Source organism: Podarcis raffonei, chromosome 7, assembly GCF_027172205.1.
Source record: "Podarcis raffonei isolate rPodRaf1 chromosome 7, rPodRaf1.pri, whole genome shotgun sequence".
Classification (NCBI taxonomy): Eukaryota; Metazoa; Chordata; class Lepidosauria; order Squamata; family Lacertidae; genus Podarcis; species Podarcis raffonei.
In genome coordinates, this window is record NC_070608.1 from 44210869 (window position 1) to 44355047 (window position 144179).

Genomic DNA, 144179 nt, shown 5'->3' on the forward strand with positions numbered 1-144179 from the left:
GTACTACAGAAATATTGTGAGGTGTCTCTGTTTATACCCCTATATTTAAGTCTACATGTTGTTGTTTAGTCGTTTAGTCGTGTCCGACTCTTCGTGACCCCATGGACCAGAGCATGCCAGGCACTCCTGTCTTCCACTGCCTCCCGCAGTTTGGTCAAACTCATGTTTGTAGCTTCAAGAACACTGTCCAACCATCTCGTCCTCTGTCGTCCCCTTCTCCTTGTGTCCTCCATCTTTCCCAACATCAGGGTCTTTTCCAGGGAGTCTTCTCTTCTCATGAGGTGGCCAATGTCTTGAAGCCTCAGGTTCATTATCTGTCCTTCCAGTGAGCACTCAGGGCTGATTTCCTTAAGAATGGATCGGTTTACATAATCTTCTTGCAGTCCATGGGACTCTCAAGAGTCTCCTCCCCCTCCATAATTCAAAAGCATCAATTTTTCGGCGATCAGCTTTCTTTATGCTCCAGCTCTCACTTCCATACATCACTACTGGGAAAACCATGGCTTTAACTATACGGACCTTTGTTGGTAAGATGATGTCTCTGCTTTTTAAGATGCTGTCTAGGTTTGCCATCGCCTTTCTCCCAAGGAGCAGGTGTCTTTTAATTTCGTGACTGCTGTCACCATCTGCAGTGATCATGGAGCCCAAGAAAGTAAAATCTCTCACTGCCTCCATTTCTTCCCCTTCTATTTGCCAGGAGGTGATGGGCCCAGTGGCCATGATCTTCGTTTTTTTGATGTTGAGCTTCAGACCATATTTTGCGCTCTCCTCTTTCACCCTCAGGTTCTTTAATTCCTACTCACTTTCTGCCATCAAGGTTATGTCGTCTGCATATCTGAGGTTGTTGATATTTCTTCTGGCGATCTTAATTCCGGCTTGGGATTCATCCAGCCCAGCGTTTCACATGATGAATTCTGCATATAAGTTAAATAAGCAGGGGGACAATATACCGTATTGCCGTACTCCTTTCCCAGTTTTGAACCAATCAGTTGTTCCATATCCAGTTCTAACTATAGCTTCTTGTCCCACATAGAGATTTCTCAGGAGACAGATGAAGTGATCAGGCACTCCCATTTCTTTAAGAACTTGCCATAGTTTGCTGTGGTCGACACAGTCAAAGGCTTTTGCATAGTCAATGAAGCAGAAGTAGATGTCTTCTGGAACTCTCTAGCTTTCTCCATAATCCAGCGCATGTTTGCAATTTGGTCTCTGGTTCCTCTGCCTCTTCTAAATCCAGCTTGCACTTCTGGGAGTTCTCGGTCCACATACTGCTTGAGCCTTCCTTGTAGAATTTTAAGCATAACCTTGCTAGCGTGTGAAATGAGTGCAATTGTGCGGTAGTTGGAGCATTCTTTGGCACTGCCCTTCTTTGGGATTGGGATGTAGACTGATCTTCTCCAATCCTCTGGCCACTGCTGAGTTTTCCAAATTTGCTGGCATATTGAGTGTAGCACCTTAACAGCATCATCTTTTAAAATTTTAAATAGTTCAGCTGGAATATCATCACTTCCACTGGCCTTATTATTAGCAGTGCTTTCTAAGGCCCATTTGACTTCACTCTCCAGGATGTCTGGCTCAAGGTCAGCAACCACACTACCTGGGGTATACGAGGCATCCATTTCTTTCTGGTATAGTTCCTCTGTGTATTCTTGCCACCTCTTCTTGATGTCTTCTGCTTCTGTTAGGTCCTTTCCACTTTTGTCTTTTATTATGGAAATCTTTGTACAAAATGTTCCTTTCATATCTCCAATTTTCTTGAACAGATCTCTGGTTTTCCCCATTCTATTGTTTTCCTCTATTTCTTTGCATTGCTCGTTTAAGAAGGCCTTCTTGTCTCTCCTTGCTATTTTTTGGAAATCTGCATTCAATTTCCTGTATCTTTCACTATCTCCCTCGCATTTTGCTTGCCTTCTCTCCCCCGCTATTTATAAGGCCTCGTTGGACAGTCACTTTGCTTTCTCGCATTTCCTTTTCATTTGGATGGTTTTAGTTGCTGCCTCCTGTATAATGTTACAAGCCTCCATCCATAGTTCTTCGGGCACTCTGTCCACCAAATCTAAATCCTTAAACCTGTTCCTCACTTCCACTGTGTATTCATAAGGGATTTGACTTAGATTGTATCTTACCAGCCCAGTGGTATTTCCTACTTTCTTCAGTTTAAGCTTGAATTTTGCTATAAGAAGCTGATGATCTGAGCCACAGTCAGCTCCAGGTCTTGTTTTTGCTGACTGTATAGAGCTTCTCCATCTTTGGCTGCAGAGAATATAATCAATCTGATTTCAATGCTGCCCATCTGGTGATGTCCATGTGTAGAGTCGTCTCTTGTGTGTTGGAAAAGAGTGTTTGTGATGACCAGCTTGTTCTCTTGGCAGAACTCTATTAGCCTTTGCCCTGCTTCGTTTTGAACTTCAAGGCCAAACTTGCCAGTTGTTCCTTTTATCTCTTGACTCCCTACTTTAGCATTCCAATCCCCTATAATGAGAAGAACATCCTTCTTTGGTGTCATTTCTATAAGGTGTTGTAAGTCTTCATAGAACTGGTCAATTTCTGTTTCTTCAGCACCAGTGGTTGGTGCATAAACTTGGATTACTGTGATGTTAAAAGGTCTGCCTTGGATTCGTATCGAGATCATTCTGTCATTTTTGAGATTGTACCCAGTACAGCTTTTGCCACTCTTTTGTTGACTATGAGGGCCACTCCATTTCTTTTACGGGATTCTTGCCCACAGTAGTAGATACGATGGTCATCCGAACTGAATTCGCCCATTCCTGTCCATTTTAGTTCACTGATGCCCAGGATGTCAATATTTATTCTTGCCATCTCATTTTTGACCACATCCAACTTATCCAGATTCATGGTTCTTACATTCCAGGTTCCTATGCAATATTTTTCTTTACAGCATTGGACTTTCCTTTCGCTTCCAGGCATATCCGCAACTGAGCGTCCTTTCGGCTTTGGCCCAGCCGCTTCATCAGCTCTGAATCTACTTGTACTTGTCCTCCGCTCTTCCTCAGTAGCATGTTGGACGCCTTCCGACCTGAGGGGCTCATCTTCCAGCGTCATAACTTTTATATGCCTGTTGTCTTTGTCCATGGAGTTTTCTTGGCAGGGATACTGGAGTGGCTTGCTGGTTCCTGCTCCAGGTGGATCACATTTGGTCAAAACTGTCCACTATGACCTGTCCATCTTGGGTGGCCCTGCACGGCATAGCTCATAGCTTCTCTGAGTTATTCAAGCCCCTTCGCCACAGCAAAGCAGTGATCCATGAAGGGGATCACTACATAGGATCCCCATAGGATCCCCTATGTAAGTCTACATAGGAAAGCCCATAGCTCATTGGTAGAGCAGACAGCTGCTTATTCCTGCATTGCAGAGGGTTGGACTAGATGATCCTCAGGATCTTTTCCAACTCTACAATTCTATGATTCTGCAAGTGGAAGGTCTCTGATTCAATCTCTACTAGCACTACCTATTGAAGGATCTTGGCCAGCAGGGCTGAAGAAGACTCTTCTAAGGGGCAGAGATGAAAGTCACAGGTAGAGACCATTCTAGGCTACATGAACCAGCAGCCTAACTCAGTATAAAGCTCTTTATATGTACATATGATTTGCCCCTTCATTTGCCCCTTCAGATTCTCAAGTGGCTTCAGACAGGTGGCAACACTATGTTTAGGTGCAGGGTCGCAATGCTACATCCCCATGCTTTATGCATGCTGTGAGGAGTTGCCCAATCATGCAAAAGAGACTGTTGGTAACTTTATATATTTCCCCCTAGACAAAATTGGAACAAAAACCACCAAAAAATATCCCTGCTTATTTCTTTAAAAATGTGGGCATCCCTGAACCTAACAGTTTGTGGCTCATTCTTTATGGAAGGTTTTATGCTTCATTATTTACAACACACAACAAAATACAACTGTTAACAGTGTTAAATAATAGCAGGGAGAGGGGGAAATTAAGAGCTATAGGCAAGGGAGAAAAGATGCATTTTCTGATGAGATTTGAAAAGAAGTGGAAAGTCAATGAGGCAGGGAGATACAGAGAAGGCGATTCCGAAGGGGGAGGGAAATAAAAGTCTCTAGTACCACCGTAGCCAGATGGTGCAAGTAGACTTAGAACAAATATATAGAGTTCATTTGAAAATCTGTCTGTGAATTTCATTCAGACAGTGTTTCATCCAGTGGACCATATCCTCTTCCCCATTAGCATACAATCCATTCATTCAGTGCCACAAACAAGGAATCCAAAGTAAGTTGCTGCTTCACAACTGAAGGACTCTGCATCTCTGTGAAGTTCTACAGAAGCTTCCATTCAGAGGCACCATGCGTTTGAACCTGAAGGCTTCATTTATCTATCATGCCTAATAGCTATTGATCCTCCATGAATTTGCCTTCCCCCTTTTAAAGCTATCTAGATTAATGATCATCACCATATTGGGTGGTGGCAAATTCTATATATTAATGGTGCATTGTGTGGAAAAGTGCATTATTTTCTTCATCCTAAGCCTATTTCCAACAATCTCAATGAGTTCCAATGCTCTGAATCATCTTCTAACCACACCATGCATAATTTTCTAAACCCCAGTCATATTTTTCCTAAACAAAAAGGTCCCTAATGCTTTCCTCATATAGATGTCCCAGCCCTTTAATCAATTTGGCTAACCCTTTTAATCAATTTGGATAAAAGCAATGACAAACCTAGACAGCATCTTAAAAAGCAGAGACATCACCTTGCCAACAAAAGTCCGTATAGTAAAAGCTATGGTTTTCCCAGTAGTGATGTATGGAAGTGAGAGCTGGACCATAAAGAAGGCTGATCGTCGAAGAATTGATGCTTTTGAATTATGGTGCTGGAGGAGACTCTTGAGAGTCCCATGGACTGCAAGAAGATCAAACTTCTCCATTCTTAAGGAAATCAGCCCTGAGTTCTCACTGGAAAGACAGATAATGAACCTGAGGCTCCAAGACATTGGCCACCTCATGAGAAGAGAAGACTCCCTGGAAAAGACCCTGATGTTGGGAAAGATGGAGGACACAAGGAGAAGGGGACAACAGAGGATGAGATGGTTGGACAGTGTTCTCGAAGCTACCAGCATGAGTTTGACTAAAGTGCGGGAGGCAGTGGAAGACAGGAATGCCTGGCATGCTCCGGTCCATGGGGTCACGAAGAGTCGGACACGACTAAACGACTAAACAACAACAACAACAACCCTTTTGGCATCTCTATCCATTTTTAGTTGGGGCAACTAGAACTGTACACAGCATTCCAAATATAGACATTCCATAAGTTTATATGATATGTGCATTGGATACTGGCTATTTTATTTTTGACCACTTTCCTAATAATTGCTTGCACTGAACTTGCCTTTATAAACCCCTGCCACACTGCTGACTTGATGTTTCCTTGAGCTCTCCCACCATGATCCCAAGCTCTATTTGTAGGTTAATCCACATAATCTCAGATCCTATCTGTTTATATGTCTTTCTCCCCTAAATTAATCATTACTGTTACTTAGATTGGGCTTTGTGTGCCATTTTGCTATACAGCTGGGATCTTGGGGTGGGGGTGGGGAATCCTATTATAGTTCTTTATAGTCCATTTGGCTTTTCACCATGCTACATAATTGGGTACCTTTTAAGAACTTGGCCACTTCACTAGTCACTTAACTCCAGATTTATGAATATATCAAATAGCACTTGTCTCAGCGCGTGTCTTTGACAGACCCTGCTACTTACTTCCTCCATTGGGTGAACTGTCCATTTACTGGTATCTGCTGCTTCCAATTTTTTGACCAGTCTGCAAGACCACAGTCATCTTGTTCCATGATTGCTAAGTTTACTCAACAGCAATGGGTGAGGGATATTTTCAAAAGTATATAATATGTACTGGATCATTCCTCTCTACATACAGTGAAGAATTCCCAAAGTCTGGTGAAGTGGGACCTCCCTTGGTAGAAACCATTTTGATTCCTCATCAGCTGAGGCAAGGCTGAATATGTGAAGCATTCAAGGGTAATTTATAGCCAGCCAGTCTTGTGACCATACTTAGAATTTCACACCAGTATGTTATGACTTTGGGGCAGTTCAGCCACATATGCAAATAGGTGTCTTTCAAGACATAGTTTTGCCGGCAGCAACCACAGCTAAGACCTGTGATTTTTCTCAGTCGCCAAGGGGTAAGGTACCATTTAGACATCACTTTAAAGTAAGCTTTTCTCAAAGTTTTACAGGTGGAAAATATTAACCCTTCCTTCCTCACAAACATTGCAACAATCATCATCACCCAGCCTGTCTCTGAGCTCCCTCTCCTACTGAGTGACTTAAACTGACTTATTTGCCCTCATCTTACAGATTCTCAAAATGTCTCCCTTCCCTTCATCAAATCTTCTTCCAGAACCTGCTCATTAAAGGCTGTAGAATCTCTTAAGTCATTATTTTGGGGTTTATAGAAAATTTAATGCCTTAACTGGCAGTGTTGAATTTAATGCAATCTAGTGACGCTATCATCCTACAGTAATTAAAAACAACTATTTTTTAAAAAAAACTAACTAAAAAAACAGTCCAATTGTCCATCTCATTTGCTTTCCTATTTGGACATATAAATTCATACAGGCAGGCCATACACCAAACTAAGGACAGATGGTATATTTCAATCGTTAATGTCAGCTGACAATGTGGGTTTTTTCCTTCTTTGTTGTAATACACACACACACACCTTTGATTATGATCAATGATCATACCTGCCATTTTGAAAAATGCCAAATGTTGCCTTCATTCAAATCTTTTATATAAATAACTCCCACTGAAGGGAATGTAACATACAGTATAGAGTTTTGCATCTACGTACATGGAAGTGCTCAGAAGATTGGAGTTTGATGTTATCTGTATGCCAATGACACTCAGATCTCTCTCTCCTTTTCCATCACAGCCTAAGAAAGTCAAGGAAGATCATGTTCACAATCTGGTCTTTCTATAGAACCCAATCTTGATCCTGGATTCTAACGTTGCAACTATAGCCAAGAGTATATTTGCCCAGCTTAAGCTGCTACACTAACAGTGCCCTTTTCTTTACCTGTTGTGGGAAGGGGGCTAATGGACAATCAAACTAAGTGAAATACTGTAACAGCAATTTTTTTTAAAAAAAAAACATTTACACATGGAATAGAGCAACGCATCTGTACTAAATTCTCTATCTGGTTTGGCTATATTTAGATCAAACTTGTGTGAATCTTTGAATAATTGATTTTGAGGGAAATCAATCAACCCAAACAAGTCATTCAAGTAATGTTGTGATTCTGGCTGGATAGAAGTAATACTTTAAATAATTGGCTTAAAGGATTGTATCCAACTAACATGTTGCATCAGCTCAAGAATTACCTTGTGCATAGCAGAGCTTCTGCCCCACTCCTCTCCCCATGTGCATTCCATACCCTCTCCAAATCTACTCCAAAGGGTTGGGGGAACCCCTAAAACAGATGTAGGGGTCCCAGGGGGCAGGAGAGGGGGCAGAGTTTCACTGAGCAAGTGAAAATCCTCCCCCTGATGGAACACATTATCTGGATAGCAACCAAAGGCTATGTGATAGAGTTACATACTGAGCATACATATATTCCTCTCCCCTGCCCACCCAGTAATAATCTTTGGCCAAACTGATTGTGGAAGCACCGTACATAATGGGACAGAAAAGGAAATGCATTTCTTTATCCACTTTCAATAACAGAACAGAGAAACAGCACAGAAAACAGGCGCACAGAGGGAAAGAATAAATATGCTGTTAAGATTTTACACTTGTTACAGATTCATGCAAAAATAATGTTAAGAGATATTCTCCTGATGCTGGAACAACTTCCACACAGTGTTTAAACGAAATCTGTTTCCATATTTGTGCTTGAGTGAAAAAGAGCTACGTGTGGGTTTGCCATGCATCAAGTTTGCCGTTTCCCCCACCCCGTCTCTCTGGCTCACATGTGTATTCGAATTCCTTATAAAGCAGGCAGCGTGTATTACTCTAACAAGTCTCAGAGCATGGATCTGTTCTAAAGATGTATTGCAGCAATACCCAGGAAAGTGAGATGCCAATAGCTGAGTGGGAGGACTCGGTGATCAACTTTATTATTCACAGCCAGATGCTCAAGAGAAAAGAGTGCAGGTGCAGCTGCAATGGATATGATTTGGAGATGGAACTCTGTGCCTGGAATAATGCTTTGTCAGTAAACCATAGAAAACTGATATGAATAGGGAAACAGGACTTCGGGGGTGGGGGGTGCATCTGGCACACTGCTGCCCGAGTTTCCCTTTGTGTAATAAGGCTGGTGAAATAAAAAGCGTTAACTGTTACTTATACGATATTGCATTTATTAGTTGCTATTGAAAAACGATTCAGTTTCCTCACAACTGGGTTGTATATTAGAGGCCTATTAAAATGGGCACCAGGACTCAATTCACAGATGTGGGCAAGGCAACACTTCCACTCCTATTTCGAGGAACTTTGCTGAGTAGTTCCTGGGCTCTGTGACATTTTTAATTATGAGATCTTCACTTGCCACAGATTTGGGGCTAAACTGGACGTGAGGTTATTCATGCAATTCTTTTTTTAAAAAAAAAAATTATTAAAGATTTTCTTGTTTTACAGAAGTATGTGAAATGTCTCTCGTATTTTTTCCATGTAACATTTTTACAAATCGGTTTCATTTGTTGAGACATTAGGGGGAGAAAAAAAGGGGTGGAGGGGGGAAGATGGATGGGGGTGGGGTCGGGTGGCGATGTTTCTATTATGCTTAATGTATGTAGGGTTTGGTGTCAGCATTGCTTGTGCTGTTCACTTGTGTTCCTTTGGTGCTGAGAGAGGTTGGGGTAGGCCTAGGGTGTGGTTGTTTGTTTGTGATTGGCTGTGGTGATCTTTGTTTTTGTGTGTGAATCGGGTGGGTGGGTGTTTTGGATCAGGTTAGCCATATTGATTTGTATGCTGTTGGTGGATTTTTGTCATTGTCTTGTTGGGCTGCGTATGTGATAAAGGGGAGCCATACCGGGGTAAAGGCTTCTTCTTCTGTTTCTCCCTGTGTCAGTTTCAGTTTATTGGTTAATTTTTCTAGTAGGGCTGTTTCCCATACTATTTGGTACCATTGGTCCATGCTTACTCCTGACAGGTCTCTCCAGTGTCTGGTTATGGTGTTTCTGGCTGCTGAGAGTAGGTGGGTTATGAGTTCTTTGTGGTGTAAATGGGCATTGTTGTCTTGTTTCATGCAATTCTTAATGGCATGCATGCTTGCTTCTTCTTTTTTTAAAAAAAAAGGTATAAAGTAAATAGCAGACCTTGTCCCAAACCAGACTGGGACTGCAGGAGGGAGAAGAGGGCATCTTGACGCTTTTGTACCTTCCATGAGATTGGGAGCCTCTGCAGCTGATGTTTGCATGGGAAAGAAAACTCCAATTTGTGCAGGTAGGAGCTTTCCTTCTGATACAAGCTGCAGACAGTGTGTGGGTGATCTTGCTTGGCACTGCAGTGCTGGCAGGGCAAAGAGTTAAAGCTCGCCCTCTTGCCCTTGTGGTCCCAAGTTGAATCAAAGGCCTGCATGGCTACTATTTACTTTAAAATAAACATTTGCACAATTGCACATCTGGAGAGCTAAGGTTCTCTACCCCTGCAATAGGCTCTTGAAAGATGTCAGCTGGGTTGTCTGCAGATACAGGAATCCTGGCAGCATGTTTCAGCAGCTGGGCATTTTGTTTCTGCCAGATCAATGTCAGGAGACGAGTGAAGAAAGGGAGTGAGTTCGTGAGGTGCAAATAGGGATTGGTAAGATCTGGCAATTTTGGGTCTCTCAATTTCTCTTCTTTCCAATCTTAAATTCAGTTATCTACCATTCTGCAGCAGTTTGTCCCGGTTTTTTATTTTTTAAAAAAATAATCATGAAAATTCATCAGCATTTTAGTGCAAATTTCTACTAATAAACACATGTTTGAATGCACTTTAAACTGATGCACACATCAGAATCAAACAACACAAATTTTGGATAAGGGAATTTTGAACATATTTGTTCTCAAATTGTTTCAGAAAGTGAAAAACCAGGAGATTCACCTTTGAATGCAAACTGAATTGAATTATTCCCCCATCCCTAGCTGTGGAGGATATAGGGGATGCAGTTAGATGGGAGGAGGAGGAAGCAGGGAGGAAGTAGTGAGGGGGTGAAGAAGAGGCACAAATTGCCTTTCCACCCCCAGTAATTTCTTTTAGTACCTCGCTTGTACAACCCTATTTGGAATATATAGATGTTGAGACCTGGCTCTTAGGAACCAATGCTGTCAGCTGCCTCTTTATTGCCTCCCTGAAGCAGGCATGTGTGAAGAAGCAAGGAATGGGCCAAATGAGCTGAGCCAGCATCACTGGGGGATGTTAGTAATTTACTGCTGGCAATTACTAAACCTTCCACACCCATAAGCAGGGAGATGGCTGAGCAGAAGTTGCCTTTGAGGCAAGATGCCTCCCAGAGCAATTCCTGAGGTGGTATAAATTACACCCCACCTTTTTCTAAAGCCTGTGCCTTTACTCACCAACTCTCCAGCCCTTAGTAGAGTTTCTGCTGTTTACTCTCTCTCTCTGTAAAGGGCTATATCATTCATTATTCCCCAAAGGAAAAGAAGTATACTGTTTGTGTTTTCTCCTCCTTCGCTTGTGAAGAAAATGTGTGTTTCCAGTTTTAGCTGGAGCTTTGCGGCAAAAACACCACAGGTCACTCACACTGATGGAAGGATTCCTATCTGAAATGAAAGTATCCAAAATGGAGCGAGCCTGAGGGGTGTTTCTCTTATTCTTTTGAAGCTGGAAACTTCCTCTTGGGTTAGCTTGTTAAAGTTAGGAGTATTTCTATTTTATTGTGTCCTTTAAGAAATCCAGTCTTGGGGCACATTCTGGTTTGTGCCCTCTACGCCTCTGATGTAGCATGCTAGAAGCCTATGGCTACCCAACAGGGTCAGGCAAGGATTTTCTCCCAATGGATGTGTCTCTCTGTGTCTTGCCTTCTGAAGCCTCCAGCTTTAGGATCTAGAGGGTATGTGGAATATTTGAGAAGTTGCAGGCAGCGGTGAGTTATTCAGTTCAATATCCCAGCTGAAAACTGTATATAAATGGTATGTGCTTGTCAGGGTCAAACAAGACATCACATGGGCAGGTGGTGGGTAATGTTATCCTGACCAACCTTTGTATAAGCAAAAAAAATAAAAAAATACTTCTGAAGAGGTGCTCAGGGTCAAAGAAGTAGCAGGGACAGGATTCCATGAGGCATGGCTTGCAGTAATCGGGGCTAGGCAGGCCCAGCCCAAGACATTTTGCTGCCTGAGGTAAAGGACAAAATGTCTCCCCCTCTCAGTTCCACATGCAGAAGCTTGACTGACTGGTAGTTAAGTTTAACACGGATGATGGGATAGAACTCTCCACCACACCTAAGGCAGCAAGCCATATTAGAGGGGCCAGGAGAGCATGTATGACAAGAGAGTAGAACTCAGGAAGAATGGCCAGGAGATGCTACTTGGGAGATGCTACTACTTCACCTAAGCATCAGTGCTTGAGGCAGTTGCCCCAATCTGTCTAATGGTAGGGCCAGCCCAGGGGGTAGAGTATTGACAGTAGTGGCACTCACTCTGTGGCAACCAATGTATGAAAGAGTCCCATTGCTGCAGCACTTTAGGCAGCAAGTAAAAATGTAGGTGTTTGAAAAGTCCTTCAGTTGAATAATTTCTTTTTCTTGTTTATCCCAATAATTTCTTTCTAATGGCTGTTTGGAATTAGTTGTGGTGGATTTGGAATGGGTTTCTTACATCAACATTTTTATCTTATGATTGGGGTTGGCATGTGGTTGCTACATATCGTAATACTTTTGCGATGGTTGGAATTGCTAGCCACCTTGATTTTCTTTGGGAAATTAGGAAGGATATAAAGATAATAAATGAATATTCCTTAACCCTTTTGCTGCCAGCCACTTCTCAACTCCAGATCATTCCTTTCCTCTATTTTTCCATATTTGCAGTTCCACAGGAGCAGGTGGGTAGAGGATGCTGCCGGGGGGGGGGGGGGAGACGGATGGACGACAATTTGTAATACGAAAGTGAGCAAGTGGCCAAAGAGTTATGCACCCCCTTCCTTTCCCCCAGTTATTTCACTTTCTGGAAATTGGACATGAAAACGGTGATACTATGGACTTAATTTTATCATAACAGCATATTATTCTACAATTTGGTTACATAGACATTTCCTGAAGCACAACTTTCTAGGCATTCAGATTCAGGAAAGAGGCTATAAATTGGATGACACTTTCTAATAAGACATTTTCATCAATACATGAGAATTAGGCCTAGTTCTCAATTTAATATACTTTTAAGTAAGTGTGTGTTGGATTGTGGTGCAATTTTCACTTAAATTGGAGCCAAAATATGATGCCAATAAATTACCCATAGTTTATCTCGTTCGGTAGAATGTGTTATTGATTTCACCAAGAAGAGGCTGTGGTGTGTAATGTGACTATATCTGAGACTGCTATGATTAGTGGCAGATCTCAAAGTGGAGACTGCTTCAGATCCAGGCTGTGCAATTTAACCCCACCTCCCATGTTGTTGCCATCACTCAATGACGCTTCATTTGCTTGAGGACTGAGCAACACTTATTGCTTTTGACCTTCTGACCTTTCTCCCGGTCTCTCTGTTGTTGAGGATTACACACACACACACACACACACTTTCCAGTTGCTAAGACTCTATTACTGTGTTTGGTAAACATTATAACTTTATCAACAAGAAATAAATAAAAAAATTCCAAAAGTGACAGATAGTGTCTTATTGTATCTGTCATCTCCTGTTACTCTTGGTGACATGAGAGGAGAACACAACCCGACTGTGATGCATTGTGACATGACACATAACACTAGTTACTCAATTTGTACCTCATTAGAGGAAAACAGTAAAAGCAGGAGCCAGCAGTAAACCTCCTTTTACTGATTTCCTTGTTCCTTTTGCTATTCTCATTAGGCCCCCATGTAGACTATTTTTAACAGCGTCATTTTTATCATGTCATGAAGATGATGATCTCAGGGCTTGAGCAGGCCACTTGCTCTTTCCTTTGTGGTTACAGCAGATGTTTGTTATATTTCTTGTACCCACTGAAAGACTCCTGTTTTAGCTGTTACCATTAATTTAGAATAAATAAATCAAAATGCTTTGCCTAACTATGATTATGCCGTTTCTTCAGACTTAGAAGTTTTTTGCAGACTGAGAGGTTCCTTCTGGTTGCATAAATGCAAATCAATGGGACTTAATGGAAAACCCTCTTAGTAGTGTCACCTGCCATTGAAATTGCAGCCTGACAGACTTCACTTCTTGATTTTCTAATAGGTTTCCTTCTAGCTCAGTAGTAAGAGTGCCCAGAATTATTGGGTCACTACCTGATGTTTTAACATGCTGACTCCTATTAAAGGGATCTTGGTGGATGTCCCTGTCCAGAAGCCAGCATGGGCTGATGGCCCATAGGGCTTCCAGCAGCTGCCTTAGTACGGCCACCAAAGTAGATGTTGGGGAGGCCATAATCCTTGGCACAACCCAGAAGCAGTTCCTGCCCTCTGGCAGGAAGCTGGAATGGATATACACCCAATGCCTCAGCCAAAGTTCCACCTACATCTGCAATCAATACAGTTGTAGCCATTTTAATTCCAGATTGTTGTCTGCCTCAGTTTGTACTCTCACACTTCACCACAGAATTAGAGCAGGGGAAGGAGGCACTGCAACTGGAACCACAACAACAGGCCAGGAAAGGTCAAGTAATACATCCTGTTTCCTATAAAGGCTTCCTCGTTGGTTTAAACAACTTGGGGGTGGTAGTTCTCTTACAACCCAGAGACCTGCTGCTTTATTTGGACACTTCTCAATTCTCTCCTCAGTTCTACTTCCAACTAGTTTAGAACAGTTGGAGGTGAGCTGGAATCGGTGCTGCTGTGAGAAATTTCACCTTGTCAGTGTTTTGTTTTTTTAAAAAATGTTTTACTGTTAGCTAGAGATCATAGTTTACTGGGGAAATTTTGCTTACAGTGGAGTAAGGGAGATCACCTCTATTTCATTGCCAAGATACTTGCTTTCTGTGAAAATCTTCTTCGAGTTGTTGATATTCTGATACATATATACAGTGCTTTTTTTCTTTAAAAATGTTTAGGGGTGCTCTCATTTTCCTACTCATATTGAAATACTGCCCCTCAATGAGGCCAAACCTAGATTCACAAAATGTTTAGGGGTATTCTCCCAGAAAAAAGCACTGCACACACACACACACACACACACAGTGCAGACAGATGTATATCTGATATTGTAGCAACATATTCCCTGTTTCAGTATGAATGAATATTGCAGACAGCAGCCACAAGAAGAATTGCTGGGTTTTAGTTTACTTTTGTTTTTTGTTGTTGTGCAGAAGTCTGATAATCAAGTATGCAGCATTTGAAAAAGTTTGAAACCGTAGCCAGGGGTCTTTGCTCTGGAGGCTTAATAGAGGTCCAAAAGATTTCACAACAATAGCACATTAACAGCAGCTGAGGAAAGCAGGGGAGACGTGGTCAAGGCATTGTGCTTAAAGGATGTCCATGAGATACAGCTGTACAGTAACCAAGAGTGACATTCTTCATGTTGTATCAGTTTAAAAATCCAGATAGATCTAGATATAGATGTCAGCTACTAGGACAACCAGGCTTCCATCGCCCATGGACATCCACACAGCCAGCACCTGTCTACTCAGCAGGTTGTGTGCCTTGTAGTGAAGGAATCGGCATGATCTGCTTCCCCCAGACCCCTCCTTCCTCTCCCTAGGCAGATGCACCAGCAACTCACAGCGGAAGGTGCACCTCCTACCAGTCTGCACTGGCACATGGAATTCAGTCAAGGAAGGCAACGGATAATTATTTGCTATGGATTGCAGATGGTCACTTCGTCTGCATTGCATTGGCTGGGTTTTTAATGTCCCTTCTTTGGGTTATCAGGTGGGGAGGGCAGAGAAAGGAATACACCAGCTCACAAGGAAAATGAATTTTAGGCTTCAGTCCTGAGAGGAGCCCCACTGAATACAGGGATATCTACCTCTGAGTAAGCACAAATCAGTTGTGCTGTTAATCGTGGCCATAAAAGTTATGCTTTAAGGTCTGGTCTTGCAGAGCATTGCTTTTTTCTGGACAATCTGTGGAGAAAGGTGCTAATACAGGAGCAGCACTTTCACACTGAAACAGCAACCAAAAACAAAAGAAGCCCCATCAGGAGAAAGTGAGACTATAGGAGATTTTCAGTTTGAGCCACCATGTATTAAAATGGCTATAAACAGTGACAGAGACCGTCTTTTTCACTGTCTGTTCTGTTAATTGTTTTAACTAGACAAGATGGGTGTTTCTTTGGGAAGGGGGGATAAGCTATTCATTTCAAAAGCGCAGCAGCTTTAAATGCCTTAGAATTAAGAGGCTGTGTGAATGTCCCCAAAAGAAATGATGATCAAAAAATAACAATAATGGAGTTAACTGGGGAAGCATTATGTTCACAGCCCAGCATTTATTTACTTATTAATTTCCCGTCTTCGTATTCAGTGCTGCCTCCTGCATTTTTTCACCAGTCAAGTCAACATTACTGTCTTTTTAAAACAGCTGTAAATCTCTTTGATTGGGACTGGAGGCTGGAATCATTCATGTTGTGTTAAACTAAACTGTCTTATCTCCTTGAGTGCCATGAAGCCACTGGCATGTCCAGAGCTGCATCTGTACATGGCCTAGGGATGCCAACATTTGAAAGCTATTAGGAAAGACATTTGGGGAGGAAACAGAGACATGACTGCATCTCCTTCACTCTCTGTCTCTCTGACACACACATACACACACAATGCATTTCTAAGATACATCCTATACTAATAGAAAACCTGTTCTCCAAGTGCTGGTCCTCATGTAGCCAAAATTACACTATCCATGCATATGAGGGAGATATAAGCAGGCTTAGGGGAGCCCCGAGGTTTACAGAACTACAAAATATTTGGGCGGGGAGAGCCCTAAGAGGTGGAGAGAACAGCACAACAACTCAATAAGGACTGAGCATGCTCAGTGGGCACAGAATACTGCCTGACAGTATGAGAAGAGGATGGAAAAGCAAAGGCAGGGGAAATGGAATGAAGCATTCTGGGGAAAGGCATGACTGGTAGGAACCCTTACAGGAGCACACCATACTGTGACATTTTGTTGCATTTCCTTTATTGATTTATAGCTAGGCCTTCTCTCTTTCATATGAGCATTAGCCATGTAGGTCTTCCTAAGCTATTATGGCTTTAGCTGGTAGGAGTGTGGAAGGAAGACCTGTTAGAAAACATTGGACCTCAGAGAGGCAGAATCAAAGCCATCACATCACCACCAAGGGATTCTGATGCTGATTCACTCCAGATGTTTCCAGTTCAGGACAACTTGAGAGAGCTGATTTGGAGGGAGGAATGTAGGGAAGTTGCCTCATATTGTCAGATGAACATTCCATTGAGAGCATGATGATCCCACTGTTTTTAATACCTGTTTTGAAAGACAATGAAAGGGGGAATGCCAAGGATACGGAAGGCAACAATATATAGCCTGCTAACTTGTGACCTATCAATCCAAATGCTTTCCACCAGCTTTGTGTTGTGGCCTTCCACATCCTTGACATCTCCCTTGTTCTTGCCATTCCAAGAGGCAAAAACTGTAGGATTTTCAACTCCCAGTGAGGAGTACATTTTATTCGCTTGCTGTTGCTCTACACCCAACCACTTGGCTGTTATTTCAGCTAGAGCAGGATTGCCCAAAGTGTCAATCACTTCAGGCACCTGAACATCATTGTGGTCAAAATGAGTAGGGAGATGAAGCTGGAAGATGTGAGCTCATCCCACTTCTGTTCTGGAATTATGGGTGTAGGGTTTAGCTACTCACTTTTTCTCTGTCTCTGTTCTCTACCGGTAAAATAAGAATAATGGTGACCTGTTTGATGGGGCTATCAAAAGAATATAAGAAGAACACTGAATATAAAAAGAACCAGAGAAAGGGGGTGTGGGTCACTGCTACACGCCCACCTCCATTTAGGGAAGATAGACTAAAGGATTCCGCCCAAGGCCTGATATCGCCAAAGTTGTGACATTTTGCTACGGGAAAGGCAAACCTGCCAATGCAGGATAATTCCTTTCTGGCCCTTCAACAGTGACCTTGATGTAGCAGCACCCATGTACCTGTGGAAAAAAGGTTAACCTCCAAAAGAAGTCTGAACTGAGGGTGGGTAGGGTGGGAGAAGCTCTGGAGCCAACTGACGATTCCCAGGTAAGCTCCTCCCCCTATTGTGTGGGCAGGGTGGTCCCTCCCCCTACCTGGCCTGATCACCTTGTCAATGCCTCCCCAGGCAGGATTGGGCAACTGGCTGAGGTAGGCAGAGACCTCCAGGTATCCCACCTGGGGAAGGTGAAGCCAAGCCTGTGCTAATGGTTCTGCATAGGGTCCCGGGGGCTGTGCACAACCATGAAAAGGATGCCCCCATTTAATGTGGGGAGCGGTCATTTGGCTTCAGTGGAACTGAATCAGCTATAATCCAAATACACATGCTCCAGTGATCTGTGGATTGTGTTGTGAAATGTTACAAATCCAAGATGCTCACTATTAATGGCAGGGTAATCCTTCTGTCCGAACATCTCAGCAATCTCAAAACAAGGGGAAAGACATCCTTTGACAGAAGAAAATGAAGTAGGGAAAACAAGATAATGTCATATATGTTTTTTCACCCTTCTCTTTCCAATTTATATTTCAAAAGAAAAACTTGAACATGTACTGTAAACAACCTCAGGGCCAATTCCTGCAGTCAGACAAAACTCCTTTTATAGGTCAGGTAGTTGGTGCTTTCAAATAGGAAGCTGCTCAGAAAGGCTTTAGCTTTGATATAAAAACAGATACTCTAAATCAAAGGGGGAGAAACAGATGGCCTTCATTTTTAAGTCAAGGTATGGAATTATTTTGTTGTTGCTGCTACAGTCCAAGCACCATGTAAATCAAAGGCAAAGCCAAAACACACTTGCTTGGAAGTAGGAGCCATCAATTTCAGCAGAACAAAATTCCAAGTAAGGATGTTTGGATTGGGGTGGGGGCATGTTTTTTAATCAACAGTTTGGACTGCTACCCATTTTACAGATTCTCCATAATAAACAAACAACTTAGTAAGAATGAACAGAGCGTGTATGTGTGCTTCATGAGGGAAAGGGTTTCCGGGGAGGGGGGGATTAAAAGGGAAAGAATTCATAATGTGACAAGTTACCATTTTTTCTCTCCACACAGGGCACCTCCTGGTTCCTTCAGCATGCTGGAAACCTAAAGGATCTAGAAGACTCGTGGGAGGTGGATATCTGAAAGCAGGTAGCATTGACTATACAGCATTGTGTATATTGGAAAAAGTGTTCCCTATTAATTGTGGGTTGATTAAATTTAAGTTGGCTCTGGATACAGATTGAGATATTGTATTTTAACTGCATTCTGTTCTTATTAACTACTTCATTTGTTCTGATGAATTATTTAGCTGCATCCATTAAATATTTTTGAGCGCTTTCTGATAGTGTGAGTTCCCACCCACCACCCACTCTCACAGTTGTGGCAACGATAATGACAAGGCACATGGAGGGATATGCAGAAATGGTAGTGAGCACTGATCCTCTGGTTGCACAGTGTTATATATACATATATATGTGTGTGTGTGCTGCCTTCTTCTGCATAAGTAAATTCAGCAGCAAATGCCTGAGGGCACGTAACACATGTTCAGGTTTTGTGGCACACTAGAGGATAAAAGCAAGGATGGTAATATCCACTAATAGAACATTACAGCCCATGAGGGACTTTCGTTTCTTTTGTGTCTCCTTTCCCGTATGTGGTCTGATCCTTTCACTAAAGAGAAAAAGCTCATTTCTGTAAGGTATAAACTTACCAGGGCACAGTCTGTGTCAGGTTGAAAATATTTCCTTCCCAATTAGCTGGCAGTTGGGTGCAGAGCCATGCTGCGTTCCGCCTTCACTTGACACTCAAGGTCGTCTGCAGTGCAATCTGGTTAAAACACAAAGCACACCGCAGCAATCTGGTGCTGGCAGCCCAGCGCACAGTTAATAGGACTAGTTAACTCAGAGCCCTTTGATTGTAAGCTGAAAGGCACGCTCAGTTGATGGATCCTAGTCGCTTCGATATTTACCCATTCACAAGAATTTGAAGAAAACGATGGAGCACTGATAAACTTGCAGATTCCATGGATGTACTCTTTTCTGGCTAACCTACTGATCTAAAAGAGAACTTGAGCACCCAAGTCTTCCAGAGGCACAAGAACTGTACTATTATCTGAGGCCTGAAAGCATTTGTGTTCTCATTATGCTGAGGGACTGCTGCCACTCAGGGCCGAGCAACACATTACAGACTAACCCATGTGAAGTGCCTTGGCAACTGCTTTTTGAAATAATAATAATAATAATTCGTCAGGAGGAGAAAAATGATATTGGTTTGGTGGCAGAGGTGGATGAGCACTCCCTCTCCATTTTTCCAGTACAATGCATCCTCTGAGGCAGCCACATTGGGCAGCTGGTTTTTTTGGTGTCATGGAAGGGCAGCAAATTTTTGTTTGTTTGTTTGTTGTTTTTGTGGCTGCCAAGGGCAGAATAGCTGTTTGTTCAATTTTATTTTTGATTCCCGCCCCCTTAGGTGCCAAAATAAATTGAGCCACCTTGGATACCATGGACCTTGACCTGGGGGGGTTGTCATTTGCTGTTTTGCCTCAGGCAGAAAAAATGTCTGGGGTCCAACCCTGGTTAAAATGCATGATTTGAAAACCAATGGGGGGACCTGCTGGGAAAGACAGTGATTTGGAATGAAAAAACATCAGGGATTAAACACCCCTCCCAGCCCCACCATTTATCTCGCTCTAAATTTCTTCTTCCTTGAGTTTTTAAAAATGGAGTTGGGGCACTGGCAAACAGACTAGCATGTAAAATGTGCATGGTAAAGGCACTCTGTGCATAATGGAGGTTTCTCTCCAGAGTACTTGCAGGACAGTGGGGTTTAGCTGGGTGTTGCTAGAAAGAAAGATAGTTTAGCAACTGCTAGAGTACCTTTGCATATCTTGCATGTTTTTATTGAAATCCTATTTTGCCTCTTCTGTGTATTGTATCTATATTGGTTGAGAATGTGGCAAATCAAACAAATACGTTATGTAGAAATGTGTGTATTGTAGCTTTGTATAAATGTAGTCATGCTCTTCCGTGCCAGTATTCAATATCCGACAGTGTATCGTCTTATTCATGAAGTTCCAGCATTCCAGAGGGATACACAAAAAGCCAGTGTTTGTAAAACGTTCTTAAAGTAAGTCATTTCTTTGGGTGTCACCTAAGAGATGCATGTTTGGAGATAATTTGGAGAGCGAGTTCTTGGTTGCTAAGAGACCAAAATGGAGCCAAAACTTGCCTAAGGCTCTTTAAACCTCTTATGGGAGCTTTCCCCCCACCCTGCATGAAAAACTAAAGGGCAAGCCTCATATTTTTTGGGCGGGGGATGTCACCTGCTTAGTAGGATGTTTTGGGCCAAGTTCAGAAACTAGTGAGTCAAAAAGCAAGCAAGCTGGAGGATGGTATTCCTATAATATTGCATTTTGAAAATGGAATGATCTAAAATGTTACATTCCTTTCTAAAGACACACTGGTGACATAGTAATATATTAGGGTGGTGCTTACCAGCCAGCAAATGCTAAAGAAAGGAACAAGGACAGCTGGCGAGAAGCCTGAAGCTGAGGACAAAGAATGTGTGTAAAATAAGAGAAAATTGTTCTCTACTAAAATGAAATACTTGGGAGGACAAAAAAAATCCAGCTACAGTATAGCTGAGATGTTTCAATGCCTATGTTTAGTCCTGCCACCACTGCCCAGGACTAAGCAGCTTATGAGCTATAGTATGTATTGAACCCAATGGAAAACTATATGCTTTGCTTTTGAAATGTATCTGTGGCCCCTGCCAGCAAATGTCCATTTGGGTGGGTAACGAATGTTGCACCAATAAACACTCACACAGCCTTTGTGAATAACTGGCTTCTCAACAGCTGCTAGCCACAATATCTAAATAAAACCCACCTCTTCAAGAGATGTCTACCTTTGACTATCACAGCAGGAAGCAACCTTCACCACCAAGTTTGCAAGCTCCTAGGATCATATGAGTGGCCAAGCAGAAAATCTGTACACTCTTACTTTTTCTCAGTTTTACTATAATAAGGTAAAGGACCCCTGGACAGTTAAGTCCAGTCAAAGGCGACTATGAGGTGCATGCTCATCTCACTTTCAGGCCGAAGCAGTTGGCGTTTGTCCACAGACAGCTTTCCAGATCATGTGGCCAGCATGACTAAACCACTTCTAGCACAACAGAACACCGTGACGGAAACCAGAGTGCACAGAAACACTGTTTACCTTCCCACCACAGTGGTACCCATTTATCTACTTGCACTGACATGCTTTCAAACTGCTAGGTTGGTAGGAGCTGGGACAGAGCAATGGGAGGTCACCCTGTTGTGAGCATTTAAACCACCAACCTTCTGATCAGCAAGCCCAAGAGGCTCAGTGGTTTAGACCACAGCGCCACCCGTGTCCCTATTTTACTATAATACTTTGTTGTGGGGTCAGGACACATTTTACAACAAAGCTCTACATAGAATCTAGGTGGAAATGAATTCAATGTGCTGCTTGGTTTAGGACTAACAACCAGGATAAACTAAAAAATAAGAAGATCTGTCATCTGGCTGGCTGGCTAGCTGGCGGAATTCATATTCAGCAAATTTCAAAGACCGTGTCTCATTTGGGTCTATACTTCAGGGAGGTCACCTGGCTCAATTTGTGCTGGAAAGGGGCTGATCATGCCCCTCCACCCTAAGAGGATAAAATATCTGCTGTGTGAATGAGAAGCTATTGTCCTGTTATACTCTCCCTATTACATCCGATACATTCATTACTTTGTGAGGTAAGTGACATTAGATACTGCCTTTTCAATTTTTTCTGTAGCCGTTCATTCTTTTCTGCTACATAAACAACCCTCTCCTCTAGTCCAGGCTCATCAGCACTTCCACAATGACACCCAAATTGTGGGAACGCTATACAAAATGGTACTCTTTCTTCTCAAAACTCTCCTTATGTGAAGAGAACTCTGTGTACCACACATAGATGAAAAGCTTCCCTTCCTTTGTGTCAGTGCTACAAAACCTTGGAGAAAATCTGGCATCATAGTAGTAGCAGCAGCAGCCAATGCTGAGCCTTAGATCTTAGCCCTTAATTCATAGGAAGAAAACCACCAGGATATGTGTGTTCTGTCTGAGTACTGTGGAAGCTGGCTGCTATCTTAAAGGACACAGGTATTAATAAATGGGGCTGGAAAAAATCAGCAGTTCCACCAATGTGCTCTGCCAAGCTTTCAACAGCAACACCATTATCAGATTTGCTGCTTGCTGAGAAAATGTCCCTAGTGCTTTCTCATTCATAGTAACCAGTGCAGTGGAACCTCTAACTTTTGTCTCTTTGGGGAGGATTTGCTTAGAATAGTTCTTTTCTCTCCCTCTTGTCTTTGTTTCCCCTCAGGATCATGTGTCTGGCTTCCCGGTGGTTTGGGATCAGTTTAGGATGCTGACAATGTGCAAAGTGATTGCTGCTAGTCAACAAAGCTTCAGGGAAGCATTTATTGCTATGGTATACAAATAGAGGGGGAAATGGGAGTGTATTCACTGCACTTGGAATCATAACATTGGGAGGGACCTCAAAAAAAAATTCTAGCCAATGAGTTGTCTTTTCATCCTCATCACTGGAAAACCACAAAAGGTGAAGCAACAAACATGTACAAATCAGGATAAGGCTAAAGAAAGACCTTCTGGAAATGACCAGTTGCAAAAGTTGTTGCCTTTTTAATGAGGAATTTATTAATGAGGAAGCCAGAACTGTGACAGAACTTTGGATGGGGTGGGGCTTCTGCACCCGCTAGTTCAAGTGTGTTCTGGATGAGAAGCAGCTAGTACAGACATACCCAAAGAGCGTCCAATTAATTAAGACCTTTGATTTCTTTCAGGTCCAATAGGTATTACAGTGGTACCTTGGTTTACAAACTTAATCCATTCCGGAAGTCCGTTCTTAAACCAAGGCGTGCTTTCCCATAGCAGCGGGGGACTCAATTTACAAATGGAACACACTCAACAGAAGGTGGAACATGTTCTGCTTCCAAGGCAAAGTTCACAAACAAAAACACCTGCTTCTGGGTTTGCAGCGTTCTTAATCCAAGTTGTTCATAAACTAATTTGTTCTTAAACCAAGGTACCACTGTGTTCTAATGAGATCAGGACACCATACAATGAGTCCACTGAAACAACCTTCCTCCTGTGAAAAAAACACCTTGAGACCCGCTTGTTGTACAAGTCCCATTGTGGAAGCTGCAGAGCACTCTGGGTTTCCTCCTAGGCAGGATCTGTCTTGGGATTTCACTAGAATTTATATACAAGTGTGCAAAAAAAGGATGAAGTGCACCAGTTTAGTGTTCCAGTTAGTTGACCTTCTTATAGGATACTCCATTACTTTCCATACCTCAGTTCCATACTCATTAAACTGTTTTTGGTATTCCCTCCCCGCATTTAAGGTCTTCCCCAAAAAAGTTATTTTGTACTTCTGCAAAACTTGGGTTTTTCCTAGTATTGCTGATACTTTCTCTTCTGTGTGGATGGCTACATAAGTGCATAGGTGCATGACTTTGAGGGCAGAAATCCATGGCAGAATGAGCAGGAGGGCTCCCATATGCAGTGAGCCTGGCATGCCACTTCTTGAAATAAAGTAATATGCATTCCCATCTAAAGTGGTATGGGGGGTGGCGCATAAGACCATTAAATCCAGAGTACAAAATTACTTAACTGCATAAGCAGTGGCACTCTCCCCAAAACACCAGAAACAGAGTGACTGATTATTTTGCACCCACCTTTTCAAAGCAAGGTTTTGCATTTTGCAATGTGATTGCCACTGATGCTGCAGAATGAGGCTTCGTGCTTTATTAAACGGACCTCAAATTAATCTGGGGCATGATAGCTTGAAGCTTTTGCTGCTTACACATAGACCACAAAGTGTCACAGACAGGGTCAAGTAGCTGAATAAACTGTTCAGAGAAAAAGAAGAAATGCTTTCGGTCCTGCCCTCCAGCTGCCAAGGAAAAGGAACCAGCACTTTCCTTCTCAGCCAAGGCGGTGGACTGAGTGCTCCATTTTGAAAATGCTCTCTTCTGTTGCTGTGGCACCTTAAAGACTAGCAGATTTCTTGTGGCACAAACATTAATTGGTTAGAGCTTATAATACATCTGGTAGACTTTCAAGTACCACAATATGACTACTGTACTACTACTTGTCTGTTATAATCATCGTCATTGATTCAGGATGGTTCAGAGATAGAATTATTGTATGTGCAGTTGATACCCCACTGTTAAGCAGGATCACCGGCTTTCCCTCTATAGTGGGTATGTGTTTCAGGGATAGATGTCTCCTAATCTTGGTCAACAACCAAGGGTACCACCAGAATATAACACACAAGACTCATGTGCTGCCTTCGTTATGAGACACCACATGTTCAGAAGCCTCGGTACACCTGTACTAGTTTTTCAAACGGGAAACCAACAGGCTAAGTGAGACATGTGTGTGTCTGTGCACATGAGAGAGTCTCATTAATAACATGTGAACCATCTCATTATTACTTGAAGCCATATAAATGTTATTAAATATAACTTACATTTGTTTGCTCCCACTGTTTTGCAAAGAAAAACAATGGAGGCTAAGATGACACCCTCCCCTCCAAATCAACATTTCACCCATTGCTGAAATGCACCAGCCTCTGGGCTGGAATGCAGCTGCTAATATTATTACACAGCAGAACTGTTGGAGAGGAACTGAAGACTCCTTTATCCAGCTGAGATTGCCAGGGGGATTTTCAGAAGGTATTACTTTTATTTCTTTCAGTTTGTTTCCTAAGTCTGATTGACTTTTCTATAAGATTACCAGGTAGAAAGTCTATTTTCTGTTGTGCTGGCCCTTTATTTCACTTGTTTTTTGTTAGCTCTTGCCAAGCCAGTCAAGGTTCTATTTATTTACTTACTTACTTACTTACTTACTTACTTACTTATTTATTTATTACATAAATTACAAGAGACAGAAGTTGTCATAGTTAAAGTTGTGTCTCTATTAGCTATTTGGCTATTTTTTCAGTGGCATTAACTGAAGCTCATCCAACACACAAGGACTAGACAGTGCTCTGGACACCTCTTGAGATTCGTCTACTATAACAGTGGAGTCAAGGTCCTGGCAGATGCAAGTGCTTTAATCCTCAAAATGTTTTCTTGGTAATGGACTAGATGAAGGCCAGTAAACTGAAGCTTAATCCAAACAAAACTGAGGCACTGTTAGTAGGTGGTTCTCCCTAGATTGGATGAGTGGGGCATGGCCTGCTCTGGATGGGGTTACACTCCCTCTGAAGGAGCAGGTGTATTGTTTGGGCTGAGGTGGGGAAGAATTCTGGATTCCTTATTCTGGAGGAATTCTATAGGTGCTGCAAAGTGCCTTCCATCAGCTTTGGCTGGTGGCCCACCTATGCCCCTATGTAGACAAGAATAGCCTAACTTCTGTTGTTTGTGCTTTAGTAAATATTACTACAATGTGTTATATATGGGGCTACCTTTGAAAACTGTTCTGGAACTGCAGTTGGTGTATAATTCAGAGGCCATATTGTTGACTGGAGTGAGATGGTCTGAATATATAACACCAACTTTAGCCTGGTTTACAGTGGCTACAATTTAGTTTCCAGGTCTAATTCAAAGTCCAATTCAAAGTTCTGGTTTTGACCTATAAAGCATCACCTTTGACTGGACTTAATAGTCCAGGGGTCCTTTACCTCTGCCTCTGCCTCACAGATAACCTCTTCCCTCATGAACCAACCAAAATTATATTGTTTTGATGAATTTATTGTTGTTTGCTTTATTTATGTTACTGTGATTATTAAGAGCCACTTTGTGTTCAGTATTTGTTGTTGGAAAAGTGAAATGCAAATATTAAACCAAAATCAAATAAAAAACCTGTGTTCTTCATCTGAGGCCCAGGAAGATGAAGAGAGATGGCAACACATGAATAGACCCTCTCAGGATTCTGTTTTAAGGTGCCAGATTAATACATTTTTATTCATTCAGACCTTGGGTTTAATTCTCTACATATTTTAGGAACAGGGGGTTAAATTGGATTTGTTCTTTTATACTTAATTATCATGGATATTTTAGGTTGGTTTTATTCTTGCTTAGTAACTATTTTTAATCTTTGGTCACATTTTTTTTAGTGCATCTTTTGAAAAAGAAAAAAGTGACACAATAAGAATAAGAAATGTTTGGATTAAAAAGACCTTCATATTTCTTTAGTTTAGCTGGTTCAGGGTCAGATTCTCTTTTACTTTTAATAACTTTCATACATTGGTAAAGCATAGCTGCTGGAGGTCAGCCAGGAAAAACAGCCTTCCTTAATGAGAACCTCCTACTAAGGATCAATTAAGCGAACTCTCTGTTGACATTGCATCTCCAGCAGTTCTATAGCAAAAATTAAACAGTGGTAGGTTTCCCATCCTGCCTTTCATTTTGTCAATCACATTTTCTGACTGAAGAGCAGATTCATCTCGGAGAATGCCAGTGGTGGCATATAGTTACATGAGAGTCTAATTCTGTCCAGAATGGATTGTGGGACTGTTGTTTCATTAATACCATAGACTTCCAATACCACCCTTTGTTGCCCTCAGGGACCCACTCAGAGTTTATGAAGAACTGCTCAGTCCCTCAGTTACATCCATGCAGAGAAATTGAAGCAGCCTTTCCTGGATGCTTTCTTTTCATTTGAGCTGCATGATCCGGAGACAGGCATGAAACGGAATGAAGCTGCTAAAGGCAGCCATATGTTGCAGTTATAAATGCCTCAATATTAATTACTTTCCCTACACTGAAATTCACTGTTAGGCCTATACATTTTGAGCAAGGGAGATGAATTTCATTTGAGTTTACAATTGAAACCTGGGTACTGAATTTACTTTGACCAGTACTACATCTTAAGATTCTCCTCTGGCTCTGCGCAGTCACTGCCGCACCATGAGTTCTGGCACATGTTCAGGCAAGCAAACATTAGGGCTTGTTGATGGAAATGGTCCAAATGATTTTAATGTGCTTCAAAGTAGTAGGCTGTTATTAAAATATGCTCTGTGGGGAATCCACAACAGGCTAGCATTCCAGGTCACAGATTGGACATTCTGATCTGGTGGATCAACAAAGAATGCAAGGCGTGAGCAAAGGAGCTTGCCTTGCCATAGATGAAGTGTGATCCTGTGCTTCAAGAGTACAGCACAATTGGCTGGTGTCCTTCCTTTAAGATGAATGAGGAACCTGTGGCCCTCTAGATGTTTCTAGACTGCAACTCCCATCATCCCTGGCCATTGGCCATGCTTCCGGCTGGGGGTTGAGTCTAACAGCATGGGGAACACAGGTTCCTCAGTGCAGACCTTGACCTGAGAGGACCTGGAAAGCCTGTCAGAGTAGATTATACTGGGCTAGATGTCAGTTGTAAAAAAATAATTAAAAAATGGCATGTACATCTCCATGGTTGAGTGATACAGGACTTGGAAGGAAGCATCAGGAAAACATTGCCAAAGCATGCTTTTGTGCCAGAATTAGATCCTCCTGCTAGTGCAAAAGGATGAGTTCCTCTCTTGAGCTGGAGTTCACATGATAGATAGTAGGTCCTATAAACTGCTCTCTCAGTTAAGACTCGGCTTTAAGAGTCTCTAACCTCTCACATTTGGCCCCATCAAATGTTCATCCAACGAACAGTGGGGCAGATCAGAGCTAGGCAGTTGTCTGATGCATAGTGTAGTAAGGAGCAGCCAGGAGTGGTGTCGGAGTAGGGATGTCTTCTGACACATCCCTTCCTATTTAGAGATGTACCCTTTGCATTGTATACTGTGAAGAAGGAACATGCAAGACACTCTCTGGAGGCGATCCATTTTTCAAAGGGATGCATGAGAATTTGATATATGAATCCTATTATTTGTTAGGCTGTGTTCATATGGCCAGGCTATCCCTTGGGTTGTTGAGGACATGAGAGCTGCCATAGTGTATCAGGCTGCTGGTTCATTTAGCCAGCGTCCTGTCATCTGCGGTGCCTAGCTACAGCCAGAAAAGAGGAGGCAATTACAGAAAGGAAGCTATCCTCAGCCCCTCACTCCCAACTTGTGACTGCCTGCATGTTAGGAATTTGCACCAGCAGGGAAAAATTGCCCTCTATGTAAAAGCATGGATAAATATAAGTTCGACATCAAGGCTTCAATCCTGTACATCAGGGATGGTGTACCTGTTGCCCAAAAATATCTGGCGGGCCACAATTCCCATCATCCCAGAACATTGGCCATGCTAGTTGGGGCTGATGGGAGTTGGAGTCTAACTGTAGTTGGAGGATCACAGACGACTCATCCTTGCGACACACCTAGGAGGCAGTTCAGTTACACTCACTGGAGATTATATCGGAGTAGACACAAATAAGATTGCACTGCACATACACAAAAATACAGAAATGACTTGTGGGGAGACATTTCAGTTCTCTCTGAGAACAGTGAGAATGCAGAACTGGAATTTGTTAGGAAACTTGAGTGTTTGTCAGGGTCTGAATGAGGACTGTGAATGGTTTTTGTCATTTGGTTGTATAGTGTTGGCATCTTCAGTGCTTCAGTTATCAAGTATGTAGCTTTGTATTCCTCTTATTCTTCATTTTCCTGCCCTTTTAACTTAGTTTATTCTCCCATATTTGTTCTCCCATAGCCATGTATACATTATATTAATGTATTTTACTTTTCTAATAAAAAAATGAAACCAGTAAGAGCAATTTAAGAAACCAGACGCCCCTCCCCCCCAAAAAAGGAAACATAAGAAAAGTCCAGTGTCCTGTCCCAGACAGGCAGACCATATGGGGGGGAGGATCAGGTCCCCCCCCAAAAAAAAATCAGTGAAGGGGCTGAGCCCCCTCAAAGTTCCACGACTCTATATTTTAATGTCATATGGTATACCTAACACACTGAAATGCTCATTGTTCGTTTGTGTTTAAGTCCCAGTATGTCAACTCTTAGCATGCATCTAACTACCTTGCCCTGAACTAAACCAGCCTGTCTGTGGCCAGAGGGGGTCACAATCCTACCACTGTGACACCAGGGAGATTAGCTACTCACTTCTGGGCAGCACTCTCAGCCCCCTTTAAACAAGCCCATAGGGCTAGGTGGACAAAGGACCATAGCATCCATCATGTTTATGGGAGAATAAAATAAATACAGCTTGTCATACAGATGGACCCTTCACCAGTGTATAATAAACAGAGTCATTCTCTTGAACTCAGCCCTTTATGTGTTTACTTACAACTATCCTCTGTGGATGTGTGAAATGCCGCCTAGTTAGTAGAGCCCACTTCCTTTGTACAGGAGTAAATAACTGTGCCCAAGGCAGATTGAAATAAGGTTCAGCAATTCCTGCCTCACACAGCTCCATTAAAAACATCATATAACCCAGCACTGCTTGCAGATATTGCCCTATCTGGCTTGCTCTGGAGGGCTTTTGTTTTGTTGAGATGGGGCGAGAGGGAGACAATGTGGATGCACAGAGTTAATGCTTTAACCTTGTGTATAATTTATACAATAAACAAAGTCACATGTTTCTCTAATAATTTAGATGTAAGCAAATGTTGATTTATTCAGCAAGGCTACTGCCGACAGCCAAGCCTGCAGCAGTGAAATTTGAATTAAACTAGGACAGAAGCAGGCTAGTCTATAATAACATTTGTATAATTTTATTTTTGCCCATGGCTCAGTTCATTTCCTTCTACAGTAGATGCATGAAATTGGTTCTTCAGCCACCTTTAGCTGATGTTCATTGATATCAGGAGTAGGCAGAGAAGCAAGAGAATGTAACCCTTTTAGACTTTGTTTCTAATAGGAAAGCCATGAATTCCTAGGTCGTTTTTAACAATGATTCCCACCCACCCGCCACCATCCGCACCGGTGAATCATGCTCTGTACAAGTATCTAACTAAGAAATATAGATTCTCCTCCCTCCTTCCCTCTCTCTCACTTCTCTTCTCAGTTTTTCCATGTGGGGGCTCAGACCCAAGACAGCTAAACAGATGCAAATACAGTGTTGTTATTTTATTTCTTTATTCAGGCCCCAGGGCATGAAATCTGACTTCTCCTACTCTGCTCTCAACACCAAGAAAGTTAAGGAGCGAATGCAGTGGGGGGGGGGCAATTAAGTGATGGTGAACAATAAGCACTAGTATAAAATTTGTGTAAATGCTGCTGAAACCAATCTGAACTTTAGGTTCCCATGCTGAGAGAAAAGAATGTTGACAGTTTCCATCACACAAGACATCCAAGTAAGTCCATCAAGGAAAAAAACCATGCACATCCCCTTTTACAAGTTTTCAAATCATCAATATCACTAGGATGCCACAATGAAATGTGTTTGCACCCTTTTTTTGTGCAAGTTGAGGGGGCACCATGGAGTACCAGGCGAAATAAGTGTAAAAATCATATCCATTTTCTTAGCTTCCAGGGGCTCTGTGTGTGTGTTTTTAAAAAAATATTCATTTCATAATTATTTATCATGCATAAATTAGACATCAGACAAAAAAACCCATCAACAATAATAACATTTCATAATTACATCAAGAACTTAAAATTTATTTGCTGTATTTTTCTGAAAACATGTATATCAGGATTATTATTATTTTTTAAATCCAACTTAAATCTGAAATTTTAAATATATAGATTAACCAACCTTCCTTGCCCTTCTTGGCAATCATACCAGAAGTGTGAGTTTTACCAAATGCAATTAGTTCCAAACCACAATCAGCCAAGAAAACAGGTGATGCTTTGCCCCCAGTGCGCATTGGGAGTCAGGTATTATTCTTCAGTGTCACCCCACCCCTCCCTTCTGGCAAGGCAGCTTTCTGCTCTCATGAGAGGGGCCTCAAGCCATAGACTGGCCATTGTGATAGAAGGACCCTCAGGGCCAGACTGGGAATGAAAGCTTAAACTGGGAGGGCTGAATGGGAGGAGGGGGCTCTTAATTGGCAGACCTGGCAGTCTGATCTATGGAGCACAGTCTGCAGGATGCAGCAAGGGGAATCTGGGCAACCAGTATGACAGAAAGCAGACTGAGTCAGAGACATACCCCTGGCTCCAATACAAAGCAGTATGTATTCCTCACATGAAAAGGAAAACACTTAGAAGGAAGTAAGCAGCTGCTGGGGGAAACTGCAGGGAATCGGCTGATGCATTTTTTTTACTCTTTTCCTGTGAATTGATTGTCCAAACCCCACCCATTGTCAAACCGTTGCTGTACATTTACAGCTGCACATGTACCGAAAAGAACCAGGCTTGCCTTTGCATGGGAGGCACCTGGTTTTAAGCATTTGCAGGAAATTGTTATCAGGTTATTGTGTGTTTTATGGGATTGTGGCTGAAAACTGTTTTACATTTCAGAACTCTGTTGTTGTCGTTTAGTCATTTAGTCGTGTCCAACTCTTCGTGACGCCATGGACCATAGCATGCCAGGCAGTTCTGTCTTCCACTGCCTCCCGCAGTTTGGTCAAACTCATGCTGGTAGCTTCGAGAACACTGTCCAACCATCTCATCCTCTGTCGTCCCCTTCTCCTTGTGCCCTCCATCTTTCCCAACATCAGGGTCTTTTCCAGGGAGTCTTCTCTTCTCATGAGGTGGCCAAAGTATTGGAGCCTCAGCTTCACAATCTGTCCTTCCAGTGAGCACTCAGGGCTGACTTCCTGAAGAATGGATAGGTTTGATCTTCTTGCAGTCCATGGGACTCTCAAGAGTCTCCTCCAGCACCATAATTCAAAAGCATCAATTCTTTGGCGATCAGCCTTCTTTATGGTCCAGCTTTCACTTCCAAACTCTACAAACCTTCTAAAAGCAAAGCTGCAATTCAACAGAGTTCTCATCCTCATTCTTCTCCAGTCTATATATGTCCTGACCTAGTAAGCCCTCAGGTGTGGGACCTTCAAGAAGGACTTAAGAGTTCTCTTCTGTTCCAGGGCTTTCCTTTGCATTGTGAGGAAAGAAACAGAGGTTCATGCATGGAGAAAACATTATCCTGGAGCATAGAATGCAGGTAAACATCAGAGGGTACAGACTCTACAGATGACCTCTGGTCAATGTAGACAGCCACTTAGTGGTGAGCTGAGTGTTTCTAAGCTCAGGCAACCTCAGCTCCCAAACTAGAGACTGCAAACTAGTAGGTCTCTGTGGCTAGAACTGGCAGGTGGGATTTGCCACAGTTGTGGCAACAGAAGGGCCAACTGGTTCAGGTTTGACAGGAATCATTCTTGCTTACTTTTAGATCTTTTAAAAGATCTTTAAGTCTTTTAAAAGACTTACTTTTACTTTTACTTTTAGTCTTTTAAAATTCGTATTTTGCCTGTTGGCAGTGAAGGACTTTCCATTAGGAAGTGCATGTTTGAGCATCATTCCCTTCCTTCTTCTGAGCCTATTTCCCTATATCAGCTTGTGCTTGCTGGTGACACTGTACTGTCAGTGCTCTGCTCCACGAGGAAGGAGGACTGCAAGGGATGGCAGCCTCCATTTTTCCGTTCCTCCAACCCATTTTCCTAACCACAGGGTTTTTCCTCTTATAGCCCTCAACAGAGTTGCCAGGTGGGTGTGCACCCTCCAAAAGTGAAGGGGCACCCTTCTGCTGCTCCAATTTTGTCATTGATTGAAAGCAAAGAAACCTGTGTTGTAAATGAATTCAATTGGGTTTAAAGGGAGAGAGTTACAGTTAACTTTTACTTGGCGGTGGGGGCTATTGTCCTATCTTGAAAAACTTTCAGATGTTACTAAGCATGTTTGGAGTGAGGGGATTCAAAAAAGACTAGCAGGAGAGGGTTGGTAGGGGAGAACCATGACTGGGAAGAGCATTTTCCCTGTCCACTAATTCTCCCCTTCAAGCGCTAACCACTTACCATATTAGCTATGTGAAGCAAGTACAGATTTGAGGCACCCATGTTTCCCTTATCTAGTCTTGCTTTGCCCTGAAAATAGCCCTCTGTTAATCCTATTATTATTATTATTATTATTATTATTATTATTATTATTATCATAATCATTATCAGTGCCTTCCACCTTCCTTTATTTTCTTCCTCCTCCTTCATCTTCCTTTTCTTAAAAGGCTCATAACTGAAGCATTCAAAGTCATAATCCATCACTCTGACATCAAATCAGCGGACTGTAACTTTTGTGACATCGGAGCAATTGATTATGACTCTTTTTATGTGACTCACCATGCAATTATTGCTCTCATCCATTTATTACCCACTAACCTCCTCAAACAGCTCTGAAGATTTTAAAAAAGGAAATTCTACAACCATGGAGGATAGTAGTTGCAAGACTGCCATAAAACTGTCATAAAAACTGTAAAATAAAAATGCCTTTGTGTATTGCCAGCTGTTTATTAATGATGCCTAGCGGACTGCCTTTAAGTGCATGTGTAGAGTGGGGGGGGGGGGATCTCGTACACTCTTTAAGCAGATCCAGCTTCCACAAGCTTCAGTGTAATCCTCTAAGGTGCCACACAACTTTTTTTGCTGCTTTTGCTGAACAGCCATATTCTGAGCCCACCCCTGTTGTCCCTCCTATCCACACTGCTGGTAAGTGGGATCCTGAAGCCACTATAGGGGTAGCTATCAGCACACCAAGCATTCTAGCACAAGTGATGGTGACCAGGTTTCCTCAAACTGAGTTTATACCTTCCATCTTCAGGGTCACTGTGCTAAAACAGGAAATTCAGATTTTGAGAAATTCTAGGCAAATAGATGTGCCAGTTGATAGCATCCTGCTGTTGCTATATCTAGCTAATGCTAAATGAGTTCTTCCAACAGGTCTGTGTGGTTTACAAGAGCAATAGGCCTTCTAGAATGTAATTTCAATTCCTTTATTCCAATTTTAGTAGTGGTGGTTGTTTAATGTGCTTTGTATAAGTCTAGGTTCCTTTCAAATAGAAGCAGCTCACCAGATAGGATAGAGCCACTATGCTAGCTGCAAATGGACTGCTGTTCCTGATAGGAGGAGGTTTCATGCAGTAGAAACAGACTGATGGAGCCAATCAGTATTGTCTACTACACTGACTGACCAATAGTTATCCTGGGTTTGAGACAGGAGTCTTTCCCAGGTGTACCTGCAAACGTCAGAGATTGAACCTGGAATCTATTATCGCACTGAGTTGCAGCCCTTTCTCAAGTAAATCCTACTGAGTTCAGTGGGACTACATTCAAGTAAGGGTGCAGAGGATAATGGCAGTAGCCATTAAGGTACATCAACTTAATAATAATAATAATAATAATAATAATAATAATAATAATAATAATAATAATGATGATGATGAGCCACCCATCTGACTGGGTTGCCCCAGCCACTCTGGGAGGCTCCCAACAAAATATTTTAAACACAATAAAACTTCATACATTAAAAACTTCCCTATACAGAGCGGCCTTCAGTTGTCTTTGGTAGGTCATATAGTTCTTTACCTCCTTGATATCTGGTGGAAGGGTATTCTACAGGGTGGGTGCCACTACTGAGAAGGCCCTCTGCCTGGTTTCCTGTACCTTCACTTCTTGCAGTGAGGGAACTGCCAGAAAGCCCTTGGAGCTGGACCTCAGTGTTCAGGCTGAACGATGGGGATGGAGATGCTCCTTCAGGTATACATGGCCAAGGCAGTTTAGGGCTTTCAAGGGCTATGTTCCACCAGCATGAACTTTCCTCACCTCCAAAAATAAAGGCCTTTCCTCAGAATTTAAAGGATTTAACTTCAAATGGATTACTGCTATGCACCAACGATAATAAGCTGAACCTACCCCCCTAATGTGACGTGGGTGGCGCTGTGGGTTAAACCACAGAGCCTAGGACTTGCCGATCAGAAAGTCGGCTGTTTGAATCCCCGCGACGGGGTGAGCTCCCGTTGCTCAGTCCCTGCTCCTGCCAACCTAGCAGTTTGAAAGCACGTCAAAGTGCAAGTAGATAAATAGGTACCGCTCCGGCAGGAAGGTAAACAGCGTTTCCGTGCGCAGCTCTGGTTCGCCAGAAGCGGCTTAGTCATGCTGGCCACATGACCCGGAAGCTGTATGCCGGCTCCCTTGGCCAATAAAGCGAGATGAGCGCCGCAAACCCAGAGTCGGTCACGACTAGACTTAATGGTCAGGGATCCTTTCACCTTTACCTTTACCCCTACTGTAAGGGTGGAGATTTTTTAGCTAGAAAGAAGCCCCCTTTTCCAGCTCAATGGTAGTTGTTGGATAATGGTAAAACACAATGGTAAGGCACAATAACAGAGCCTAGCTTTGAAACCCACCTTTAACTTAGTCTCATTCATATGCAGTCCAAGCAGCACCATTATTGTTCAGCTGGGGGCATATTTAATTGCTGAATATTCTGCAGATGTCTTGCAGGCTGTACAGATAAAGGCAGTGAACTTGCTGGCTTACGACAACATGTCTTTCTTTTTGTAACATCAACATTCCTCTCTATTTAAGGACCTGTAATTTTTGGCTGAAAAGCGCAGTGTTGTTTGTTCCAGGTACTTAAAGAGAATTTTAACAGTGTGGGACCTGTGAATATCACAATGACTTTTCATTTCAAAGATTAGCTTTGTTCATGCAGTTAAGCAGCATTTTTTCCATTATTTAAAAATGAAAGAGAGAGAGAGAGAGAAAGAGAAGGTGACCCATTCAGCATGTCTGCACAAAATTGTATACAGATATTTTATAATAGTGTGCAGGTCCACTTAGGTAGGATTCTTAATCTATGTCTTCTGCTATTGCAAAGTATCCAAGTATGTAATACTCCTACAAGCGTTGCTTTTGGAGGGGATATAAAATCTGGACTGGGAAGTGGAAAGAGAGGTAGGGCTCATTTTATACTGATGAGCATAGCTTTGTGTAATGTTAGGAACCAGAAAATGGGATCCATAGAAAATGTGGAACTGAAGAGTAAAGGTGTATTCTACCTTGCTCCTTTGCATTTCATCTGGAAAATGTTCTGAAGTTTGAACAACCATGTTGTTTCACTGGATCCTACCCCATGGGGCACAAGATGATTTAGTCCAGTTGTCTTCAACTTTCTCAAGCTCAGGAATCACCTTAAACATGCATTTGGGGACCCATTTCTTATTAAAAAATAAAATTACCATTTATTTGCATGGTGGTAGCATGGGTATTGTGACCCAGTTTAGATCAATCCATTGATTTAGTCCATCATGGTCCATTATTACTACTACTACTACTACTACTACTACTACTACTACTACTATCACTACTATCATCATCTTACAACCTGCCCTTTAGGCAACTCTATACAAGGTGGCTTAAAGAACAGAAAAGGAGTAAAAATACCACAAGCAGAGATGATCATAGGGTCAGCATGAGTTGCCAAATCTCCACAACTGTCTTCCCATGAGTATACAGGTGTCTGGGACACACCTTCATTCCCATTTATGGTCTACTGCATTTAATCAAGAATACAAGAGAAAAAAATCAGGACGTGTCCTTGATCACTGAAAATCTTGCAATCACTGAAGATCAGAAATGATTTGGCAGCACGATGCCGAGCAGTGGAAGACGTAAGGTAGGGATGTCTCACTTCAAATTGTATCTCAGCTGTGAGCTGACTAGGTGACCTTAGAGTCTACAAGCCACTTTTTTCTCCGCTTCAGACCCACCCCTTCCTGAAATATAGAGATGGCAATACAGTGGTACCTCGGGTTAAGTATTTAATTCGTTCCGGAGGTCTGTTCTTAACCTGAAACTGTTCTTAACCTGAAGCACCACTTTAGCTAATGGGGCCTCCCTCTGCTGCCGCGCCACCGCTGCACGATTTCTGTTCTCATCCTGAAGCAAAGTTCTTAACCCGAGGTACTATTTCTGGGTTAGTGGAGTCTGTAACCTGAAGCGTATGTAACCTGAAGCATGTTGTTATGGTTTCTAAGGGGTTGCTCGTGCACAAGCAGGCAACTATTTCCCTGGCTGGGTGCAAACACCTGGCTGGGTTGCCAAAGCAAACTTTATCTGTCCGGACGCCACCCGCCCGTGGCTGACTCAGTCGCTGGCAGAATCCGTGAGTGGGCGTTTCTTGAACTTCTTCCAGCAAAGAAGCTCTTTGACGCCTAGTCTCCTCCTACCCTCTCTGCGCGAAAGCCTTCTGCGCAGGGAGGGCGTGGGCAACGGAGGACCCCTACTCTCCCCGCTGGTCCCTGGCAAGGAGTCATGGGACCGCCTCGCCGATTCCCCCATCTGCCCCCCTTCTCCACTGGTGCTACGCTGATTCTCTTCCCCAGAAGATTGGCTGCTTCTCCCGATCCCTGGACGCTCTCTGGAATCCCTCTGGCTTTTGCTCTCTCCCTCCGGCACTGATGGCAGTTCCCTGACACATATGTAACCTGAAGTGTATGTAACCTGAGGTACCACTGTATAGGGATGTCTAACCTAGATGTTGTAAATATTCAGGAAGAGATTTGCCATTTGCTATATCATTCAAAACAATGCATTGTTATCACTTCTTTACTTTGCAGTTTTCCCATTAGGAATTATCTATTGTCTCTTAACTTTAAAAAGGTATTTCCGCTCCGATCAGGTTTTGACAAATAAAGAGTAGCAACAGTAAATATTCACGGTAGTAGCGAGAGAACACCATTATTTCGGGGAACTGGCTTTGGTTTAAGGACACATAGCTGATGGCAATGTTTCTCTTTTCCCTTTATTTCCTTTCTTCCTTCTTTCCATCCATCACATTCACATCAGGAGACCCCCATTATGGCGACTTAGGTGTCTGGAGATTTGTCAGAATGCTAGCCATATCTTAGGCAGAAAACTGGACTCCATTAAACCAAAAAAAATGCACACATAAAAAGCTGGGAGGGAGACAACTTGATGTGGCATGGCTCCTGGCGATGAGGAAGCATGAGTGCATGCTGAAGCTTCGAAATAGAAAGTGATGTCCTCATAAAAATATGGCTCTAGGCTGGTGTGCCACTAGAAATTCTTCTGTCAGTTTAGAATATTTAGCTCTAAGGGATCTCTACTTTCAAATGTATCTTTTGATGCAAAATAGGCTGCACAGAGTGAGATAGTGTTCAAGATGGGAGAGAGGCATTTGCTCTCAATTGGCATTTGGTAAACTGAAAGGTATTTCTGTTTGGATCAAGAAGTGTCGAGAAGGCAGGTGGATTACCTTACTGGTGTTATATAGGTCTCCGGGCCTTTGCTGTATAGTAAAGTGTTACTGATATCAGGGCAGCTAAGTAATATCGAAAGCCTCAACACTGCTGGTTATCAGGGGAGCCTCTTAGCCTAATTTGAAAGCTCAGAGCTTCAGGCAATTCCACCCCCCACCCCTCAATCCCAGGCTGTGTGTATGCGTGTGCGCCATTTCCATGCAGTATATCCAATCAATGTTGCAATATCACACACCGTGCCTCTTGCGTGGGTGTTTATCTCCCCCCCCCCCCGCCACTTCCCTTTCCCCTTCTGCCACATGTTTTATATTTGACTTGTTAAACTGCAAAAAGAGTTGGGGGGACCAAAAAGAAATAGAGAAGGAGAAGAAGAGAGGAGGTGGGGATGGGGGGGGGAAGGAAAAACACCTCAGGTCCCTTGCTGCCAAAATTTCAAACAAGCAAACACACAAGCTTCAGCGCTCAGAGAGAAATGAAAACAGCGGAAAGCAGAAATACATACATATGTATAGACTTTAACAAAAACACGAGCTGCCGTCATGGCAATCTGGGCTCTGATGTGCCAAACAAAAGGGGTTATTACTGCGAGCAATCTTTGTGCCGTAAATTTAGGGCATAACTAGGCTGAATTCTGATCATATTTGCAGATTTTGCTATAAAGCTGTACAGTAGCAGTCTAGTAGATTCAAATAGAGATTAGAACCAAGGCTTAAACAGTACACTTTCTCGTTTGGCCAGTAGTACAAAGGATGGAGTCTTTTGTTTTCAAATGAAAGCCATATATAAAAAACTGGCTCTTTTACTCCTCTCTGGTTCCTCAAGAGTGAGGAATGAGTTCATTTACTACGGAGTATCCCCACTGAGTGTAAATAAGAGCCTTCTGATCTTTCACTCAGATTCTGCTGAACATCGGGGCTACTGCTATATCTTTCCAGACTCAAAATAAAGACATCCTGAAGGGACAAAATGGGGGGGGGGGATGAATTATTTGACGAGAACTCTTCTCCGCTTCCAATGCTGAAATTGGCAGCGCATTTTCTTTAAAGATTTGAGTCTTCCATTGACTTTATCACCAATATAAATGATCTGGCAAGTTTAAAAGAGAGGGGGAAAGTAAATGCCCATGGGTCACATACACAGCTGGCATAGACCAGCCTGTCTGAACTAATAATACCCATCAACTTCATGTTAATTATTGGTGGAAAAGGTGTTCTTCAGAAACTGCTCAGCCTGAGGATCAAGCAATGGGATGAATTAACCCTACATCCTAAGTTCAGAAACAATAATCATTTGATATTTTGAGCGTAAGTGATCATAGCTCTAGCTTTGAGATTCTCCATCAAATCCACAAGCAGTAGATAAATGTAAAAGGTAATTTGGGGTTAAATTGTATTCTTGGTAGGAAACCACTTGTAGCAAGGAACTGCATCCCACTGCAAAGTCGAGTAATACAATTTGCTTCAGGCTGCAATCCTGTGTAGTTGCCTCTGAATTCAATGGGGCTTACATCTGAGTAGACACATATGGGATTGCAGTCCATCCTTATTTTTCTTGCATCCATATTCTGCACAACATTGGTGCAATCCTATACATGTCTTCTTAGAAGTGTCACACAATAGTTTAGTAACAGTGGTGGTCATAGTGGTGACCTTACATTTTTAAATAATGTAAGCTGCTTCTGCAGATGGGATTCGAGAGTAAATGTAGCCAGCCAGGTTGCATTTTTACATAAGGTTGCCATGCTTTCAAACAATACCTGGCCAGCCCAATGAAAATAATGCAATACAGACTTTGGTAAAGAGAACAACAAAGAGCTCTCTATGAGACTGTGTTACTGACAATTACAGATCATTTTTGTACCCCAAGGCCATTGCACTGCCTGGCAGATCACCATGGTATGGTTTCAATGATTACTTTTTTCTTTACAACTTTTCAAGCACCTCTGTTTTTGGAGAACGTTGGAATTTCTGGCATTTCGCCTGCAGGCTATATTCTTCCTGATGTTTGTTCACTAAAACCACTGCAGTCCAGGAGGAATTAATATGTAAGCATTTTTTGCGGGGGGGTGGGGGGTTCACCGCTATCCTCTTCATTATCTTTCATACAATGAGCCATACTTGAATGGACTCCTTTGTGACAGCGGCAAATGTAAGCATCAGCCTTGATGGTGGTTAGGTACAGCAAGGGGGAGTAATGGAAGGGCAGTACAACCAAGTCTACAGGAAATCAGGCCAGGCAATCAGAAATAGATCCCAAAAGCCATGAGAGTGAAAATAGTTTGCTGAGAGGCTGTAGATATGCTTAGGACTTGGTGAGAGCTCAGTCCACCAATAAAAGGTAGTGTAGATGAAAAATAGCCCCTGAGCATGTCATAAAAGTCTCAACAAACTTCAGAAACAGGGGGTCCATTTATTGTCTATCCTGATGGGCAGCAGCTCTCCAGAGTTTCATGCAGCAGCCTTTGCCAGCTCTATCTAGACAGCCAGTGTGGTGTAGTGGTTAGAGTGTTGGACTAGGACCCAGGAGACCAGGGTTCAAATCCTGCTGAGCCATGAAAATCACTGGGTGACCTTGGGCCAATCACAGCCTAACCTACCTCACAGGGTTGTTGGGGGATGAAATAGGAAGAGAACTATGTATGCCACCTTGAGCTACTGCCTCCTTCCCCTGGGTCATCCTCCAGCACCCACACCTTGGCACCCTGTGAGTTCCTGACAGGTACCTACAAAAGTAGGTGTTTTATTACTGAGCTATGACTGCTCCCCGTTTTTTCACCACCCATCTGCATTCTTGGTTTTCATTCTACTTACTTTGTGGGAAGTCTTACAAAAGTAAGAAAAAGAATCATCAAATCGGAAAATACAGTTGAGCCTAAAGAGTGATATTCCAATGAGAAACCGTTAACAACCAGACAGTCAGATCTCACTAAAGGCCTGCTTGAATGAAAAAAACCACACAGACCATCTGGAAGACCAGCAAAGTTGGATTCTGGCAGTTTCATGAGCTAATAATGGCAGCATTTAGCATTTTTGCAGTACTTCTGATTTCTCAAACATGATATCAGCATATATTCTAACCCTGTAAGGTAGGTCATCTTGCACATGGAGTAGTGAGGCTTAGGGCAATTGGTTGGGAGTGGCTAGGAGTGCCCAACTCCAGCTCTGGCTGGTTCACCAATGACGACTCCTAAAATGTACTGTTTTTCTATTTAAACTTTAGCTCTATTAAATATGCTTAATATACATCAATCTATTTTTTTTTTCAAATTTCTATCCTCTTTAGTCCTCTCTGTTGGTGACACATTTCATCTTATTTTTGAGAATAAGGGGCACCAACCACAATATCCCAACAAGGCTATTTTGCCCAGGACCTTACTACTAGACCACCACCAAGGCTTATGGGATGGCAAACTTCAAGCGCTAGTGATTGGTTAATCACACCAGCGGTAACCAGGAAAGGGCATCAGGAGGACATTTCTGCTGCTTGTTCTCTGCAGGGGAAAAGATATGACTACACTAACTTGGGTAAGTAATTTTGAGAGGGAAAGCATTTAGAGAGGCAAAGGTTGGGCTCTGCCCCCCAAACCTACACTCACATAACCAGCTTTTCATTTTCAAAAGAAGTGAGGAAAAATACAGCATCACTATATAAAAACTGCTGAGGGGAAAAAAATTGTCACTGATCTTACGGGGTTGGATGCAGGAATAAACTTAGATATAAGTTACACCATTCATTAGCATCCAGAAGAATTTTGCCATAGAGCTCACAGAGTGAGTGAGGTCTGCGCCCTTAAAGATCAAGCTGTAGAAAGAAGCAAATTAGTTAGCAATCTCAAGGGCAAAGTTTTCTGGGGGTGTTTTTTTTTTAAGTTAAATCCACACATTCTGCCCCCAGCTATTTAAGTGCACCATATTAAAGGAGCAGATGGTTGGTATACCTCTGCACAAAATAAAATATAACTAAAGAGTAAATCCCAAACTATAAAAGGTGGGAGGGGGAGCCAGTTTATGTGAGAGATAAGAAAAATGCTTTACAAAATAGAGTACAGTGGTACCTCAGGTTACATATGCTTCAGGTTACAGACACTTCAGGTTACAGACTCTGCTAACCCAGAAATAGTACCTCGGGTTAAGAACTTTGCTTCAGGATGGGAACAGAAATTGTGCGGTGGCGGCAGTGGGAGGCCCCATTAGCTAAAGTGGTACCTCAGGTTAAGAACCGTTTCAGGTTAAGAATGGACCTCCAGAATGAATTAAGTCCTTAACCAGAGGTACCACTGTATTAGCTTTGAGCAAAAAACCCAAAGGGTTATGGTTCAGTGTGTGCTTTATATGTTCCAGGATCAGTTCTCAGCATCTCCAGTTAAATCAACTAGAGTAGCAGGACTGGTAAAGGCCAGAGTCACTGCCAGTCAGAAATATCACAATGGCATAGTTGGACCAATGGCACGAGCATATTTTTCCAACTACTTCTATTTTAACACAATGGACCAAAGTCTGTCCATCCTGCCTTGTCCACATAAAGGACCATCAGATATGTATGAACTTGGATTGTAGGTGGTTCAGTTTCCTGACTTGAATCAGTATAGTTTGAACTTGAGCTGCCTCACTCCTCTTTCATTTATTCTATTGAGCTGTGTCCTCAGGTACAACAGAATGTTCTTTAGTGGGATTCATATTGCCTGATCACTGCATTTGCGGCTAATTGTTCTGATGTCTCATGTTGGCTGCGGGGAGGGGGGAAAACAGTATTCCTTTCCATCCTTCCTGTTGCTATATTTAAAAACATTAACAATGAAGTTACAATATAATCAGGACTGTGTGTGTGTGTGTGTGTAAAAATCAATATTTACTAATATAAAATGTTTTATTCTGCACCGATATAAGATATTACATGGCAGTCGTTTTTATCGTAAGCTAAGCTGAGAGGTTCTAACACCCAAAGGATGCACAAAGAGATACACTTACATAAATTTATATAGTGCCCTGAAGGCACCTCTGGTGCATTATTGGGTATATCATGAACAGTTCTGGTTCAGGCAATAGGACAGTGAAGCAAAGCTAAGTGGTTCTATACCAGATGAACTGCGAACAAGACAGATTGTACTACAAATACAACTGCCTTCAGATACAATATAGTTTCTTTTAATGCACTGGAATATGAAAAGGAGGCCACCAATAAAATATATAAATTACACACCCAGTCCTCTTTATTCACAATTATGCACACTCCTTGTTAGATTGCTGTAAATAGAGTTGGTGCTACTAGGAGAAAAGAGACCACTACTCCGTGTTGTGAGCCAACTAAGACTTTTTAGACCAAGTCCATCATCATCGCCATCATTTCCAGGGCTGGGTTTTGGAACTAACAGGGGCCTAGCTCATAGCCTTTCTCCCAGGACTCACCCGTTTCTTCATTTCTCCTCCTTTTCCTGAGAAATAAGACTAGATCCTCCTTCCATTTGGTTTTCTTTCTTTTTTTAAAGCAAGAAGAAACTTCTGTTAGTGGTTATTTTGGGGGAAGTGACTTGTTAACTGAAGACACTCAGTGCTTGGGGTCACCACTGCCAAGAGAAGCCATTTGAGTGTTGCTCCCTGGGAGGCCTGGGGGCAGCAGCAAAATTTATGTTGTCTGTAGTGCCAACTTCAAGAAGGCCGGCCCTGATTGCAGCCTCTAATTAGAACCATCTGTCACATAAATCCAAACTATGTATGTGCCTTTGAACCAAGCTTGAGACACACTAAACTCACACAGAATAGGGAGGTTAGGATTTCAATAAGGACCAGATTTTTCAAAGGGGGGGAGGCCTGCTGTTTGGCAACATATACACATAAAATTGTCACCTGGCCAATTTTAAGCGAGCCTAACCAAGATTCATTTGGGATGGTTGTTTTAGGTTTGAGGGCCAGGCAGAAGTGCCTTCCAATCAGCTGTTTTAATATTACCTTAGATAATTTGCTTACATTTACTTAAAAGTATTTAAAATGTACTTGAAAAGATGGAGCCACATCTTCCCCAGCTCCTAATGTGATAGAAAAATGCCATGAAATGTTTACTGGTGTGTGCAGTGGTGCACACGCCAAATTACAAGGTGACCCAGGTACTTGCATTTCTGAGCTGCATCTCATGGTTGACAAGGTGTCTCAGGGAGGAACAGGGTCTCCCTAAGCTGCCAAGTTTTTTTCCTGAGGGAAAAAAGCAAGGGAAATGACATGGGAAATGACCAGGGCTTGAGAGAGGGAGAAGTTGGAAGGGAATCTTTCATTTTGACCTACAGGTCTAACTTTTAATCACAACAAATTATTTTCCAGTGCTATTCCAATCACAGTGTTGGGAATGTTGAACTAAATAATCAGAGTTGTTCTTCATGTGAGTTGTCATTCTCCTCCAAATTTTGACTGTGAGAGTGGCGTCCTAGGAGACAATTGAAATCACAGCTCGCTTGTGCTCTTTGTTTTCACAGAGGGTATTTCCAATTTGGGGAAGGGGGGCAGGGAGCACCAAGAAAAATATTGTGATTTCTCCCAGGGTTTTATTATTATTATAGCTAAGGTAACATCACCAAGTCCTGAGCTTTGTCTGAGCTTTGGCAGTTTTCTTACCCCATGCTCCTGCTTTTCAAACAGATTGCGTACAAAAACTAGGGGAGGGAAACCTGATTTCTGTCTTTCCATCCCAAAACAGTAAAATCTGCCTTTGCAGAAGAACAGCTGTAACTGTCTTTCTGAAAATTGGCAGGGTTTGGTCCCTTTGAAGGGGTGACCACACCATCCAATTCAGACAGATAAAGACTAAATTAGGGAAATGAAATAAAATTGAAAGATCACCTGATTGAAAACCCCTCAGTGGCTCTGCCTGAAATTTGGCAGCCTTCATCCGCTCTGGAGGGATTCCGTTGTCAGCAAATTCCATGTGAAAAGCACAGCTTTTTAAGATTCCCTCTTATAATCAAAGGAGTGAAGCACAGTTTGAAATTTAGTAGATCAGGTGGGGCTTCTCCTTCAGGATATAACCTTTGATCTGGGCACTTCAGCTGGTGCAGAATATGGGAGCATGAGTCTGAACTGCCATTATGAATGCATTATGACAGTTCTTTTTTTGGCTTCTGATCTGAACGTGGGCCCAAAGTGCTGGTTTGGCTTGGGATCTAAAGGGACACCTCTTCCCACAAGTATCTACCCAAAACTAAAGACTTTTCAGAAGCCTCTCCATCCCATTTTAACCACAGTGTGCCTATGACAGGGCCTTTTCAGAGATGGCCCCCCTCCCCAATTGCACAATGCAACCTAGAGAGACTGGCCCAGTGCTTACACTAATGTGCTTTTTGTGACAAAGACTTTTATTCTCACAGTACTTGTTAACACCTCTTAACATAATTTAATGATTAACATTAATATTATTACCTCTGCTTTTTATGGGAGTGGTGTTTTTTAGCCCTCATGAAGTTGTTTTAAGTCTCTGCATTTGGGGTATTTGACTGTGGTTGGCAGTGCTTTTTTTCCCAAGGGTACTCCGGGGTATGCAGTACTGGCACCTTTTTTGTTGTTGTTGTTAAAAAGGGTAGTACTTACGATAACAACTTCATGGTTGAGTACCAACACCTATTTTTCTAGAAATAAAAGCACTGGTGGTTGGTATTATGTTTTACTCTCTTTACTGGTTCTGGATTGTAGGACTCTATTTGATTGCATTACGCGTAACTTATGTTTAAATTTGCTTTAAACTTACATGCTTTACGTCATCCTGAGATGTCCAATATGTTAGGGTACAGCTAGCAAATACACAAAAAATAACTGGTCCTCTTGCTTGCTAAAAGGCTAAGAGATAATTCAAAACACCCATTAATAAGTGGACTTCTGTGATCTGCATCCCTTGGACTATTTTCTTTTTCAAAAATCTGCCATTTTCCTGAATGTTAGCATTGACAATGATATTAAGGCATGGGAGGGGGGTGGGGAAGCAGCTGTCTTAGCTTTCCAGGAGCTAATTATAAACATATGAAGTTTGAGCAAAAGCTCAAAATCTGAATACCCCTCTCAGTCGGAGCTCATTAAAGCCACTCTTCGCTTTCCATCACATTCTGATTCTCCACAAGCACAATCCAAGTTTATATAAAAAAGTGTTCCTCCGCCTACCAAGATAATTTTAAATAAAATGTAATATAATGTAGTTCCAGTGAGTCACCTGAATAGAATGTGTCCCTGCAACAACCTGAGAAAGTAATAAGGTGAAAGCACTGAGGTACAAAGTGGCCAAAAGTGAACCACTTCACTCTTCAGCAACACGTCCTGTCTACTCAAGAAGCACTCCAGGTACCCAACCAATTGTTTAAAAAAAACACCAAAAACATATTTATTAAAACTATTTCCATACAGCCTTTCATGTAATTAAAATCACATCTTACAGAAAAAATAAAGAAGCGGCTAACATTAGATCAAAGCTGCTATTAGAGTCAAGTGGTCTCAATGTCCAACAAAGGTGAGAATAAATTCACAAACACAGAAATGCAATCACTGTTGGCACCTGGCTTAATATGAGAGAAGTTAAAGAGCTACCTGAAAGACACTCTCCCTGGTTGCCACCAAATGGATTTCTACAGGTCATGGCACAATAAAAAAGGGCATCATCAGGTGATCTTAGCAAACCCGACAAGCTGATACAGAAGAATCCTTTGAAAAAGAAAGTCTTGGGACCACCGTCAGGGTGATAAGTACCGGCTCATAATAGATCCAAAACATTTCTGCTTCCAAGTGCTGCTGGTTACAACAGGGACAAAAGAAGATGCCTGGCAGTAAGTCAGCCCCTTGATCCTCTAGCTTAGTACTGTCCGCAGGTTGGCAGCAGCTCTGCAGAGCTTCAGGCAAGGCTCTTTCTTTCCTAGTCCTTCCTGGAGATCCTGAGGGTTAAACCTGGGACCTTTGCATATAAGGCATGTGCCACTGAGCTGCAACAGCCCTCTCCTTACAATGGAATTTGCCACTCAATTGCTTTGAATGGGAATACAGTAAATCCTCTCCCTAATTCTTTTCTGCATATTTTGGTGAGCAACTCTGCTGCTGAAAGCTGGTCCATGTTACAAGAAATAGCAGCTTTTGTGTGGATTTCTTACAAAGAGAGGCTGTTCAAAAAGCAAAAGTAAATTGCAATTCTTACATGCTGTGGGTTTTGGATTTGGTCAAATTTCACATTGTATCAAAGTTTAATATGGCCCCATTCGTTGTGTCAACATGCATACATTGTATAAAATGGTACGGAAAACAATACAGTGGTATCTCGGGTTACATATGCTTCAGGTTACATACACTTCAGGTTACAGACTCCGCTAACCCAGAAAAATTACCTCGGGTTAAGAACTTTGCTTCAGGATTAGAACAGAAATTGTGCTCCGGCGGCACGGCAGCAGCAGGAGGTCCCATTAGCTAAAGTGGTGCTTCAGGTTAAGAACAGTTTCAGGTTAAATACGGACCTCCGGAACGAATTAAGTACTTAACCTGAGGTACCACTGTATACACAAATAGATTAGGATTATTTTAAAAACATAAATATCAATAGAGGATGGTGAAAGGGTGTATGTGAATTGTCAGCTTTTAACACCAGTATTGTTCAAATTGAGTTGGTGATGTGAATTTATTGTATTGTTGTTTTTTTTATTACATTTATACCCCATCTTTCCTCCAAGGCATCAGGGTGACCTACGTGGTTCCTTGTCCCCCATTTTACCCTCACAACCACCTGTGAGGTAGGAGATGAAGACTGGCCCAATGTCATCCAGTGAGCTCAATAAGGATTTGAATGTGGATCTCCCAGGTCCCTCTCAGCTTCAGATTATAAACATATGGTGCTTGATTCAGGATTCCTGCTCCAACTCTTAATCTCATTATTTTAAAACAAAGCCCTAAGCATACTATGAGAAAATTCCAATGAAATTAATTATATGAAATTCTAAGTAAATGCAGTTATGGACCCATTCATCTTAATTACTCATACTTTAACTTCACTAGTTTGTTGGACAGCACCATCAGTGGAGCAGGTTAACACATTCTTGAGGCTGGGGGGACAGGTCCAACCATTTTGAAAACTTGTTGTTGATCACTCATCTCCTGTAATAGTTGAGGGGGAGAAGAATGTATGAAAACAGGCAAGGAACATGCACCCTGGTGTCTCATGACAAGGTGAATGTTTCCCAAGACCACATAACACAATTTTCTCTTTCAGACATTACTGAAGGCATGTGATCAACAGGCTGTGAAAAGACTAGCATCCATTTTCTCCTGTGATGTGTGAAAACAGCACCGAGTCCATTTTCACATTTATTTGTGCCACATGTGAATGCTGTTAATGTAGGACAGAATGTGGCTGAGAACCATTTTTAATCAAATATGTATATTCCAGCCACTGTGTGTTTAACATTCACCTACAGACCTGCAAGTCTCTCTTGTCAAAACACCTTAAAACTATTAGCACTGGAGTAGTCCTACTGAGATTAATAGGGTTACTCCCGAGCAATAAGTGGAGGCTCCTGAGACAGAAAACAGTTACAAACATACTGGTCTAGTAGCTTTGGTGCACACAGGAAAGTTAGCCACAATTGTGGACAGGGTCACATGATCCTCCGTGGTAAATTCCTGTGTAGGTTTACAGGGATTTTTGTTTTCTTTTAATTTTGCTGTTTTAAAATAAAATAAAAAATGCTGTGGAACTCCTTCAATCTTTTTGCAATTCTGCATGGTTGAACATTTGAAATGAGTTTGTGTATCACCCCCAGGCACTGATTCAGACTTGATTGGGGCAAAGCAGACTCCATGTGCTTATTTTTATACACGTCATTTGGGAAGTTATATAGCCAAAGGAACAGAAAATGTGTTGGCTCCCTTGCCAAATTATCACGTAGCCCTCGCTCAGAACGGATCAGGAGGGCATCCTAATCAACAAGTTGGGCGACCTTAGTGCAACGACAATGTCAGGTCAACTATGGAAAGTGTAGAGGCAGATCTGAATACCATTTTTTAAAAGGAAAAGGAAACAACCAACAATCCTTATAATTATCATCATCTGCTGCTTTTCCCTCTTCTGGCAAAGAAACACGCCATCCATTTGCAGAAATCGCCTGCGGAAACGTTACATCAAAACTAATCACAACGATTAAAATCAGCTTTTCTGTGCAAGAGGACAGTAAAAAGCAAGTTGGAGGCTGGAATGAGACTGTTTTTCCACCAAAAAAAAAAATCTGGAAAAAAATTACATGCTATATAGATATATATTTGTATGAACGTTTTGAAGGAGATCAATTTTATGCCCGTGTGATCGGTTAATTTAATTTAACTTTTATTTTGGAGATTGATTTAGACTGGAGGTAGAGACATGAGCTAATTGTATCCTGATCCTTGCCTTGAGGGGTTTCAAAGCCCCTGGAGCAACTATTCTCTGTATTTTGTTCTGTCTACCTTAGCCAAGCTATTGCATTTCTCTCTGGTATAGCGAAGAGAGCAGATCGCTGCTGGGAGAGAGAAAAATCGGAAGTGGGGAGGCAAAAAAGAGAGAGTGGGAGCAAGAAAGAGAAAGGGACTTGGGGGGGAGAAAAGAGAGAGATACACGCACACTTTCCGGCTTCAATGTTTCAGGTAAGATCTGACTGGGTTTGTTATTATTTGCTAAGGAGGGGATGGCTGGGACTCTGGGCGCAACTCCCTTTTACGCATGTGCCAGGCAATGGGCGAGAGCGCGGCACACTCGGAGGAGCCCAGACAAGGCGATGCACGGGCGCTGGCAAATCTCCCATCTCCCTGCAACTGGGGTGACTCGAGTTTGCAAGGCGAGGGAAAGGAAGGAGGGAGGGAGAGCTGGGCTGCAACCGGAACGTTCCTCCTGCCAAAGGCTCTCGAACCAAGCTTTGCGCGCAACCTCCTCGCCGACCGAGCGCGCAGCGTCCAAGCGGCTACTGATTTGGAAGCGATCCCTCCTTCTCTCCCCCCCCCGTCCCTCCTCGCCGCCCCTTTCCAAAGGGTGCAGCCAATCCACCCCGCCGCGCTGCGCCGCCATGAGCTGCCGCTTTCGCAATTAGCCAGGCTGCCGCGCGCCCGCCAATGGGCCCCACGACGCTACAGTATTTGTTTCCCCCCGCCGGCGGGCTGGAGGTTGTCTTCGCTTCTCTTTCTCTCTCTTCGCGCCTCGCCTCCCACATTTATTTGTTCCCGAAGAGGGTGGGGAAAGAGGGGTCGCGAGCGGAGCCTGGGTTCGTGTATTGTTCGGCGCCTCTCGCTCTGCGTGTCCCCCCCCCCCAACCCCGCTGGCTGCGCGAGAGAGACGCCATTATTTGTGTGAGGGCGCGCGCGCGCCCGGGCTCCGCTTTTGCCCCCGGGGTCGTTCGCTCTCCCTGTTGCAGAAAGATGCACCTTCCCCAGTGGGCGGGCTGGCGGGGGCGCGCCGACGCACGAGCGAGCGGGAGGGCGCTGGCCCCGCCCTAGCCTCTGGCCCCGCCCCCTTCTCCCTCCCCCCCCTCCACAAACACACCCGCCCGCCGCGTCCCTTCCCGTGACTCTTCAGAGTTTGAAGCGGCAATGTCCGCCACTTTTAGGCTACTGAGAACTAGCTCGTAATGGCTGAAGAGTTCGCGCATACGCCGGCCGCCTTGGAGAGACCACTGAGGCGCCTGCTGCTCCCCGCGCGGGATCCTGAAAGGCGCCAATTCGCCCGCGCCACCGCTTCCCCCTTGGTGGGCTGCTCGCAGTCGCCCTCCCCTGGCCAGTTGCCGGCGGGCGCCTTGGTGCTCGAGCCCGTTGTGGGGCTGCCGTTGTCTGGCCTTAAAGGACCAGAGCCTCGCCTTGGAGACCGCGCGCCTGTCTTCCCAAATACTGAAATACTCGAGCGGCTTCGCTGCCGGGTCCTGCAGCTAGTAATGGGTTGTTGCCCTGTTCTCCTCGCTCTCTAAGGCAGGCATAGGCAAACCCGGCCCTCCAGATGTTTTGGGACTACAACTCCCATCATCCCTAGCTAACAGGACTAAGGCGTCTCTGCAGAATATGCGAGGCCGAGACTGTCCAAAAAACACAAAACCCTCATTCCTGAAATGAGTGGGTGGAACTCGAGGAGGCCTTAAAGAAGCTGGACTTCGGCACTGTGAGAGGGTCCTTGGGTGCTCGTCTAGCCCCAAGTTGGTGATTCCAATAGGAATGAATAGGAAGCAACTTCCATTGGACTTCAGGGATGAATACACCCAAGTAAAGGTGTTCAAAAGTTCAGCTGTTTGTGAGCCAGGCTAGGTGAAGTGGTAATAGAAGGATGCTGAGCATATGCAGAGTTGTCCCCACCAACCTGGAGTCTTGTTTGTGCTCATGTCCTGTTGGCAGGCTTCCCATCTGGTTAGCCACTGTGAGAACAGATGAGTAGGGCCCGCCTGAGGCATTTTGCTACCTGATGCAAAGGACAAGAAGCCGTCCCCTTTACAAGAGGCAGCTGGAGTGGCAGCTGACTGTTCCCTGAAATCTGGTAATGAGACAGGATCCTCCACTGCCTCTGAGGACAGCAGGCTACCTTAGGTCCTAAGCCAGAGGGGGCATATGCACAGAGAAAGCTCTGCCATCCACTGCCACTCCCTGATGTTAGGGCCAGATTGGTCTTTCACCTGATGCAGCAGGACTCTTCCTGTGTTCTTATCTCACCACAGAGTAACACCAGAAATGTGAGGTTGCAGGTAGGATTTAGGGGTACAGTTGAGGCACCATGCAATTTGAGGCATGTGCCCCATGACGCTTTGCCGTGTCTCAAATAATGCCTAGAGGGATCAAGCTGGCCTCATCTGATTTGAGGTTTGCAGGCCCTCAAATTGAAAATGCAGGTTGTTGGATGGAGAAAGTAGAATAGTAAAAAGTAAACAGAGTATCCCACATCCCAGGGACAGAGAACCTCAAGCCCAGAGGTCAAATGCAGCTTTTCAAGCTTCTGTATCCAGCCCTCAGAACCACACTCCTCTCTGGATTTGCTTTGCATCCAGGGTGTTTTGCCTAGTTGGAATATGTCCTTGAATGCTTATAATGCCCCTTACTTGAATGGATAAGGGAGAGAGATATCTGAGGGTGTATAAATTTGCCTACTGTGCAAAAGGCAAACCTTACGTCCATTGCTCTCCCCACTTTGTTCTCTTGTTCTGCCCGTTGCTGACATGTGGCCCTGAGAAGGTTGCCCAGAAGGAAATATGGCCCTCAGGCTGAAAATGGTTCACTACCCCTGTTCTGTCTCCTGGCATTGGCTTCTCATTGCTCTCAGCAGCTCAGCACAGTTGCCAAGAAGTTAATTGATGTAAATACTGGTATAGCTGAAATGCTCTGTAACACACTCTCTCCTCTGAATGTATGCTTGTTTGACTTTTTCCCCCATTAGCTTCTCCTTTTCTGTTGAAAGAAAGAGAACAGTTTTAACATCACCATTCTCTAAGAAATGTTCGCCTTCTGGTTTCAATCAACGAAGCTGGCAGACACATACAAGTTTATTTGAGCATACCCTCTGGGTACCAAGCATGCTTGGATTGTTTGAGCAAATTAAAAATGAGGAAAATGGCTTTTACCTTCTCAGCAGTTAGACTCCTTAAGAGTCCTCCTACTTTGAAAGTGGAAAAACAAACAAAACATGGTGTGGGGGAGGAAAAGAGAAGGGAATTTCTTAATGTGCCCCAACTAAGCTTTTTCATAAATGAATAACAAGCATTTGTCAACATTACTCTTATCCACGGCGTGTATGATGGAGTAACTTTCAGCTGCACAATTAATTTAAAGTTGCAAACCTACTTGAAAGTAATCCCTATTAAGCTTAGTGGGAATTACTTCTGAGAAAATGTGCTTGGACTCAAACTGTGACTGCTACTCTACTAAAGCTGCGATCCTGGCCCCATTTACTTTGAAGTAAGCCTCAATAAAGAGGGACACGGGTGGCGCTGTGGGTTAAACCACAGAGCCTAGGGCTTGTCGAACAGAAGGTCGTGGTTCGAATCCCCATGACGGGGTGAGCTCGCGTTGCTCGGTCCCAGCTCCTGCTAACCTAGCAGTTCGAAAGCACATCAAAGTGCAAGTAGATAAATAGGTACCACTCCGGTGGGAAGGTAAACGGTGTTTCCGTGCACTGCTCCGGTTCGCCAGAAGTGGCTTAGTCATGCTGGCCACATGACCTGGAAGCTGTACGCCAGCTCCCTCGGCCAATAAAGCGAGATGAGCGCCGCAACCCCAGAGTCAGTTACAACTGGACCTAATGGTCAGGGGTCCCTTTACCTAAGCCTCGCTAAATCCAATAGGAAATGGGTAGGTTTGCCCTATAAGAAGCTCAGCTTAGTTCTGCCATTTGTAACAGTGCTTGATTACAGGCCATTAATCTCTATTCCTAACTTAACTGTATGTTAAGTTTGTCTGTGTTGAGATGAAGTATTGGTTCATAAGCTAGAGCAAGTGACAGATGTCTCTTATTTTACTTTAAAGCATTGGTGAGCAAATGCCATTTAATCTGGGTCAGGATTTTCTCCACTCATCCCCCCCCCCCAATTGTCTGGGCAAGAGCAATTGCTGGAATAGTATGAGAAGCCTAGTGGCTATGCAACTGAACTATCCCTGGTTCAAATCTCTTGGCTTTCATGAACTCTCCAGGAGGCTGTAGGCAAGTCATACCCTCCCAGCCTTGCTTCCTTCTCACCCCTGCAATTTGGGGCAATAATACTACCGTACAGGAATGTTGCATAGATTACTTTGGAATAATGCTTGTTAAAGCACACTGCACAGCTGAAAACATTGTTCAAATACTTATAATTTTCTTACACAGGACCAAAATGTTGCAGTGTATCCACAGCCCCCAAAGGTACTCCTTTTCGGGACTCCAGAGAGTCTGCTGTAGGAATTCTGTAAAGTTGTTTAGACACTAATTTGATATCTTAAATGCTCTCAGCCATAGTCTTAATTCATAGACTCAACCATGGTTTGTGTTCAACTTTCACTCAGAATAGACCCTTTGAAACCAATACCATAACTAACTTATGCCCATTAATTTCAATGGGTCTATTGTGAGTAAACATTACTTGAATACAACCCCATGTCTTCACAGAAGTATGTCCTGTTGAACTCAGTGAGGCCTGCTAAATTAGCATTGCAGCCTCACACAATCTGCCTGGTTACCTTAAGCCAAGTGTAGAAAACCTCAGACCTGGGAGCCAGGTGCAGCTCTTTAGACCTCTCTTTCTGGCCTGTAAGACACACCCTCCCAGTGGCGTAGCGTGGGTTGTCAGCACCCGGGGCAAGGCAAGTAATTTGCGCCCCCTAACCCGTGGATTTGCGCCCCCTAACCCTACAAATCTATGCCTATGAATGATGGTCCCTCTCTCTCTCTCATATTCCAATTGATTCCCATTTCCGCCGATCGATCCCCGAAGCTCTCACCCAGCGAAATTCGTGCGTAATTACGCTTCGCCATCCCTAATCCTGCCGCTTCCACTGGGAAATCATGACGGTGCGTTTCTCCTCTCCAAACTTTCCCCGGCCCTTTGCCGGCTGGCGCAGCCCTTTTGGCTACGAGCTCCCCTCCTTCTCTGCCCGCTTCCGACCCCACCTCCCCGTCCAGCCTCCCTACCTCCTGAAAAAAGGCGCCGGCGCCGAGCAGGACACCCCCGCGGCCATCGGAGAGAGGCGGGGCCGAAGGAGGCAAGCCAATGGGCGAGGCGAGGGTAGGTGGCCACGGGGGCGGGCGCTGCCGCAGTCCTCGGGTGGGCAAGGTAGGAGCAGGCGGAGGCTGGCCGGCCGCTCTGACAATAGGGGCGGGCCGAGGGCACGACGCGGCTGGGCCCTCTGGACTCGCGCCCCCCCAGATGTTGCGCCCGGTGCGGCCGGCACCCCTGGCACCCCCCACGCTACGCCACTGCACCCTCCCAAACTAATGCCTCACCTGTCCTGCTTTGCACCTTCCTTTGAGTGCTTTTGCCTGGCTGGAAGTGTCCTTGAAATATAATAATGCTCCTTGCTCACCTGGATAGAGGTTAGAGAGGAATGTGTGAATGTGAAGAAACTAGCCTACAGTATTGTAAAAAGGTAAAATTAGTCTTTATTGATTTTCTCATTTTGCTTCTGGCTCCACCTACCACTGGTTTGTGGCCCCCATGAAGTTGCTTAAAAGGGAATGTGGCTCCTGGAATGAAAAATTCCCCCACTTAGGGTGCCTTTCAGCGTCCTTTGTTAATGTTCAAGTGCCATTAACAATCTGTAAGTCCTGGCCCCTCATAGGTGCTTGTTGAACCACTTATAAAATATTATTTTTATTGTAATGTTCACACTTGCCTGGGAAGTCCCATTAATATGTAAGAACCCATTCCATTATTTTTGGATGGCCCCATTTTGCTTCCAAACTGATAGGCTCTTGGCACCTGAATTTGCAATTAGAGGAAAGGATGAGGATGGTTTCTGAATACTGTATACATTTCTAACAGCCAGTCTTAAAATGTTTGAAATTTGGGGCAGAAAACTAACTTCCAGTCACTGCCTCTTTAATTTTAGAAACTGCATGCTATTTACTGGCACTATTACAATTCTATATATGTCTACTCAGAAGTAAGTCCCATTAAATTAGATGGAGCAAACTCCCAGGTATCTATCAGATTGCAGCCTAAAGAGGCTACTTGTTTCAAACCCTACTCCAAAGCACTCTGGAATAAATACTATAGCTTTGTAATTTGATTTATTTTTGACATTTTGATCTGGCAGGCATACAAGAAACTGTTAGGCAAATGCTTTGTGATCCTGGATGTAAAGGTTTGTACACAAGAATTAGAATGCTGGTGACCTTTTGATCATTCAGCTATAAAATCGAATCACTGAAACTGATCAGACATAATGCAGAAGCTTTGGAAATGAAGGCAAGTTCCTTTTTGCCCAGTTTCCACTCAGCTTCAAAAAACTGATTCCAATTGAGTTAAACCGCACACTTAGGAGGACAGTTAAAACTAATTCACTCTGAGAGACACTTACTGAAATTTAATATCACATATTCAAAACGACTGCAGTGATTTTGGTGTATTAATTATGCCTCAAGCACAACACAAAATGTTCTAGCACACACTAGAGGTCTCTCTTGTAGCTAAGATATATCTGTGTTTACAGTTCTTTCTAATCTGAGTTTCAGCATTGCCAGCTAGGACTGCAATCTCAAATAATACCATTGCCAGTGCTTTTTTTAAATAAATTAGCGGGTGGAGAATCACACCTACAGTTATCGATTCAGTGCACAAACATAATCATGAAATATAGCACTTTTTAAAAAAAAGAAGGGATCTGTTGCAAACAAATTGCTAGGAATAACTCTTCTGAGTTAATATTGGGTGTTCAGGGTATCATAGTATGCATACTGACAAATCAATCAGCATTGATCCAGCTATCCCTTAACAAGGGTTTAGCATCTTTTTGTGTATACAAAAGGAATGTATTTCCATTAAACTTGAAGATAGGTAATGGAGAGGTTTATTTATTTATCTTCACTGCATATGTGCAACAAAGTAGTGATACTAATTCTGGTTAACACTAGTCAATATGGAACCAAAGGGGTGGCAATCATTCCAGATCAACTGAAAGGGTGGTATAAACTAATGTCGGATAAACTAATGTCAATGCTCTGGCAAAGAGTGGCAAATAGATGCATTTATTAAGAGCTTAAACCACAGAACCTAGGGTTTGCTGATCAGAAGGTCAGCGGTTCGAATCCCTGCGACTGGGTGAGCTCCCATTGCTCAGTCCCTGCTCTTGCCAACCTAGTAATTTGAAAGCACATCAAAGTGCAAGTAGATAAATAGGTACCGCTCTGGCGGGAAGGTAAATGGCGTTTCTGTGTGCTGCTCTGGTTCATCAGAAGCGGCTTAGTCATGCTGGCCACATGACCCGGAAGCTGTCTACAGACAAACGCTGGCTCCCTCAGCCAGTAAAGCGAGATGAGCGCCGCAACCCCAGAGTCGTTCGCATCTGGACTTAACGGTCAGGGGTCCGTTTACCTTTATCAAGAGCTTATGGGCTTGGATTCTATGGTCATACAATAACAGGATTACAATTCAGTCGCTGCTAGGATTGTCAGCTTCACAATCTTCCCCTCTTTCTCGCCTTAACAGCAACTTCATTAACAGATGGTAATAGTGTTCATGACAGCCCTTTCTATACATACATTCCACACGTGAGATGGGGCTATGGGCCTCCTGGTCCTTGATAGCAGCAGCACGTTGAATAAAATCTCAATGGGAAAAGCCTCTGCATGACTGAAACATTCTGTTTCAGTGTAGATATCTTGGAAAGCAGCAGTTTGATACAATGAAGGCTCCCATTCATTAACAGTATCCACATATAAGATGGAAAACTTGTACGACTATTATGTACAAGAAAGAATGTAAGAGGGGGAAACTTCCTTTTCAAAAGAAAGAGCTTCATGTACATTTGTGGTTGGAATTAAGTTGATTTCCATGACAATGAAATCTGAAGGGAAAGAGCCAGTGGTTCTTCATAGATTGACAATTTTAACAGGAGAAACTTTCGCAGTTATAAGTGATGCCATATTATATCAACCTGGCCTTGCTGGTCTGGATTCCAGAACACCTTCAATGCATAAGTATAGTAAAGTCCTTGAGATATGCACCTGTATAAAATTAAAAGTTTTTTTCAAGTGCAACTAAATTAGAAGGGAGAGAAATGTTCTCCTATATCAACAGTGGGGTTTTTTTTTGCAATGTGTTCAATTCCACCTCGCTTTTGAGGGGAGAAATCTGTCAGTCAGAAGAAAATTCCCTCGTAAGATGGCTGCTGTTACTTTTTTTGGATGGACTTTGTTGTTGCTTTTATAGCACCAAATTGGATTACCTCCCGCCGGGGGGGGGCAGTGTCATTGTTTTTGTAGAGAAACAGAATTTTTAAAGTGTTTGGGTATGACTTCTTTCTATCACACACTGGGCAGCAGTTTCTCTTCGCATTCTGTGTCTCATTCAGCCTTAATATAACACAGTTGCTAATACACCGAGAATTAATTTGCCTTACTCTATTAAAATGCATTATTCCCTTGTCCTACTTTTCATAGACTATAATCTCATTTTGCCTGTTTGGAAGAAATTAATCTAAAATGCACACTTTATTCTAACTTTGTCAGTTTACGTTCGGTATGCACAAAGCCAGAGCCACCAACCTTTACTCTTAAGGAGCAAAAGATTGAGGAGTAATAAAAACTTGCATTAGTTTTGGAAATCTTAAGTCTTTTTTATGAAATGCTGCTCATATGTTTTGCATAATACTATATGTTAATATGAAACATGTCTGAATTAACTAGCCTGAATTTTAATTGTTCTTAAGATCAGCATGCAGTTCTTCCTCTCTTTTATTCAGCTGTCCAGTTGAATTCATCTGTTACACCACTGATCCAAAATGCTTATTAAAGCACTAATACATATACTGTGGATCCATGGAGTCACTGAAGACAAGATTGTGGCTTTTAATAGCATTTCCTCTTGTTTCGTATACAAATGTATCTATTGAAAACAAAAGATGCAATCCACTGGGAAACAATAATTCCTAAATGTTGTTGGACTGCATCACCAAATTCTTGGACTAGCTCAGGCATAGGCAAACTCGGCCCTCCAGATGTGTTGAGACTACAATTCCCATCACCCCTGACCACCGGTCCTGTTAGCTAGGGATGAGGGGAGTTGTAGCCCATCTGGAGGGCCGAGTTTGCCTATGCCAGGACTAGGGTCTCCAATGTGCCTACTGATGGCACGACACTACTAGACATCCCTTTTGGTGCCTGCCAGGTGCCAGTGGTAAGAATGGCTAGAAATAAAAGCCCAGGCCTGCAGCTGCCCTGCCCTCTCGCCATTCTCCAGAATGCCTCTGGACTCCTAGCAGAGGTAGCTAGAGGCTGGTGCCTGGCTTTCCACTCCTCCTGCAAAATTCCTCATGGAAGCGGGAGACCTGGCCACCGCCAGGGAAGTGGGGGTGTTTTGTGTTTGAAGGGAGAACCTTTATGGGTTGCCTGCTTTTTGTTGTTTGTGGCTGGGTGTGTTTTGCCTGCTTTGGGGAGCTCCTTGGGTGTCTTCCCATTTGGAGGTGTTTTTTCAGCTTTCTCGCTGCTTGGAAATGTTGTTGGGCAGTGTCTTGCCTGTTTTTGCTCTTTGGGGTTGTATTGCCTCCTTTTTATTATGCTTATTTTGCAAGATAAGTTTTTTTTAGGGATCTTTAGTCTGAGCACCACCCATTTTTCTTTTGTGAGAAAGTTTTTGTGTGTGACTGTGGCAGTTTCTTAGATTTTTCAAACATAGCCCCAGACCCAAAACAGATGGGGGTGCCCTTTGCAAAGTTGTAGCTTTTATGTCTGGTTCCCTACTTGGTACATATTCCATGAACTCATGTAATGACATTTAAAAAGAGAGTTCATATTACCATTTTCTGTAGATGATAGAAAATAAATCCATTGGCAATAAGCCATTTGTTATAACACTAGAGCAGGAAACAGAGGGCTGTCTATCTTTGAGGTAGGCATTTCTGCTGCATCTCAGCCAGGCTTTCAAATTAAAGCATATTAGATCACATCTTGCTTGCTTTTGCAGGGAAAGGAATGGAATGAAGGAAAAATAATAATATTTAAGTATTCGGATCTCATTCATGAACTCAGTGGCTTTCAGCAGTCCATTGTTCTCTTAACCTTACCCCATACTTACAGTCAAATCTGCATTATGTGTTATTGGACTTGTATACAGTCCAATACAGGCTTGTATTCTAGAAATGTTGGATTACTGAACACATGTGAAGCACTTAGTATTTACAAATAGCATTTCTAGTATTCAAAGTGTTTCTGTTTTATTCAACTCTGCCCTCTGAGATTCTAAGAGTCACTTCACACAACACCTGCAGAAGCCATGAATGTTCTGATCTGCATGTATACCTGAAATTGCCACCGAGCTACCTTATATGCCTTTATACTACACACTATAGTCCTACTGTGTGCGAAAGAGGCACACAGTAAGAATGCAAAGTATGAAGCAGTCCTCAGAAGAGGCAATTTGACTGAGTTGTTGAGCAGTTGAGGCCAAGAGGAGTTTAGATCCCCTTATCACTTCCCTCCTGGCATTTTGACAAATCCTGCCACTCAGGAGTTCTTTCCGCTACAGGTGATGTTGCTGCAGGATAAAGCAGTCACTGCAAATGAATGGATTCCCCTCAGATTTTCAGTTTACAAACAGGACTCTTTGGCTATCTTGCACCTTAGGTGACTGTGTGACTATTTCATAACTCTGGCAGTGGACTTGATTTGCTTTTCCACTCAAGGAGTGGTCACATGCATATTTACCAGCGGTTTCCCGACATTAAGTTAGACGTCCTCCTTCACTGAAATTGGAGGAGTGATGTTGATAATTGCAGATGCAATTCTCTTTCAGATCAGCACCGGGCGCAACATCTGGGGGGTAGGGTTAGGGGGCGCAAATCCATGGGTTAGGGGGCGCAAATCCACAGGTTGGGGGGCGCAAATTACTTGCCTTGCCCCGGGTGCTGACAACCCACGCTACGCCACTGATGCAAACAAGGGTTAGTTTTCTTGTGAGTGATAAGGCATAAAATTACTTTTACTCCAAAAAAAGCACATTGTGATGTTCACACATAATGTTTGCCATTTGAATACAGTTTTGCATCCTCTGCTTGTGAAATGTCCTTCCTAGTGAGGTGGGTCTGCCTCCCTCCATACTGATTTTCAGGACAAATGTTGAAACATTCCTCTTTTCCCAGGCATTTGATGGCTGAAATTGTTCCTGACAACCTTGAGACAGGCTGAGAGAATGTGGTGTTTTTTTAAAACTGTTTTTAGAACATTTTAAATGTTGCTTTAATTGTGTGTTTGCTGCTCTGGGCTCCTTTGGGAGGAGGGATGAGATATAAATTGAAATACCAATAATACCAATAAATAATAATAATAATAATAATAATAATAATAATAATAATAATAAAGTTACCTACTTGCATAAATTATTGAAAGTTTTTTCGGTACTGTTTTGGTACTTCTGTGATTGCAGATGGCAGGTTATGCCTTTTACTTTAGAAACCCAAGCACTTAACAGAGCAATTCTATCCTGCTGGGGCTGGAGTTATGCTGCTGCTGCTGCTGCTGCTGCTGCTGCTGCTGCTGCTGCTGCTGCTGCTGCACTAGCAAAAGAGCTCACATATCCTGTATGGGAGAGAGAAACATGGGTGAGAGATACAGAGCGGGGAAAGAATAATTAAGAAATTGACAGCAGCACTACTAACTACCAGTTCCAGGATGTAGCAGAGACAACGCCACCACATTGCCCAGAAACAAAGGGTGACAACCCACACATGCCAATTAGGAGGTGGCCGTACCCTGGCACAATATTCACAGTGGTTCCACAGTACCCCCCCAAAAAAATGATCCCCAGCAGAACAGGCAGCAAGTATGCAGCTCTCTAGAGATCTCAGGCAGCCTTTCAGGAAGGAGTCTAAGACACACACACCCATACCATATTCTGTCCACAAGCAGGCCAGACTTAGAATCCAAGCAGTTTCCATCAGAGCAGCCCGTGGAACCAATTCCCACTCATTTTTGCCAGTTCTGGTGGGCCAGCTATTTATTTTTATCATTTTTAAAATCCCATTGAAGTGAATGGGAGGGAAAATCTTCAGTCCAGATTTGTGGCTGGTGGAAAGTTGTGCCATCAGTGAAGGCATCACACATCTTTCCCATCATGACTCACCCTCACCCCACCCCATTTCAGCCATTCCTTGGGTGTACTAAAGAAATTTCACCAACATATCCATATATTTGTAACAGTGTCCTACTGGTATGGCAAGGCCCCTTGCCAGATCCTAAAGCCCCTCAGCTGGTCTAACAATCTTGTGGGTTTTTTGGCCATCTCTGAAGGAGATGCAGTGTCAGGATCACTTTACACTGTTTTGTACCAGTTGGAGAAAATAGTGATGCACATTGCTTGTGAGAGGGATCACGTGGCATCATAAGAAGTATTTGCACTGAAATATTGGTATACTTGTTCAAAATTGCAATATTGGTCTGATGGAATGTTGTTGAAATGCCCATTGAACTTTTGGTGTGTGTGTTTTTTTTTAAAGATATTCAGAATTGTAACTGATGGGAAAGAAATTCAGATTGGCACCTTGATCCTGGTAACTTGCTTTGGCATTGCAGGCAGTGTGTAACTGATGTGTCCTTTGAGACATGCTGTACATACGCCCTCAGCTTAAGCACTGATTTGACGGTCCCACAGGTCTTGGGGCTAAACTGTCCCCTTTGGTAATGCTGACTGTCAGTCTTTAGTCTCCAGAACAAAGACCTCTTAGCTTGTAGTCCAATAAGAATGCATCCATCTCTATCTGCTTGAACCCCTCTCAGTGATGGCCGTCACACTGAGAATTGATTCACTAAAAGGCTTTGCAAGTAGCTGCTTGCTTAACTAATGTATACCATATGAGGTTTCTTTGATTAATAACCTAGTTTTGAGTGACCTAGAGTAGTGCCATCTTCAATTAAGCTAATAAGTCATACTTGAGATCAGTGGTGCTAGAACAGGGATCAGCGGTGCTAGAACAGGGATCAGCAATTGACAACGCCAATTGTCAGTTCCAAAGACAAAGGAGGGGACTGGCAATGGGGTGGCAACTGTCTATTTTTGTGTGAGGAGTAGAGGTGCATAACCTGTGGCCCAGGATCTCATGTAACCCCTGATTTCATTTTACAGAACCTCTGAAGTCTCTTGAAATGACCCTATTCTTCCATCCCATCGCCCTTCCTTTTTCCCATTTGTTTTGTCCTTTTTTTCTGGACTTTCAGAGTGTTCCCCCTTTCTTTTCTATTTAATTTCAGAACATGTTGCCCCCTATATGCCTGTCAACCGAGAATAAGATTTAATGCACTGCATCAGCAAGGCCAGCCCAGAACATTTTGCTGCCTGAGCTGGAGTGGTAAATTTTTCCAGCCCTCAGCCCTCAGTCCCTCAGTCAAGGTGTATGATACCCAACACCAACCACATTTTTTGGCATCTTAAGGGACAGAATTTCACAAGCAGCTCTCCCTGGGAGTAACAGTGCGACAGCAACAAAGTATTGCTGCCTTTTCTTAAAATCCAAAATTGGCTGCCTGAGGCAGTTCTTTCACTCTCCCTAATTGTAGAGCTGGCTCTTCATGAAAGCTTATGTCATAAGTTGCTTATATGGGAGCAAGCTGCACTGAACACAGTGATGCTTACTCTTTGGTAAACATGCGTGGAAATACTTTGTAAATGTAACTGCTTTCTAACATGCCTAAACCTGTGAGGCCTTTGGATAGATCCAGAATTAAAGGAGCTGGTGTGTGTGTGTGTGTGTGTGTTTCAAAGCATTTTTTGAAATCCGCTTAGAGATTTTATTATAATCAAGGGGTATATACATTTTGCTGAATAAATAAATATACATATGCAAACAGCAACAACCACACCAGATAAGACTTTTTTTTTTTTAATGAGTTAGAGAGGGATATAGGTTGCTGCTTTTGGGTATAGTAGAGTCACCCAAAAATAAAAATAAAAATAGTCCACCAACTGCTTTGAACTTGGGGGCAGGGAAGAAACAAGGGAGGAAATTAAACTCCTTCAACTCAGCATGGGACTATTTAAGTACTGGCATAATGAGTTGCAGAAGGTATGCGTACTCCTGAACCAACAATGCAGCAGGAAGGCAAGAGCAAAATAAATAAATAAAATGAACGGAAGGGAGCAAGTAACCTTCAGGAAATTGAATTCTAGCCTTGGTGAGACTAGTCTGAAAAGGAAAAAAAAGGGGAGGGGAGCCAGGAAATCTTTAGACATTTGAAAGCTGGAAAGGGAATGGATAAAAGGTTGTCAGTGCAGAGAGGTTCAGTGATGCAATCCTACTAGGCAATGGATGCTGTGAATGCTGCCTTACTTCCATTTGCTGAGGAGGCCACTAACAGAACCACCATACACACTGCCCAAGCTTGTGCCCCAGAGATGTAAATGTGGGCCTGGGGGGTTGGAGAGAGAATTAACTTTCATTGGTGGTCTCTTCTTGAACAATAGGCTATGTGAATGAAAGCTGCCATAGTAAAAGATAGAATTAGTAATATCCTAATAGGCCATGTTTGAAAAACCTTTTGCCTCCCAGAGAAGCAATTGCTCCCCAATAGCAACTGCCACAGATGAACATGTTTTTAAGAAATGACACATACCAACAGAATTGCCCAGTTCATCTTTCAAGCAATCCACTTTAGAAGATTATGAAACAAGGAGATACAATTCATTATACAGTTATACCTTGGGATAAATTTGCTTCAGGATAACCTGGAAGTAATGGAGCAAGTTACTTCTGGGTTTTGCCACTCACACATGCACAGACGATCAAAATGACGTTATGTGCATGCGCAGAAGCAGCGACCCGCGCACGCACAGATGCGCAGTCGCATCTTACGTTCTATTCAGGATGCGAACAGGGCTCTGGAATGGATCCCGTTTGCATCCCGAGGTACCACTGTAATGTCTGGGTTTGAAAAGTGGGTTTCTTTAGGGAAAGTGGAGAAGATGATTGAACAAAATGAGAAGGCAGGTTAACATGGTTTCAGCAAAATAAAACAAAAATATACGTACACTTGCAGTTTAAGAAACTTAGCTGGGTTTTGGTTTTACTAAGGATGTTTATTCTTGAAAAGCTGCACAAAGCATTGTTCACTGTAGATGTGAAAGGTGAAGAAATGTAGGCCAAGTAGGCTTTGTATTCTAGAGAGCAAACTAGAAAATTGACAGAAGCTGGTTCATTAGTTCTTCACAAGTATTAGCTAAGACAAGGTGGGGAACTTTTTCAGCCTGAGGACTGCATTCCCTCCTGGGCAATTTCCGGGGCACCTCATGCCAGTAGTTGGTGGGGCCAGAGGAAAAAGTGAGCAGAGCAATGCAAACTAATTTAGATCACAATCTTGTGTGCCTTTCATTTTTGAATAAATGCAGAGTCTTGTGAGTGGATGAAATTGTCTTCTACAGTGCAAGGAAAAGGTCCACACCTCATCCCATCATCCTTTAATATGTACCCAGCACCTGTAAAATAGTAGATACTTAATAGATAGACATCAAGGTTTTCTCAAGAGTTAAGGGCATAAACAGCCAAATCAACAAAAGATTCCTTAATTAATTTATTTTAAAAATTATTTGCGAATATAATAAATCAGTAGATTGCCAGTTATTCCATTGCAATGTTGTGATTAAGCTGCCCTTTCACTTAAGAAAGTTTCTCTCTCTATTTTTTCCAGTTAATCATAACCAAATTTTAAAAACCAACTCTTTGTTTTCCCCCAACCCTGATATCGTTTAACTGGAGAAGTTGAGTACTAAGGCTAGGGCCATATTCATCATCTGCTAGGACCCACCCACTTGAAAGTGCCCCAGGTGGCAGAGGTTTTTTGAGGGGAGGGGATAATATTATAGAGCTCAGCTCATGTGGTATCTTATAAAAAGGCTATAATCACAGCCTAATATGCTTAGAAAAACTGTTACAGTCATACTACACATTTATTGCAAGAACTCCAATTGAATTTGGCTGAAGCCAATATTGAATACCTGCTGTTCATTGCTGTTATTTAGTTTGTTACAAATCACCCTCAGCACTATTTTGTTGTGGAAACATGATGTACAAATAAAGTGATTGATCTCATTGTTTGTTTGATTGAATGAATGAATGGTGTCAGACCAACTCTAGACCAAGACTACTTGCAAGAGAAGAAAGTCTAGGAAATAGAAAAGGGGTGTAATGCTAACCCCTGACTGGCAGCAGTGGGGCTTGATGGAACAGCACAAATTTCACCAGCTTGGGCAGGGGCTTTCGGTTACCATGTCCGCTTCCAGACTGGAGCAGCAGAAAGGCCTTGTCAGGCCCATTGTGGTCATGTGACAGAAGCAGTGAATCCAGTGCTGACCCATTTCCCTCCCCTGAGTTAACCAGTGTTGAGGGTTTTCTGCTAACCATCGCCAGCTGAGATGCTGCCAGAAGTAACTTCTACCCGACATTTGGATGGACCAATTGGCAGGACAGAGGGGCATTCAGATCATAGGTACCTATCACTATAAGGTCCTTCAAAGGGCTAAATCCTCTCATGCCCTTCTCCCAGGTACCAACCACCACCATACAGAGGCAGAGGCAGATTTAGGGGGGAGCAAATGGTTCCACCATGCTGGGCACTGAGCCTAGGGGGCTCTGCAGGGTGTCACAACTGTCACGTAGTGAATTGAGCCGAACAGAAGGCGAGAGATGGGTCAGTGAATTTTGACCTTGCACAGGGCACCACTGAAATTAGAAAGACCAAAGTCTGCCCCTTATGGCAGGGGCCTACCGGTATATTGTCCTTAGATGTAGCGTAGAATTCTTTGGTGATTATTGAAGTATTCTGATTTCAGGTCATTTAGGGCTTTAAAGGTCAAAATGAGCACCTTGTATTCTGTATGCTGCCTGTGAAAATGTGGCTTATTTTTATGTCTGCTCTTTCATGTACTATGAAATACTGTAATAACAATCCAACAGCCATCTGAAAAGTGATAGTTGTCTAAATTTTGTCTCTCCACAAGGAACATAGTTCTCCTTCTCTATAATCAACTACAATTTCAGAGTATCTGCAGGCACCTGATGCTCATAGGGGAAACAAGGAGTGTCCAGTCACAAGTTCACGTCAAGCAGAGAACGTACAGGACCCTGGACAGCTCCAAGGGGCCCAAGACAGCTACAAGAGAAATTACACCCGTGGTAAGCTAGAGCCCACTGAGCCTTATGTAGGCTGACCCTGGACCTCAAGTGTGGTGGGCTCTGCCTCCCTGGGTGAGAGGACTGTCTTATTAAAGGACCCTTGCCGTTTTCTGTAGACTCTGGCTTCTGCAAGCTAGGAAGACTGGCAGTTTTACCTTTTGCCCTTTGAAGTATTGCCTGATGTTCTATGTTGCTCTCAATTCATTTGAAGTAAATAAACCTGTTCCTTAGTTTTAACAGGAAATCTAAAAGTCAGAGGTTCAAGCCCGGTTCATGTAAGGAGAAATGGGATCATGTGACTGGTCCCATCTCTCACATACTTGCAACTCAAACTGAGCAACAAGTAAGTCCCATTATGTCCAACGAGGCATACTTCCATGTAAGAGGGCATGGGATTGCAACCTCTGTTAATTTTCAACAGCATCAGGATGTGGGCAGACACTGGGGGAACCCAAGAGGGCAAGCCCTGCCATTTACTCTCTAGGAGGGAGGAGGCCAGCAGTGCCTTATATTTGTGGAGGCAGCATTGTAGGGGTCTGCCAAGGAGGCAGCAGATCCAGTCTCCATGGAGAGTGCAGCAGCTGCCACTGCCACTGCAGCAGTGGCAGTGAGTCAAGCATTCCTCAGAGGCCGGATCCTGCTGCCCAAGGCAGTTACCTCACCTTGCCTAATGGGCACACCAGCCCGCATTTAAGCATATGCTTAATGCTCCTATTGAAATCAATGAAATTATCTTGGGCTAGATTATGCTTCTGCCTCATTTAATTAATATTTTTATTTTATGAAAGCACACGTAATTACATTGCAAAATAACTAACCAATTAACAAAGACAAATGTGGATAAGAATATTTAACAAAAATGAATTAAGTCATAACCCAAAAGACACAGAAGCGAGGTTACAACACAATTACTATCATAAATCAGGGGAAAGAGGAAGGTGTGTCCTCTGAGTAAGCAAACCCTAGATAATTTATTAAGAGCATTTTGCATAAGCTTACACTGTCAGTTTTTAATTAATATTACTATGGGAATTGAACAGGTTGTTTTAAATAGCTGCAATCTAGCACCCAGCTCTGCCTGCTTCTTGGAAAATTCTCTCCCTCTCCCTCTTCCCCACCCCCATACCTACATTTCTCCCTGACTCTTCCCCCAAAGTATTCAGAGCAACATATGTGAGATAGACTGGGCTGAGTCTTGCCTCTCAACTATCCAGTGATCTTTACCACTTGCTGAACAGGGAGTTGAACCTAGAGGCCTTGCACCACATGGAAGTTTTCAAATTCCTGTGCGTTCCCCCCCCCCATAAAAACTAAGGCATTTTGTTTAGTGTAGATCTGAGGTTTCTAAACAGTAATAGCCAAATGAGTGATGGGCAAACTCCCCCCAGCTCAGTTTGAAATAGGTTCAGTATTTAAGAGCTTTCTTGGCAAGTCAAAAGAAAAAGCTCGTCCATTTTCCAGCAGTTCTCACAGCTTTGTAATGTTGCTGTGTGCACACTGATTCCACTGTCCACATAAGCTAATGCACATATTCCCTTAGAAGCTGTAACTTCTGCACATACATCTACATATCAACTGGCTTCATATGTCATTCATGTTGTTTCACAGCAATTAACAAGAGTTCCATTGAGAGTAAGTGGTTAAGACATTCTGTGTGGGCCTACAAAGAAGCTAGGTTTCAGTGTCCAGTGTTCTGAACACTGACCACACATATCCAGAATAACACTTTAAACCGGAGGAGGCCACATATTTCTGTATGAAACTGATAATCTGGATTCTTTTCAATCTGGTCCCAGAACCAGACTGCCTTGGTCACCCTGGTTGATGACCAACATTGAGTGCTAGACAGATGGCATACATCCTTGTTAGTTCTGCTGGAACTCTAGGAGCTTTTCATCCCAATCCTCCTGGTCTGTTGATCTGGGGTTGGCCTTGAAGATGCCATATATGGTGTTTTCTGTCTTCTGTGGAGGAGAGATCTCAGAAGGTACTGCTATCTGCTTATGGTACTGGGCAAATTCCAATTTTATCCCTGTTTGACATCTTCATGAACTCCTGGGGTGATCAACCAGAGATTGGAGTTCACTGAGGAAATTCAGCTCCATCTCTCATTTTCTCTTATTCTACATATGCTGTGGAAGCTCTTTTCTCTTTTTAAGATTAATTCATAATTTTTATTCTTGTGGCTGTGGCAGTTCTCAACCAGTGCCCAAGATCAGTGGAGGACTGAATATGAGCTATGAAACTGAAACTTAATGCAGACAAGTCTGGTCAGTTGAGATGTGGATAAAAGAATAAGATTTTTGGCCTGTTTGGGTTGAGGTTTAATGCTCGAGTAGAATCAGGTTCACACTGTAGAAGTGCTCCCTGACCCAGCTTTGCTATTAGATGTTCAGGCGGCAGCTTGTACTGTTGCCTATCTTAGGCTGGTACACCAGCCACACCTGTCCTTAATACAGGGCGGATCAGGCCATGGCGACATAAGCCTCAGTTACTTTCAAGACTAAACTACTGTAGTATGTTTCATGTGGGGATGCCAGAATCTCCAGTTGGTACAAAATGCTGCAACAAAAATATTTTTTCTTCTCTGGATCAGATTAGAATCCAAGCCAGATAACATATATCATGGCTGTCATGCTTGCTTCGTATTCTGGGCAAGTATTACAAGCTGGCAAAATGTGTATTTCCAACAGGGAGTTTCAACAGCATCACTAAATAATTGTGCAGAGAAAGAAAATGCAGACACAAGAAACGCTTCTTTTTAAAAACAACAACAACACAACAATTAAAGGTGCTGAAGCCCTGCTCACAATGGCTTCTTGTCACCTAACATCATGAACAAACCGCTTTGGGGGCCATGCACACATCTAACATCAGCGATTTTATAGCAAACTAGTAATGTCTTGTAGTTTTCTTTTTTCTTTTTTTAACTCACACAGGTCTAGTGAAATAGGAACCCTTGAATGTTTGATAGGGAGCCTTCACTGTATTCCTAGAGATGGATTAACAAATAACAAGGGAACTATAACTCCACAGCAGAGTGCACACTTGCAATCAGAAATTCAGAGGTTCAGTCCCTTGAGTATCAAGATAGGGCTGAGAGAGACGCCAGTCGGACACCTGGAAATCTGCTGCCAGTTCAGTACAGTGGTACCTCGGGTTACAGATGCTTCAGGTTACAGACTCTGCTAACCCAGAAATAGTACATCGGGTTAAGAACTTTGCTTCAGGATGAGAACAGAAATTGTGCAGCGGCGGCGTGGCAGCAGCGGGAGGCCCCATTATCTAAAGTGGTGCTTCAGGTTAAGAACAGTTTCAGGTTAAGAACTGACCTCCAGAACGAATTAAGTTCATAACCCGAGGTACCACTGTACTGAGTTACCGTAAATGGATCAGTGGTCTGATTTGGTTTAGGGCAGCATCCTATGTATCAGGCTGAGCTACAGAAAGGGTTAAATGCTTCAACAGATTGTAGCAAATGACTTGAAATAACCCGATACATCTTCTTCCAGGATGTGTTAATGGGTACAATGTGCACCTGCAATGTTTAATTGCAACACTGTGTTTTTCCAAGGCTGAGAGAGTGATAAGTGTTATTTGCTTGTTTTAACAACAGGCTTGCAAGCATCTCCTTTGAACTAAAGACTTGCAATCAAATTATTCCACAACATATTTCAACCCAAACATTTGACAAGTGATAGCAGTGTACCAGACCTTTCCCCGCACCCACACAGACAGTGTTACAGGATCATAATTTATAAAAGGAGAGTGATGAAACTGCGGTGAGCCCCAATGATGTATTATTACAATTAAATATGTTTACATCCACCTTCCAATTTAAGTACAAACAGCAGTGTATAAAAAAGACTACAATAAAGTACAAACTCACAGGGCAGCATACAAAATAAAATATCAAACTGCAAAATAACAACCAATGAAACAATCATCATCACAATAATAAAATGGGAAAAACAAAAGCAGCATAAAGATAGCAAACTGAATAGCATTGAAACGTGAGAAGCAGCTATAAAAAAATAATATCATTGTTCAATTAAAAACTTTTATTGAAATTAACTGTTTTGACCTGAAACCCCAAACTAAGCAGAACTGACACTATGTTGGCATACGGTGCCACCACAGAAAAGACACTCTCCTCTGTACCTCTGAAAGTGATCACTTTAGGAAATCCAGTGACTGATCTGCTGTGTAACAAATTATTTGGGCCAGCTACAAAAATAGTCATTTTCCTTACATGGCATTTAATACTGCCAGTTCACGCAAACATAAACGGACTGTGCTAATAAAGAAATGGGGTGTTTTAGACAGCAAAATAGTACCTTTATTGTGAGGTGGTTGTCATTTTTGAAAAATTGGAGTAAGTTTCATCAGATTCTAAATCCAAGGTTTTGCATTTTCTTATTTTGACGGAAATATGTATTATTTTACTATGGAAAGTTGCCAGATGTTGCTAGACTCCAATTATTGTTAGGAATGATGGGAGGCATAGTCCAAAATATCTGGAGGGCACCAGTTTGCCTTCCAGACTGACAGATACAGTGGATGCTCGGGTTCCGAATGTGATCTGTGTGGGAGGCACGTTCACAACCCACAGCATTCGCAACCCACAGCGCCGCATCTGTGCATGCGTGGGTCATGATTTGCCACTTCTGCGCATGTGCAAAGCGCGATTTAGTGCTTCTGTGCATGAGTGAGCGCCGAAACCCGGAGGTAACCCATTTCGGTACTTCTGGGTTTGGTGCGGTGCGCAACCTGAAAACGCACAACCTGAAGTGTCTGTAACCCGAGGTATGACTGTATCCAGATAGATAGAAAGACCACTGTCATAGTAGCCAATGACAGGGTGGGGCAGTGGCATTCATCTGATCGCTGCCCATCCATGTTGTTCCTCCATACTAGGATGGAATGGGGAGGGGCTAAGGAGCAACAAGGTCAGGTGGAGTCAATCTGACACTCCTGCTAGTTCATTTGCACCACACCAAGCTCACTAACCAGTATGCAGCAGCAATGCAGACAACCAGAGGTCACAGGAGTGCTTCCACTCACCATCCAGTGGTGCATTGGCTCAAGTTTATGATTATCCCAATATGGAAGCTATTGGCTGGCATCACAGTGTAATTGTAGAATGTAAGAGATGAGTAGCCAACCAGTGCCCTCCAAATGTTCTGGAATAAGGTAACAACAAAGAGGTTCTTTCCCCTCACCCCACCTCACAAGAAAGCCAGCCTGTTTCCTGAGCAATACTTGGACATCAAGTGTCATGGATATTTTTGCATTCTCCAAAACTACTTCCTCATTTTGAAGGGGGGGGGTATTTGAAAGGGCATGCAAGTATTTGTGGAAGGAGGAAATTTGACCCTGTTGCCTTAGCAACGAGGCTGACACTTCCTCTTTTTCCACACTGGCAGTGAAGCTACCAGTGGGTGAAAATGAGGAGCATCAAGCTGGGTTGTTGAACATTGGAATGCACATAGGAGTACATGTATTAGTGTTGTTGATGGGATGCATGCTTCGATGTGTCATTCTACATCTCTATATTCTGGTATTGCTAGCATGGGTCTGGGCTTCAGAATCGGGGCAGTATGGCTTTGACCTCACTGACAATCACTACATAATTTAGTGATGGAGAACTTGTGGTAGGAAGATAATAGAGCATGACAATAATTTCTGAACCATTTTTTAAAAATATATATATCCCGTGGCAATACAGTGCTTTCCGCAAAATGTCACTTATTGCTGTTCATGGGTGGCAACTTGAATAAAATATTGCCGGGGGACGGATACAGGTAAGCCCCGCCCCGCATAATCGATCACATGATATGGTACATGGACACTATTTGAATGGCAATGCCCATCGAATTTGGGGGGCCTGGGTGGGGGTCAGAAAGAGCAGGATCCCATATGCTGGAATTACGAAGACTTCAGGCGTACAATACTGTGGTTTGAACCCCTTTGAGTGACTGTTATCTGTTTTTCCCGAAATGCCTTTCACACTTAAAAAACAAAACAAAAAAAACCGGCGTGCACTTTGGTGCTTTCGTATTACCTCCCTGCTCTTTTTCTTAGGGATCAGGACAACAGTAAACTGTCATCTCTGCCCTTATCTGTGAATCATATCTGGGATGTTGCGATGGCTGGTTGTGACTTGTCTGTAGCTTAGCAAGATTTCCCCAGAATTTTGTTCAGGGTAAAAGCACGATATTGAAAGGGGAGGGTGAGCAAAGAGAGAAAACGTACTCGTTCCCTTCACAGGAGCGCCATGCCAAGACACAGTGGCGTCAGTTTGGCACTGCCAAGTTTGCGAGAGCCGCCTGCTTTGTGTTCCCCGAGAAAGCAGCGTGTAGCGCCTGGGCAAGTTCAGACGTGCTTCTTCCCCCCCAGCCCAGAACTATCTGGCCGCCCCTAGCTAAAACCCGCCTTAGAAACATCTGCCTTTCGTAGTGGGTGTCGCGACTGCCAACCCCCCCTCCCCCCGCGTCCCATCCTCTCTTTTTGAAATAAAAGCGGCAAAATGCTTAAGATCGAGGGCGCCGCTGCCGCGCAACAACCGCTTAAAGTTAGGGAAGGCGTTGCGGCAGCTGGAAGTGCAGGCGGAAATGAACTGTAGCGCGGCTGTGCGTGTGAATCGGTAACGGGATTCCGGCGGCTACTCAACTTGAGGGCGGCTTTTGGCAGCGCCGGGCTTGCAAAGTCCCGTATTGCCCCGGGGGTGCGGTAGCGGCGAGGAGAGAGAGAGGGAGAGGAAAAGATGCCTGCTGGAAAACCTACAAATGGTTCGAGGATTGCGGGAAGCCAGAAGGGGGGGAGGTGGATCTGTGCGTGTATGTGAGAAAGAGAAATGTTGATGGCTGAGCACTGCAGGGCTAGGCTGTGCCTTCTCTCTCTCCCTCTCTCCCCCCTGTTCTTTCTCTCTCTCTCTCTCTCTGTGTGTGTGTGTGTGTGAGCGCGCGAGTGTTGCAGCTGCCTGTCCCCGCAGGCTGGGAATAGCTCTGGATTTGCCTCTTGGCTGCGGACTGTGTGGGTTTTACTAGCCCTGGCGGCTTCCTCTCTGCTCCTCGCTGCTGGCTTCCTTCGGCTTATTAGCGCCAGGCAGGAAACAAGCGGGCTTCCTTCTTTGGTACACAGCCGGCCCGGCACCACTCGCAGGCTCCCCACATCGCCCCCCTAAGATCTGCAGCGGCGGCGGCGAAGGGCACTCCTGGGACCCGCTCCGGCTCCCCTGCTCGGTCTCTCTCTCGCTCGCTTTCGCTCTTTCCGGACTAGTCAGCTGCCTCCCCGCCAGCTTCGCCCTCTCCGATCCCAGCCGCAGCCTAACGTGTCTGGCTGGCTGGCTGGAGGAGCCTGCTCGATGCCTTCGCCGTGAGATCGACGCGCCTGGTATGCAGCCAGAGTGGCCTCTTTCTCTCCCCCCCCCTTCCCCCTTTTGGATGGAGCGGCGGCGTGGGGGTGGGGGGGTGGTAGGTGGGGTGGCCGGGGAGAGGAAGAGGGAGGGGTGGGAAGGAGGGAGAGCCGCCGAGAAGTGCAGACGATCCGAGAAGTTTCTCCTCTACCGGAGTCAACTCCAAGCTGCTTCTTCTGCTGCTGCCTCCGCCGCGTTTCCGCGCTTGGCTGCCAGGAATCCGTAGGGAGGAGCTGCCTTGTGCGAAAAGCCGCCTGCTGCCCCCCCCTTCTCGCTCCGATCTCACCTGCCGCTGTTACTGCAGCTGCGCTCCCCCTCCCTACTTCTGACCCCCACCCCACCCCTCCAGTGGGCACCGCCAGTGGGTGGCGGTGGTGGTGGGGTAAATCGCCCCTTCCCCGCGTAAGCCATGAGAATGTGGGGGCTGCCGGGCTGCTCTTCGGGCATCACTTAGCGGACTGCAGCTGGCACCGCGCGCTGAGGCTGGGTGAGTGGATCTGTCAGTCCCAGCCTCCCCTTCTCCCGGGTGCATGCACGGGCCGATATAAAGTAACCCTTTGCATGGCGATCGCCTCGCGCGAAGCGCAACGCTGGGCGATGGAAGGCTTCCAAGCTGCTGCTGCGCCTTGTTCGGTGGCGAGTCTCCCTCTCGGTCGGTCTCCCCCTCGTTCTTCCCCGTCCTCTCCTCCTCTCCAGTCCGGCTTCCCCACTCCATTCCTCGCACATCAGGCACAACCACTGGGAGCGCGCGGCCCCTTTAAGAGCCCAGCTTTGCCTCCCGGTAGCTGAAGGTCATTAAACACAAAAGCTCTCCAGCGCTGCGGTCCAATATAGCGCATGCGCCCTGCCCGAGGACTGGCAGGGAGACGGCAATATGGCGAGAATGCCTGGCAGCGGCGGCGCCGGCGGAGACTGGAGCACCGGGGGCGGCGGCGGCGGCGCAGGAGGAGGGGGCGGCGGTGCAGGTGGCGGCGAGAACAATGCGGGGGACCGGCAGCCCGGCCGGGGCGGCCCCCACCGGCCCCTCCACTATTGCAGCGCTGGGGAGGACGAGGACGGGGAGGACGAGGATGAGATCCAGGAGGTGCAGATAACGGGGGACGAGGAGGGAGCCGAGGAAGGGATCCTGCTGTTGGACGACGACGAGGAAGAGGAGGAGGAGGAGGAAGAGGAGGAGATGATGATGATGGGGCTGGAGTGGGCCGCCTCGGAGGAGCCGGGCCATATGATCCGTATGGACCAGGGCACCGGAGTGTTGCTGGACTCGGCGGCGGCCGCGGCCGTCTGCGGCGTCCGGGGCCGCCTGGGAGGCGTCCGGGGAGTTGGCGGCGGCGGCAGCAGCGGCGGCGTCGGGGCTTCGGCGGGGGGCGCCCCCTCGGTGCCCGTGAGCGCCCGCGGCGCTGCCGCCTCCGCCGCCGCTTCCCTGGCCGGCCAGGCGCCCGCCGCGGGCCCCGCCGACGACTCGGACCCGGAGGCGGAGCTGCTGCTGCAGCGCCCCGAGCGGGCCCGCCTGAGCGAGAACACGCGGCTGGCCACCCGCTACGCGGTGCGCATCTTCCGCGAGTACCTGAGCGAGAAGGCGCAGAGCCCGGACTTCGAGACCATGGACAAGGGGGCGCTGTGCCGGGTGCTGCGCTCCTTCTACGCCGAGGCGCGCTCCAAGAGCGGGCAGCTGTACTCCAAGTCGTCGCTCATCAGCATCCGCAGCTCGCTCAACCGCTACCTCAACGAGCCGCCTTACTGCCGCACCCTGGACCTCACCAAGGACCCCGAGCTGCGCGCCGCCAACCTGACGCTGGCCGCCGTCATCCGCAAGCTGGAGGAGCAGGGCGCCGGGCCGGTGGTGCAGAAGCAGGCCATCACGCGCGCCGACCTGCGCAAGCTGTACACCTGCAGCGTGTTCAGCACGCAGAGCCCCTTCGGGCTCCTCAACAAGGTCTGGTTCGAGACGTGCATGTACTTCTGCACGCGCGGGCGCGAGAACCAGCGCGAGCTGGAGGAGGACTCCTTCGGGCTGGCCATGGACGAGGACGGCCGCAAGTTCGTCTACTTCAAGGCCCTGGGGCCTTACCACAAGTCGCGCTCGTCGTCGTGGAGCAAAAAGCGCGCCGAGAGCAGCGACGAGGAGAACCTGCCGCGCATGTACGAGACGGGCACGGAGTTCTGCCCCTACGCCAGCTTCGTCAAGTACTTGGCCAAGCGCAACCCGCTCTGCAAGGCCTTCTTCCAGCGCCCGCGGGACCACTGCAGCGAGGGCGACGTCACCTGGTACGAGAACAAGGCCATTGGCAAGAACCTGCTGGGCACCCGCATGCAGATGCTCTCCAAGGCCGCCAAGCTCTCCAAGACCTACACCAACCACTGCATCGGCGCCGTCTCCATCGCCACCCTCAACAGCATCGCCGGCATCGGCACCAAGCTGCCCTCGGGCGCCGCGGCGGGCGGAGGGGGCTGCTACGCCCACCTCAACGGCAGGGCCCGCGCCGCGCCACCGCCGCCGCCCGCCAACAACGGCGCCTACGTCCTCCCCAAAGACGGCGACGACCTCGCCGGCGTCAAGGCCGAAGCGGCAGCCGTCGTGGTTCCCGCCAAGCGCTCCCTCTATGAGGCGATGTACGGGGCGGGGGGCGGGGCCGCGGCGGGGGGCGACGCCTGCGGCCCCTCCTCGTCCCCCAAAAGACTCTGCCTGAGGCCGGCCGAGCCCCTGGACGCGGCGGCGGCGTCTGTGGTGGTGGTCTCAGTGAAACACGACCCCTTGCCACTCCTCATCCCCGAGGCCAATGGGCACAGAAGCACCAACTCTCCCACTGTCATGTCACCTGCTATGGTTTCCCCCACACAGGTAACAAAAAAAGAAAAGAAGAGAAAAAACTTTATTCCCCCCTCCCCCCATACACACCTTTTCCTTTTCCCAACTCCCCCTGTCAGCTTCAGGGAACTCCAGGCCATAAGGCTGGTGCATGTTGCAGCCCACTGCAGGCAGCCTCCTCTAGAGTTTAGATCTTCATCAGCCGCTCCAAGGAAGCTATCTTAGGGCAAGTTTGGAAACTTGAGACAATAACTGTCCTGACTTTTAGCTTTGGCCCCTGGGAAATCTGGAGGAGAGGTGATTTGGGGAGAACTTTCCTGGTCTCCCCCACCTCTGCTTGGGTCAATAACTGTCCTGACTTGGATAGCTCAGTTGGTTAGATCACGGTGCTGACAACACCAAGGTTGCAGGTTTGGACAGCTGCATATTCCTGCATTGCAGGGGGTTGGACTAGATGACCCTCAGGGTCCCTTCCCATTCTACTATGCTATCAGGGAAATCTGGAGGAGAAGCATTTTTTAAATTACATTCAGCCCCCATCCACTATATACCAAAGGACAGAATTTAGCTGCTGGAGAACCTAAGTGAAATCAGAGTTTCGGAAAGTGAGTCAAAAGTAATTTTAAAAGGTTCTGAGACCTTGTTTAAATGTTCGTATCCTTGACAATCTAAGTAGCTTAAGTCCTCATCAGCAATGGGAGCTCGAAGGCTTCAGATTTCAGAAGTACCTCCCCACTCCGTAAAATTGATTTCACGTGTCCACTCCTTTTGCCTTGTTAAATTGGGGCATAGGTGGGTTTTTTTGAAAACCAGTTACTGTATGAGTAATTGGATCTTAATCACATATTATATCACTTCCCATATTGCCACTATATAAGAATCCTCGCTGTAAAAAAAAGCATCCTATAAAATACATTTGTGTCAACAATGTTATTACAAGCTGCTGCAATTGACTCTTAAACCTCCTGATGGTCTGGTCTCCAGCATTAACAATGAATTCAGTCTAAGCTTTGAAAGAGCTCTATTCTGTGGGTACAGGTATATGACATGCCTGAGCAATTTCCAAAGTGGAAATACCAGTTTTGTACAAACTGACCCTTTCAGAGGAGTTTGCCAGCTAATCAGCCAGCCTGAAGGCTAATTGAAGAATGGGCCTTTTTGTGAATGGCTGCATCAGCATCTGTCTTCTGTAAAATACATGTGACCTCTCTTTACTGTTTGGAGTTTGGGGCCACTTGAGTAGAGTATTGTACTTTGGTCTCCTGCTGCGTGTATCTTATGGCTGTGAATGACTAGAGATCTGCTGATGTGTGGATAATGTTTTTATTCTAGCTTGTTGATGAAAGAAACTACATCTTATATATAGTCGGCATGAGATTACCAAAAGTTGGGATGGATGGTTGAAAACGTCTTTCAGAGTTGTGTTCTTATGTTGCATGTCTGTGAGCAAGAAATAAAAAAAGACAATCCATCTTAAAAGAAGTATATTTGTATGCAAGTGTAGTAGTTCACCACCGTATGTTACTGCAGTTAGTAAGAGGAACTGCTCGTTAAGCTGCGAATCACTTTTACCACATAATTTATAAAGCCCCTTTAACCAATAATTTATAATTGTGTTCCCCGAACTGCGTAAGTAAGAAGCTTACCTAAGGTGAACTTAGTTTTTGTAGTTATTTTAAGTGCTGCTGACTGCTAAATCAGACATTTCAGATAAGAGGAAAAGTCAGACTGCTGATGAAATTGTATATGCGGTAGATAGAATAAAGACATCTGTTGTTTCTGTGTTTATATTCCCCCCCAAGAAATGAGCATTCAGTGAGATTGGAAGATGTTAAAATGTACTTTAATAGTAATCCCCTATTTTATGTGTGTTTGGGCGTGTTCTAGATTAGGATTAGGTAGAGTAATTGACTGTCCACTCATTTCTACACAGGACTGGGGTGGGGATAAATATTTTCATTTGCTTTGTGCATTAAGAGTGTGATTTTTTTCTTAAGCAAAAGAAACAATTTCAATAGGCTCTGTCTACTAACCATTCTATCTGCAGTTATTATTTTGCAAACACTTGCAGAATTCCCATCCCCTATTTTCATGGCTGGCCCTGAAAGCATTTGAAATATGGGAAAATAAATTTAGTCTGCAATCCTAACCCCATGTACCTGGGAGTAAGCAGTAGGACTTACTTCTGTGTAAACATGAATTCAGTAGGGCTTACTTCTGAACATACATGGCTAGGGTTGCGCTCTAAGAGTCTTTCACTGCTGTCTCTTAAAATGAAAATAGCCATAATGATAAAGTTATAGAGTTGTTTGAAGAAATGGATGGCTGGGTGAATAAGCCCAAAGCACTACCTTGAGCCATCAAATGTTGTAGCTGGCCATTAATCTAGAGGAAATGACCCACAATAGTTATTGCTTAATTATAAACATAGACTTTCCAGGTCATTACTGAGTTGACTTCATCAAGTGGTATGCCACTGAATTCCATGGCTGACAAATATTGCTGCTTTCATGATAGCTTCAAGGTCTTGAAGGTCATAGACTGATAGTTTTATTGACTCTCAGTATTATAAAGATGTACACGCTGCCAGTAATACGAGTCTAAAAATAAATGGTGCACTCTAGTTTTAGGTGAAGACTAGAGGTAAAGTATTGATCTCCCTGAAATCAAGAAAGTTAAGGCTTCACCTAGAGTTACTTGATGAACATATTTGGTGCTCTTATAATTTGTAATATCGGCATCCTGACACTTAAGTATGCCTAGGCTCTGATGTATGAAATTGAATCCAGTGACCAACCACTATGATACTACAGTGGGCATGACCCCCACATTTGCATATGAAGGCTTCCTGTTCTCTTTTGCGAATGAAAACACACTGTGCAAGGATTGCTCAGGTTGTACATTCCTTTGCTCATTGAATAGAATATCTGCTGGTTATGCTTCTATCCTACCCTTCCTCCATGGAGCTCAAAGTGGTATACTTGGCTCTGCAGATGGCTTCTCATCTAGTCAGGCCTAAAACTTTTGAATGAAACTGTTTGAGACCATTCTTTGAGAACAGGAAAGCATGTGTGTGTTTTATATGTGTGTGCATTTGACTTCTTGGGTCATATGTGTAATTAAGGGTCTATCCACACTTACTCTGTGTATACCAGTATAATACTGGAGATATCCAGAGGAAACATGTAAAATGTGGGTGACTTTTTGTTCACAGCTAGACACAGGAAACATTTCAGTTACGTTTGCTGCATAAAGTACTGACATAAACATATTCAGATAACTTAATGTGCCAGTAGCTACCAGATGTAAATGTACTGGTATTTCAGGAATGCCAAGTTCAAGATTTTGATAACTGTTACTACATCCACCTTTCTCTTTCAAACTAAGATATCTTTTCTTGTTCTATGGAGATATCTTTTAGTGTATGAGATACAGGGGCATTGTAGGATGCAGCAATGAAATGAGGAGAAGGCATGCTAAATGTTCCTTTGATCCTGCTATCGCTTTAGGTAGCAGACACAGGAGGCATTATAGTATTTTAATCATACATGGCTGAGCCTCCATGACCTTGACTTCAGTCTTTTTGCTTCTGAAGCGCTACAGTGATGCAATAACATAGTTGGGACTGATGAATGAGGTTTTTAAATTGTCTGTTGCATACTTGTGTATTCATTTTTCATAAATGATCAAGATCTCTAATAGTGCAGTGCAACAGCTATTAAGAGGTATCTAATCAGTCCTTTTTGAGTTTACTTATTAAAGTTTAGAAATTATCGTAAGAGACTAGATTGACATTAGTCAGGGCTGTAATGGGAACATGAGATGCATGTTTCTGTTGTAGCTTAGATGTATTTGGATACAAAGGGTACTGCATGGATTACTATTCATTCATAGCTGCTGGTCCTTTTGCAGTTAGAAAGAGCATAAGACTGGGTTGTCAGAGAGTGAGACCAGGGCTTAACCATGCTGTGTTGTGTGTATAAGGAAGGAGAGTCAGTGTGACTGAGGTAATGAATATCTTTGGGTTAATTATTCAACTTCATTTGTTTATCACTGTGGACCTGGAGATTGCTCAAGACAAGACCACTACATCAAAGGAATTCAATATAGATAAAGAAAGACAAACGATTACAGTAATTATTAAAAATGACATACAGTAGCACCTTGCACTGTCTAGCTAAGGGTTTTATGTCCTGTTCTTAAACATGCTATTAGTCATTCTTATAGTCAGATGATTTGAATGCAAATAAGCATACCATAATCACATCCGCCCATGGTAGCCTCTGGGAGCCAGCTGCCCTGTGCTGACATTAAGCTGTGTCAGGGGTGAAGCAACTGTAGACATCCGCTGGTATAGACAGGATTCAGCTTTAGTCAGTGGCATATCAAAAGTCAAATCAGCTGAACCCCACACCTGACAGTAGATTGTGATGCCTGCTTTGTTGCTTGCTGATGTAGCTGAAAGTCCACACAAAGTTGCTGTTCTTCTGTGGCTGCCACCTGCTGAGATGGCTGTGACACCTGAGCCTAAGTTGTTAATATTTATCTTCTGGTTTTCTACCAAGAGAGGCAAACAACATGATTGTAATATAATATAATAAGCACAGTTAACAAACAATGTCTAAAAGCAATACGAAACCAACAAAGCAAGAGCCTAACCACAAGTAGCAAGGGTTAAAGATGTTAAACATTAAATCTGGCAGCAATAAAACGTATGTGTTGCATATTGAAAACCAGTGGAATAAGAAGCATCTTCTATTTCTGGTGAAAGATGCACAAAGAGGGAACCAGTTGAACTTCAGTTGGGAGAGAAGTCCAAAATCATGTTGTCACCACAGAAAATATCATTCATCAATTCTCCCAGGATTGCACCAAGTGCAAGGTTTCTGACAATAATTTGAACTTTTGTTCTCACCAGTATTAGACTAAGTACTCTTTAAGTTAACCTAGTTTGAAAGTGTTTGTTTGGGGCTTTGGAGACTATACTGTCATTTTGAGTGAAGCTCAGAAGCAAATAGGAAGCTAGAACTAACATAATATCAAAGTTCTTTAGAGTGCCAGACAAAAGTCCAGCTTCCAGATTTTGGACCAGTTGCATCTTCCTGGGTTTCAAATGCAACCCCATGTAGAGAGCATTACAATAATTCAGTCTGGAGGCAACTGAAGCATGGGTGAGATGAACTCATGACACATGATTTTATATGAGTTTTCATGCCAGCTTTTCTGGCCCTACAACCCATTTTTTCCACTTAGGATTTGAACCCTGGTCTCACAGCTCCTAGTCCAATGTTCTTAAATCACTATACCACATCAGGTTGTAGTCAACTAAGTCCTACTCAAAGTAGACCCACTGAAATTAATCACCCTAATTCAATCATGCCCATTAATTTCAATGGGTCTAATCTGAGTAGGGCTAGACTTGAATGCCACCCGCTGACTTTAATACAGAATTTTATGTTAGTTAGGAAGGCAAGAAGTTCCCATATTTTCGGGGTAACAAGTGCCTGAGTAATATCCTACCTCGTTAACCTTTTGTCATTTCACCTATGTGATGCCTCTCTTAAGTCCATTTCTTTGCACAATACTTGAATAAAACATTTACGTTTTCAAGCTGAGTGGTCTGTATGCAACAGTCATTAAAAACTGAGCCAGAGAATGTTTAATATTTTGTGTCTTGGCCAGACTTGATCAGTCTGCATGGGTGCCATCAGGAGAGGCAAGAAAATTATGGCTGGAGAGCTGAAGTAGCACCTCACAAAAAAACCCCTCTCCTCAGATAGTTAAATAATTCACTACCCTCAGTATATGAACATCAAAGTACTAATGCACAAACTAGAATTGCAGGTGCCTGAAAGCATTTTCCCTATTAAATGAAGCTTCTGTGCTTTTGCTGTTGAAAAGGGCTCTTTTTTTGCTCACTGTTCTCCTTGCAGAGACCCAGAGATCAGAAAATGCTCATTTTTAATTGGTGAATCTGTATGACAGTGTGAGCTGACTTATTTTATGTATGGGCTAGAAATAAATGAGTGGTTAAACCCTTTGAAATGCGCCACTGCTGCAAAAGCCATGGGCTGTAATTAAATTGAATGTAGGGTTGTATTGTCTGCTGCCTTTAGCTATAAACTTGATAATAGACCCTAGTACACCAACTATTGTGTTAGAAGTTGGAACCTAATTAGTTATGTTGTAGATTTTTCAGCCACTTTGGAAGACCTGTCTTCTCTCTTCCCCCTTTCTTTTTTGGTGTGTCAGAAGCATGTGCATCCCCTCCCCACCCCCCGCCCGCCTGCCTGCCCTCTTCAAATGAAGAAAGCATTGAAGGTGGCTCTGAAATATCAGTGTGCCAGTTACTGCTTAATGGACCATATGTTGTGAATTCTAGGGAAGTGATTTCAGTACAATTTGGATTCAGTGTCATTTGCTGAAACTTGTAAAGTACATGCCTAAGGGCAGCCTGTTATAAGCCCTGACTTTTGGGCACTGGTTTTCTAAAGGAAAATGGGTTGCTGTATCTAATACTTGCGTAGTCCAACTGCTAGTTTGCTGTATCTAATACTTGCGTAGTCCAGCTGCAGTTTTTTAAAAGGCTTTTAAAAATGGTTTGATACATTGGGTTTGTTTGTTTTTTAAAAAAAGAAAGATGTAAATATGAGCACTTTTGAAACAACTATCATACACTCCCAACATTGCTTCTGTGCAACTTTAGTAGAGAGCCCAATGGAACATCCCACTGGCAGAAGGGAGGAAGGCCATTTTCTCAGCATTTTCCTCTGTCACCGCAGTGCCCATGCTGCCCAGAAAGATCCCACAACCCTCCAGTGAAGGTTGGGAAGGGGTAACACAAGGTATGGCAAGGTGATGAGGAGAATTTTGCCATGCTGTTTTAAAATACTCCATATCTTATTCATTCATTGCACTTATGTGCCATCTTCCTTCCCAAGGCACCCAAGGTGGTTTGCAATTTTAAAGGACTGAAAGAAATGGTGTACTATCACTAGACCAGGGGTTGTGAACATAGTGCCCTCCAGAGGTTAGACTAAACTCCTATCACCCCTGACCATTGTCCGTGCCGGCTGGACCTGTTGGGAGTTGTAGTTCAGTATCTGGAGGGCACCATGGTGGCTACCCATGCACTAGACAAATGATTGTATTTACCATCTGGTTGCGAAACTGATGTGATCATGATTAAACCTCTGATTGAGACCTAAGATTTGACTTGAAGCTGAACTACCGTAACCAGCACTGGTTCAGTGACAGGGGTCAGCTTTAACTGCTGTTACAGTACTAAAATATAAGGCACTATGCTGGTATATACATATGATTAAACCTTTTTGCAATAATTGGTAATTAATTGTTGAGCCATTTTTACTTCTCTCTCAACCTCTTTGCATCTGTCTCTTCTGAGAAGCCTCTGGCTTCTAGCCTTTAATCGATTAAAAACTCCATTAAATCGCACCAGCTAATATTAAGCCTCATATAGCAAGCAGATAAATATTATGAAGATTCATTATATCATTTTGTGTTTCATTATGCAAGAGTAATTGAGACATGTTTTTATTTATTGTTTGCAGTAAATCACACAATATGTATTAGCTGGTAGCTAAGTGTGAATGATGCTTGCGATAGCATAAGAACAGCACCACTATGTTCTGGAGAGAAACTAGAATGTCAATGGTAAAAGATCCAACTTGCCCTCCGTTTCCAGCTGAGGCACTGTTTGCATAGGCAAAATCGTGAATTCCAAACATGATAGGACAGAAACACTGGATCACTTTATTTATTTATTCATTCACTCAATTTGTGTTTTTATATCTGAGCTTTTCTCCAGTCTGGAACACATAAAGCTATGAAAGTAGCTAACTACTACTACACACACAACCTTTGGTTTGTAGAACTGGTACTGTTACAGGTACCACATGATACACATTCCGCAGTTGTAAGTGTTTAGTGTTCAGAACTCCCTGCATAGTAACCAGGGTGGATTTGATTTAAATCAAATCAGTTTAAATCACGATTTAAATCACTAGTCAGTAAGACAGATAATTATGAAATTATTGTGAGATTTAATAATTTAACTGTTTATATTTGGACAACTTTTCTGCTGTACTTTATTGTAAGGAGAAAAATAATCATTTCCTTAAAAACAATTTAAACAATTATTTAACTAAAACAATAACATTGTAGCATATGTATCCAGGTTTGTTAATTGATGTGGTTAAACAGTTTGAAAAACAAAAAACAAAACTTAGACTGAGTTTTAGCACACATGAAAAACTTAAAACAAATACGGTAGTTTTCCCCCGATGAATAGCCTTTGGACTATTATGTAACTTAAATAGAAAACTATCTTTAGAAAATATTTTCCTCCAAAAGCATTTTATTTTTAAAAATCCAATTTAAATTTTAAAAATCTGATTTTTTTGATATATTTTTTAAATCATTGATTTTTATCCACCCTGCTAGTGACACCACTTAAAATGTTTTAGTTTAGGCAAGTCACCCAGACACAAAGATGCTGACATCTTTCAAACTCAGATGATGATCACATGGTCTGGATCAGTTCATCTGGGAAGAGGCTGTCATTGAGTTATTGTGGTCCTGAACCATTTAAGGCTTTATGGGTCAAAACCAGAACTTTGGATTGGGCCCAGAAATTAATTGGCAGCCAGTACAGCTGGACCAGGATCGGTGTAATATGCTCAAACCATCTTGCCCCAGTGAACAACCTGACTGCTGAATTCTGCACTAACTGAAGTTTCTGAACCATCTTCAGAGGCAGCCCTATGTATAGCATGTTGCAGTAATCTAACCTAGAGGTTACTGGAGCATAGACAACAGACGTTTGGCTATCCCTGTCCAGATAGGGGTGTAGTTGGGCCACCAGCCAAAGCTTATGGAAGGCACTCCATGCCACTCAGGTAGCCTACCTGAGCCTCAAGCCACAGCAAAGGATCCAGGAGCACTCCCAAGCTATGAACCTGCTCCTTCAGACGAAGTGTAACTCCCTCAAGAGCAGGCAGTCTCCCACCCATCCAGTCTAGGGAACCACCCACTAACAGTGCCTCAGTCTTATCTAGATTGAGCTTCAGTTTGTTGGCTCTCACCCAGTCCATTCCCAAGACAAGACACTGATCCAGCACATCCATAATTGATTTGTAGATGTGCTCTCTGTGATTGGGCACCGCTCCAATGATTTGGGCATTAGTTCCATTAAGCTATTTTTCTCTGAAGTCAGAGGAGGAACACAAACTTATTGAGAAATTGGTCCCATTGAATGAATGCCACAACAATCACAGGAAAATTAGGATTGACACTCTGAAGCATTGGCATGTAGGATGTCCAGCATCCCAGTCTTTTTTTCTTTTTTTAAAGCAGGGGACCATCCTGTGTGCATATATCAGGCATCCCCAACCTGCGGCCCTCCAGATGTTTTGGCCTACAACTCCCATGATCCCTAGTTAACAGGACCAGTGGTCAGGGATGATGGGAATTGTAGTCCAAAACATCTGGAGGGCCAAAGGTTGGGGGTGCCTGGTATATATAGCAGGGAGCAGCAAGTTGTGTTTGAAGTGGTCCACCAGCCATGGGAGAAATCACCTTATTTCAGCTGTACTGTTTGGAGAGGCTTAAGCTTTATGTGCCTCTGTGTGTGTTCACCCTCCATGATCAGAGGCAACATGACTCTGAATACCAATTGCTGGGAGTCACAAATGAGTAGGATGCTGTTGGGCCTGCATCCTGCTTCAGGCCTCCCACAGGCATCTGGCTGGCTACTGTGAGGATACTGGACTACAAGGGATATTGACCTGATCAAGCAAGCTGTGTGTGTGTGAGAGAGAGAGCCCTAGCTATATGCCTGCAAATGGGTGTGGTTTGTATGGTTGGTGCATGTTTGGATACGACTTTGGCATGCAGTTTTTGAAGGGTTGGTCTACCCTGAATATAGTTCTTGTACCAATTTACTGCTCTCCCCTCCCCAGGTACAGTGTTACCTCGGGTTAAGTACTTAATTCGTTCTGGAGGTCTGTTCTTAACCTGAAACTGTTCTTAACCTGAAGCACCACTTTAGCTAATGGGGCCTCCTACTGCTGCTGTGCCGCTGGAACACAATTTCTGTTCTCATCCTGAAGCAAGGTTCTTAACCTGAAGCACTATTTCTGGGTTAGCAGAGTCTGTAACCTGAAGCGTATATAACCCGAAGTGTATGTAACCCGAGGTACCACTGTATATCGTTTAACATATTTATGATCATCAGGGGCCGATACAGCAGATTAGCATTCTCTTTTTACTTCTGTAAAATCTCTGGGATGCCTTGATTGATTTCAAATTGTGCCCTTTGTTTTGCTTCTTAAATGATGCCTGCCCCACCCTTTCCGATTCTTGCCTTAATTCTGTTCAGGGATTTGCTGTATGGATGCAGTACACTGTGCCAAAACTGCCTATCCATTTTCTGGGATGAGCAAAATATAACTCCATATATTTCTTGCCTTCAGAGAAGCTTCACCTGCTTTCACCTGTAGTCACTGTAGTTTATTTATAGCATTGCATTGGTCTGGCAGGATGAATTAAGCTGGTTCAGTTGCTTAGACAAAAATAGTTGCTTTTGAGATACTCTTGCATTATTACAGATAAACCACATTTACAGTTCACTGAAGCAAGAGAAACCCACGAAGGTCCTTGGGAGCATCTGTGCATTGTTTCAGATCTGATAGATATTTCATATTAAAAAACATCTTAAATCAAATACTAAAAATCCAAATATTGGTGTGTGTTTCAGTGAATGCTATAAATCAGGCCAGCACAAGCTATGGCCCGCCCATCCAAACACAGTTTACAAGCTATGCAATATGCTCTGTAAATCTTCTGGTTTTGCTGCTTGCCTGGGTCTGCAAAAATAAGGAAGTTGTCAAGCACCTGGCAAGCCACAATATATGGCTGGTGGGCAGTTTCAGCTTGGTGGGTTGCAAGTTGCACTGGCTTGATATAAATCCCTGTTGCCTAACTTGAGGAACTATCTCAAGGAACATAAAATAATCCCCTGAAACGTGTCTTGGCTCACTTGCTTTAGTCATCCGGAGCCATTTGATGTACACAAAGAAATGCCCCCCCAAAGGTGGTTATAAATATCTGAAATGCAATTCCTCTTTAAATGTCCAGTACATTTCAAGCAGCCACAAGCTCTTCCTCAGGTAATTCTAAAAAGGCTACAAGGAGAGCTGGCTTCCTTTCTCTCTGCCATGAGTGGTACTGACTGTTTACAAGCACCTTTGGGACTTCCCGTATTGTGTAGCCTGCCATCGTTGTGCCCTTTGCTTTCCCAGAGTATGCCATCTTTTCTTCTGTTGGTAATATAGTACACTGTTGTTGGTCTGGATTCTGGACTCTATAGTTGAAGTGTTAGAGCTGGAGGAGCTTTTTGGCTTCTTCCTGTTCTGCGAAATCTGCAAATAATTGCACTTGAAGCCTAGGGAAACTTGATGGTATGTCATTTTCCAGCTCTACAATTCTATGATTCTACATTTCTGTGATTTTGGGCTCCAGCTGTGAGATTCTGCCCCCCTCCCAACTTTTGGCAGCTATGATTGCTGATCTAGAGCCATGGCTAGGGGGAAGGGGGTCTAGCCAGGGTTTCTGCCCTGGGTGAAGCCTCCATAGAGGCGCCATTGAGGCTGCCAGCCTCTCAACATGTCTGGGCTTCAGCTGGAGAGAAAGATGAAAAAGTGAATCGCAGCAGGAGTTCCATCCTTCCCCTTTCCCCATGAAGCTGAAGGCGGCTCATTTACAACATGATACAGAGAGAGAGGGGACGCGGGTGGCGCTGTGGGTAAAAGCCTCAGCGCCTAGGGCTTGCCGGTCGAAAGGTCGGCGGCTCGAATCCCCGCGGCGGGGTGTGCTCCCGTTGTTCGGTCCCAGCGCCTGCCAACCTAGCAGTTTGAAAGCACGTCAAAGTGCAAGTAGATAAATAGGGACCACTTACTAGCAGGAAGGTAAATGGTGTTTCCGTGTGCGGCTCTGGCTTGCCAGAGCAGCGATGTCACGCTGGCCACGTGACCCGGAAGTGTCTCCGGACAGCGCTGGCCCCCGGCCTCTTGAATGAGATGGGTGCACAACCCTAGAGTCTGTCAAGACTGGCCCATACGGGCAGGGGTACCTTTACCTTTTTACAGGGAGAGAGCAAGAGCTGGAAAATCTGGAGAGGCTGCGTGGCTCTCTCCAGTGCAGGCACCCCAAACTTGGCCCTCCAGCTGTTTTGGGACTACAATTCCCATCATCCCTGACCACTGGTCCTGTTAGCTAGGGATGATGGGAATTGTAGTCCTAAAACAGCTGGAAGGCTGAGTTTGGGGATGCCTGCTGGGATCCCCTGTGGGTTTGCTGCTGTGTGAGAATGAAATTCTGGAGGGACGGAAGGAGGGGCAGGAAGCTGAGGAAGAGAATCAGTTGGACTAGATGGTCCTTGGCGTCCCTTCCAACTCTACAATTATATGATTCTATAATCCCTTCAGGACTTTGAATGTGTTTAAATAGCTAACGTTGAGTCATTTTACAGACTATACATGATCTACGCACAGGAAAGTAAGGAGTGTGAGAGCATTTTTCCTGCCAGAGGCAGTTTCCTGGCAAAGCTCTGGTCAGCCCGGCTGCATTAGGATTGTAATGGGAGGGTACTTTCTACTTTAGACTTGCAAAAAGCATTTCTTCACCTTACATGGAACCTTAAATGACTACAAAATTATCATTTCCTAAAATGAGTAATTAAAGAAAAATAAAATTGAAAGGAATCTTGTTGAAGCTTATTTGAGAGTAAATTTACACATCAAAACTCTTTGAAAAGAGTTTGCACAGGACCAAGGAGAGGGGTGGGTGGCAAAAAGACACAAAGGGTGGGGAGGACATTTTAAAAGGAAACCAGAGGGTCTTGTGACCAAATAAATAGAATTCAAAACCTGACCTCAGATAGACAATTGCTGCACATGGAAGTTCTATTTTGACAAACAATTTGCTTTTACTGGAGGGGATGCTCATTTTCCCTTTGGTCATACAGTCATACTTCTTCTTAGGATTCCTTTGTATTCAAATGATCTATTGCTTACTTTTTATGCCCTTTATAAATAAATGTGTTAAGGTGTGTGTTTATATGTATGTATGGGGATGGGGATGGGTGAAGGTAACTGACAAAAATGAGCAGAGGCACCATATTGCTCTATTTCTGAGCTTTGGAATATTGGCAGGTAGGAAAGTGAGGGGCAGGGGAAATACTGGGTATCATAATCTTTGTTTCTTTCTTGAAATATTATATAACAGAATACACAAAAAGAAAAATACAGTTAATATCCTTAGTATATACTTGGACGATTATTCACAACTTACAGAACAAATATTCATAAAGGATTTTACCAGGGAACACAATGCAGAGCAGTGGCAGCTCTGTGTCTTGTATAATATCTAATTAGGCCCTGAAGATAAAGTAGCGTTCCTCTTGTTTAGTAATTACAGTGGAAAGAAATGTTCTGGGGTTGCCACCATAACTGTGCCGTGGTATGCAATGTGATGCAGTTTTCAAGTGGCAAGGTTTTCTTTTTTTCTTTCATCTTCTCAAAAACCACTTTCTCAGACTAATGTGCTTCTGAAATGTTCTTTTGTTTGCAGTAGCAAATATACTCCTGTTGTAAAGAATTCAGCTGCAGGTCACCGTTTGGTACTGCAGAGTTCAGTGACCACATTTTGCTCCTGGCTGTCCCAGCTGTGGCCCCTTCGCACAAATCACTGGCAAGCTAACCCCATTCCTTATTACTACTCCAACATGACTTGGCTCCTATTTAATGTAGAAATAAGAAGAAGAAAAAGAAGCTAATTAACAAAGTCTTCCAAACAAAACAGTATCGTTTGGAGGAGGGGTGGAGTTGGGTTTTTTTAAACCAAAACCTTATTAAGGCAACCCCCAGTTTCAGATAAATAGATTCAAGTGACTATAATACATGATTGATTAGTCTATGCACACAGTATGGATCATGTTAAATGGTAGCTTAAACAAATAGATAATGCATGTGTGAGGCACAATCTACCTAGAGGTTTTCTTGTGCTGATCTCATTGAGGCTTGTGCAGGAGAACTTCCAGAATGCTTTTGCAGGAATAAATAGCACACATACCTACTTGGGACAATCCCCTCCACCTCTGCAACCAGGGAATGATGGGCTAGAGTGATAGGATTGGTGGGAGGCCTGCTGTGTTGCCTCCTGTTGGTTTAAAGCGCCCTCCCACTGCTTCTCTGGGACACCCTCCAAAGCATACAGTAGGAAAAAGTATTATTGGAACTGCAGGAGAGAATTCAGCTCTTTGCCTTTTCCTCAGTCCACGTAGTGTGCTGGCTTCAGAGAAGAAAAGGAGCATGACAGAACACACACACACCCTCCACAATTCAAGCTTTCTGTTGCTTGGATCAGACCTGAAGCTTGGTTGACAGTTCACCCAGAAGCCAGCTCTCTCTGAGCTTTGCAGCACTGTACATTGAGTGAAACACCACTGCATGCCTTCCTATCCCACGAAACGCAGCGTGACCTGCATGGCTTTGTGCTTGCTCTCCTCTTAGCTTTACACCTACTGCCTGCATGCTATCTTCCTCACGCACCATTTCCATGCTTCTGTGGCTTTTAGGATTTGAGGAGCAGTTCTTCTACAAAGGGCGAAGACAGGTCTTTTACAACCTCCTAAGTCTGCTTTCCTGAATCCATATGGAAACAACTCAACATACCTCCGTGTCTGCGTGTGAAGTGTCGTGATTTCATTATATTGAAACTAACCTTTATTTTAAATGGCATTTATGAACATCAAAAGGACATGATTTCTCTTCACATTATGTGCACAAAATTCTAATCCTAGTAGGCTGCTTTTTTCTTTATGCAAGTTTGCATTTCCTTATGGAAGTTTAACTCATCATAGCTGCTGTTTTCCTCCAGGGCTGCTGACGGGGAGGGGGGGTTACAGGGGGTACACATGTACCAGGCTATGAGCCAGCAGGGGCTCCTGCCTCTTGGTTTTCTTTTTTCTTTTACAAAAAAAAGTCAATCAAATACTTCTGAAGAAAGTTAGAAAGCAGAGGCAGCTTTAAGGGTGCAGCAATTAGCAGTAAGCACCATTGCTAAGGATGCTTAATCACCATTGCTGAGCAATTAAAGAAAGGTATGTGGACCACCTTCACCTGGTACTTGGGAGGAAGTTCTCCCAGAGCAGTACAAAAGAGTAGGAGAGACTAGTAGTTCCTGCTATACGCAGGATGGACGAAGATACTGAGATATGTATACATGTCCCCAATATTTTCTTCACCCCAAAATGGGCTGCCTTTACAGAGTAAAACCTAATTTGCTTATTTAGGTATGTTCTACTCAAAAGCAATTTCCTTGAAATAAATGAGGCTTCCTTCCTACTAGAAAAAAAGGGTGCTGTTGTAAGCTTCCCACCCTGCTTTTTTTGTTTTCCACCCAGTCACTACTGTTCTGCTTGTCATCACTGGGCTGTTATTTATTAATATACAATCACCATAAACAAAAATGTGAAATGAATCTGCAAACACTTTGCAGCTGCAGCAAGGTTACTGTTCATCTAGGGACTGTACTGTAACGCAGTAGTTCGGTTTGTTTATCAGAGTTGGCAATATGTTTTGTGCATGAGTTTTGCTGAGAGCTGTGAAACTGCACATATTTGTTGCCACTTGTTGTATATTTTGTATCTTGATTTTTCTCCTGGGAGTTCCAGGCTGTGTACCTTTTCTTTCCCTTCTCCCTGCCCCCTTTTTTATCTTAACCACAGCCCTGGGACGTAGGCTAGGCTGAGAGTTCAAATGCTAAATTTGTGAAACTGCACATACGTACTTGGGAGTACTTTTTTGCTTGTTTTTATTTATCAGGGTTGGCAAACTGTTTGTTTGTTTTGGTATTTTGCTGTGAATAGGAGAACTATGAAATGTTGCAATTAAAGCAAGGGGGATATTGTGAATGACATATGTGTAACTTTCTTTTGGATTCAGGAACTCTCAGTTGTATACATTACCTGCCGCCCTTTTATCTTAGCAGTAGGAGCCACCCTCTTCCTGTAACTGTAATTTATTTTTAAACCGTGCAGTGATGGGCAGCTAAGAAATCAAATAAATATTAGGAATAGCAGCCCTGTGGGGTAGGCTAGGCGAAGTTAATACATATGCATAAGCAGCAGTTCTTGCTAATAGATTGTGGAGTGGGGGCGGAGATGAGGCCACAATTCACCTACAGTTCACCAGCCCACAAAATCCCTTTGGAATCCCTGGTGTTTCTTTCCATAATGGAGAGAAATGCACCTGTACTTAGTCTGTTTGTCTTTTCCAGACTTCCAATCCCTTAACCTTTTGTGTTGTGGTTTTTTGTTTTTGTTTTTAAGATGATGAGCCTGAGGGTAGGGATGGTCTTATTACTGATCATTATGAGCTGGTCTGAGGTACAGGCAACACCTGATTTGCATGGGGGTTGCGTTACAAGTCACTGTGCGCTCCTGCAGAGCACGCATATGCCTGCCTGTTACATCCAGCCTCCATTGTGCCCTCTTCCAGTTCCAAAAATGACCCACACATGCAAGGTTGCATGTTCTTTGAATGCATGCAAAACGGGGATTGCCTGTACTTTTTGAGCTGAAGAGCAGGTTAAAAATACTTTTAATAAATGTATGATGCACATGATCCTGCACTACTATACGTATGGGCTTGTGTAACTCGGAAGCATTTGCAATGTTAGTCAGGAGGATACCTATTCTTGTAGAACACAAGTTAATTCACTAGTTAATACACTATGTCTCTGTAGCATACATGTATGTCTTTGAAGTATATGTGCATTATGTCAAGATGATAGTGCTGAATTTCTAAGTATTTTAGATGTTTGAATACATATATTTTTTAAAGCTGATAAAAGAAGAGGCTGGCAGTTTCAAGGGGAGGGGTTGCTTTTATATCACTGGCCAAACTCTGATTCAAAAGAGCCAGTGGATTGTAAAGGTGAGGTGTCTTGTCACCCCAGAGTGTCCAAACCTGCAACTTTCCCAGGGTGAAATTATATCTGTGCTCTCTCAGCAAAGATGGCAATTGGCAGTGTTTTGTTGTTTTTTTTCACTTCTGAGGGTGAAATTGCCAAGGGGAGAATAAACATCTAATGCGCCTTCCGAAAGTTTTACAATGGGTGTTAGCTTCTCCTTGCTGTTAGATGATCTGGAACAATCCCAAGGGAATGTGCCGCTGAAGTTCCAAAAGAAATAATTCAGTACTTCTGTTCTTCATAAGTGCAGACAAAAGAAAGCAATCACTTTTGTCAAAACCTGGAAGAGTGAACTACCTTGGCACAAGTCAAGAACAATCAGGTATTCGCTCCCTGACCCCACCCCCGCAAAGGAAGACATATTGTTTCCTGGAGCTGTGTCAAAACTTGGGGTTCAAATATCCTGAATAATTTTGTGTCCTACAAAACTACCCTTTCATTGGGGAATTGGGGGGGGGGTGTTTGAAAGGACGTGAAAGTGTTTGTGGGAGAAGGACGTTTGACCCTGTTGCAACAAGGCTGAAAGTTCCTCTTTTGCTGCACTCAGTGCATGAAAATGAGAAGTGTCAGTCAGGCTTGTTGAATATTGGAAATCACATTTGAATGAGCATTTGAATGCATATAGGAGCGTACATCTCACTGTTGTTGATGGAATGCATGCTTAAGATGTTTGATTCCATGTCTCTGGAATCTGGCATGGTTAGAGTGGGCCTGGGATTCAGAATGAGGACGGTATGACTTTGCACCCCCTGACAATTCCTATATAGCGCAGGGATGGGTAACTTGTGGCCCTTGAGAGGTTGTTGCGCTATGTTTGCCATCGTCTCTGATCATTGGCTGTTCTGGCTGGGGTTGCTGGGTGCGCCTGGCATTTTCCCATATGTGGCATTGCCAAATGTATGAGGTTGAAAATTTGGCACAGGTCTATTATTTCCCAAAGTAACTTTTCAAAGGATGTTGGCATTGATCGATGTTATTTTATTACAAATTAACAAAACAGAAAACATCAGTGGATGGTCATCTTAAAATACATATGCTGCTAGTCATATATATATATGTCCACATTAAAGAACACAGCAGTTAATAGTGCCAGCTGTGTTGTCATGCTACATGCAGTAAGTTATGTTTGTTATCCTAATATTGCATGAGTTTGTGTGCAGAGGTGTGCTACTTTGTATATTATCCCTTTAAAAAGTGTAAGTAAAAGTACAAAAGCATTATAAGAGCCCTGCTGAATCAGACCCAAGGCCCATGTAGCACAGCATCCTGTTCTCACAGGAGTTAGCCAGATGCCTATGGAAGTCTGCAAGCAGGATATGAATGTAAAAATACTGTAGATGTAGCAGGTTGCAGCAGTATCGTGCCAGGGACTCCATAATGATTATGGGCAGGACTGGGAGAAGTATCATATATAGCCAGTTCTTAAATATTTTGTTGACATCTCAGGGAGCATGTTGAAGACATATTTATTTAATTATATGTATAGATATTCTTTTCTAAGTTATAGGGATGGCATACAATATCCTGTTGCAGGATATTTAGGATATCTGCATACATAATTGAGAGTATTGTCCGTATAGTGATTCTTAAGAATAGCTTTTTCACGTGCATTTTGTTCTAGTAGGAACAGCTGTGTGCAGTTTGGTTAGGAACAGTCATGATGTTAATTTGTATAAATAAGTGTTAATGTAGAAACCAAGTTGATTTGAAGCTGATCACATGGTTTTGGTATTGCTTCTGATTGCTTCTGTTGTGTTTTTTAAAAAATAGTTTATCACACGCAGGGATAGGGAGAGAATTTGTCTAGGACCATTGCAACGTTTTTCTGCATTCCTACAGATGTATTCAGTTCATATTTTGACATCATATTTGCAGTGATTCAGAGTTCTTCATTCCTGAAAATGAGTTATTTCATAAGTTTGTAGTAGCAGTAGAGAGAACTATTTCATACATGGTACACAGGAAACAATTGAAGAAATGGTTACAGCAATTGACTCAGATTCTAGCATCATGTGAACCTACAGAAAGTGAAGGATTAACTTTCCATTAAGTTTTAATTCATTTTTATTCTGTAGCATTCATAAGAATCCTGCTGTTTCTAGCTTCCAAAATATAAAAGATGATGGTCCTTGACTATCAGGCTCCTCCTCCCATGTTATCTCTCTCTGTCTCTCTCACACACACACCTGTAATATGGGGATAATAATATTGATGTATCACAGGAATGTTGCAAGAATTAATTTGAAACTTAAAAGGAAAGCAAAACACCACACTACAAAATAGTAGTATATGAGTGTTGGTAACATTTGAACATTAAGGATTTTAAGAAAATAGCATCAGTAGAAAAGGAAATTTTGAGGTCACAAACACACATTTGTATGAGAAAAGACTTTTTGGTTGGTAGATATTTGGCTCTGTTGGCACTGAAATAAACTGAAAAATAGTAGCTCAAAACCTTTCTGCTAAAATTACTGAGTATTGAATTGATTTCTCTTAGAAGATTCAGGGAAATGATGAAATTCATCAGAAACTGCATCCATTACATAATACCTGCATGGCAGCACTGGATCTGGTCAGGTACCGGTATATTTGCATATTTACCTGAGGGTCAGTGCAGCATGGGATTTGAGGTATTTTAAGTTGTGAAAACACATTTATACATATTGGTGTGTGTGTCTGTTTGATCAAGATTGCATCACTTGTAGTGTTCTTAAGCTGGACAAATAACTGTAGTACCTACTTATGTGCACACGTACTTTAGAATCATTGCAAGAAGGACAAATAGGTTCAGCTAGGACTGTATTTTAAAGTGTCACAAAAGTGCAGAACATTAAAACATTAAAAAAACACACACACCAGAACTCCCAGGATGCATGTGCACAGTGTGCTGCAATGAAAGCATTGCATAATTTAAAAGCGTTCAGAATTTTGGGAATGATAATCAAGGTGAGGTGCTGTTTGTGAATTTCTGTAGTAGTGCCATTCCTAAAGTATGCATTTTCCTATTAACTGACACCATGTATAAAATGTCAGATGCATTATTTCATATTTCATTCCGTTCTCATCCTTCATAGGGAACAAAAGTCTCTGCTTTTGAAAAATGATATGCGTCTTGCATATTGTACTAGCATGATAAGGGCATTTGCATGTACTGCTTTAATGGAAAAACCTTTCTAGATCAGTCTTCATACAAAATGTTGCTTACCAGTAGTGGCAAAATCATTAATGAGATTGTCATTCTGTTGGACACATGGCTCTCCCCTTCTCTTGGAACTCCTGAAGTTGTATGAAATCAGGAGATGCAGATACCTTAAATGGAAGATTTGTTGGTACATCTCAGGAGAGTGTTTCTTTGGCGCTCTTTCTCTCACTCTCCCCCCACCCCACCCCCCATTTGAAGGGTTTAGTGTTCTGCATAGAAAGGTGGCTCATAGTACATGTTCAATACAATTATTGGGATCTCTCACCTGTTCCTTTGCTATAAGCCATAGACAGGGAGTTTTAGTTCAACAGCATCTAAAGAGCCACAGGTTCTCTACCCCTGCTGTGAAAATAAGCCCAACAAATATCAGCCAGACATATTTGTCAGGGAAAGGAGTTCTTTCTAGTAAGGATTTATAGTAAACTTGAATGTTGTGAGCTATGTTTTAAAGTTGTGTTGTTTATTAAAGGTAGAGAGTCCAGTTTCATGTCCTATAGTGAGCAATCTTGGGTTAGATTTTATTATATAGGATATACTGTACTTTTCCACTTGTGTCTTAAAGAGAGTCATTTTTCAGAACTAACACCTGCTGCTCAAGTTCTAGTAAGGAACCTGAGGAAGATGATACATTAGAACATGCCAGATTTCCTTTATGAAAATATTTTCTTCAAAGTCTTTTTGACACTATTGTATTCTAAATTATAATAGATATGGGGGGAAATCATAAAGAAAATCATACAGAGGTGTATCCAACTCGGAGTAAACCCATTAAAATTTATGGAACTGATTAGTTGTGCCTATTAGTTTCAGTGGGTCTACTCTGAGTAGGACTAGCATTGGATACAACCCACAGTATGTTTCATATAGGCCACAAAGCTATTGTTTGTTATATTCCCAAACTCTTCATTTTATCTATAGCCATCTCCTAAACATTTTAATTTTTTCCCCTCTCTTTCCTAGCATTATGTTAAAAGAATGTACGGTCTTCCCACTCAAGGTGGTTGTGGGATGTGTAGACCTGTTTTTGTTGTTCTCCAAGTAGGGCTTCCAGTCTTTCCAAATCCTAAGAACATAGCATTCTTCAAACAATGATAGAAGTCACATCTTAACTCTCTTTGCTTACATTATTGCTTTGTTTGCTCTCCTTTGGACCTAATTGTCTGGGCCCAATATCCAAGAAGCTTGAATGCATTCTGCAACTCTGACCCTTAAACCTAGTTTCAATTATAAAATCTCTCATGTTGTTCTTTTTAAGTTTGAGCTACTGTTTTGAAGGAATGTAGTAGATTTAAGTATTTTTTTTACTTAAGTGTTATCTTATGTCAGGCATATGTTAGTATGCTCAGTTACATTGTCCAGTACAGTATATGCAGTTGCCTCTTTTTGCTGTGAATGATCCAAATGGCTCAGGCAGACTTAGGCAGACATCACAAATATTGAATAATGTCCAACCGTTTTAGTGAAAAAATATTTTAAATGGTCAGGTACAGATTCATCTTTTAAAATGATGTGGTAATACAATGTTTGGGCCTCCTACAAATGGAAATGTGTTAATATTATATTTGTTCTCCGCTGTGCAGAACTATAAATACTCTGGAGAAGCTCATTATAATTTTATCAGCCTCTTAGCCCCTTTATATGCAAAATGATTTACAGTGCTTATCCCAATGGCCCAATAATCCTAATAACTCTGTGGGGTTGTTCTCATTTTATGATGGGTAATTGTATGCCTGTCTGATTAGTTGAGTCCTCACAGGTTATTGCTGATAATATGCGTACAACCCTAAATAAAAAATCTGGGGAGTATTCTGTATCCTCAGTTGGAATATCCCAGCTACATCCTTGAGTGAATATGGTAAGAGGAAGTACCGTTGCCTTAGAAATGTGCCCAGGTTTTGTTTTGTTTACATTCCAGAATTTTGAAACTGGTCTGCTTTGCTGGCTTCAGCAAAATGCTTTGCTTCGCTCTGCCCCACCCTGACTCTTTGCACAGGGCTAGTGCTTGCAGTTTACTGACATTGCATTTCCAGTTTGACTGAGGTGTTTGTTTCATCTGCATCTGCTTGTGGTGCTCCCTTTTGGAGATTTCTTCAGAAAGCTGCTCTGGGGATAGCAGCCTCTTTGGGTGCAGAGGGGCATCTGTCACAACTTGTATAATATTTACATGGAAAATGTCTTTCTCAAAGGCTCTCGGTGCCCCGTGTTTTACAGTACATGAACAGTTGGCTAGTCCAGGTGTTTCCTCTTCTGTTTGCGTGATATGTGAATTGGAAATTCAAGAGAAGAGTTGGCAGAATGGAAGAGCTGAGGGTTTGTATTTACCTATTTTAACTGCATAGCGCATAGGTGGGTTTGGGACATAGCAAAATCCTGCTTTTTTCCTCTCCCTTTGTATTTTTTGATCTTTGTCATTATTAGTGACTTAATCTAGCTCTGAAGTATGAGCACTGAGCTGGTTTTCATTTTTAAACAGAAGTTTGAAAATACTGCTTTTCCATAGTGTGTGTTCAAAGAACACTGTCTTTATTTTTTCCCCCTATCTTGCAATGTAACTAGATTTCAAGTTTAACTGACTTCCTGAGCTATATTTAAAGATGGAGACTGAGGTTTGGTGCTGGTGATGTTTTATTCAGTCTTAAATGTGAACTTAGCTGTGTTGTTGGCTTTTCTAAAATAGAAACTCAAATTCCTAATGGTGTTTGTGTCTTTTCACAGGACAGTCGGCCCAATATGTCAAGACCTCTGATCACTAGGTCCCCTGCATCTCCTTTGAACAATCAAGGCATCCCCACGCCAGCCCAGCTCACAAAATCCAATGCACCGGTACATATTGATGTGGGTGGGCACATGTATACCAGCAGCTTGGCCACACTTACTAAATATCCTGATTCAAGGTAATTCTAAGGACTATGTTGCATGTCTCTGGCAGCCTTGTTAATTTACTCACTTCTATCCTCTGACCTCTGTAACCTTCTTACTTGGTGCAAAACCACTTCACTTGAAGGTGAATCCATACACGTAAAGTCGTAGTTGGAAAGCATTTTGCTAAATGAAACACACCAGTGGATTTTGTTTCTCTACCCAGAACCCACGAGTAACTGACCCACATCACTCATAAACCAGATTCTTTTGCTGTTTTTCTTTGACACTTTCTGTTGAAATTTTGTCAGTCATTCCTCACAATATCACCTCAGAATAATGGGTTTCAACTTAGCATTTAAATCATCTGCTTTAGAAGAAGGGGGTTGGCTTTCTTTTGGACCTGGAAGAGGGAGGAATTTTCTGCCATCAGAATCTCGGATAGAGGGTGTATCTGAACAATTAAAACATAAAATAATTACATTTTTAGACAAATATTTGCTACGTAATAAACATGTACATAGTCCTGGACAAAAGCATTTACTGACATGCACCTGAACAAATGATGCATCTTTGCTAATTTTAATGTAATCTTCTTTCATTTTAAAGGGAACAAGTTACCTGGGTAACTGCAAATTTTATGTACTTACAGTACTCTAGTGAGTACTGTTGGTCTAGAGTTGGGCTTGAGTAATAGGTTTTTAAAACCTTCAAATTATTTTTTATATAGACTCAATGTCTGAAATTGCAAACAGCGATTTGAGTATGCCAGTCAGATGATCATCACTGTCATCTTTGACAGCACTAGTAATTTAGTCTGTGGGAGTGAAGCCTAGTTTCAGACCTCCCACATGCTTCCTGCAAGTAGTGATTGGTGACTAGAATTATGTGTGCAGTATCAATTGGCATTTCAGTTTCTGATTCAGCAGGGAATATGCGTGTGGAAGTCATATTTTACTTTTGGGTCCTCCTTGCTCAATCAGGTCCAACTGTTTGTTAGGCGCCATGCATTCAGTGTAGTAGGCCCACCTGAGATTAAATAGGCACCAACCTTGCAAAATTCAGGTGCATGGCAAAGGCTTTCTTGTTTTAGCAGGCATTTTAAGGCAGCGTTTGAGTTTAAGTTAGATTTCATAATTATTTCTAAAGATATTATTCTCTGTGTGCGTTATTTTTACATGTTCCACTAAGATATGCTGATTATTAAATGGTATATACAGATGTACCTTGGAAGTTGAAAGGAATCTTTTCCGGAAGTCCGTTCGACTTCCCACATGTTCGACTTCCAAGGCATGGCTTCCAATTGGCTGCAGGAAGCTTCTGCAGCCAATCAGAAGCTGTGTGGAGGCCTCACCAGACTTTCAGCTTCCAAAAGAACATTCGAAAACTGGAACAATCACTTCCAGTTTTTGATCGTTCGGGAGCCAAAACTTTTGGCAACTAAGCTATTTGACTTCCAAGGTAAGACTGTACATGTCTTTTAAAAAAAAATCTGTTTCCTGGATAAGGAGAAATTGCATTTAGTTATAACAGGAAATAGTTATTATGTCATTACTTATATTGAGCAGGTATCTAGAGAGATTGATGCAACACTACCTGCTAGATTTAATATATTAGATCTTGGTGGTAGTGGTGGTGTCACTTCTGTTTGAACCACAACAAAAATCTACTGTGCCTGCTCACAAAGTTATTAAAATTTGCATAGTCAAATGAGCGGCTCTTACTAAGGAATGAATTCTACCCCCCACAAGTATTTTTCAGTTCACAGGTGATCCTATAGTGTCTTGATCCATTATTGGTACAGAATAACTAATTGGTACAGAATAACTAACTGCAACATTGTGTTCCCTTGTGTCAGCTTTCTTTTTTGTATATATTAAGAAAAATATCTATGGAAGCCAGACCTGTAGTATTTGTGATTTCAGGAGAGATTGGGATCTTTCTAGAATATGAGGGGTTGCAACATGCCAGTATTTATTTATTTTTACCAGTTTTAGTTTAGAGTACTAAATTATAGAATTTGTAGGAAGAGTGTGGTGGTAAATGAGGAACAAAAATATCATAAGTTGTTCACAAGCAATCCAAAAAAACCCAGAACTCTGGCATCATAGAGGAGCAGTAATAGTCTGGTTTTCAGCTGGTGGGTTGGGACCCACTAATCTGTGTTGGGCCCAGCAGCAACAGCACTACCACCTTACAAATACATAATCAGAATTTAAGAGAAGCTCTGTGTCCAAGCATGAAGAAACGTAATAATTCATATAACTTACTTTTCTGAGAATTCATGAAGTTAGTGCCCCAGCTTCTGCTATGCTAGTCTTTCTTAAATTGCTATATGGTTTCAAAGCAGTTTAATATACTTCTTGTGTATAATTGCAGGACTAAACAGAGTCTGCTTGTAGCTTTACAGCCAACACCCATGGCCACCCACAGGGTATGTTTGAAGCTTCAGTATATAGCTGCCAGGTTCTCTGCTGTTTCTTGCTGGCTTTGTTCCACTTTTTTGCTGGCTTTGCATTTGGAAAGCTTTGCCCCTTTTGAGATTTGTTTCCCAATGCTTTGTTAAAAGACAGCCACGAGGTGAGGAAGAGCTTTTGGATCTGAAGGCATTATTTTCAAACTGATGCTTTGGCCAAAAAAACCTTACCTGTTCTTATGGCATGCATTATGTGAAATCACACAAGGGGGAGAGGGCCACAAAATTTTACTTCCCCCTGTTATTGACACTCAGCATACCCTTTCAAACTATGTTTTTGCAATCAGAATTTCTCTTCTCTCTCTTCAGATTCTCATGTCTGCTGCTCTGATTTGTTGTTGGCTGAGGGCAAAACCAGAAGTTAGCTTAATTGCTTAGCTGTCTGTGTTTTTTTTTCTTTATTTAATTACAGTCATAGGGACAATTTTTCCATTGGGACCACAAAGCGCAGAGAGGAGTTGTTTAACTCTTCCTTTCTAGCTGTGTTCCAAATGAAAAGTACCCCTGTGCAGGTAGGAGACTTAGGGACAAAACACTTCCATTGTCATCACTGAAAACTTGTTTCTAAGCCTTATAACTGCTGTGTGTGTATGTGTGTGCGTGTGCGTGTGTGTATTGGAATCACAGCTGGGGAGAAAAGAGTTAAATCCTCTTCCCCATACACTGTTGTCCCCAGGAACATCGCCAGTCCACACCTGTAATTAAGTCAAGAAAAAAAAACAAAGATAAAGTTGTCTGTTGTGCACTTACTGTAATGCTTTGTTTGACTTGGTTCTTTTGTTGAAAGCATAAGCCAGTGGATGCTTAAATCCCATTGCTTATTTTGAATTTAATTCTACTCCATATACAGGGCTCATCAAAATTTACTTTCTACCAATTCCATTGCAAGCATCCTTTCCCTGTTTACAAAAATGAATAAACTGAGTACGTGCGAGGCTCAACCCAGTAGTGATACTGGCACTTTCCCTACCTCCAAAGTTCAGCATGATGTCTGAGGTGCTGTCTCACTTCTGCTCAACTTGGAGGATGTTCAGGATCAGTGACAAGTGCAAACCTTTGTTTGTCCTTGGTAGACAGCCAGGCTTGTGGCTCCTGCCCATGCATGTGTTCTTGTCACAGTCTTGCTTTGTGACTTCCCATCTTACCTTTCTCAACAAGCCAGCATGTGATTTTGCTGTAGAGCAAGGACAGGCAGCAGGATCTGACCAGCAAGCTGGGTGCTTATCTCCCCTATCCTGCCCTCTTGTCAGGTGACCTGGTTTTGCCCATGCAGTTTGAAATCAAACCATCTGGGCAAAAGTACAGCGCTCTGCAAGCCCGGACAATCAGCTGACATCATAGAATCATGGAATTGTAGAGTCGGAAGGGATCCCAGGAGTCATCTAGTCCAACCCCTTGCAGTGCAGGTGTAGGGCAGCTAGGCATGGCTTGATGGAAGTAGCCTGACAGGCCAAATGGGGAAGACCTGGAGAAAGTGAAAATGAAAGTTCACAGTGCGGTGAAATGTAAAGCTACAGCATCAATTAATCAGCCACAAGCTCTGCTATCTTGGTTGGGCAAAAAGATTCCTGCATTGCAAGGAGTTGGACTCGATCACCCCCATGGTCCTTTCCAACTCTGCAGTTTGATGATTAAATGATTTGAACACCTGTAACAGCTTTTCATTTCATTTCATGTAGTTCTGGTCATAGCTTGTTTTAGCACTTTCCCCTGCCATTTGCTCTTTGCTGATGACTTCTATACCTTCCTACCGCCAGCCCAGGTTTTGTTCCAACATTCAGCCTTCCATAGAAACATTTCACAGTGAAGTGAGAATTAAAGAAAGAAAACATTTACACTATAAAGTTTCCTCACACCTCCTCCTAGCTCAGAGGACCCTCACAGCCCTCAAAACCTCTGGCATTTTAATGAGGGTGTCCTGATTAGTCTCTTATTCCAGAAGTAGGAAGTTCAGAACAGGCTTTGTTTGCATGCTTATACAACACATCTAAATATCTATTGTGGTAATCCTATAAACCCCATTCTACAATCCAGGGAGTTAGCTCCACTCCCAGTAATCAAATAAAGTAAGTTTTGGGTTTCAGGCCCCCTTTTTGTTATTGTATCAGCCACCCTTGAGTTCTGCTTTCTCTTTGAAGTTTCCTTTTCCTGTACAGATATGTTAGTAGCTGTGCCGCCTCTGAGCCAAGCTAGTCTTCCCCTGTGCATTCTCCCTCTTTATGTGCTACCAAAGAAGAGGAGAGCCTGTGTACCATTTTGCTACCAATTCCCAGCACTGACCTTGAGCAGCCTATGTTTACTCCCAGACAAATCAAGAACAATGCAGCGTTCAATACTGTCAGCCTCTGTCTCCTTAACATGCATGGGTTTATTTTCAAACACTAAGATATAAATGCTATGAAGCCTATATTAATACCTGAATACATTTATAATGTGTATTTTTCAGCTGAGTGAAGAGATTCATTCTATATTTTTATGCTAGCATTTGCATCTGTCATGTTCATCCCAAGTAGTTAACGCATTATTGCTCTTGTAATGACCACATCAAATTTTATTTTCATCAAGTTTTATTTTCTCTGTTTTCAACCCCCAGAAATCTATAATTGTACAATAAATTGGAATGAAATGAATCCCTTGTGAGACATAAATTTAAATAAATAAAGATTGTGGAATTTCTTTTTTTAGGGAAATTAAGCTGCAGTGGACATTACCAGTAAGCATACATAACCCACACATGTGAATGGGATAGGATGACTTTTAGCTGTTCATGTAATTTATTAACCACTTCTCCCTTAAAAATGCTCCAAAGCTGCAACCCTAATTCCACTTACCTGGGAGCAAGCCCCATTGAATTCAGTATGGCTTACTTCTGATTAAACATGGTTAGGATTGTGCTTTAAGATAATATGACATGTAAAAGTAGCTGATTGATAGACTTAATTTTTATTCAAAGTATATATTTTGAGCTTGGCAGTCAAGTTTTTAAAAAGTTTCAAAAAAGAAAGAAATTGAGATAATAGAAATGTTCTTGTGTTCTTTAGTTGTCTCAGGTAGGTAAAGGACAAGGCAGAGCAGACGGCAGTCTGTGCAAAAATTTTGCACACTGTAGTAGTTGAGTTGCATATGCTCCCTGCAGGTACAAGATTTCTGGATTTCTGTGCCCATGAGTTTTTTCAAGACCTGTTTGTGGCCAGTGTACTTACTAATGTGGATGTGGTGGGTCCTTGCCTTGCTGCACTTGGGATAAGTGAATCCCTGTCCCTACCCTGCGGATCTGTGAAATGTTCTTGGCTTCATTTGACATATTTTTTTAGTTGTCAGTGCACTCGAGCTCTTCTGTGTTCCTTCTGTTAAAATATCCCTGCAGTAATTTATATTGGGCAGAATATCCTGTCAGGAGAGCATAGATTCACTTGTGTCTTCCATATCCCCATATCCAGCTATAATTTCAAAGCAGAAGCTGTAACATTTAATTGAAATGGGCTTTTACCCAGTACAGTGATTTTTCACTAGGGTTGTGTGTGTGTAGTTACCTGAATATAATTGTGAGGAGATTATGTAACATGGTCACAAGGTTCTGGTTTATACATAAACATAGAGATCTAGTTTGCATAGTAACTGCTTTCCCTTTTATCCTCATTAGTGGTAGCAATTAATTTACACTCTTGTGCAACTACATATTATGTCTCAGGTACTAAGACAGTAATTTATGGCTTTACTCCAGGAGCCAGAACCGCAAATTCTAAACAGTAGCAGCAAGCATTTCCAGGCCACAGCTCCTCTGCTGATAGTAGGTTCTAAACCTGTCTGGCCTTGTTTAAGATTCAACTGAATGAGGTCCAGAACATGCTGCTCAAGTAAGTTCATTAAAACCCTTCTTAGCTTCCCTTTTATCCGTCTGAAAATTGATTTCTTTTTAAACGGTTTAAGAAGATGCCTCAGGGCTTCAGAGCCTATATTAAAAAAATGAAATCTCTTCCTGTCTTGGAGCAACACAAATAGTCAATACAAAATTGACAAATGATCCTTTAAGGATATCCATTGAATCCATTATCTCCAGGCCCCTGTGTGAGACACTTCATCACAAACATCATCATCTTGATGATACATTGCAGAAGAAACAAGGTGAAAATCAGATAACTCCCCACCCCCAGTATTTATAGGCAGACTGCCACAATCATTGAAGTAAACCGGTATCAGCCAGAATAGCTTGGGATTGCTTTCCTTTCTTGAAAGTTAACTCAGTTATGTTTAACATATTTCAAATGGAAATAAACAAACTGTTTTATGTTGAAAGCATTTGTCGTAAGGGATAGATGATATGTTATACCATACAACAAATCCTTTCAACGAAAACCAATTTGTAAAAGGCTTGCAAACTTTTTAACAGGCTATTGTTGTAGGAAATGCCTCCTCCATATCATCCTACCCAGTCACTCAGATCAGCTTAGTGACGCCCTCCTGGTTGTGCTGTCACCTGCAGAGGTCCACGTTGTGGCAACCAGAGGGAGGCCATTCAGTTGTGGCATCCCCTCTAGGGAACCATGTCCCATCTGAGTTGTGGGAGGTGTTCACATTGATGGGATTTTGACTCATTTATTCTTTATCTAGCTTCCCAGTCCTTAATCTGTGTTAGGTTTCTATTGTTGTTGTTGAATTATTATTATTACTACTACTACTACTACTACTACTACTACTACTACTACTAAAATTTCTATATTGCCCTTCATCCGATAATCACAGGCCGTTTACAATATAAAAACAAAAAAATGCACACCATAGTAACAAACAAACAAATAACCCTAAACATAAAGGGACCCCTGACCGTTAGGTCCAGTCGTCCAGTTAGGACGACTCTGGGGTTGCGGCGCTCATCTTGCTTTACTGGCTGAGGGAGCTAGTGTACAGCTTCCGGGTTAAGTGGCCAGCATGACTAAGCCACTTCTGGCGAACCAGAGCAGCACATGGAAACACCATTTACCTTTCCGCCGGAGCAGTACCTATTTGTCTACTTGCACTGGTGTACTTTTGAACTGGCAAGAGCAGAGACCGAGCAACGGGAGCTCATCCCATTGCAGGGATTCGAACCGCTGACCTTCTGATCGGCAAGCCCTAGACTCTGTGGTTTAACCCACAGTGCCACCCGTATCCCACAAATAGTGCTGTTTAATTAGCCAAACACCTAGAAGAAGAGGAATGCTTTTGTTTGGCACCTAAAGATATGTAATAAAGGCACCAGGTGAGCCTCTGGGGAAAGCATTAAACAAGGGGAGCCACCCTCCAAAAAGGCCTATTATTGTATTGCGACTCTCCAGACCTCTTGTTGAGAAGGCATATAAAGAAGGGCCCCAGATGATTGCAGGGTCTAGTGTTATTCTAATTGTTACATTGTGCTATACATCACTTTCTGGTTTTTATTGGTGTAAAAATATTTTTAAATGAATCATTTAATTATATTTTTCAAACGCATCTCCTTCTGGTGTTATTTAACAGATAACATGGCTTCATTGAGAGACTAACTCATGTGCAATCTCAAGAGTTCATAGAAAACAGTTTGCAGAGAAGATGACTAGTTGTCGAAGCGAACAGGAACCCAGGGATAGGGTGGCTTCAAGCCTGGGAATTCCTAGGAGTCTAGAAAACAGGGAATGAAGGCAAACTCATCAGGACCCGTGATTAAGGGGTCTTGTTCCCATCTGAGTCAATTCCAATAGACTTAGTCTGCAGTTTTTAGACATTATCAGGCCTAGCCAGGGTTCACACATCCTTGCCTTGGAGCGAGATTGGCTGGCACCAGCTGCTGAGCAACTTCATATCTGTTCTCCTCTTGAATAAGGGTTGGCTCTGTCTTCTGAGTTGGCTAGCACAAACCTGTTTGGGAAAGACAGGGAAGGAACTGGTCAAATTATGCAAGAGATTGCTTAACAGCAACCACAGATTGGATGGCTTTAAAAGTGGGTTAGACAACTTCATGGTTTAGAAGGCTATGTTCTACCTCCACTATCAGAGGCAGTATGGTCCTGAATACCAATTGCTGGGTATCACAAGTGGGTTCAGTGCTTTTTTGCTCAAATCTTGCTTTCAGACTTCCAAAAGGTTGGCCACTGTGAGAACAGGATGCTGGACTAGATTGGTCATAGGCCTGGTCTGGCGGGGCTTTTCATATATTCTTATGTTCTTAGCTATTCAGTTAATTTCTTCAATTTCTCTCACAGATTTTACTCTTAAGTCCCTTTTTACATTGTTCATATTGTCAGTCATTTTCAAAACAATACGAATATCACTCAGGAGAAAAGATGTCAGGGTTGTTGTTTTTATAAGCAAAACTACATGAACGTTGACAAACGTCTGGGGAACCAGTCAAACCCACTCCATTTTGAAACATTTCTCGACCCTTTATTTGTTCATTTTTCTATTTATTTACTTTCTTCAAAGACAACTTTCCCAATATAAATCTTCGATTTTGTTAAATCTGTGAACAGTTCATTTGCCTCTCGGGTTGCATTTTGAGTTTGTACAGCTGCTTTCTGCCTTGGGCCACAGTGAGTCTGACAAAAATTATCAGTTTCATCGGGTTGCTACTTGGAAGTTCAGAAGCAAATATTAAACCAATTCAGACATGTGTGAGAGACTGACCTTCTGGATAGGAGGATGAGGTGCACTGGCGAGCACAGCGGTTGGGTGGTAGGGATAATGGCAGGAAGAAGCATCAACTTGCATTTTAAACTACCTTCTCCTGTAAGTGGAGATAGTGGACCTAGAAAGGAGAAGGAAACATTGTGAGGTCTCTAAAGGTGACATAAAAGTAACAGGCATTTGTTCTAATGGAAAACATTGGTAAGAATAGTATTGACGTCCACATCCCATTTTATTGACATTCTTTAAAGCTTGGATCACTAGTGTCTGCTTGTTTTGATATATGACTAATAATAATGAGAACAACAAACCTGTTGCCTAATGGGGGCTGTCCAAAGTCATGACCCATATGATCCTGCTGAATGTTTTCTGCCTTCGAGACAAGAGAAGTCTTGTTCTAAGTGGTCAGTTTACTTTGTAAATGGGAAAAGAAATAAAGTCCTAAAATTAGGGTCTTTGGGCACTTTAATATGTAATCTGAATGGGCTGTTCCTGAAAGTCAGTGGAAGATCAGTGATTTCACAGAGTGAAAATAGATGGTTTAAAAATACAAATTACTAAATTGTATCCAGATTTAATAGGACTTGACTCACGCTGAGTTGCATTTGTCTGTGCCATGTTGCTGTTTACGTAAAATTAGATAAATTGATTAATGTTCAGGGTAGATCAGCAACATAAAGAATACAGAATGTGATATAAATTGGAAACATGTATGGCGTTTCTCTGAACATCAGCAAGAGATACCACTAGTCTTAAAATCTTGTATGGTGGAACTGAGAGTGGTCCTCTGTCCAAAGCTTTTAATGTCTACTCTAATGTTAGCAACCTTACTGGCTCCACCTTGATTGACATTCACTCACAGAAGGTCATTATATATTTTGTTTTGAAAATAAATCAAATGGGACACTAGAGGGGACAACCAATATCAAATTGCTGCTCATCCGCGAATCTGGATGGCTTAGGCTGCAATCCAAAACCCATTTGCCCCTCCTCCAAGCCCTGCCAGTCCTTGCTGACTTCCACACATGGAACAATGCCAACATCATTCTGCCAGCACAAAAATGCTGGCATTGCTTTGTGCTGGCGGAGTGATAATTGCATCACTCCATGGGTGGAAATCAGCATGGAACTCCCTGTTCCACCTGCAAAATGGGTGGGCGGGCAGAAGGGCCAGTGGCAGAATCCCTGTTGGCAACAGCTGATGGAAAACCTCAAAATGAGGCATTCCAGCGACAGAGAGGAGCTAAGCCCAGGATATGTTGGATTCAAAACCATCCCCTTTGCCTCCACTTGACAGGAAGTGGAAATGATGGATGAAAAATGAAAGGCTAATGGCATCATAAGTAAAATGAAATGCTGAAATGGTTCTCTTCTGATTTAGAATTGCAACCCTGATGTCTTTCACACGTGGGGGAGGAACACAACCCCAAGAATGAAAACATGAAATATTCAGAATATTAGAATCAAAAGAGAGTGGTTACTAAATTTCACATGCTTAGATTATTTTGGTTTAGATCCAAATACCACAAAAAATCTTAGCCCTGAAGGTTTATGTTGCAATAAGTTTTAAACAGAAGAAAATTATGTGTGTGGGTAAAAGTACTTCTAATGGGCATGCCTTCTTCATTCAGCATCACTTTCAAAGATGTTTTAAGAAACTATTGAAATGGAAATGCATTCCGTATTGCCCTATTTTCATTGTAAATATCTGAGGAGACGAGTCCTCTCATTAAGTTCAAAATTGATTCAAAAATTCACATTGATAACATATCACTGTGTCATGTTCATTGCCATAATAATGTTTTCACCATGAAATGTTACTATCACTGAGCTTGATTAATGCAAAAACGTGGATTCGAGAAATTCCAGTGACCAAGGTCAGTGACTCCTAGTGACTTAAAGATGCTGACTGCAAATTGACTTTTCTTTCCTTTTCAGAATTGGGAGGCTTTTTGATGGCACAGAGCCAATTGTTTTGGACAGCCTGAAGCAGCACTACTTCATTGACAGAGATGGCCAAATGTTCAGATATATCCTGAATTTTCTACGAACATCAAAGCTCCTCATACCAGATGATTTCAAGGTGAAATTTTATGCATCGTCATCATCCTATTTGAAATGTTTAGAAAGGAGGTAGAGTAATCAGAACTGCCATGTGCCGGGAACAAGGCTTGTGGGTTGCATTGATGGATGCTGGCAAATAATAGATCTCTTAAATGAATATTTGAAAATATTGAGCATACAGTTTAACAAGTGAATTATAAAACTTATTTCATATCATGGGAGGAGTCTGTGCATGTAAAGCATGCTTCCACCTGACATTTCCTGAACACATGAACAGGGCAGCAGTGCCTGTGAATAGAGGAAAGTGTGAGATGAACCACCAGACAGTCTTAAACTGTAGACATCCATACCATTGAATGGCTCCCCATGCAGTTTGGTTCCCATTTGTATCATAGAGGCTTAACCTATGATCATAAGCCACCATAAGGGTAAGATTGTCAGCTGTACTTTGATTGAAGACGCTATCTTTCCATTTTGAGTCCCTGAGAGGCATGTGGAAGGTAGGTCCATAAATAGCTACCAGTCTAATAGTTAAATGGAACCTCCAAATGGAGAACAATGTGCCCCTGAATACCAGTTGCCAGTGGGCAGCAGCAGGGAAGGGCCACTGACTTTATGCCAGGGGTGGGGCACATTCCCACCCAACCCACAGTCTCCCCTGCTTCCCCCAGCAGCATGGCTACTGTTGGGAACAAGATGGACTGTTGTCTAATCCAACAGGACTCTTAACATTCATAGGAATGCAGTCAAAACCTTAGTCACTCCACCAGTTTATTGAGCATTCATCTTTATTCATTTGCAGAAGGTTGGCAAAGAAGTTAGATAATGGCCCCTGTTGATTGAGTATTCATTCTGATTTCTTCAGAGCTTGTGTATCGTGCTAAGTAATTGTTGTCCCGCACTTCCCTTACTTGTAAAAAGTTCAGATTGTTTTTTGGAAGCAAGTTGGTTGTGCAAGAGCACCAGATCCACTTTAACTGCACAACCTACACAGTTGAATCCTAATCGCAGAATGAAGCAACAGCCTCAGAGCAGTCCCCACGTAGAATCTTGACTTGAACCAGATAATTGTAGGCTATTCATACAAATCATCTACTTGAATGAGCAACATAACCTGTGATCAAGGAGCTCATGATTTATTTATTTTTATTTGCTGCATTTGTACTCAAGTTTCCTTCCAGGAGATCAAGGTGGTATGCATGTTCTCTTCTCTCTTTCTCTTCCCTGTTTATCCTCAAAATAATCCTGTGATGTAAGCTTGACCAAGGGAGAATAACTGGTCCAAGTCACCCAGTAAGCTTCATGACTAAGTGGAGATTTGAACCTGGGTTTCCCCCGTCAGTCCCACTACTTTTCTGTAGTTAAGTGTATTTAGGATCACTGTTCTGAAGAATGAAATTATCCAGTACAAGGATGCAGCCTGCTTAAACTAATATAGATAGATAGATGATAGATAGATCATAGATGATAGTGAAAATGTGGGTCCTATCAGCAAAAATAATACACTTCCATACACGTGCAGAAAAACTTTTTTAAAACACAAGTTTAAATGAGCAACTTTAGTTTAATTCATAAAACCTATTCTTACTTTAAACAGCTGGCTTTTAAAACTATACACCTCTGTGTGCCATCATAATTAATATTTTCTTGCCCTCTTTTTTAATCCACACCTTAATATGATATGCCCTAACATGGCATTTGTTTGCATTCAGATGGGTGGTTTTTTTCTCTCTCATTCAGATTTGGTGGGGGAGGAACCGTGAAAAGAGGTGAAGAATTTCAAGATACTGTGTAATTGTTTTATCCCTCTTGCTTGAGGGGCTGTATTTTCACAAAAAAAGGTTTTGTGTGAGCACTCTTAAAAACCCAGCCTCAGGTTATTGGAAACATCTGGCCCCACTTATCTGCTCAGTAGGAAAATCAAAATGTGTTTGACTGATGAAATGAGCTCTAGCTCCAGCCACAGAGCTAAACTGCAGTCTTTACAAAACCCCGTAGTACCAACTTGCCCTTCGCAAGCATTCTTAGGGCACACCACTCTTTAAATGGCGCTGTCTAAAAATAGCCTTTAAGCGCATATGTCCACATGAGACTCAGCATCTGCCTCTACACTGTCCCTAATGGTTTTCTTTCCTGAAGGTAGGTCAGTCATTTAAAAGGGAGGAACAAAGTTGCCCTTCTTGTTCGCTGTTCATATTTGTTTTCAGTGTAGGTAAAATAGATTTAAAACCTAGCCACTTCAAATTGTGATGATGTCACTGTCCATTCTGTTTTGATACATAATATAACCGAGTCCAGTTTTGAAGAGTCATTCAAGGTCACCTAGTCCAAACTTGTGCCACGGGCAGGATTCTTTAGACAGAAGGTATCTCTGACACATTTTTTCCTCTTGGAAGAAGTCTAGAGAACAAGATCTTATCACTTTTTGTGAACAGCATTTTCCACATACAAGCACTTCTTACTCTCCAAGCCTGAACCAGCTCTTGCTATAGCTGGAACCAGTTGCTTGCCAGCTAGTCTTCCTCTCTATGGGAGCATGTTCCTCTGCTATTTGAAAAATTCTTATACCCCACCCAGACCTTGATCTTCCCTTTCTCACCTTAACTTGTAATATGAATTTTCAATTTCTGTTTTTTTCCTTGCTGATTTTGATTTCTCTCTAGCTTTTGCTGGAATTTTTAAACTGGACATTATGATCCTGGTGAGGCATGCTTTGTGGGCTTTCTATGTCATGGGCCAGTTCAGAACTTTGGGTGTATCTTAAATACTTTTGGGGTGGGGTCCAGACAGCTGCAGGCTATACCTCTCTGATCCTTCATCTACCTTGCAGGTACATGGCGGCCAGGCTAGCTAGTCATTTCCCTGACTCTTACGATGTTTTAGAAATGTGCTGGTTTGTTTTCTGGTTGGGGCGGGGGAATGTTACTGTTTCATCTGGTATTGTAGACTTTTATCTTCATTGTTTTGCATAAACACACACAAACACACATTTACTGATTGTTATCTTTTTTGTAAACAGCATAGTTTTCTATGTCATGTGTTTATGTTTTCAAATGTAAGCTTTTTGGAGACTTTTTAGGTAACTAATAAGTCCTAATAATAATTCTGGTATTAAGCGTTATATACAAATATGAAAACAGGACCAAACATCAATACTAATGAAGAAGATATTTGGGGATGTGGCCAGGTATCTACACGTATCAGGTTTGCCATAATCTGTCTTATCCCAGAATGTACATTATTTCTGGCCATTGCATCTAGACTTGAGTGGGGGGTGGGTATTGTTTTTGTTCGTTATTATGCTTTTTTGTTTTTATATTATAAACCACCCTGTGATCTTTTGATGGAGGGTGGTAAAGAAATTCAAAGGGGAAAAATGTTTCTAGAGTTGCCTAGCCTCATCCAGATGTATGTATGAGTCGGGATGCCTCATACCATTTACAATGAGGTCAAAATGCATTTTTTCCTTTTTTTAAAAACAACACACACACAAAAGATCATATTGATGACCTTTACTGCTTAGTTCAGATGTGAGCCAGATAGTCAGCACTTGGAAATATCTTATAATTTGAAGAAAACATTGAATCTCATTAATATTATTATTTCTGTATTTGTACTTGCACACACAATACTCTTGTCAAAGCACATATGAGCCAAAGTATAAACTTTAAAGCCACAAATATAGTTAATTCAAAACACACACACCAATGTAATTATTATATGTAGTACAATAAAATGTCGTAAAATACATCTTCCTAGCAGTGGGTTCAGAATAGAGACTATCTTGAGACCAACCATTTAAATATTAGTCTTTTGGTGCAGATTAAATATTAATCTTTGGTTGCAGTCATATTCCCACTTACCTGGGAGTATGCCCCATTGAACTCGGTGGCACCTACTTCTGAGTAGACATGAATAGGATTGCATTATAAATAACATAACTTTGAATGTTATATGGAACTATGTCTAAATGTTCACTTAAGCTAATAGATTATGTTCCCTTTATCCATCAAGACAGTTGTCATATCAAAGGGAATGTAGTCCCCCCCTTTTTTTAACAAATCGATGTTATGTGTCCTAAATTACTGTATTTCCATTTTGATGCCTTCAAACACCAGTCTTTACAACCTTCCCTACTATATTAACTATATTTCTGTAGCAAATGTTGTATCCCTTGCTTCTTAGATGGTCTGGTCTAGAGGCCAGTCTGTGTTCAGCACCAACTTTCTCTTCTTTCCATTTATTTTCTATTGTACTGTACTGGCAACTAGCATGGCAATTGCCCTGCGTCTAGTCCCCTAGACTTAGTTGTATTCTGATGTCGCATGTGCTTTCCTCAAACTTGCTCAGCATCAATTGTCACTGGCAGGGGCAACAAAATGCATAAGAAAATAGGAGGCTGCACTATTATGAATCACGACAGGCTTAGTCTTATCTAGTTCAGTACTGTCACTGCAGCCTTACTTAGAGATGCAAAGGACACGGGTGGCGCTGTGGTCTAAACCACTGAGCCTCTTGGGCTTGCTGATCGGAAGGCTGGCTGTTAAAATCCCCATGACGGGGTGAGCATCCGTTGCTCTGTCCCAGCTCCTGCCAACCTAGCAGTTCAAAAGCACGGCAGTGCAAGTAGATAAATAGGTACCGCTGTGGCGGGAAGGTAAACGGCGTTTCCATGCATTCTGGTTTCTGTCATGGTGTTCTGTTGCGCCAGAAGCAGTTTAGTCATGCTGGCCACATGACCCAGAAGGCTGTCTGTGGACAAACGCTGGCTCCCTCAGCCTGAAAGTGAGATGAGCACCTCAACCCCATAGTCGCCTTTGACTGGACTTAATCGTCCAAGGGTCCTTTACCTTTACCTTTGCAGGGAATTGAGCCTGGGATCTTATGCAGGCAAACAATGTATGCTATAAATGAGCCATAGTCCTCCCACTCCTCAGCCCCAACCCCAACAAACAGTATGATGAGTGCCTGGACATGGGTAAGCTTACTACTCATAGGGGAGCAGAAAAAGATAATGCAAGGCAGAAGCATCCCTATTAATCGTGGTGTATATTTCTTCCATATGACCTTCTTAGATGGGGAAGGTGAGCAGTTCCTATCCACGTGTTGAAGTGAATTCAATATTGAGTTTATTTTTCTTATATACTGTAGATGTAGGATGATGAGATCCAATGTTGCACTGGTAGGCATGTCACCACTGCAGTCCCTCTGCCCCCAACCTTCCCATAGGAGTTTTTGGGTGGCAAACAAGAAAGAGGCTGCAGTGGAAAGGAAATGATGAGGAAGTCTGTTCCACAAGCAAGTTGACAATGTTGGATTGCCATTCGTACCCTATAGCGGCATGTATGTTTCTCGTTGGCAATGAAAATTATGTGTCTTTCAGGATTACAGCTTGTTGTATGAAGAAGCAAAGTATTTTCAGCTTCAGCCCATGCTAGGGGAGATGGAAAGGTGGAAACAGGATCGGGAGACATGCCGGTTTTCAAAATCCTGCGAGTGTTTGGTTGTGCGAGTTGCTCCGGATCTTGGAGAGAGGATTACCTTGAGTGGCGACAAGTCTTTGATAGAAGAGGTTTTCCCAGAAATTGGTGATGTGATGTGCAATTCAGTCAATGCAGGTTGGAATCACGACTCAACACATGTCATCAGATTTCCTTTAAATGGCTATTGTCATCTCAATTCAGTTCAGGTATGTAGACACCAGTATATCAGTTTTTGGGCAAGCTGATAAAATATGTGAGCCAGTGAGGTTTAAAAAAACAAACAAACAAAAACTTTGAAAGTAAATCAATCCAAGCCCTTCCTTAGAGGATCGGTTGTATTCTCTTTCTTATTATTTATTAAATTATTATTCATTATTAAATTTGTATGCCGTCCTTCATTCGTAGATATCAGGGCAGTTCACAACATAAAAATACAATATAAAAACCACAAAATATGTAATAAAAATAAGAACAAAAACAAGCCAATGATTCCCCCTCCCACAACACATTTTATTTGATACACTGGGTCTAATGGCTTGTGCTGAACCTATTCAGTAGATAATGGAGCATGCAGATGCTTCTGAGGACAAGGCAGTTTCCATGTTCTCAGCAGCAGCTGCATATGACATGATGAGAAGAGCCACGTACCATCACTTAAATGAATTGGGTTAGTGAAAAAATATGTTGCAGAACTCATCCTGGAAGGTATTGTTGAATATCTATGGGGAAGATACATAGGAGGCTAACCATTTATGGAACAACCTGTGGTGGCTTATGAGATTTCTCTCTACTCCATGGTGTCATGTTTTAGGAGCTATTTTCAACAATCATTGCGGGTTCAGGAACATTTTATTTAGCTGCCAGAATTTAAAAACATCTGAATATTCTACATGATTGACACAAGACCTGTCTTTAGTTGATCAATCAACTAGTACGTCTACCCCTCTATCCTACACTACTTTACCCTAACTTTCCTAGTGCGGGGAAACAGTTGAAGTTTGAATATTATGCCTTCTCAGTCTACACACACACACACACAGAGAGAGAGAGAGAGAGAGAGAGAGAGAGAGAGAGAGAGAGAATAATACAGTGAAAAATTCCTGAAGAATAAGGTCTGGTCGTATCTGATTAATGTTCAACACCTGTATTCCAATCAGTCTTTGAAAGACCTTGCCTTGAACATTTGGTTTGTTCTGTTTTAATCAATGTCTTTTAATTTACATTGAACATTCAAGATTAAAACAAATCCCTACAGCTACAGTTTAAAGATACCAGCTGCATCCTGCCCCAGATCATTTTAACTTTGGCTTCTAAACACTGGGCCGAATAAAGAAGTTCAGAGATCACAGAAGTACTAGAGGATTGGAGATTATGAGCACGTTTATATCCTAATTTTCTTCCATCATGAAGTGTTCCTAAATGGTCTCCCTTCCTAGATGGTCTCCTATCCAGACTCAAACCACCTTAGCTTCAGCAGTATAAGTCCATCGTGTACTCTCAGAACATGCTTCTGGAGTTCCAAAAGCATGGAGCATTTATCAGGAAAACCTTTGTGTGTCTGTGTCATAGGCCTTTAGAATAATCAAGAGGATGCTTACATTAATCTTAGTGAGCACATTAGGTGAAGGGATATTTACCGTATTTTCAGTTTTAGTTTTCCAGTGAGAGTTTGAAAGGGAGCCTAGATGTTAATGGAGTTTTACTGATACACCACAATCATCTGCATGTCTACTCAGGAGTAAGCCCCATTGAGTTAAAGGCACTCATCAGGTGAGCAGTAAGTCAGATCAAAGGCAACAACCTTGAAATTAGCGGACTTTTCATGTACTTCCTTCCAATTTAGATATTTCCATATAGATGTTGGGTGTGTCTCATCTCTCTGTACACATGTTAATGGACTTAGCATAGGGCCCTACAGATATCCTTTATATTGTGCATTCATGAAAAGCTATTCTCACAATAGTATTGTAGTGATTATAGGCAACTTCACTTTCGATTCCATTTGCTCCTGCAAAGGTTTTGGGACAAACATACTACTTAGTTTCCAGCAGTTGCATATCCCATAGTTTGCCACTGAAATCCTGTAACTTTCCATACCACAAAAGTTTGCAAGGGGAAGGGGGTTGTCCTGCTTTTGTTGTGCCACAGCAGAAGTGTCTTTCCAGGTGGCAAAAACGTAGCATCTTTAGGGAAGCATCACAGAACGACTGATAAAGTGGAACGATGTATGGGTGTTCCAGTATAAATCCACCACTAATGCACTATTATTGCATCCATGACCTGTTGGAGTACCCAAAATAAAGCCCAGAATGGAAGGCTCATAAGACACTGTACCTCTATCAGTTCACTTGTTATTGTCATTACCACTAACATCAACTGGTGGCCAGTTGGCCATGGATTGGGAGAAATGGTTCTCATGCCAAAGATTGGCCCATGGGCTGGAAGTTTCTCACTCCCGCACTGATGGGACGATGGCATTGGATGTTGCCCTACATTTTTTTTAGAAATCATGCAAAGGTGAATGGAATGAAGAGGTTGCAATTTCAGTATTCATTTAACTACAGTAGCTGCTGTTAATGTCTTGAAATTTACCAGTAGTTATCATTGAGGAGGGAGTTTATGTTGCATAAATATAAAGTAGTTAAGAATATAATAAAAAAGTACATGAAAACAGATTTTGTTTTTCACAATTACACTGCTGCTGCTGTTGTTTTTAATCTTTTGTTCTGACCCAATCTTTTCCTCGTCCTATTTTGTAGGTACTTGAGAGGTTGCAACAAAGAGGCTTTGAAATTGTTGGCTCCTGTGGAGGAGGGGTGGACTCTTCCCAGTTCAGTGAATATGTACTTAGGCGAGAACTCAGAAGGACATCTCGTTCATCCTCTGTCATTCGAATAAAGCAAGAGCCTCTGGACTAAGGACATTTTTTTTTCTTATGCGACAACAAAAAAGGGGACCCTTTTCCATGGGCAGTCGGAACACCAAAAGAGCTCTGGAATGAAACATTGAATAAAGACACATTTATATCAAATATAGAGACCATACCTGTATTGATACAGGAGCATTTGGATTAGTAATAATAACCTCAAGGTGTAAAATATGTATATGTAAAAAGTTAGAAATGCAAAAAGAAAGAAAAACCCCTTAAAATAGTAGGTGAGATTGGTGCTGTGAGGGCCATTAAGTGTCCTAGGCCATAGTCAGGCCTGATTTACAATAAAGAAGCCATTGCCAGAAGGGGAGGCTCACAGCTCCCTTCCATTTTCCATTGCCAAATGGTGATCTGTTTTTCAGCATGTACATCCTGAATCAGGTTTGCAGGTGTTTGTGTTAGAGATGACTGGGCACAACTCTAGAAAGCATCCATCCATTACACAACAGAGGTCATGAACAGGAAGTCACACACTTCTGTCCGTCTGACAGATGTGAACCATCTTATTTTTTTATCAGATGGAGTCAGAATTTATTCCTACATGGCAGAGTTGCTCTGGTTTGACTCCAGTGCATTCATTTTTACTATTTTTTAGTCAAATGAAGTACACTAAATTCTGTTAATGTCCTGATTTAAGTCAACAATAGTAAAGAAAAAATGAAAAATGTTTAAAAATCAAGATGAGCATTTGCTTTTAACTTGCTCTATTATGCATCTGATACATTCATTGGACAGTAAGTGGTGCTGAATTCTGTGCACAAACAACAATATGAAGGCACAAATACGTTACTTAAAGAAAGGCAATGTGCTTTATCTTTAGTTCCTAGTGGCAAACGGTTCTGATGCACCTCAGGGTGCTTCTTTCTCTCCATCATTGAGACAAGTGACCTAATGTTGGTTCGTACGATCTTTTCAGTCCTGGGCAATTATGTTGTAAAGTCATTAAATGCAGGCCTGTACGACTGCTTTTACGTCTATCTAATGCTAACATCCCTGTGTAGTATTATTTCATCACTGCCCATAAAATCACAAGTATTGTTTTCCTTTCTGAGTAGTATAATTCTGCACAGTTTTGCCGAAGATGTTGTTTTAAGGAGAAGGGCAGGCCCTCCAGCCGCTGAGTAACAATACAGGCAAGTCCCCACATATGTTTGTTTGACTTGCATGTGACTGTATACGTGCGGCGCCAATAAATAAATAATGATGGGAGAGACCTGGAAAGTCAAGGGTAGACAGAAAGTAGATCTGGATCTACTAGCAGATCTGTGGGTGATTTGCTGTGATTTCTGACTTCCCAAAGCAACAAACAAATGACCCACCTCTGCCCCATATAATACCCTAATGATAAAAACTTAGACTAACCAAGAATGTGTTTTTTGTGTGGAAGGACTGTGCACAACATCCAGTTCTGGCACTTCTGGAATCAGAATTAGTTAATCCTAAATTTATATCTTTTGCAGCAGACTCTGGCTGGTAGATCCTGAAGTCTGCCTACCCCGATCAAAAGGAGCAATTGCAAAGCCAGTTGAGGGGCCACAGGAAATGGTATGACTACTGCTCCGTTGGTGGAGCACAAGATCCACTGGCAGGACAAAACTCACAAAATACAGAGAACTGCAGACAAAACGATCCTTAATACAAAACCTAGTGACCAAAATCAGATAAGGAGAAGCCTGTATTTTAAAAAAGGATCAAAAATACAGTAAAAATAACTATCAGATAACTAACTACAATAGTAAGTTCATAATATCCCATCATAAGCCAAACGCACTTTGACACAGAGGTCTTAATCAGTGGCCTTAATATAGAAAGAAACATAGTGCAACCATTCTGTAGGCTTTAGCTCTTGACTTTGGCTTCAAATCTCTTTTATTAACAACCAACCAAATTATTTTTCATCTCTGTTTCCATCAATGTAAACTTTCCCAGGATACAACCATACAGATTTACCTTCTTTCTACAGATTCAAAGTGGTATTTTTCGAGGTCACAAGATGTGACAGTTAAAAAGAGACTATAATTGGTTCTCATGCTGGCTTCTATATGTTGGTTATTTTATTGCATAGTACTGAATGTTTTGATTTTTTTCTGTAATGCTCGGGGGGGGGGAGCCGTTTTAAAAGGGTGGGGGAGGATTTCATTCTCACCTAGAGCTAAACAAGCAAAGCCTCTGGGAAGCATTTTTCATAATTTCCAGAGGAGTAGTGAAAACAACAAAAAGTGTCATGGCACCTTAAGAACATAGAGAGAGGCTGCTGGACCACACCACTGACCTGTGTAGTCCACCATCTTGTTCTTACAGTGACCAGCCAGATGCCTGTAGGAAGTCTGCAAACTGGACATGAGCAACAGCACTCTGCCCACCAGCGATTCCCAGCAACTGGTATTTAGAAGCATACTGCCTCTTGACAGAGGAGGTAGAACACAGACAAATTCATGGCCACTAGCCCCAATGGCTAAGCCTCATTTAAAGCCAGCCAAGCTGGTGGCCATCACTGCCTCCCATGGGAGTCAGTTTCATATTTTATCTTTTCTTTTATCTGTTCTGAACCTTCCAAAATTCAGATACATGTTCATGCGTTTTAGTGTTATGAGAGACGGAGAAAAACTTTTACCTACCCATTTTCTCCATGTTATACATAATTTGGTAAACTTCATCCTGTCACTTCTTACTGGTCTTTTCTCTAATTAAAGTTCCAAACTCTGCAACCTTTCCATGTAGCAGGGGTTGCTCTCATTTTGGTTGCCACTTTCTGAAGCTTTTTGAGCGCCACAATATCCTTTTTGAAGTGGGCTAACCAGAATGGTACACAGTATTCCAAAAGCTGTTGCACTATCGATTTGTATAACAGCATTATGATATCAGCAGATTTATTTTCATTTCCTTTCCTAATGATCCCTAGCATGGAATTTGTGATTTTCACAGGTGCTGTTGACATCTTCCATTAGCTACAACCCCTTCCATTAGCTACAAGTCTTCCATTAGCTACAAGTCTCGTTCCTGGTCCAGTTCAGACCCCTCCAGTTCAGACTCCAAGAGTGAAATGAAGGTGTATATTTTTTGCTCAGATAAACATCACTTTAAAGACTAACACCATTATTTTGGCGTACTCTTTGATGGACTATAGTCTTGTGCCATAATAAATGTGTTCCTCTTCATTGTCTGTTCCAGAAAGTGTAGCCTGATTATGTCAAGACAATGGCTATCCTTGTGAACAATAATTTGGTTGGTTGTTAATCAAGGGGGTTTGCTTCTCCTTTGAAGGTCTTGCTCTCATTTGAGGTCTCATATACTATAAAGCCAATTGAATTGTTCTGCTTTGTTTGTTATATTTAGACCACCTCTGTCAAAATGTGTTTGGCTTAAGCTGTAATATCCTTAATGATTATGGCCTATTACAGATTTATTATTCAAGTATGTATCTGATAGTTAGTGTAATAACTTTTATTTCCATTTCCTTTCTTTCTTTTTAGGAACACATTCCTGGCACCTGAGAGCCCCTAGTATGTGACATAGATATCCCAGTGGTGGTGTTTCACAAGTTATGGGGGCCAGGACAGGATGGGGGGAGCGTCTCTAGGTTCTGCAGGGTCCTAAACCCCCTTTTTCCCCTGACACCTCACCAAAATGGGCCTTAAACTGCAGATCCGGTCTAGTTAATTTCATGCCATTGACCACAATAGGAAGGAAATATAAATGTTTTTGTTTTCTTAACAGTAACAGGGGAAGGGATCTGCTTCCTAATTCTCACCCTGCACACAGGGATCCAGCAGGACTTTGACCATTCTGGTTGCTCTCCCATGGAAACTACCAGCAGCAGCAGCAACAGCAGCAACATAAGAGTGCTTTGCCCACCTCCTCTCCAGATTTGCTAATATAAGGGTTATCTCATTTTTTATTTAGGTCTTCCTTGTAAGGCAGGGACAATTTGAATAATGGCTGGTATATATTTTTCGAAAGGACAGTGGGCATTGAGTTTTATTTTTTTCAAATATTTTTGGTCCCCGTCTAACTTGGAGCATCCTTTGAATTTTTACACTTGGCAAAATTTGAACTACTTAGTATGCAAAGTGCTTACTGAATCACCATTTAACTCTAATGTATTGCAGCCAGAGCATCTCCTAGCCTCTCGACTGAAACAATTTTCTTTCCTCCCTTGCCCTCCTCTTGGGTTTTTTTTGAAACCCAAACAGCACTCTTCCTCTGACTTTACAAGCCCAGAAAACAGATACAGTATGTAGTAATTCTTAAAAACTCAAAAGCCAGCACATTGCTTTGGGGTTTGTTTTTAAGTTTTTAATTTGGTCCTTATAAAGGTCTGGTACTGTTGCTATTTGGGTTTTTTCTAAGAACCAACATAGCTGCCTCCATTTATTTTATTGTCTTAAGTTATTCTAATTGCTTAATTGGTTTTGGCTTGTCTCAACAGAGATTACAAGGTATACAACAGAAAACCCATACTGTTCACAGGTGATGCTTTTGTGGCAGAAGACTCACCAGTCACCAATCACCACATTTATCCTTACCCAAAATACATTTTTATATGCAATACTGTATATTAAGTAAGCTATGACTACACACTCCTCCTCCTTATGGAACAGTGAACTGAAACAATGGTGCAAACATTCCGTTTTATTTTATTTTATTGTGAGACTTGAAGCTCTGAATTCAAGCTTTTCCCAATCAAACGAAAAGGGTCTATTCTAGTATATCTCAAACCTTCAAAAGCTAAAGGAATTCTTCTGGGTTTTATAAAATAAGGGCAGGTAGTCTTGCATCTCCTAGAGTGTATGGCAGGGGAACTTATAATTGATCATGCCAGGAAATGAAGTGGTTAGGATAAATCCCATACATAAATGTTCAATACATTGATGCCAGGAAATGAAGTGGTTAGGATAAATCCCATACATAAATGTTCAATACATTGATGGCAAAACTCAGAGTTTCCCTACAATATCAGCTTGTAAAATAAAATACAACTTTGCTTTTCCAGTGTGGTGTATATCTAAAGCGGATAAGCTTAAAAATACTGGATAAAATGGCAAATGATGTTAACATAGAGTTGCACTGAGAAGGTAGATTGAGTAAATTTCTGGATTCAGATTTGTAAATTTGGACAATAGCAGTTCTATTGTATTGCTGTTTCTGGATCATTGTTAAATGTTTTGGTTTTTTAATGATGGCAGTTAGTCTTAATGAAATAAATGTATGTGCATTTTTTTATTTAACTTTTTTTTTTTGCACTGAGGTGAAATGGAAGGAATATAAACTCTGGTACATCCACATTTTAAAAACTGTTCTTAACCAGTAGAATAATCTGTAAACATGTAGGGAAAGTACTTTTTAAGTACCCTACATGTACTTAACTTGGAATATTTTGCATGTTCACTCCACATAACCTTGAAAGAAAAGGGTGGAGATTCTAGATTCGAGGAGTGGGACTATGTGAAATTGTCTCTTGCCCAAAATGTAGCATAATTGACAGACACCAACAGACTATACATGGTTTCGGATTCTGTGTTTTGGTATTTTGAAAGAAATACTATCACACAGGAGTTAGTCTTCCCCCTTACAAATGCTGCAGCTTAACGTTGCTGTTCCTGGGCTGCACTTGATACAATCTGAGGCCCTTATCATTCATCATACTTGTCCAGTTTTCTGAAGCAAACATTAACATCTCGCTCCTTTCTAAATCTTTGAATAGTCAGATAAACACTGCATTGAATGTTATTTTTTTGAACTGAATCACAAATTGTGGAGGTCTGGTATGTTAATGGCACTGTACTCTAGGTCGCAGACATGGACCCCATGGTCATGAACTGAATAAAAATAATGCAACAAGGGTAAACAATATGTAGACTTGTAGGTGACACTGATTAGCCCTTTACAAAGAAAGCAGACTCTTTTAACAATCTGTCAAATGTCATTTATTAAATCAGATCAATAGATACAAGCAATAAATATATTGAATAAGGAAAAAACCAGTGATGGCAACCAGCTCTCTTTTTACAGGTTAATAACATTGTGATGCACTGTAGTTGTAATTTAGCTACTTTTTAAAAGTAACAATAATGATGAAAATAATTGCATTTGATGCCATCAGCAGGTGCTGTATTTTTGCTGTAATGCATGGAAAAAGGGAAAGGAACATCAGCTGCCAACATTGTGTGTTCTGTCAACATGATTAAGTGGTAGCAGAGGGACTGCTGGGAACATACACTGGAAATGCCACACAACGTGACCTTTCTCGGAGTAAAAATGTGGCTGGAGGTGGGAATGAAACTAGGTTCCAAAGGCAAATTGAAGGCACTGTTGCTTATATCAATGATCAATGCATTTTTACCAATACAAATACCTCTTTCTAGTTCCTCATTGTGTGTTCTGATTATTTCCTAAAAGCACCATCAGACCACTATATCAAATATAGAAACTTGGGGGGGTGGGGATCATAGTTCAAAAAAGTGAACTTAAAAGTACCAGCTTCTGGTAATCGCAAGTAGGTAGAATGTTGTCACACTCCTGTCCTGCTCGAGGGCAGCCATTGCGAGAAAAGGATGCTGGATTAAGTAGGCCTTTGGTTGCTACTATGTTCTTATGCTAGAAGCAGCCCAGGTAGGTTTTGAGTAGGTTCTTGTTTGACGGTACTGATGCCAGTGGGGCAACAGTCACTTGGATGTGCTGTTAAGGGTGAGTGTGTCAATGCAGAAACTGGAGATTATAATAAATTGAAGCTTGGAGGATGAAGTGAGGAGCCTTTAACGTGTTTTACTAATGCGCAAGCAGTAAACTTGTCCACACTGGGTTGTTACCTGACAGGCCTAGTAAGTATTTGGGAAGAAGCACCAACTGCACATGAAACCAACAGATGGAACCAGCATTCACTGCTGAAGTTGTATCAAAGAACAGCTTGATTCTTCAAGGAAATGTAGTTATTGCTGGTCTCCTTTTAATGTTATACTAAGTTTGGTTTTGCATTTGTAAGCAGATGCTAAATAGTTTTGAATACAGCTTCTTAAAAGTTGTATTTGTAGTATATATTTTTGTCTTATGATGACCAGTTTGCCAAAGAGAGTGTGTGCTTTGAATTGGATTAAATATGGGGGAGGAACCCCCACGACTGCAATATTGACAATTGTTCAAATTATATTTTTATTTTTGTTTAGAAGCTAAAACCAATTACTTCATTCTGTCATTCCTGTCCTGGAGAATTCTATATTATGAATTATTTCTATTGGACAACTGGTATTTGAATGCAGACATTCTTGCTGCCTGAGGTTTATTTACAGTGGAAATGAAACCAAGAAACCTTCAAGGCCCTTAGGCCAGTTGATTTTCTCAGACTTCAATGTGAGTGGTTTATTATTTCTTGAGGGACTGGAGGGATCACCAGTACCAAGATCAATACTTTGCATTAAGGTTTTCTGTTATCTTTGGCTATTTCCTCACTGATCTGGTTACCCAGGCCTCAAAAAAACAAACAAGCACAAACCTGGACATGTTGGATCAGATGTTCTGTATTTAAGGCTGAAACTGTTTCTGCTTCAAATACAGTCTCATTCTTGCATTTGCAATGCAAGATGTCATGGGAAGAGATGGGGAAGCTGGCTGGTTTGTTGTTTGTAAGGGAAGAGAATCCATAGCCCAAGGCACAGCATCTATCTACATTTTCCTACAAACTAACAACTAGCCTTTGTTGATTTGTATGCTAGCTATTATTTAACATCAGGCTGCATAATTGTATTGTGTGACTTTTGCAGGGACCATGTGTGCTCTTCAACAAAAGGGAGAGTGAATGGTTGTATGTAATTAACTCTTGGACTTGCAATCAGGAATCAAAAAGTAAGGGATATTGAATGCCAGACTAAGTACTCTCTGGCATTTAAGGTAGAACTATGTCTTATATATGGGACGCGGGTGGTGCTGTGGGTTAAACCACAGAGCCTAGGGCTTGCCGATCAGGTCGGCGGTTCAAATCCCCATGACGGGATGAGCTCCTTTTGCTCAGTCCCTGCTCCTGCCAACCTAGCAGTTTGAAAGCATGTCAAAGTGCAAGTAGATAAATAGGTACCGCTCCGGCAGGAAGGTAAACAACGTTTCCATGCACTGCTCTGGTTCGCCAGAAGCGGCTTAGTCGTGCTGGCCACATGACCCAGAAGCTGTACGCCGGCTCCCTCGGCCAGTAAAGCGAGATGAGCACCGCAACCCCAGAGTCGGTCACGACTGGACCTTATGGTCAGGGGTCCCCTTTATGTTTTATATGAGAACACAGGAGTTCTCTCTCTCTGAGCCTTATAGACTCAGACAAGCAGTTAATCTAATTTGGTATTGTCTACACTGACTGGCTGTGGTCCTCCATGCCAGGAATTGAACTTCTGTTCTTTCGTGTGCAAAGTTTACTCTCTTCCTCCTTAAAATCTAGTTCAACTTACTCATGCCTTGACTTCATAAAGGTTTTTATTTCCCTGCCATTGCTTCTTATCATTGTCCTACTGCCTACAGGAAAATGCATACCATTATAGTGTCAAGGCTAAGTTGAACTAGACTGGAGGAAGGGAAATTCTCTGCAAGGCTGCTGTTCAGGACGCCAGCTCATCTCTTTGCAATGTGTACTTGTTCCACATGTGTCCCTAAGATTTAATGTAATGACTTGTGGTGTGTAGCATTGTTGTTGTTTTTACCATCCCAAATTTCAGAAACTAGTGCTGCATTAGAAATTTTCTCTCCTAAAAGATGGACTACATGCTCAGTATACTTGTTTGGAAAGAAACCTCAGTGGGTCTAGTCTCTATGCATCATAAATATTGCATTCTTGAGACCACTCTTGTTTGGGGGCTTGCGCTAGGATGGAAAATTTGTCCTGAAAATTTATCATAACAGGGGTGAGTTCTTGTCTGCAAGCACCAAGCCAGTGGGCAACTATATTAGAGTTGCTATCCTGAGCAGATGGTGGACTGGAGCAAGAGAGCTATGTTAAAAGAAAAAAGGGGGGGAAAGTCTCTGTAGTCTGAGCCGGGGAAGATGACAAATGAGCTACCTCGTAATACAAAAAGGGTACTCTATTATGTTGTTTGTCAGCATTAGTTTTCCAGAGGAAAATCTGCACTGTTGGGATGCCTGGTCTTGCCTACTCACTGGTACAAACAGCATGTGATTTATAGGCTTACAACATGTTAATTGTCTTTCCTAGCACATTCCGCATGTGGCCAGTGGTTCATTTAAAGGCGAGCTGGGCACATCAGTTCTGTGCAGGGCCAGATTTAGGTTTGATGAGGCCCTAAGCTACTGAAGGTAATTGGGCCCTTTATATGTCCAGCTGTCCTTTGTCAAGAACAAATTGTCGCTGTTTTTGTGTTGAATATATGCTATATGGTAATTTATGGACCTAATAGGTATCTAAAGCCATTTGCACATGCAGAATGTGGGCACCCTATATATAGAAATTAGCAAACCAGTGATATTTTAGGGAGCAGGCTAGCAGGCAGGGCCCATTACTTACATCATAAGAGCCTACACAACACAAAACACTGTTGTTGTATGTAGGTTTTTATTTGTTTTCTATCTTATATTTTGGAAATGTACATCGTTGTTTTTTCCTTTAATTTTTGTGGGGGCCCCCAAGAGAGTGGGGCCTTAAGCTATAGCTTGTTTAGCTTATACATAAATCCGGCACTGGTTCTGTGCAACACTCTCATTTTTGGTTGTTTTTTATTTGAGCAATGTTTTCCTTAGTGTGGTTGATAGAGCAGAATTGAACATGATGCAGGAATAGCTGTCTGGTGGGGTTCCTTCTTTCCCAAAGATCTGCATCTGCTACAGTCCTTCCTAATAATCATTTATTTGACTTTATTGTGCAAAATAGAACAAACTGGAGTGACTCTGTGCATGCATGCCCACGTTATCACTGAATGCATTATGCAGCTTCCTGTTTATGTCTTAATAAATACACTGGTCTACAGACCATTGCTTTGCATTATGAAAGGGCTGTGGAAACAGTGGCTTTAACTGAAGTATTGCAGCTCCCTAGTGAGGCTGGTAAGCAATACCACATAGAACGCGAACCAAAGACTGAAATGCAAGTGCCTCTCCTAAGGCTGCCAAGATGGTCATAGCAGTGTCTGGATTAGAGCCTGGCAAGCTACTTGGCTGCTTTGATTGCTTTTGGGAAGCATATATTAGCACATTTGCTCCTGTTTTACTCCCGTCTCAGCATGGTATATTTTAAAACAGGTAGCATTTGCAGATCCAAGTCAAAAGATCAAAAAATGGTAACACAAAGGAAGTTGCTTCATAATTAGCATTAATACCAAGTACATTTTTGCATAACAGAAATTTAGAAAAGGATTGTCATTTCATGGGTGTGGGGTTTAATCTTGGTGTGTGAGGGTATGTGTTGAGTGCAATATGTTTTGTTCTTTAGACATTTGATTCTGCAAATCCGTATTCAAGTTGCACTCTTAAGAAGGTATCTATTACTCCTGTACTGGGAGTATTTTCATTTCAAGGCCAACCAGTGAACATTTTACTTAGTAGTAATTTTTTTTTTAATACATAGATGACCCACATTAAAAGACTATTCAAGAAGCAAACCATTTTTGTCTTAGAGACAAGACTACTGCCACACACACAAACACAAAAATACCCTCTCCTGGTGCATTATTGATCATTAAAAGTTAAAGCCACAAAGCTTGCAGCGTTATCAAGCAATATCTACTAAATCCTGGAAGCATGGAAGATAACTGAAATGTAATCTACTGCAAAGCAGCTCCGCTAGTGATGGATAGCGAAACAGAAGCAGGACTAATGAAAAATTAATGAAAACAGTTAGTTCCATAAGAAAAATGATCTGTTTTCTCCCACCTTTGTATCGATTTTAACTGCCCCTGTAATTGGAAGTGTATAATTTTGTCCTAAGGTAAATATGAAAGGGATTGGGGTGGGGGTGTTAGGTGAGCATATCATTCTGGATGCATTGCTGACATACTTTCAGCTAGAAAAACAAAGCATTTTCCTTAGGATGTTGAGGCCTCATGTGACTTGAGTCTTCAAGCGCCTTTCCCCCACCCCTCCGCCCCTGTTCAGGCAAACTGCCATGTGTTTGCCTGAAGCCACTTACTGCTTGATCAGTGGACTCTGAACATTTTGCGAGTATGTAGAAAAATATTTAGCAGAAATCTATTCCATGTAATGTTTGTGTGTCTGTGTCCAACATGTCTTGTGCATTGGGGGGTTAGTTTCCGATTGATCTTCATAATGCCACAAATGTTCCCTCAAGTCATGTTTACATTTCAAAACGTTGCACAAGATGGATGAATGTACAATAAACAGGTCGCAGAAAGACATGAGGACCTAGAAAATACTTGCAGTAGCTCAGCATCATTGCTGAAGTACAGAAAGTGTCCTAGGGTGAGGGCAGAATCTTGGACATGTCAATTTTCAGGGGTGGACTTGGGTAATATAGCATCCTGAGCGAGGACAAAAGTGACTTCTGGTCCCGCCCCCCCCCCCCCGTGGTTCTTAAGTTTCCTTTCACTGCGCACTTAATTTTATCTCTCCTAGATTCTCTATCATTTTTGTTCTGTAACAATCTCTTGTTTTCAAGCAGAAACTCAATCCAAGCCTGCCAATGAATTGGTGATATTGTTGTTGTTGAGTTGTTTAGTCGTGTCCGACTATTCGTGACCCCATGGACCAGAGCATGCCAGGCACTCCAGTCTTCCACTGCCTCCCGCAGTTTGGTCACTCATGCTGGTAGCTTCGAGATCACTGTCCAACCATCTTGTCCTCTGTCGCCCCCTTCTCCTTGTGCCCTCCATCTTTCCCAACATCAGGGTCTTTTCCAGGGAGTCTTCTCTTCTCATGAGGTGGCCAAAGTATTGGAGCCTCAGATTCACGATCTGTCCTTCCAGTGAGCACTCAGGGCTTATTTCCTTAAGAATGGAGAGGTTTGATCTTCTTGCAGTCCATGGGACTCTCAAGAGTCTCCTCCAGCACCATAATTCAAAAGCATCAATTCTTCAGTGATCAGCCTTCTTTATGGTCCAATTGGTGATATTACAATGTTCATTTAAGTAGTCTCTATAAATATTCTACTCTCTTGAATATTTGAGCTGTATAGTCTTGGAATCTTGCTGTTAATCTTGCTAGTTCAGCATATTCTGACATTTTACTTTGCCAATCTAGCTTTGTGGGTGTGGAGTCCCCTTTCCATATTTTAGCAATAACGATCCTAGCTGCTACTACCACATACATATTTTCCTTAATCTTTTTGGGATTTCATTATTCATTATGCCTAGTAGGAAGGCTTCAGTCTCCGAGGAACTCGAATGCACGACCTGTTTCAGGACGCAGCTAAACCAGAAGTCTGAAACTGTCTTTTAGTTCGACACTCCACCCTAATATTTCTTATTTTCATGCCCCCCCACTTGCAGCAACTCAGTTGCCCATCTGACTGGAGCTTAACTTTGAGTAGGTACCTGTAAATAGGGTTTAAAAACTTTTTATTTTGTGCCCCCTTGGCTCACGTCATGTGGGGAAACCACCTTCACTGTCCTAAATCCAGGATTGCCATATTACATAGAATGCTGCTATAATCCATATATTGCTTCATCTTTATTTATAAGATCACTTTTGAGAGTAGATGCCCATGCCTCTTAATGAACACCAGCCATTTTGGGGGGGGGGATTGCACACCATGGCTCAAATTGTGTTTACTCTTTGAAAAATGAGATTATCCAGCACATATTTTCTTACTGCGTTTTCTTAAATGTAGAGCGCAAAACTTTGCTAGCCTCATGTGAAGCCTTATAACTGAATGAGTAACATTACATTCCAATGTATTAAAACATACCCTGGGAATGCGGGTCTATGGATTTAAAAGGGGGCAAAGAACTTTTTCCATTTGTAGTATTCCAGTTAGCTTCACTCTGGGTGCTTTTTGATAGACTTTAATATTTGGTTTAAATACTATCTCAGTCTATGCAAGGGTATCTTGTAGCTTTGCAAGGAGAACCGTTTCTTAATCTTAAAAATGAATTGCCTCAATCTGGCAATTTGACACAAATTGTTTTACAAGAATGCTACCAGCACCGAACATCCCTTCCTGGGGAGAGGCCTGATGAAAATCCAGTTAAAACGCACACTAAATCGGTGAGTAATTAATTCATTAATCACACAAGACAATTAGTGCTTTCACCCCGAGTATATGCTTATTCTTTGCAAGCCCAGGAAGGAACAAGACGGATGCATCTACAGCTGGAGGTATGTGCCATGTCTCTAAACTATGGTCTAAACCTGTGGCCTTATTTACACTTCTGCTTTAATTCAATGATGAGCTGTTTCCCTAATCATGCTGCTTTCTCAAAAGTTTGTTTGCTTTTCCAAATGTCACCACGCTTAAGGCTAGTCAGTAGGTGGAGGCTTTGCTGAAACACCAGCGTACCCTGGATGCAGCTGTGCCTCAAATTCCTGCAAGCTACTCCACCTGTTCTTGAGAGCCCTCCCTAACTCCTCTGTTAAGTGAGGGGTGGGCGCCTGCACCTTGAGATGGATGACACCACAGGTTTATTGTTACTCAGTGTCAATTTTTCTCAGGTGCTTTTATGAGTCTCTTCTGTCCTGTTTCTGCATTAGTTTTCAGATCCATTTTTTAAAAAGTATTTAGATAACATATGTTATATCTAAATGTATTTTATTTCAAAATATGCATTTTTACGTATGCTTCCCATCCGCCTTAGTTTCGCACTGTATTGGAAAATTTGCAAACTGAAGGATAGTTGTGTCCCATTCGATGTAACGATAGCCTGAAAGATATGGATTAGTTTATTTGCTTAAAAATGCAGACTGAACTAATTTTTCTTCCATTCCTACCTACCTAACTAACTCATAGGCTCTGCTATGGAGACCAGGACCAGTGTGATGTAACAGGTTTTCCCTAATTACTACATTTGGGGTGATGTTGGGCCAGCCACTATGTATCAGTGCTATTGTGAAGATAAAGGAGGCAGGGGGAGAGAGATGTCCTGCGATCCTTGGAGGAAGAATGAGGGCCTGTGATTTCTCATTTATTGAGGGAAATGCCCCATTCAGCCATTCTTTGAAATACTGTTCCTGTTCCTGTTTAATAAATAAAATGGCTTTCAGGTACATCCATGTGTTCAAACAAGTTCTGGATCAAATTAAGCTCTGTCCCGAGGGGGGGGGCGAGTGTAATTTGGTATGTGTCCTCAAAAGGACTTTTCCATCCCACTTGGACCAACAATGCATCAAAATAAAATGGCAGTAGGAAATGTCAAAAGGTGAAATATGTCACCTCAGGATAAATGACGGCAACGCATAAATTGTACGTATTCCTTCTTCACTCTACTCTGCAATCTGGAAATTGTATCAATATCATCTGATCCTTTTAGGCGAGATGCCAGGACCTGAAACTAGGATAGATGCTCTCCAAACCATCCCAGATCAAAAAATAAGTTACCGGTACCTTTACTTACAGCACACACAGAGAGGTGAATTAATGTGTTATATGACAAATACCATGCTTTTCTCCCAAAGAAAAGATTGCGCTTGGTTTTGTCACAAAAGGGATATTTGTTTTGCTGCCATCTACAAGAGCTGGTTGGATAGTGTTCTCGAAGCTACCAGCATGAGTTTGACCAAACTGTGGGAGGCAGTGGAAGACAGGAGTGCCTGGCGTGCTCTGGTCCATGGGGTCACGAAGAGTCGGACACGACTAAACAACAACCACCACCAGAGCTTGACTTTAAAGGCTGAAGCAAGAAGCAATGCAGGGGGAAAGGCTTTTGAATCTGATGCCACACCTCCAAACTCTTTTTTTTAATAAAAAAAAGTGTATGTGCCTCCCGCTCTCACCTTCATCTCCACCCTGCATGCATCTCTGCCATCTCCCAGTCATTGCAACTCTCTCTCCACCACTCCTTTTTCCTGCATCACTCCATCTCTCTCTTCCCACTCTTGCCTTTGGGCTCTTTTTCCACACCACTCCCTCTGCATGGAATGACCTGCCCGTCTTGCTCCACAAAGCTTCCCTTCCCCAATCACTCCTCAGGCATCTCTCCCAGCCTTCTTTGCCCCCATCTGCTTCTATATAATCATGGCTGCTCAACCTCTTCCTTAAAAGAAAATCTTTGGGGTTTCCCCCCTTTTCTTTTTTTAATGAGAACCATGTTTTGCTTGCTACATAAATGAAGGCCCGGGATTATCTAACATGGGTTTCATTTACATTTCTTTGTTGACAGATTGCAGCTGTAACCCAGACTTCATTGTCTGGGTTGTTGTATTTGAAATATATTGTAAGCCATTGCAAGGGTACAAATTCTCCCATCAGATAATGCAGGGCTGAGTAGTGTTGGCTTCTAGATGTCAGTGGCAACCTGAGCCACATCTGCAGCTTCTACTTAAAGTACTTTTATGCCGCTTTAACTGAGAGAATTCTGGGAACTGTCGTTCCTTAAGCGTCAAGACTTTTTCCACGTGTAAGGGGAATTAAAAAAAAATAATGTAAGAAAACAACAAAGAGCTCTACAATTAAGCAGCATATAAAGATTATTTTTAAAAATCAAATGGCAAACAAAGGTTTGCAGAGGAAAAAACACGTCAGGATTCTAGATTTCATTCATTGGCATCCAAGCATTGTCCTCATGGGCTGGCTATGGCTCTCTAGGGTTGCAGCCAGCCTTCCTCAGCCCCACCAGAGATTGATCTTGGAACCTCAGCGTGCAAAAAAGATTCTCTATTTCTGAGCTACAACCCTGCCACCTCAAAGAGGACTTTGGCTCCATGTCTAACATACCACATAATACCAAAGAAATCAGATGCTTTTTCTTTCACTGTAAGAAATACAGGTTGTTGTCTGTGGTTCATGGTCTTCTGAATATTTGAATATACTCAGGGCTTTTTTTTTTTAAGCCATAATTTGCTGGAACTCAGGTCTGGCACCTCTCAGGTGTGTGCCATTGCCATGATAAGAGACCAAGGGAAGCGTTCATAGTGAGTTCCGGCCCCTCTTTTTCTAGAGAAATAACACTGGGTATACTGTGTCTTCTCATAAGTAAAGGCAGCTGTGTTGGGCTCTCAGAAAACAATCCACAAAATTGCTATGATGGCACCATACCTTGTTCAGGGCATTCACAAGTGTGTGCCAGCTTTGGTACGCTCCAGGACTCTTCCTCGACTAGATGAGAAACAAAGGAGGTGTTTGCTTGTGGGGCAACAGGGACAAAAAACCTGGTGTCCAAATCTGGATCTTGTAATAGTCTCAAGATAGAATGTGGGTGGAGGCAGCAGACATTCAAATAAGACCCTTTTACATGCTGTGCAGGTATAAGCTTGCACCAAGGCCTATTGGGAAGCAGCACGGCTGATGGTTCTTGCAGAGCACTTTATCCGTTATGCTGAAAAAAGTAATATTAAATGAGTTAGCAGCAGCATCTGCGTTTTCTCCATCTGGCTTTCCACAGAGCAAAGCAGACTGAATTGACCCCCATGTGGAAAACTTGCAGCCTGACATGCTTCCTGGCCAGGGTTTGGTCTCCACGCCAATTATTGTAGCAGCTCCTTTAGGCTAGGCTTGTTTCATGAAGCTTCAACTCTTTAAAAGGCCCTCGTTGCACAAACAAAGCAGCGCTCCCGTTCCCGGATCGTTTTGAAACATCTATCAGTACATCTGAAATAATCCAGGAACACCAATTTGCTGCAGAGCTGAGAATTTGCATCTTGCTAATAAAACATTTACAGTGGGGGGAAAACAAACAAACAAATGGCTGGAGAAGGAGAGGTTTGGAGAGAGGAGGGGGAGAATATATCAGCCTGAGATAAGAAATCTGGGGCAGAAAAGGACACACACCAATTACTGCAGCTTGCACATGCATCTGCCAGCTGAAACCGGTTTCACTGGCAGTTGCCCAAGGACAAACGCCACAGGGCTGCTGACTCTCTGATGCCCTTTGGTGGTATGCCTGGGTAAACCAGACTTTAAAAAAAAAACACCAAAAAGGGGGTTTGGCATGAAGGCAAGATAGAGCTGTGCTCTTTAATGCCAGCTTCAGATCCTTGTGTTCTCCAAGCATCAATTAAAAATGCCTCAGTCTTGTTCTGCTTGCTTGCCAGAGGACAGGGTGGAATTTGCTTTCTTTCCATAACTCCTCAGATTGCTTTTTACAAGAGCAAAAGTTAGCATTTGCCTGCAGCATGGCAGAGAGAGGGAGAGAAAGGCGGGGGACCCCTGTTTTCCCTCGTTCTTTCAGGCTATTTACCCCCCTCTCTGTTTCTCCTTACAGAGAAGTAAAGGTATTTGATGTGTTGGCTCGGAGAGGCACTGCAAAGGGCGGGAAGTGCGGTTAATTTGCAGTGTTTTTCTCAACAGCACCAGCTCTTTCCCGAGGAGTTTGCTCTAATAGCTGAGGCATGTCTGTGGGAATCACGCTGAAGCTGTGAACTAAAGTGTAGGTGTGGGGTGTGGGGGCCTCTTCCAACCTGCCCTCAAAAATCATATCTCATTAACCGTGCCTAACAGAGGAAGCTCTACGCTGCCGTCATTTTACATATTTTGGGCTACAGCTGCCCGAGGCAAATGTTTTTAGGCTATTTCATAAAGCTGTCAGGCCAACATGCCTGCTTTTGTTTGAAGGAGGAATGCAAAAATAATCTCTGGTGCATCTCTATTTTGCTAAAGGAGAGAGGGGGAAGTAGGGAGGCAAAAGAACATCATGCTTTAAAAAAAAGTTGCTTAAAAAGGTTGTCAGTATTTTGGTTCTGTTCATTAAACCATACATTTGTGGTATGCCCAGCTCTGTAAGCCTGGCCTCAAGAGTTTTATATATACACACACATCTCTCTCTCTCTGTGTGTGTGTGTGTGTGTGTGTGTTGTCTACAGTGGCACCTCGGGTTACAGACACTTCAGGTTACAGACGCTTCAGGTTACAGACTCCGCTAACCCGGAATTAGTACCTCAGATTAAAAACTTTGCTTCAGAATGAGAACAGAAATCACACAGTGGTGGTGCGGCAGCTGTGGGAGGCCCCATTAGCTAAAGTGGTACCTCAGGTTAAGAACAGTTTCAGGTTAAGAATGGACCTCCGGAACAAATTAAGTTCTTAACCTGAGGTACCACTGTATATCTTTTTTCTCTCTTTTCTGCTTCACGCCATGACATCTGCATTCACAGTGTAAAAGGTGAGGATGGACATTGGGAGGCCTGTTAATTTCCTCACTTTAGTATCATTTAGGTAAGAGAAAATGGTTTGCTAATAACAATGCACGCAAGTATATTTCTCGAGTCTCTCCTGCTAAGCACAGGTCAGTTATTGCCACTGCTAGGCTCACCACCGCTCTTGTTACTAAGTGGTTACGCTAGAACACAGTGGGCCAACGTGTAGCCGAAGGGCTGCATGTAGCTTTCAAGGTATTTTGGGCGCCCCTCAGCAACATGTGACATACCCTCATGCCGCCTTCCCAAAGCTAGTTGGAGACATAAGATGAAGGAGCCTCAGGTTGCTTGGGAAGGACCTGAGGGAGGAGGAGCCCTAGAGAGCTGTGGGAAGGCAGACTTTCAGTCCTCGCAACTGCCAGATGGGAAGAGTTACTGTACTCACTAGGCCTGAGTGGTTTTGTTTCTTTGAATAAACACTTTGTGAGTTCTTCCTGACCTGCTGATACCCGTCCTGACATGAACATACCTAATTTGATTTTTCTGGTAAAAAAAAAAAATGTCAACAGTAACAGCCATCTTTCAAAATTCACACTTCTACAAATGCAATTCTCCAGCCCCAAGTGCATGAAAATAAAATAAAAATGCATTGCACTGGGCAAAATTGCATACAAATGTGTGTATATTAGGAGGAATTTGCAGTAAAATTCTGGTGAATTTTCATGAGGACTCAGGTTAAAAAACAACAACCTGATATGAAAATATGAAGACCTGAAATTACATTTGGAAAAATGAGAAAGCAAAATGGACATTTTCCCATTCCAGGCTACAAATTAATACTTACCACAAAGGTTTTCAGGGAGGTGGGTAAGAAAATAGATTTGATGGACGAGAGCATGGAGCTTTTGAAGAGGAAGGTTTAAAAGACCTAACAATGGTAATAGCCTCAGGGTCTATTGTAAGGAGTGGGGCCTACCTACAACAAAATGTTGCTTTGTGGCGTTGTCTTGGTTTAGAATGCCAGCCAGCCAGCCATGCTCACTCCCAATCTACTCCATTACAATTCCTGTTATTTGTTTTCACCTCACTGGCTGGGGACTCATTGGCCTGTTTAATTCTAACCCCCTTCCCAAAGGTGGTGTTTTAGTCAGTTAGTCAGTTTTTGGTACGCAAAACCCTGAGTCCACCCCAAAAAAACCCTCCCTCTTCTGTATGGGTGGTGCCATTTTGGCTCCATGAATGGTCCACACTCAACGTAAGTGTGCTATTCATGTGTGGCAAGGCTAGGCAGCAAAGGGTGCTCCAGCAAGCTGTTGAACCATAGGCTCCTCATTCCTGAGGGAAAGGATTGAACCTTACCGCTTGCTTAAGAGGGCAACTGGCATGTTAAGAGTTTGCAGGTTGCTTACCTTTTTTATGGTAGCAGAGCCAGGATCACTCTTTCCTCTTCCGAGTTCTCACACCCTGCATCTCCAACTGGATTGTGCTGGCTCTTCCCCACGACTGGCTCCCAGCAAGGCTTAGGGCTACCCTGTGTTCCTGCTTGCTGTCCTTTTCTGTCTGATGGGTTGCAAAGACAGCGGGCCCAGGGGCTTGCCTCAGGCTTTCCTTCTTAGGGGAAACAGCTCCTACCACTTTAATGATAGCTTTCTACCTTACAGCTCTTCTCTCTCCCACCCCACGCCCCACTTTGAAGTTGCACATCATGCACAGCCATTTAAGTTAGCTGAAGGCAGAGCTGAAACAATTCAATATTTTAGGGCCTTGCAGACAATTCATGGGTCTGTTGGGCTTGTGGGCATCAGCACAGGTGCCCACTTCTGAACACCTATTAAGTATTATGTCTGCTATGAAGAGGGACCTTTAGCCACTGCCCACAAAGACAGAATTAGTACAGGGACATGGAACCTCCCACCCTCTGGATGTCATGGGATTAAACCTGCCATTGGCCATGCTGGCTGCCTCTGATTGGATATGGAGTTCCACAACATCTGGAGGACCACAGCTTCCCCACTCCTCTCATAATACGTAAGTGTGGGAGGTGGTTGGATTCAGCCCTGGCCTTCACAGACTCTAGCTAAAAGTGCTCCCAAGAAAGATCTGTTGGAGCCCTTGGCATCATCTTGATGATGTGTCACTTGGCTTCTCTCTTTTCTTTCCTCCATCTCTCATTTTTACACACTTTCCTTTAATGGTGGCACTTCTCATGCCAAAAATCAAGGGAGAGTATGTCTAATCGACTTATTAAAAGTAAACCTAAAGCAGCACTCAATGTGGCATAGTTTCCCTAAAATGTTGGCAGCTGGCTTTCTTGGGGGGGGGGGATTTGAACTGAACCATACAAAAATATTAGACATGAACTTTGGAATGTTGGATGATAACATTGTTAATGTATACGTTAAAGGGAACGCAAGCTGAGCAGTTGATGTACATGACAACCAGCCATTGTGCACATTCACCCAACCTCATGGACATGCACATTTGCGATCTGCAATCATCATCTGAGGCCCTTTTTTGTGTGCCTCCTCCACAAGAGTTCCAGAATGTGGCAACGCAAGAACAGGCCTTCACTGCAGTGGCCCCCCATTTGTGGAATGCTCATCCCAGGCACCAGGCAAAAACCTTTCTCTTCAACCAGGCCTTTGGCTGATTCTACAGCCTTTTAAATGTGTTTGGAGGAGTGGGCATTTTTGTTTTATTTTTATACTATCTCTGCTTATATTCTGAATTTTTATCTTGTGAGATCTTCAGATGAAGGGCGGTATATGAATTTAATTAATATATGATTTGCTAGTCATTGCACACAATCCCTAACAGGTTGTTGGGAATGAGCATACATGGAGTGCATTTTGTATATTCCCCCAGGCAATCTGCACATTCTCCAGTCAGTATGCAGTCTCCAAGAAACATGCCCCGCCCCTTCTTGTTCTGAAATGTGCATTTGCACTCCCCAGACTGCTTCTGGCCCACAAAATATCCTTCCATTGATCAGCGAAGTAGCAGGAACATTCTAGTTTCTATACCACTCTACCCTAGACTTCAGTAAGAGCGATCATGAACACTGCATGTTTATAGAGGGGACCATAACAAGAACAGCCAGGTACACAAATACAGTAAGACAGTATCTCTGCAATTAAACCGGCTGGGAAAGCCATCAGTCCCCATTCCCAGCTGCTCAGCTACAGCCACAGTTCACACCTCGTTTCCCAACCTGAGTGCATATGCAGCAATGGCAGCCATTAATCTCTTGGCAACATTTTCCACACAGAAAGTGACAGCTCTTGCTGGCACAAAGCCAAGGGAAGGCCTACATACAAATTTGCTTTATTTACAACCCTTAAGCATAAATAGAGATCAGTCTCCTATCACCTCTTGCAAAAGCAACCTTGCACCTACTTCCAGACTGCATAAGACTCAAAGCATGCTACCACCTTCGAACTCTATGTAAAGTCATCAACTGGAAACATGCATCCGGACATAGGAACATGCTAAATGATTTGGGTGGAGATTGTTAGCAAGGGAATGTTGGCAAACATCCTGCTGCAACTGTACATCTGCACTTCTGCTTCTGTACATCTTTCCATATGTATCACTAACTAAGGACATGGGAGAAATTAGATTCAGTTCACATTTGAAGACGAGTTTTTCCAATTGGCACTTCCCAAAACAATATGCGGACAGCAACACACCTATCCCTTGAAACTCACACTTCTCTGAATTTTGCAGTTCAGTTCTCCAGGTGAATCATGTTTAAAAATGCATATATTAGGGGGGAAGTGTGCACAAAGATAACTATATTCACAAAAATAACATATTAAAATGCATTATATTGGAGAAAATGGCTTGCAAAATTGTGTCGTCAAAACTACATGGAAAGATTGAGCAGAAAATTGCACTAAAATCCATCAGGTTTTTTTAATTAAAAAAAACAAATTGCTAATTCCTGCAGGAATGTGGAAAACTGGGTATAAGATGGGAAAAATAAGAAATAGAGAGAACCAAAATTGGACAGATCCTTCCATCTCTGTTCACTACTTTTCTGGATGCTTTCTATTCTCAGTGTGTTGCACAGTGTTTCCCCAACACAGCAGGAGGCAGAGTGAAACAGAGACAAGCGAGAAAAAGGTCCCCATCCTCTTCCAACTGAGGTTGGTAACACCTAGGAAGGATGCCACCCCACATCCCTCTATGCTGCTTTTTAAGAGCTTGCGGCCCACAGATGCCTTGCTAGCCACTATCACATCCATGATAGCAAACATTCACATTGTATACCAACATTCCTCTAGCATACAAGGACACCTATAAATATGAATCTAATCAAGATTGCAGCAGTATGTTTATGTCACTAGGGTAGGAGGGAATCTAGTTTTTTCTCATTGCTTATCTAGGTAGCTGGCTACATACAGAGCTACTTGGAAAAAACTTACATCATGTGATGGCCCATCTAATGCCCAATTATATGTACTGTGGTACTTCTGGTTGTGCACGGATCCATTCCAGAGCTCCAGTTGGATCCTGAGGAGTTCGCAACTGGAGGTGCCGCTTCTGCGCATTTAGCGAAACCTGGAAAAATACTTCTAGGTTTGCCGCATTCACATCCTGAAGGATACGCAACCAGAGATGTACGTATCCAGAGGTACCACTGTAGTATCCTTTCTTCACAAATTCCTTACAGCTATGGAGAATCTTTGTTGCTGAACTCCAATTCCCATCATCCCCAGCAAGCTTGGCCAATGGCCCAGGGATGATAGGACTTGTAATCAACAATAAATGGCCCCCCAACCCTTGCCATAATAGGTCATTATCAGCCCCATTTTACAGACTAGAAGAGCGAGTGGGACCACGATTTGCCAGCGACCATGGCAGAGTCATGTGCACATTAACTACAATAGCTGCGCTGTGTTCTCACAGCTGAATTTGCTTGGTGAGGCTCAGCCCCTCAAAGCTCTAGCAGAGCAGTGCTCTCGCACAACCCAGAGTGTGCAAATTAAAATGTGCTCCCACAGAAGAATCATTAACTTTGTGTCATTAGGGACCTGAGGGAGATAGGAAAAGATTTTTGCTGGTGGCAAAGTTTCCAGCGTTAGCTAATGAATGTTTATAAAGTACTTTGCATATATAGTACCTTTTATCAGAGGATCTCCAAGTATTAGATTTATCTAGGAGGCCTCAGGCCTAGGCACACTCACACACAAGCTGCACACAGCCAAGGTGGTTCACACCAGGTTTTAAATTTTGATCACATCTTTGTATTATATGCAAAGGACATTTTGTTGTAGTTGAGAGGCAAGCCGTACTAACAGGACCAAAAAAAAATGGAACAAAAGCATTTTGCCAAGGAAGTGAAAGGAAGAGGAAGCGAGTGATAAGTGGCTGTATCAGGTGTGCTGATAGCTGGAGCAGAGGGTCAGATAGCACAGGAATGCTGAAGCTCCTCTCTCCCCTAAAGCTCTTCTTTGCCAAAGGGGAGGAGAGCAACACACCTGATTTGTCCTTCAAATAGTCACACGTTGCAGACTCGGCTGCTGCCTTGCAGACTAGCAAGTCAGGCATTTCTTTCCCAATGACCCTTTGTAATGGCAGAGATGCAGTGCTCTCTGTTCTAGAGTCAATATGCTGCTACATTAAAGAACCATCAGCAGGGAATGCAGAAACAAGAAGATGGAAGGCAGAAACACCCTGCAGGATTAATGCTGGAAGGTTCCAGCAAAACAGAATCACCGGCAGCTACAGAATTCAGTTTTAAAGGGCCATGCCTTACTGCCTCCAACTGTGAATGCAGAACACAGCCATCTTGGCTAGTAGCCATTGGTTTGGGGAATATGCTTCTGTGCTTCATTAACTTTGATATTACTGTGGCCTCAATTTAGGGCTAAGACATTTGGTTAAAACAAATTGGTTATATAAATTTTAATATGCCAATAGTGTGT

The 144179-nt window shown here is 42.6% G+C and overlaps 1 protein-coding gene and 1 long non-coding RNA gene across 6 annotated transcripts; both read left to right on the forward strand.

Moving 5' to 3' along the window:
• The first annotated feature begins 49832 nt into the window (after nt 1-49832).
• KCTD1 (potassium channel tetramerization domain containing 1) lies at nt 49833-121127 on the forward strand. Of its 5 annotated transcripts, XM_053396337.1 has the most exons (6): nt 75062-75880; nt 76004-77410; nt 100350-100528; nt 111544-111688; nt 117053-117358; nt 119912-121127. In XM_053396337.1, the coding sequence occupies exons 1-6, from the start codon at nt 75443-75445 to the stop codon at nt 120068-120070; spliced, it is 2634 nt and encodes an 877-aa protein (XP_053252312.1). In that variant the 5' UTR covers nt 75062-75442; the 3' UTR covers nt 120071-121127. The 5 variants fall into 5 exon arrangements, with proteins under 5 accessions (XP_053252309.1, XP_053252310.1, XP_053252311.1 ...); XM_053396334.1 differs by lacking the exons at nt 75062-75880; nt 76004-77410 and adding an exon at nt 49833-49991; XM_053396335.1 differs by lacking the exons at nt 75062-75880; nt 76004-77410 and adding an exon at nt 73744-74546.
• Nucleotides 121128-123994: 2867 nt separating this feature from the next.
• Nucleotides 123995-126451, forward strand: LOC128417538 (uncharacterized). Its single transcript, XR_008331489.1, has 2 exons — nt 123995-124914; nt 124972-126451. It is a non-coding gene; the product is annotated as an uncharacterized LOC128417538 (long non-coding RNA).
• Nucleotides 126452-144179: the final 17728 nt, after the last annotated feature.

Excerpts from the sequence above, each read along its gene's own strand:
- KCTD1 (XM_053396337.1), top strand. The coding sequence starts at position 75,443 with ATGGCGAGAATGCCTGGCAGCGGCGGCGCCGGCGGAGACTGGAGCACC. Across the intron at positions 77,411-100,349 it reads CTATGGTTTCCCCCACACAG|GACAGTCGGCCCAATATGTC; the intron begins GTAACAAAAAAA and ends GTCTTTTCACAG. Across the intron at positions 117,359-119,911 it reads GTCATCTCAATTCAGTTCAG|GTACTTGAGAGGTTGCAACA; the intron begins GTATGTAGACAC and ends CCTATTTTGTAG.